Here is a 144,179-nt window from a genome sequence, read left to right as displayed (position 1 = left end):
CTAGTGGTTTAATCAAAAAGGAGATTAAACCAGATGCCTGCGACATATATATGTATAAGGTTTTTGGCTGAAACACACCATACGAAGCCGTGACATGTAAACCCGGCATCGCTTACGGAACGGCCGCTCCTGTTGCAATGCAAATGACCCTGTATCCACCAACTTACTCATAAAACTCGCATCACTACAAGTTCGCCCGTTCCGCAGAATATGCAACTTAGCTCCAAGAATTTTTCCCTCGCGTAGTGAATAGCGATAGCATGCATGACTAACTTATGAAAAGATTTGCATATCACTTACGAACTTACCTATATTGAAGTGGAGGGGCTGTTTGGGGCATACGATTGCAACGATTCGGCTAAGTGCGAGCTGTAGTTACTATACATAATATTATGTTATATGTATGTAGTATGAAGTTCATACATGGAGTTAAATTCTCGTTAAGATCAGGGTAGTTAGGTATTGATCTATAGAAGTGGATGCCTTTTCCATAAAATCTTAACAAATCTGTTCTTCACACTCAATAGTACCTACTGAGTAAAATTATCATTTGACATTATTTGATATTTTTTTATACCCAGTCGCAAAACCCATTTATAAACTCGACAGTCTGACTTGGAAGACTACAATATAAGGATAAAAATCTTTCTCGAGTGGGCTAAATTAAAATCCTTCTAAATTAAAAAGCTTTTAATTTATGTATTTGGAAGGTTTCCGTCCAAATGAGCGCCGCTTAGATTGCCGCGAAGTATCTGCATGACAAAGAGGACTCTTTTTAATTAGATGACTATTCTAAAGTTGGCTTTGCATACAAATGAACACAGATTAGCACGATCTGGAGGCTGTTGCCTTTTTTCATTTTTAAAGCCTCTGAAGCTTGAAAGCTTCTGTAGTAAGAAGAATTTGGATTTCTCTGAAATTATGTATAGGTACCTACATTTTTTTCTTCTATATTTAGATGTTATGCATCATACTATTATAGAATAATATAATATGAAGATACTTACAACCTAATAAATCTAAAAAACTTTTTCTACACACTACGATCAAAAACGTGCTTTCTGTACATACACATTGCACGAAATTGAAAGTGTCACACATCAGTATTAGGTTTATGTTGGTTAAGTAAATAAATACAAATAGAAATTGATTAGCTTACTAAAACACCGACACCGTGTTGGTAAAAGAAAAGAACTTTTCAGTAAAAATAGTCCCAAAGTATGGATCACAAACAACATGATGGTTTAAACTTTGTTGCGTTTTTACGTTTCTAGTATTGGAAACTGTAAGTTTCGATTTAACTGCTAAAACTTACAATGTTTCGACACTGTGCCGCCACAAATGTTGCCAGTTAGTTTACTTTGCGTCCGAAATTGCCACTCTCAAAACTTTTTTCCCCTTTTCCAGTAACAGTATCAAAGTTAATATAGGTGTACAAAATATTTATTCCATGAATGTTATGATGAAACCTAAACACGAATGGTTTCTGGAATTGTTCATCATATACTATATACTCGTAATACATAATGTAAAAGTATTTCACGATTCATACGTCTGATTCTAAACTAAATATTGCAACTACGAAATCTATTACACCATACCCATAAATATGAAAGCAGAAGCGCTAACAAACAATAATGCTTGTTTTTATGGGCATTATTGAATTAAATTGGCCGTCACATTTGGTACATAGCCACGTGTAAGTATTGCGTTTTATAATTACGAGACATTTGTAACTTTAAGTGGATAGATATGCTTTATATGAATACATAAAAGATGTAAAATATAGAGTTAACTCGAGGCTACACTTCGAAGCGCGCTCAAGTTAACGCTTTTCTGGTGGCGGCAATATACACTCACGAGCAAAGAAACAGTTCCACTTACAAAATTCAGACATGGCCCCATTTTTTAAAATAAGTAATGTAGTAGGAAAATTAAACAAAATATTTATGTTTTTAGTTGGTTATATTCTGATGCACCGTGAAATGCACTTAAATATTGCAGAAGGCGTATTCTATTCTATTCTCTGTGGGGGTGTAAGTACCTGCACCTGGCTCTCCCGAGTGGAACCTTTGTGCATATCCCCAAGGTCTAAACTACCTTCCTAAGCTTGGACCATTTTCCCACCACGCTGGTCCACTGCGGGTTGGTGGGTTCACATATCTAGATGTGCTAAATCTAGATATGCAGGTTTCTTCACGATGTTTTCCTTCACCGTAAGAGCGATGGTATACATTGTACTTAAATTCAGAAAAGAACTCATTGGTACATGTCAGCGCCGGGATTCGAACCCGCATCTCTGGCGTGAGAAGCGGGCGCTTACCCGACTGAGCTACCACCGCTCCTGCAGAAGGCGTAATTAAGTTAGTTTTTCCGTTTAGAAGTAAATTGGTGATTTTCTAAATGAAACATGTGTGAGTGTATAACGGCCACTATATTTTGAACTTTTGCTAAAAACTTAAGGTCCAGTCAATGAAATATTTTAACTTTTGAGTAGCAGAGAGGTAATCGGGAAACGCACAGACGCCAGCACTGACAGTTTACATTGGGTCGTGATGTAATTTCGTGTGTGTCAACGCGTCACCATGGCCGCTGTTTTGCGTCCGCTGCTGTGAGTATATTTGGTAATTATTTTAGCCAGATATACATATACTTACAAACTAGACTCAAATTCTAAAAAAAAAAAATGTGAAAAAAATACCAAAATATTACTAAATTCACAGATGTGCAAAACGCTACGATGTAATCGTAGTAGACAGATCACTCTTTATTGGTACACGAAATAAAAAAGTTAACAAATGACTTTATTAGGGTATACAATAGAAGAACATAATTTGAAATTGTGGGGGTACCTATCCCACATAAAATTTGGTTTCCATGGTTATCGATGTCGAAATGGCTACTGAGAAATAATTCCATGAATTTGATTAATTTATTAATATATCTGGATTTGTTTGGCAACAAATAACATTTTATTTAGAATTCTGATATTAAATAGGATTCATAGAAACAAAATTCTCGGTTATACACACACAATACAACGCCCACCGTACTACGCCATGCTACGCCGCTACCGTACTACGCCATGCTACGACGTGGCTACGACGACGCTACAATAATGTGTGTGTAAGGTAGGAAATCTTATACTCCTCCTATTGCAGTGAGATTTTTTTTTTATATACCTACAAATACAGGCATTACCTACTCAGTAAGTAACTCATTTATTCACCTATTTTCCGTGATGATAAGTATCAGTGTTTAATTTGAATTTACCGAAATTTCCAGAAAAGTAATTTGCTGGTTTCATTAAAGCCGTTTATCGTGACTTTGTAAAAACTGGGGAGTGAATTTAAGCAAAATTGGCCCATTTGTGGATTAAAGTGATTTCCGCTTATGAGATAAGATATAAACAACCCCCTTTACAGCGAGCCCTTCGCAGTGGGCGGCGGCGGCGGGCGCGCCGGGACCTTTCTGCGGTCATAACATATTATTTTTGTTAATGTTAAAGTAACTAATAGGTGTTATATTACATAGATGCATGAAAAACACCACACACAAAACAAAAATCTAAACAGAATACATTTGTAAATTACTGGTTTTTGACACAGGTAGCATAGCATAAGATATTTATAATGAGGAGATAATTTATGAAATCTGTTCAGAGATTTCATAATCCAGGTGTATTTAATAGAATCAATCAAATATTTCCTCTTTATAATATTTTTGCCATGGTAGATAATAAGGCCGAAACGTGAGGTCCTGGTTGGTAACGAACTTTAGTTAAACCTTTTTCAGGAGGCAGTTGTCCCGGCGCGGTCGTTTCAACTTTTACAGCATCACGGAAGAGATGAGAATAAAAATAAAAGTTATTTTGCTATCAGATAAACACCAGCCTTACGAAAATTAGAAGACAGACAGTGAAAAGTACAGATTACATTGTTATATTATCTTTCAAATATAATTAAACCACTTTTTTTTACAATACCTTTCACTCTCATAACGTAGTTTTGTAAATGTATTGTACCAATAATGAATTTTGATTCGATTAGACCAGTGTTTTTCAAACTTTTTCACGACGCGACCCCCCTGGAATAAAAAAATATTTCGCGACCTCCTTGACCCTTTCCGTTTTATATCATGTAGGTATGTGTATGTTACACTGTTACAGTATTTACAATATTCATTCCATGCGACGTATTTATAATAATAATAAATAATAAATAATTTATTTCGGATTAGTCCATATTTTGTAAGTAATTTATGGTCTCCATGATTAGGATTCGAAGTAGTACGCATACTAAACGGATTTAAAAACACATTATTTTACAATTACACACATCGGATACGTGTGGCCATGTACAATTGTACATAGGTACGTACGACTAATGCCATTGCGACCCAGAATTTCTTTTTTGAAATTAGCTTTTTCTTTCTGACTTTTTTGAGCATTTAGATATCTTGAATAAAAGTTTTCAAGGGTGAAATGAAAATAAAAAGACAAAATACCTGGCTTTACAAAAAAATATACTTGTGGTCGTCGTCTTTGATCCAGGCAGAAAGGCCTCCCACGCTGCGTTTGCCTATTCGTGGTCTATACTCGAGAACTAGTTTACCCAATGGTTATCGGTTCTTCGGCAGATATGACCAGCACACTACCACTTCAGCTTGCATATTTTGTCAGCGATGTCGGTAACCTTAGTCCTCTGACGGATAACTTCATTTCTGATACGATCCATCAGAAAACACCAAGCATAGCTCTCTCCATATCACGCTGAGCGACTTTAAATCGGTGGATTAGTCCTACCGTCAGTGCCCACGACTCTGCACCATACGTCATCACTGGCAGGACGCACTGGTTGAAATCTTTAGTCTTCAGGCTTTCAGGGATGGCCAAGAAGAATATGTGCAGACAAAGTTTTCCGAATTAAACCCAACCCAGTTGGATGCGCCTTGCAGCCTCCTTGTCGAAGTTGCTTCTGCCTTCCGAATAGTCTGCCTGAGGTAGGCATATTCTTGCAAAACTTCGATTGTTGCCTCACCAACGATCACCGGCTCCGGTTCGATGTTAGCATTGTATGTACATGACTTTCGTCTTGTCCCAATTTATACCCCGAAGCCTACACGTTGGGAAGCAGCATTTAGGCCACTTCCATCACCCAGCTGAGTTCCTGCAGAGATTCTGCCATAGTAACGATTTCGTCCGCGAAACAGAGTGGTATGACATGTACTCGTAATTTATACAAATGCCATGTCCAGCGGCATCGTACGGACTCCTCAACTCCTCGATATAGCGCCAGTTGATTTGAAATCTCTGCAACGCTTCCGAAATTGCTCATGTCTCGATGGAGTTGAAGGCGTTTTCATAGTCCACAATAAAGGCTAGATACAAAGGTTGATTATACTCTTCGGTCTTCTGTGTAATCTGCCTTACGGTGTGGATGTGGTCTATTGTACTAAAACAGATCCACGATGAGATAATTTAATTAATAAAAAACAAGCTCAGCCTTCGCATTTAAGAAAATTTTAAGTAAAAGTATTTTTAAAGTGAGTCTTTCTTAATAAATTAATAAGTACTATGTGATTGTATTTATTGTTTTTTTACTGAAGTTCCCAGTTTTTTCGCCCTTTGGCGACCCCCCTACAGAAGCTTCGCGACCCCCCAGGGGGTCGCGACCCACAGGTTGAAAAACACTGGATTAGACTTTAGATCATAATCTAAAATATACATAGAAACGTTACCTATACCATCATAAAATACCTACTTATTTTATTTGAACATGAGTTTTTAATCACTGCAGGACTAGCTTTCATTATAGAACAATCTCTGTCATATTCATATTATGTATAATTTAAATTCTTACTTACAAAGGTTATTCACCTTACGACACCGTATCATATTATTCATTTCAAAGACATGTAAGACCTTCATCAAGAAAGCAGTGACGGATATCTCCATGTTCTTACAATGTTAATTATTCGTAGAACTTTACTCATTTCTGAATTTCATAATCAAAGGTTAAATTCAAAGATATCTACTTAACCGTTGTATATCTGTTTATGATGTCTAACATCTCAATTTTAAGATAATGTTTTGTTTCTTCTGAACATCGCGTTAGTACATTAATTTATTATCGATCGATTAAATCACCTCTTATCATTATACGACGGATGATACGTGACCTGAATAATACTTAACCGAGAGAGATAGTTTGTATGTATCGATAAAAATATTATTTCATTCTTCTATATTCTATTATTTGCTCTGGGGCACTAAGATCGGTTTAGCTGACTGAACATTAAAAATATCCAATTGCAATTCAAATTTTATATATTATTATTTTTTGGTATTTCAAACTACAGCTTTTCTACACAACGGTCACAATAAGACTGAAATCGGAACTGTAAATGTGTCGGATGCGAGTCTCCTATCCTGTAGTTCTCTTGCGCGTGTACCAATATGTGCATACATCAGATAGCGCTCATATTAGCAGGTCCGGTGTACACTGCCGGACGCAGGGCGCTCATTGTGCGCGCGCCTGCATCCGATGGCTTAACATTTGAACAAGGGCGATTAATTGAACTCATGTGTTGTGCGTTGATTAACTGGCACGCGGACTACCGAATACAATTACTACGATTATTCGGAAGATGGGAACAGCCGTAGTGGGGCAATGGGTTGGCGCTTTGTGGTCAGCACTCTGTTGTTCTGTTTGTGCAACTTGCATGTAGTATGTTATTGGGAAGCATATATAAATTGCATACATAAGATTGGTAAATGTAAATTTTGATGCCTAACGATTGTTGAAACTCGTATTTCACTGTTGTTAATAAATGCTTTTTCATTTTTAAACTGTCTTATTCGGTTCTACATAGTAGTCTGTTATGGATCTGTAGGTAAATAATGCTCCGTAAATTCTCCCTTCTCTGTCTCCCCGGAGAAAAGACTTAACATTAATAAAATTACTGCAATCATAAAGTCAATAACCCGATTAAATAAAACGACAGTTTGTTAATAAAATCTGTCAGCGAGCGAGACGAAGCCTCCCGCTGAAGACAACAAAGTTAGTCAACCAATTATTTAGTCATTGTCTCGTTGTGACAGTTTGACGTCAGTCGGGTTATGTCGTTACGTCACGTACGTCAATCTACGGGCGGCGTCAAACTTTACTCCTTGGCAACTTTGACTGCTTCCTTAATCGAGTTCTTCTGAAGTTTATAAAATGCGCCCGTGTGCCTAGTTTATGTTTTCTTCACCGGTTAAGAGCTTTTCAAGAGTTTTCGTTTACCTTAACAAGGTTCCGCAGTAGATGAGGTTTAAAACTTATTTTTCTCGGCATAGGAACGATCGCTTCATCTAAATGTGTAGGGAGTGAAAGCCGGGAGTTTTAACTTGAAGGAGATTTATCATGTGAAAGTTAGTAGCGACCGGCGGCGGCGGCGGCGGAGTGGAGGCGACACTCCGTGCCTCGGAGGTAATGGGCCGCGGAGGTGCGACCGCCGCTCAGTATGAATATTACACTCACGATACACCTACGTTTATTATTAAGTAATTATATATATTGCGTCTTTCATTATTACTGGTTAAAATAATTGTGTAAAAGTCGAATTTAAAACCTCCTCTCTTTTCAAAGTAGGTTAAAAATCACTGTCTAAATTTTAATATCAGAAAGTGTGACTTTGATTTCTCAAAACACAGACACACAACAAAGCTCCGCCTAACATTTGTATGGGGCGTGGGAAGGGGTAAACTATTAGACTGCAAGTTTCAATGAAAATGAATATCCGTTCAGTAGTTTTTACGTGAAAGCGTACACAAACTTTCCCGTTAGTACCTCGTAGGATTTTCAAGAGACTGTCATTATAATGTACACGGGATCTCTGTGGCGCGGTCATGAAGCTAATAGTCACACATTTACCTATATTTTACTATCGTATTAAATGCACCAATTAATATAAAGGCCTAATTACGACTATAAAATTCTGAGCAGCGACTTCATATTAATAGTATATGCGAAAAGTAATAAATAAACAAGAACAACAAATTGAGTGTACTACAGCAGTAGAGTCCAAAAATTATTGCCTTCACCACTAGCAATTTATCATCAAAAATGTTTCCAACATTTTGACCGAACCGCGCCGCAAGTACGCGGCCATTACGGCAACATTGCCAGTTAAAAAGCTAAAGAATAATAAATAAAAGTAAATTAACTTCACAACAGAGGTATTACCTCCGTCTATTACAGTCACGAAACGCATACCATAATGACCTTCATTACAAAAATGAAATGAACTGCAATTTCGTTGCAAATGGATCGAATACGGCCTTCGCCGCCGCCGCCGCTGCCTCTGCCGCGCGCTCCGGAATATTTCTTCATTTGAATTATTCAAGCTATACAGTTTCAGGGTGCAACGCGGGCGCGGGCGGTGGCTAACTGGGCGTCCTGTTACCGCCGGTAATGTCCTGCTATGTATTTTAATTAAGTCTTGTAATTTATTTGTGTGTAATACCAGGTATAAGCTGATTCAAATATAGAATTTAGAAACGAGCCGTTACTAGCCGTTTGTTCTATTTATGATGTCTCCGCAGGAGTTTATACAACTTGTACAGATCGGTATGATATGAGAATTATTTAATCGTAGATATAAAAATCATTATAGCTTAATTGTATACATAATAATACTATATCGTATACGTACAACGTAGGTACATAGTATGTAAATGAACCCCAGTCAAATAGTTCTCAAGTTTTGATGTAATGAAACACGGTTGGTTACACGCTAACTTTTGTATTAGCAGAGTTATTGGAAAAGTCACGAACGTACAGACGTTTGATAAATTCATTTTCATACCGGAGTTAATACATTGTTTGAGCGTATAAATGAAAACATTTGATTAAATTTGCATTCGGCATACACAGAGTAATACAATTCAGACGCGTATAAACGAATAAAACGTCGTCGGAATGAAATAACGAAAAAAATAATAACTTTACAGTTTATTAAACTATAAAATGTTAGAGCACAGAATGCGAAATAGTGCAGATATTCTCCCATTGTCTGCAGAATCAAGTTGAAAAGTCTTAGTGTTCATGTCGCAAAATACGATGAAGTTCAATAAATGGAAGTGAAAAGCTTTTATCCCTTGAATACACAACGGCTTTCCGTTAAAATGTGCGGTTGAAACAAAAAGAAAAAGGGTTCTGTATGTAAGCGGGCCGCTAGTTTAGCAAACCACGAAGCCGAAGCCGACAGTCTCAAAGGTGGTTTTGGAGACAAAAACAAATGGAAGTATTACGGGAGGCAATCTACATTTAAATGGATCTTCTTCCTCAATCCGGGAGGTCGGTGATAGGTATCGCTGAGACGCCGTTTTCGATTTATTTTCGCGAATTTGCATTTAGCAGCCGCGAGGCTGTAGCCTGGTGTAGGCGCTGGTGTCTGCTGCTCGCCCGCTATCTGATTACAAGTCGTCTTCTTCTTTTTTATAACTGTTGAACATTTTTGATATTGCTTTGAAGTTTACGTAATTATGGGGCGAGGCGTGAGTGATAAGTGATGATGTAGATGTACTCATTTTAATTAATATCTATGAGTCTAACCGGAACACTAATTAAACTATGAACCTAAGCACATTGTTCCACTATCTCAATATAAGAAGTCTATCCGCGCCTCAATTAACTGCACACACGCCGCGCAACTTTTAAACGAGCAAATGAACCGACTTCAGCGAGTGCGGGCGCCATTACCGCGTCTTTGACTTACGACTGCTGTAATTGAAGACGTCTAAGAAATCTGCGGCGGCATAATCTGGCAGCGATGGCCGCGGGTTGCCGCGGGCACAATGGCACCGACGTTATTAATTATTCCAATCTGAATGGAGCCGCCGACAAAAGGCATTAACTGTGCAGATAATGGCGGCGCTCCTCCGAGGCGCCGGCTTCCGGTTCCGCTCCGCGATCACTCATTTCTAGGCGCAGTGTTGCCATATGCAGTTCGGAAACTTGTATGTGTTGGTGGAAAACTTTTCAAGATTAATGGGCGGATGGTAAACTTTATGGATGGTATCGAAACGATTAAGCAACAATATAGAAGTACTGCAAAGAAAGCGTGAGCGAAGTTGTTATTTAAAATAATCATTTTACCATTCGATATTACCTACCGGCGTTTGATATGAATAAGTACCTATTAATACTTGAATTTAGTTGCCCATGGCATTCCAATAATGTCACCGTTTCGAAATTATGTCCTAACTTAACCAAGGATTTAGACAACGAAACTATTTATTACTAGCTGTTCCCGCGAGCTTCGCTTCGCCTTAAAAAGTTTCCCGTGGGAATTCCGGGATAAAAAGTAGCCTATGTTCTTTCTCAGGGTCTAGACCATATGTATACCAAATTTCATCCAAATCCGTTCAGTAGTTTTGGCGTGAAAGAGTAACAGACAGACAGACAGACAGACAGACAGACACAGTTACTTTCGCATTTATAATATTAGTTAGGATGTAGTCGTAGGTACAATAGGGATTATTCTCAATATGGAAGAACCACGACACAGGCCTAGCCTAGTGTGGTAGCCCTTGCTATATCACCACATTTAAATTGTTACCAAACACTGCAACCTATATTTTGTGTATCTTCATAATCTTTAATTTAAACAATTAATATTTTTGCATTTCATTTCATTTTCATTTTTGTACGAGTATATAGGTACGATACGATATTCTAGTTCCATAAAAAGCAAATAATTTAAAGATTTTACATAAACATAATCTGCATTCTACGATATCCCTGAGTCCTGTAAGTCTCATAAAACATATAATTATATCGGAGAAGATACATTTCATTCACAGAACAACGCGGGCTCGGTTGTTCATTCGAAGTTGACTGGCAACTCGTCGCCACTCACGGTGACGCTGTGAGCGAGACTTCATTACCTGCTACATTTTAACTTGTACTAGTTGTCACTTAGTGCTGAGTACACTTCGTAGTACTTTAACCTAAAAATTAAAAGTGAAGATTTTTATGTGTTCAGCCTTTTTAAAAACTACCAACCAAATTATACTGTACATACAGTAAGTAAAATGTGTAAATACAGTAAGTAAAATGTGTATTTTTAGAAATCTTATTAAATATTAAAAGGCTAAAAATGCATGACGTATAACCGGTACCGCGTAAGCTGCACTATGGCCAAACCCTGATCCGCTTCGCCGGTTTCATGATTTATTGTTACAAAAAAACTGCACCGCCCGTCATTGGGAAGCGATATTTCATGAAGCTCACTGAATGAAATCGAAACAGAATCCGTTTTCTTTCTCCCCGGCTGCTATGTAGTGGTAATGAGTCGATATCGTTTGGCCCGCAACAATATTTCTGAGTCAATAATTGAAAAATATTGTCCAATAGCGGCGCGATCCCGGCTCTATTCGGTTGCTTATGGTTTTCATAATTGAGTCGATTTCGACTTATATAAATTTATTGGCGGTAAAATAATAATATGATTAAATGAATAAATAGAATTTGAATCAGCAAGCTACTACCACTAAAATGTTAGCAGGTAAGCACTATTGAGCATTTTTTTTTATTATTTTTTAAATTCTGTACAAAAGTTTTGGCACAAGTATATTACCCAAAATTAGATTAGTGTACTCAGTCGGACTATTACCAGGTATTAAAAACGTATATATTTGCCTGCCAAACGTCTGTACTAACGGTACAAAATGTATTAAAATTTGATTTAAATACGTTTAGCGTTTGGTAATATTTACCCTTAGGTGGGTCTAAGCTCTTAAGGTCACAGCACATATAACCATGACGTAAAAGGATCGCGTTCTACTGGTTGACAGAAGAAAAAGAAGCGATCCCTTTACGTTACGGTTATATTTGAGGTTACCATTAGGGCTCTAGGGTGCTCGCTTGATTTGACGAATGTATGAAAAAGACTGAGGTACGGATTCAGTCATGTTTTAATGTAACTCACAATCGGGTTGTGCAGCGAGGGCTCGGCCGCGGCTTCGGGCGCTCCGCAAGAGGCAATATCCCTTTATATTTAGTATCTTCTCGGTAGCTTTGTCTATATTTATGATTTTATCCACAAGGATTAAATAGCGACGTGGCTTAGTACAAATTTCCTTTGAACCGAAGGGTAACAGATTATTAAGTATTCTGATAGAATATTGTGGTATCTGGGTGAAATATTTATTTGTCTTTTTAGAGAGTACCTTCTGCAAAACATATTAAGTTAACATAAATTATTTACCATACCCTAAATAATATCATCCAAATATTCATACATAACTACCGGCATCGGCAATAAAGTCCGACATATTTTAAATGTACAACGATTTTACTGCAAAACACAAACTTTGGTTTAGTTGAGACTTTGAGAGGGAACCTCTTGGCGTTTAAAGAATGATATTATGTTTGTTGTATGTAGGTACTGGGTATGTTAGCGACTTTGCTCGCGGTGTCGGTGATAAGAAAGTTTTGCTGTGAGCATAAATGCGATTCCCGGGCGGAAACGTCTTCTCATTCTTGTTTATTTATCATCATAATGTCTTAAGGTTGTGTAGGAAAACACATAATTAATCAATATTCTCTTTAAGAAAGGATTATATCGATTAATATTTTACCACTCGGAGTTCAACAGACCTCACTGAGGATGTGGCGGCGTACATTTTCTACAATTTATTTGTTTCTCCTCGTGCTGCTCAGGTGTCTATATGTCATGAGATGATGATATTATTAGACAATAAGACAAAGATTACAAGTAAAATAACTCTCAAACGCACAGTTGTTAGTTCGCGGCCAAAGTCACCGCCACAGATAAGTTACGGAAACTTGCCGGGTAGTCTAACTCTATAGTCTATGGTGCGCGGTGCATGTATTCAAGGCAGTTGTTCCAGCGCTGCAGCGCCCGACAATGACTGAATGCAGATGAGACTGGGGCTTCGAACCGATCGCGTATTCCGTACAGACCAGCCTTTAAAATAAGTATGGGGTATGTGGATTTTTACTATGTACCGTCTGCGTGTTGTAAATGCAGTGAGGCAACGGTAAATAGACGTTATGGAACAACTTTGTTGTATTGGTACTGGAGGTAAAAGTTGACTGGGGGATTAACTAACAGTAATCGTTCAATGTACATAACATCGGTAAGATGACAATATAAAACATCTCTAGACGACAACCAGAGCAACTCAATAGCTTTGTCATTTACGCCTTGAAAACAGAACGAAAGATCTTGGTTTACGAACTTATTATTTAAAAAAATACATACAGACGAATTGAGAACCTCCTCCTTTTTTCGAAGTCAGTTAAAAATAAACTGAAGCCGAAACATAATTCCATGGCTGTATCATCACAAATGCCCTCCAAATACTTAACGATGTCACTGTTAATATATAAAGTGAGAGATTTGAATTTTTATCGGCGTACACACGTAGGCAATATTCGGCGTTTCGGCGAGTTTGACGATCGAGCTTTACGACTGTAGCGAACTCGTCCCGAATGCGATTAAGAGGCCAAATAAAATATTTGATGAAATGAACTTTATCTCGCTCTCACCATTTTATGAACAGCCAGGGTCGGGCCGCGGCTCATTTCATTAAAAGTTCACCTTTTGTTAATACTTATCCTATATTATCATGGAATATTGGACAAATATTGTTATCGAATTGATTTGTTTTGTTGAGTGATATGACGAAGCTCTTACGAATAAAACAAATATAGACAAACAATGTCCAAACTGCAATAATTCGGTTAACTCCTCTTTATTGTTGAATATACTTATTATACGAGTACCTAGAGGTTCCAGATATTGAAAAATATCCAAAAAATATCACAATACAAGAAAAAGACGGTGTTGATTGACTTCAAAACAAAACAATTAAGTATCTGAATGTGATTCTATTTTTAAAACGAATAAAAAAGTAGGAAGCAATTAGAAAATTAATTGGGGTCATTGTGATTCCGTTAATTGTGTAAGGTCCCGCTAAATCTTCTCGGCAGTTTGAGAAAAATAATGAGAAGAAACTTGTGAACGTCTAATGATGGCTGAACTCCGTGGATGGGACGAAATTAGAATGTCATTTCGCCATAATTAGAGGATGTTTGAGAAATTAGGAACCATTAGCGAATTTGTACGGCTTTTCCACGATTTATTTTGATTGTGTTTTGTCGTTGATAATGACTTTAGTGTGGTTACTGTTATATTTCAATACCTGAGTACCCAAACCTAGCGTTTTATTAGTATGTATTTTGTATTTAATTATAGGGCGAGAAAATACTTTTCCAAACTCACTTTCCATTATTGGAAAATCCGAAATACACACAGCAACATTTAAACCAAATTTCATAAAATAATTAGATACTGTACCTAGATTTAAGTAGCAGTAGGTAGGTATTTTAAGCTATATAAACTGCTGTGTCACAGTTACGGCATCGAACATATTCGCAAAATATAATGTTATTTTTTAAATAAAACATTGATATCAGGGGCCCATTCTGAACAATTTTTGCTGTACGACTTAATAAAACCCCCTGTATATACCTATCTACTTGGCGTGCCTATCATATTGCCAGTTTTCAGCATATTGAGTGGAACTTTCCCGAGTGCTGACCAATTAAAAATTAAGCTCCAGTAAGACTGTCTGTCTGCCCTGCCGCCATCTCGCTGCTGCAATTGGCTTTTTTTTACAAATATTGCTCTCTGTAAATTAAATATTAAATTTTAAACCCTTTACTTAAGGGAACATGAGTAGAAGGCTATTCATAATTATGTATACTTGATAGCTTTTAAAAACCAAAGTCGTAGGGGCCGCCGGGCCGTATAGAATAGAAATATTTTTATTGTTTATAATTTTGATACACTCTTTTATATATGTATATTATGTCTCCCTAGTGGAGGTGTGTACTAACGAATTTTGTCCTTGGTGGGATCTGTTTCGCTTTTCGCCGGGCCGTAGCTATTCGTATAACTTACAATGGGTTTGTTTCTAATCCATCAACTTGTCCCATACTTTACCCATAATGAAGAGGAGTTGGGGATGGAAAACTTCATATTATACAGGATGTGCAGTATCTCCATTGTTGCAGACACCATGTTCCTGTAATACGCATTCTTGCATATTATGTTTAGTACCTATCTTCTATATTGAACACGCATCGATAAGTTCTAAAGTAACCCCCTTATTCATAGAGAAGTTGGAGAACGTTTTAACTAATAAACTATTTAGTCCCTATCCGACAAAGAACAATTTGTTCTTTGACAGAGAGGGACAAAATAGTTTATTAGTTAAAACCTCTTGTAACTTTTCTATGAATAAGGGGGTAAGTATATTATATGTCTATTATCGAGACCGAATTGAACATGGAGAGACAGGAAATAAACAAATGAATAAACAAGAAATATAAATAGGTAGTTACCAAAACTTGTTTGGTTCTGTTTAAAAATAAATGATGGCACTGATATCTAAATTAACCACTTCTTTTTCTTTCGTGGCAGTGAACATGCGAATTAACCACTTATACACCAAAGAAGCTTTTATTAATCATGGATTGAATTTGAAAACAAAAGAAGGCTAGTATCTTGGTGCGGCTTTCTCTAGCAGAGGCAAAAGTCTTGCTAACAAGCGCGGGCCGACCGACTAACGAATGTCAATCCGACCGAACTTGCAAATGGGGAAACTACTCACCAACCCTCACGTTCCACCAGCCCCACTAATACAGGCCTTATGCCCAAGGCGTAGGGCTGATGCAGCCGAACAAGGAGGCTGGCAGGACAGCGGCTGTCCGATGTGAGAGCTCGGTTTGGTATTTCACTAACGTTTGGTTCGTGTTTCTGGAAGCCACTCCGAACTACAACTATTCTTGCAATGGTACTAACAGTACAAGTGTAAGAGCCAGTTTAAAATTTAATGCGATAAATTTTATCATAGGACGATAGTAAATATGCATTTAGAAGGATTAAATGTTAATTCCATTTCCGGTGCGCACTAATAAGTATAAGGATTAATGTTTACCTTAAACGATTATTCTTAATTCTGTACTAAAATATACGTCAAATATTAGCTGGCGACAGTCAAAGTGAAAGTAAAAGTCAGGAGTAGAGGTTCAGTCATGTGCGGAAAACACGAATACCTTTCTAATTCGAACAAAGCGGTATCGGTAATGAATCGGCACTCACTGTAGATATCGATTGTGACACGTTGCGCCCGTGACACGGTCAATACGTAGATGTAACTTGTTGGGGCACAGTTAAACGATTTTAATTATTCACGGCGGCAATGCTCGATCAATTCCGATTGTGAACTTTCACGTTTCCTACAAAAAGGCGAACGCAATAGCGAAATAAAAATGTGAATAGAAACACTTGAATTCACAAGCCTAGATGATGTTTAAATACGAATGCTGTAAACTTTAAATTTGCTTATAAATGGCTTAGGTAAGTATTTAGGTAAATATTTTTATTTCTCTAGTCCCATTCCTTCACCAAGGAATGAGAGTCATAACTTTTGAAACGGAATTCCGGGTTGGTTGATTGAGAAACTGGATCTGTAGCGCCGGCCGGCTTACTGCCGATTACGAGGCGGACTCTCCTATCAAAACCGAAAACCAATGCCATTCCGCGAAAATCACCCACAAATCTTTTAAAAGACCCAGTTTTATGCGCACAGAAACTAGCTACGGAACTTGTTAGAATAACTCAGTTTTACGTTTTCGTGCAGAAGCGGCTATCTTGCGTTCTGTGGACGCTACTCAAGATGTTTTGCATCCAGATTGCATTGTAGAAAACATCCCTATTGAGGAGCACGAGAGGTCCACTTTAAGCAAGCTTTCGAGACAATGAAAGCCTGTAGTGCAACAATGGACAGAAGCATAGTGCAAGCTTTCGCAGTGGCCCCGGTTCTATATCTCATGATGGCGTTAAGTACATACGTAAGTATATTATATTTATATTTAAAAAAATGTCTAACAAGCATGAAACCTACTCGTGCCCACAATAAAAAATCGAATTTTCTACATACCCATAAATACCTACTTCTCTTGAAAAGGGCCTCAAGGTACAGGGACCGGAAGGTCGCCGGCTTTACAAGTAAGCTTATTGCTGGGAAAAACCATATGCGGTTGTGAGCCGACCACTAAAATTGTCGATCCCTGGTCGGGCCGATCCCTCTGTGTTGTGTTGTGCTCTGAGACCGCGGCAACAAACACTAGTAACCCGAGTCGACACTTTTCTTATTCTGAAAGACTGTAAGGAAGTCGGTTGGTAAATATAACTAAGTAAGATTGTTTTGGAGGGCTAATTTGCTAGGCCGTGATTATTTTTCCTCGACTACTGGAAGCAATAATGGAGGTTATGATTTTCATGTAGGTTTCTGACAAACTTATAATGTTTAATATTATTTCAACTAATAACCATATGTGTGTGACGTGTAAGCAGTAGTAGCAAACCATTCTCGGTGACAAAAAAAACAATAGTTCTTTAGGATTAATAATTCTTTAGAAATTCAGTGGTTCAATAGTGTATTTTACGTGGGATTATTACGTCCGTGTAGTGGAGTCAGTGACTAATCCATTATGTGCGGCGCGCTCAGTTGTCGCCAACCTGTCGATGCTTAATTAAACTTCCACTGCCCCCACGTTTCTTTCCTAAGGCCCCAATTACTTTTTCTTCGCCTTAATCGAGTTTTCCTTATCCCCACCTGAAGACAGTCGCCAACTTTGTTGCGGTTGCAGACTTTTCCCGATAAGTTTTATCTACTCGCTTCGTAACAAACAAGGCTTTCGTTTTACTGCGCTCAATATTGTTGTGATAGGCAAAAGTTTACTAACTTAAATTAATTCCGTTCTGTTATCGACAAGTACTTATAACATCATCGGGATTTATCGAGGTTAAAATTTGTCGCAACCATAAGAGTTTAATGGAGCGGGAAATGTGGGTTTTTTAAGAAAAGAAATGAATAAAAAATACTCGATCCAGTGGTTTAAGAAATGGGATTTTGTAATCGCGTACCTTTTCATATATTTATGAATATCGCTTTCCATAGGTTTCCTTTTGAGGCGCGGTGCAGGGCGCGGCGGCTCTCGTGCCCTTTATGTTCGATCGAGCTCACATAATGTCAGTAATGGCTGCCATTAGGACCATCAATTCGGTGAACCGTGACGCTACACTTGTCCCACTACTTTCTTTTCTTTACATGCTCTGTTTAGCACGTTTACGGGCCTTTTTATGTTTTTTTTCGTCTACTGTGCCCAGTAATTGTACCCGCCGCTGTTTCCGCGAAGCCCCGTGGCGGCATCTGTCTTAATTCCTCAACGTATGGGTAAATCCATCACGTCATTAGCGATTGATTCCCGGGATTATATTATAACATACGCTGTCTACCTCGTTGGCTATTGATTTGCTATAATTTTGATAGATGATGGTCGGATTATAGGCAACGTCGACACTGATTGCGAGCAGAAAATACACCCTGAAATTACTATCCCAAATTATTATCTACGGGTAAAGTTTCAGCTATTTCTTCCCATATCCGATTTCATTAGGAACTTGTACACAACACTCCGCAAAATACTTCATTACTCAAAGTCTGAAAGTAGGGCGTCTTATCCAAAATTGCCGGTAAGTTCGGTTCGGGGAGGTGGAATTTCTTCTTGTTATTTCCAGTTTGCGAATCACAATTCAGCGACCAAATGTGGGCCCGTATTTACCATCCCGCAGGTAAACTTCGCGCGCAGTTAAAAAGGAATTGGGGGAATTTTATCGCTCGTTAGAGACGTTAGTAGCGAGCTGCGGAGCGCGGCCGCTACAGGGAAACACCATGGACCAGTATTTTCATCTGCCTTTCGATAATGTTATTATTTATTTTAGAAAACTCTAATGTGATTTGCATAGCCAGATTTCAATATTTAACCATCTCAGTTCAAGCCAATCATTAAAATACACAGTAACTGCTGAAACCACAGAAAGATTCGAGTGAAAAATTCTCATACAGGAAAATCACACGGTAAAAACATTCTGTTTAAAATATGATACTTAAAAAAGCATTATTTAAACGCTCTATCGTGAACAGCTAAGTTAAAAGACTCGTTTCGTATTGGTTGAGGCGTCGTTACAGAAGATTATCTTGGGGTGTTCTTACAACAATGGTGGAGGAATCGATCTTTCAGCACTCGCTTTTACGGTGGTCTATGTAGCGCGCAGAGGTGGCCTTTGTAAAATTTCATAATTTTGAGTACAATCTTCGTTTCAAGTTTACACTGCACTTTTTACTACTGTATTATAAGGGTGTGTCATGTCTGGTTAATGGCTACCTGTGGGATAAAAAAAATACGTGCTGCGTCATTGCTTAAAACATAATTACAGAGAGTGATAGTACCTATGTCTTTGATCCCACAGGTACAAATTTTCCAGACATTGTGAAACAGGCCCAAAATATATTATTTATTTTCATATGAGAGAGAGATATTCTTATCTGTTCCCTGTAGGTATATGTCCGGTGCTGTCTGGCAGTCAGCGACTCGACTGAGACTAATCTCCTCACTTCGCCGGCAAACCCTAGACTAGCTCTGCTGTTTGTCACCGACATGCTAATAAGATTATTTATAAAGTAATCGTTCTGTACTTAATAACTGAATTATAGTTGTATAATATTGATAATACTTACACCTCACGAGCAATGAAAAAGTTCCTCCTACCATTGCCGTTCCATATGGAACTTTTTCATTGCTCGTCTAAGTAGTATAGATTCATGAAAATACCAATACAATTTAAAGCTTACTAGATGAATTCACATAGTCGTAAAAAATAAATGTGTTTTGATTTATTCATTAATTTGAATGAATATAATAATATGACACCTTTGTTTATCTACGAGATGGCGGTGTCTATGGGAGGCTCGGGGGCGGCTCGCGGTTTGTGCACGCAATACTGACATTTATTCAGTTTGTTCCACCCTTTCTTCTATCGCTATGATTGAAGTTCGTGTCTGTATCGGTGCATCATCGATAAATCTAGTTTTGGGTGTAAAATTTAATGCTGGGATGTGATGAGATATATTAAAGTAATTATCCCTATGTTTCAGGAATGAACGAAATAATTAAAATAAAACATCTCCTGCTCTACCATACACAGCTAAACGTATAATAAGTTTTTGTTTTATAATATTCCAAATTATAGGTTGCACAAAATGAGGACTCCACGAGTGACGTATCAACTACGTGCGGCGCACCCTATGGCAAGTCAGTCGAATCTGACTATAGACTCTCCATCTTAGTAGTACCTAAATCCTTTCTATGTATTTGTGTAGATATATCAGCTGTCCGATACCCATAACACAAGTTCTGCCTAGCTTGGGGTCGGATGGCCGTGTGTGAGATGTCCCCACATATTTATTTATTTATTTCGCCAAGGTGAAATTTTGTTTTGTTACCTACACGATAGGAAGAGTGATGTTAAAAAATTATAAAAATAGTTTCATGTCAAATTCAAAAGAAATAATTATTTTTAATGCGATTCCCGGTAATTTTAAATTATACCGATGCCTCATTGAAACGGATTGTTTGGAACATTTTAATTTAAATACAAAAAGCAGAGCCTCATTACGTACTCAATGACTTCTCCGAAAACGGCAAAACAATCATACCTATATTTTATATATAGTGTAATTTTGTTATTGGACCTGAATTTCGTATATTCATTGGCCTTATATAAAAATAATTAAAAAAAACTCAAAAAGCGTACAAATAATATTATACTTATTTGATTACTATCGTCTCATGGTCTCTTAGGTATAGATTAAAATTATTATTCTTTTTCAAGCGTCGACGCGTCCACAAGAGGGCCGACGAATTTAAACCTGTTATTTATTATTATCATTATTAATAACAATGGATCAACTATTTACTGCATCTGCTATTTTGCTGACTGTACATACTGTACAACTCAGTCCGTGTTATTGTACATAGAGCAGACACGGAGTGAGCAGCGCGGACGCGCCGCACCGCAAGCGATTAGCAAGCGACGTCAAACTGCCACCCGGAGTGCTCGCCGGACCTCCGCCGCCGTGAAATCAATTAGTTTCAGCCTAATCGCCGGGAAGGGACGGTCGCCATCGCAGGTCATCGCTTCGACAATTTACTAAAGGGCAACTTTGCCGCGCTGTTTGCGGACTCCAATTATAAGGACTCGGATCGGCCATTTGAAGACACGCCCGCGACCACTCGACCGCCGACACTGATCCCGGATTAAACGATTACACTCATTACAAAGCGAAAGTTAATACCGCCTGTTTGAACGCTAACTCTTTACCGCTTACATGGCACTATTAAGTCCGCATGCCGACCTTTTCAGGTACGAAACTGTAGTGCCACTTCAGAGTACAAATTACAATCTCGAAGCCATTTAGAGTACATTTTCGCTCCACTTCAGGAGACTACTCGAAGCCGAAAACGAGTAATGGTATTAAGCTATACAAAAGCTCTTCTGTTAAAACCCGGACGTTAATCCGGTAACAAACATGAAGAAGCTGTGGAAATGGCTGGCGCGGGAGGCCCGGACGTGCGAGGGCCCTCCACCCGGCGTGCGGCTAAAACACTCGACGACTCGTCGACAGGCACAGTTATACTCTTTCCACTTCACGAACACCCCTCAGCGTAGAGGGCTAGTGAACCCACTACAATACGGTCCGGCGCGCGATGTGAAAGCGCCGCGACTGCACTAGACATTCTAACAAACCGCACATACCCTCCCGTCCAGAGACCGCAAGAACGTGACAGCATCAATTTTTCTGAGCTAAGAACGTGACTTCCATTTTTCTGGAATCAGACACATCTTTAAAGGATTCAAGGATCGCACTCTTCATTTTGTTGAAATATAGTGCGCATTTTATATGTATTCGTGACGTATCATATTTGCTTATTATATAATTTCCAGTAAATAAGCTCGTTGAGGTACGTATTGATTCAATCTACACTAATTGAACGTGTTGTCAAGTTTCAGATTGAAATATAAAATGTTAATTAACAAATAGAAAGTAAAAGACTCAAGCTCGGCAATTCAACGTTTTGAGGGAAAGGTTGTTATCTAATTGAGCACCATTTTAGAAATAACAGTTTGGCCTTTAAATTAAACAGTTTGATATTGTGTAGGTCGATGTTATAATACTTTTGGCATTTAAATTTTGTAGGTATGAATTAAAGGAAATTAGAACATTTTCAGGTTTATAAATACAAAAATAAACGTGAATGATTTTATGACTAGTACGCTTTGGTCATACTGATATTGTAAACCTGGCCAAACAAAAAGTTAATACGTATTTTAAACATGAATTACTGTATTATATACTACTCTATTTACACATCTCTACTTATTATTTTCTCACTGAACAATCACGCACAAAGCACCTAAACAAGGGCATTAAATGTTAATATTAACTAGCAGTTTCATCGAGATATTAATGCCTCGATTCCAATTAACAATGAGTATGTTCCCGAAGCTGGATCTCCATAATGTATTACAGAACAATTAAGATAAGCTCGATTAATCAAAGCGATCTTACTCCCCCTACACTGAACACTATTATTTGTCAACCTATACTGCTTTTATGTATGGCATTGTCTAGTTGTATTGCATTTCTGACCCAACAACAGTGTTCATGTGTGGAAGGCTTATCAGTTTGTTTGTGGCATCTAAGATCAAAAATTGATAATCTTATTTAGATTTATTTCTACTGCTTGTTCAGAAAGTTACCTAATTACATGTAGGTATATAATTAGTTTGTATATCTATGCAGTTAAGTGATTGCAAAGTTTCAAGGCAGAATATTATTTTAAAAAATCAAATATATTTTTATAAATAGCTTATTCTGCACACAAACAAACTAAAAAGCTATTTTTTGACACTGAAATATCATAAAACATTGTCAGTAACACCCTTCGTAATGCCCTGTATATTTTATTATATTCTAGATTTTATATTAGGTATTTCAAACAATTTTAAACACAAACATTGCAATTGTAACCCTAGAGCAGCATAATAAATACACATTTTGTAAAGTTAACATAAAGCGTATAACATATGGTCACATTGGTCTAGGTTATCTTTATCTAACTGCCATAAGTAGAGTGTAGAGTAGTTATTTTGTTTTGTGTATAGCAATGTGTTTAGCTACTGCTACATTTAGGATTATTTTTTGTAATAGGTATTCCATTGTTAATAAGTGAAAACTTGTAATTGGCTTTCAACTACATACTTTTAGCATCTTTCCATAAACTTTAGCTGTAAGTTTTCCTTTGAAAAATAAATAAATAAATAAAATAAAAATAAAACCCGGGACAAATTATGTTTAAGAAGCGTCCTAATCGTGATTGTAAACATTATGACCCTATCAATAAAGAAGTGAATGGTTTCTGGCTCGTAAGCAATAATTCATTAATGTTACAGTAAAGTGAAACATAATCTGGGAACTTTATGATCGACAATACAGAGGCAGTTTCAATGACGGAGTGATCAATTTGTATGTTCCAATGAATGGTCATTTTCGGGATTTTGATTCTTTGACTCAGTAAGTAAGTAATTTGGTAATTATATTACAGTAAGTTGTAATGTATTGTGAAAATTTAATTTCAAGCCTATTATTACTTACTTAGTTAAAGAGTAATAGATACCTCGTCATTATGTTCAGCTTTTATTCACACAATATTTTACTACAGTCACACGGTTTCCATTTCCACCGAAAAATACATTGAGTGTTATTCCAAAAAATAATTACCGCCTCGCAGTAGCTACTCACGGCCGCAAGCATTTCGCCTTAAAGAAAACTCGCCAAAATAACAGAAGCACCCTTTAGGACTGTTTCAATTAAGTATCTCGTAATTTCCAGCCATTAGTAGCTGCGAAATAATTATTTTGTTTTTTCCTCAAATGTTGTACCTAGTAGGTATTTTTATGCCGCAGCGAACGGAAAAGTTAAAAAAAGTTAATTAACAGCTACAAAGAATTGCCGGGTTGGTTGTGAAAATCGTTTGCTTTACTTAAAAGCGATCTTGATTTGCCAGGTTTTATTTTTTATTTGCAAGTTTTTACGATCTCAATTAGTAGCCTTTAAAAAGTAAAAGGCTACTGTATGGAGGGAAAACGATCGGTTTGAAAATAAATTAGTCTGCGGAGACGGTAAATTGTAAGGGATTCATAAAAACGGCTTTATACGGCATAAATTAAACGGCACGAATTAAAATCTTGAAATGTTCACCATGTAGGCATTAAATCTATGATTTTTATGATTATGTAAAAAATATACATTAATTTAAAATTATGAAAAAAAGCCAAAATAATACTTAATATTTTAACTCTCTCAAGTAAATCAAAATTCATAGAGTATATATATAGAAATATATATAGAAATATATATAGAAATATATATAGAAATATATATAGAAATATATATAGAAATATATATAAAAATATATATAGAAATATATCATACTCACAAAATCTATTGCCAGAATATATCGCATAATTTGTGGAAGGAACCTTCCCAGTTTTGGAACTACGTTAATTCCCTGCGTAGTCGTGGAGGATTAGAACAAAAGGTAACCCGTGGGGTTACCGAGTACAGTGGTCCGGCAGCCGCATCCGCCTTCGCCGAGCACTTCCGGTCCGTGTTTCTGCCGGAGCCGCCCGCGCTCGACCCGCGCGCCGCCAGCGCCGACACCGCGCCGCACGCGCCCAGCGTGGATGTGCCGAGCATCTCTCTCAGTGACGTTACCAAGGCCGTGAAGAAACTGAAAGGTCAGACGTCACCTGGGCCAGACGCAGTACCTGCATTTATTATAAAAGGCTGCTTCGAAAACCTAGCAGATCCCATTGTGTTTATTTTTAACCTTATTTTAACTACGAGTGAGTACCCAACAGTGTGGAAGGAATCAAGAGTTTCTCCAATACCTAAAAAGGGTACCAAGACTATGGTGGAAAACTACAGACCCGTGGCGATACTGTGTGCAATGGCGAAGGTGTTCGAGATGGTTCTCTACGACCGGCTCCTGCCCCAGTGTTTGCCTCACGTCACCAGCACTCAACACGCATTCTTGCCGCGACGCTCTGTGGCTACCAACTTAGTTACATTGGTAGATATTCTATCACAGGAGATCGACGCCAAATCGGGCAACCAAGTAGATGTTGTTTACCTGGATTTTCAGAAGGCGTTCGATAGGGTAGATAATGATGTAATGTTACTGAAACTTGGTCAGATGGGCTTTGTACCCAGACTGTTGAAGTTTTTTTCAAACTTTCTTAGAGACCGGAAACAATTTGTTAAATATGGTCCTTACATTTCAGATACCTATCAAACGCCTTCTGGAATAAGTCAAGGATCGAACTTGGGGCCTTTTTTATTTTTGCTCCTTATTAATGACCTACCTAATGTTGTCACTAACACAAGAATGCTGTTATTTGCTGATGATGTGAAGCTCATTGGGGTAATTAAATCTGCGGACGACTGTCTGAAACTGCAACATGACATCGACGCTGTACTTCGGTGGAGCGTCGATAACAAACTGTTTTTTAATTTTAGTAAATGCGAAATGATGAGTTTCACTCGCTCACCTTCGCCATTGCAATATCAGTATCTGATAGGGGGAGACGTAATCGCTCGAGTGACGGAGGTGCGCGATCTCGGAGTAACATTCGACCCGCAACTGACCTTCCGTCCTCACGTCATGAAGGTGACTAATGCTGCCTTCCAGCGACTCGGATTTGTGCTGCGCAACGCGGCGCCGCTCACGGCCGCGGCCACGCAGGCCCTGTACGGGGCTCTGGTGCGCAGCATCCTAGAAACAAACGCAGTGGTCTGGTCTCCACATGAAGATAAATATATCCTTATGTTGGAGCAAGTCCAGAAACGATTTCTTAGATATTTATATAAGAAAAAGCACGTTTACTACCCGTTTATGTACCCTACTAGATTTCTGGAAGGACATTTAGGGTACAATTCGATAGAGCTGCGTAGGAATTTGGCTTTGGTAAAGTTCATCTTAAACATTATCCGGAACAAGATTGATTGTATGGATCTTGTTGAGAAAACAATTAAATTGTTTGTACCTGATAGGTACCTAAGGGCGCGTAGCCACAAGTTGTTTGCGGTGCCGCCGTCGCGCACGAACCTGTACCGGTGCTCGCCCGTCGCGCGCGCGCTCGACTTGCTCGGCTCCCTGCTCGCCGAAGCACCAGAATGTGATGTATTTGTGGATAGAATGAGTTCGCTGATGAATGTATGTAAGGGAATGTTAGAGAGAAGTATGAAAGTGAGTGCTATATGTTAAATTAATATTGTAACGATTTGGGTTTTGTGTTCCTGTTATGTTACAATGTGTGTGTGTAAATAAATAAATAAATAAATATCTAGAAATATATCTAGAAATATAAGCAAAAATCTAAAAACTACACATTTTTTACTATATATGATTAGTAACTAACTGCCACGTAAAAAACCGCAAATTTCACTTGGTTAAATGATCCGTTTAGGTACTAGGCTCGCAGAGTGCACAGGCGGTATCTTTCAATCGGCTGCTATTAGCTGCGGTCGCTATTCCTCACCGACTCTATCGGGGCATCGCGGGCTCTCCGCGAACAGCAAGGGTAATGTTGCCATCCGTCACTGCCTGCTTTAAATCCGCCTGGAAAAGTTGCTGCTTCGCTGTTTTGCGGCTAATTTGTTATTGCGAGCTCCAACTTAATAATACTGTTGAACGACGCGATCTTAAGACGCCACCCAGCTCGCTAGGAGACCTGAGATAGGTATTTAATCGGTGGTTGGATGAGAAAGGACGAGTGCAGAGTTGGGGTGCGGTGGTGTAGCGGTGTGTGGCTAGGCTAGCAGCAGCACAAGCCACGCTCAAGCGAGTAATATGTACCTAATATATTAGATTAGAGGTCAACATGGAGATAATAGTAATGAATAAAAAAACAAACATGACAAAAACCCCATTAAAACTAACAAATAAATTTATACTTACTTAATTACTATGTAGGTACTAACTGAAATTTCAAATCGATAGGACAATAGTGAGTTCCCCTCATTGGCTAAAGGCTGAACATTTTTTCATGAAACTTGGCAAAGAACACTCCCATTACCCATGACCAAAAAAATACAAATTGTGGATTTTCAAAAACAATTACTTTGAATAGGTATATTCACTCCAATATGGCCTTACTTAGTATTAATGTTAACCTACAGTGTTTACTTTGCGGCATAATAAATAATGATTTTACCTATCGACTGCAAGTTGCTATATCTACCGTAATATACCATTATGTTACAGCGTGTGTTCCACAAACAAAGTAAACTACTAATCTCACCAACGTTGGAGAATTGAATCGATCGCTGTTAACGATAATGTAGCTATTCGTCAGTGACTGCTTTAAATCCTCGCCGGGGAAAGAACATCCGTACGCTATTCTTTTAGCGCGGGTGCGGCAATAAGTAACGCTTAGTCTGCCACTGCAACTCACGGTGCAAGCTACCGAACGGCTAGACTGGCCGAAAATAAACTCCTTGCACAAAGATTAAAAGAAAAAAAGCATGGCTGGAAAGAAAAAGCTTGAAAAACATGTAGAAGAAAAAAACAAAAAGGATTAATAACTGTGACTACTGCGAGTGATTGACATTAGACAGCAGAAATCTAATCGATTAAACCGCCATAATGTTTCATTTGTACTGAAAACAACGTTTTACATTTGAAAACAATTTATATTTGACCCATACTTATAAAAGGTACTCCGTTTAGTGATTTATAAAGTGCAATCATTTAGGTATTTTATGACTCCCATTCTTAAGTATAGTTTCTTAATGTTCACTTAAACAAAAGAATTACAATTTATCAAAGTAATAGACTCATTTGCCGCAAATGCTGAGACAACTCTTTCAAACATTACTCAGCGCGATATTTCTTTCTGAAAGAAAATTAGAGCTACTTTTCAAATTTCGAGTAATCGCTTGTACAATAACTAAAGAGGTTAAATACGTCTTCTAAGGTTTACGTTTGGAGTTATTTCTGTAGTCTATGGTCGAGACAGAGCTGTACTGGCCACTCATAAGTCATCGGTTAGCGCCCCCGCCCCGCGCCCCTCCCGCCGCCCGGTCCGTCTAACACATATTTCCACGTCGTAGGATGCATTATGTTACATTATTGCAGTGAAACAGGAGCACTGGCTTGTCACGGGCCAGAAATACTATAGAAGCTGCTGATATTAGCTTCTTGATAAATTAAGCACCTAAGAATTTCATAAACGTCCGAAACTTTTAATAGGTGCAAGTAAATGTATTTTTTTTAGATATCTTTTAGTGTTACTGCTCACTTTGGATTTACAATTAACCAAAAAGTATATCAGAAATCGGTAAAATGTAGGAATGTAGGTACGCTTTATAATAATATTTGAAAGCACAATTTCAAACGAAAATAAAGCTGAACATTTCCGGAGTATCAAAACGTTGATTTTAACAAAATTAGCGTATATTTTCAGTATAAACGAACACACATTTCATACGTTTGTCACAATCACGTTCTGGCCATTAAACTGGAGTCCCGGCGGCGTTGTCCTAGCGTGTGCCATTTTCACAACTGCACCGCGTCTTTATAATGTACGCCAACTAGAAACATATTTATGGAACTACTAGTTGCCCAAACGTGGCCTTTCTAACATGTTCCACAGATTTTCTTTTTAAATAACTGCGCCCATGTAAAGAATACCATTATAATGATGCAATGTGATTGACTGTTCGAGACAAAGAAAGTAGCTAGCTGCAATAAGGGGAGAGATAAGGGGATGTGATATGAACTTGTAATACATTTACTGTACATGTAAATAGATTTCGATAGAGTCAAATTGAATGATTATATTCATGTTCTATTATTCTCTATTATTCATGGGTGAATCTCTATAAACTTATTTATTAATGTTGCCACTAGGGTCATAAAACAATGAACCGTTATTTTACACATAAACACTTTGGAATTTCCCCAAAATTTCAGACCTGTTTCGCCATCTCAATAATCCTCTTAGGATTCCGATCCTATCAGTCTTCTCGCTAGAATAACTGTCAAAACTGCCGACTCCCCTTAATGAAATCCTTCCTCCAACTCGAGCCACGTCTTATAATATCATAATAAAGAAAATATCCGGTAGGATTTCCTGATTTCCTGGTAGCTACAGCTCACGCTCATAAGTGCAGTAGCAGTTTCAAACCATATTCCGTCGAGCTGAAATCCCATACGTTTCTAGTGCCCTTATAAAACAATTTGTGAACAGTTCAATGAAAAATCAATCTTATAGTGTTTTATGAGTAAGTTATGATGGGAAAAGTACATTTTATTTTGTAGTGTTCCAATTGTTTTCGCATCAAGAGAAATGAGCGCGTTGCACTATCAATGTCTTCTCGATGTCATTCTGAATTATTTACGATATCCACGGCAGCTTGCGACTCAGAAACGATATCTGGTTTTATTTTCTCTGTACATTTCATTGTTTTTTTATTGGCTTTATTCTGTTATTTGTAAGAATTGAGACGCTTTTGCTTTTGATGTTGTTTTTATCGGCAACATTTTAGAATTGAAAATACTGAAAGACATTCTAAGTAGAAAGATTACATGAATTATGTAAGTACTTTATTGAATAAATATTGTTCATCAACAATTTTGTTATTTTATTTATGTGTAACTAATAATTTTGTTTGTACGAATAGTTAGTTATAGAATTAGGTAAAGTATTCGTTCTTCAATTAGAAAAAACGGCTCTCATTTCATCCCGTAGGCGTCATGTATAAAATGTATAAGTATTCCATTCAGCCAACGATTTGGTGGATCGGCGAGGGGCGCCCACCTGCGAACATGTGTGATTCCATTTCATCCTGGATTTATTTCCAATAAGCAGAATTCCAAACCCGCGATTTGGGGGATCAAATCCATTGCTGGTATGGCACACTATAGACGGATGTCTGTCACTTACATTACCGGCTTTGATGGATTCCACGACGTATGAATTTGACAAAGTTTTTACGGCAACCAACTTTTTATAAACTTACATTTTTTATTCATATTTATAGCATATTAAAATATTCTGCTCTCTATGTTAAACAAACTTACTATACCTCTTATTATTTGAATACTGTGATGTCAGTCGGTATCAATCTATGTGCCTCAAACCTCACGGTTTGGTGGTTATTGTGCTTTTATAAATAAATGTGTTTAACGTAATTATTATAAAAATATCACCAGCCAACAGCACTCTGTCCTTTGGCCTTTTCATTCAGTTACTAACCTCAACTACCTCTACATCATTATTTTATCGGCACCATCACCGCTTTATATTACAGAGTACACCGCTTTACATTAGTAACAGAAGCCACACATTGCAAGCTGAATCCACCAGTGAAAACATCATTATTCCGTAACAAAGCATTAAAACTAACTAAAGACTTTCTATCCATAAAATGTGTTATAAAAACGGAGTTTTATGCACAAGTGAAGAGCCTTCTCAGTGCTGCGATACGAGTTCCACTTTTATTGGCATTTGTACATTCCGAGGCAATGCTCCCGCGTTTTGTGGCAATATTAAACGCAAGTGAAATTGGAAAAGTAAGTCATTTAAACGTTCAGGTAATGAGCGAAAAATAGAGAATTCTCACGTTTAAACATTCTTTTCACTGTTGAAATTCGTTTTAATCTGGAATCCCGTCGGAAGTACCTACCTAGTTGTAAAATAAATAAAACACACACTCACACCTTGTACTAATGTACTCCCTTGCGTGGTAGGCAGAGGTGCATTGCTGCACCCACTTTTCGCCAGAGTGTTATGTTAGTCCCAATGTAATAGGGGGCGGGCCTATTGCCATTTTACAGGCACATCCAAGACCTGAGAACAAATATCTGTGTTTAAAGAAACATATTCCCCAGCCGGGATTCGAACCCAGGACCTTCGGCTCAGTAGTCAGGGTCACTAACCACTACGCCATTCGGTCGTCGTAAAATAAAAAGTTGTAAAATAAATCTAAAACATTAAAAACGAAACTGGAAACAACGTAACTTTCAAAATTGTTTAGTCAATCGTTAATTCTTCTTGAGTTAATTCATGCGTTATGGGATGGCTTGTGGGTATTTTTTTTCCAACCTAGTAAAAGTTAGCTTCAGTTACAGATATTTGAGTTTATTTGTATATTGAACGACCGAATGTTGTAGTGGTTAGTGACCCTGACTGCTATGCCGAAGGTCCCGGGTTCGATCCCCGGCCGGGCAGATATTTGTTTGAAGATAGATATAATATGTACTCGGGTATTGGGAGTTGATATGATTGTGTATAGTATGTATTTATTGTCTATCTGTGTAAATACATCAGCTGTCCGATACCCATATTTAAGGCTCTGCATAGCTTAGGGTCAGCTGGCTCTATGTGGGATGTCAGCAAATATTTATTTATTTTTCCGTTTTGATACTATGTTGGCCAACAAAACATATTATATTCTATCCTTTTAAAACTCTAAACTCTGAGAAAGGCGTGTGTCGTTGCCCGTGGGAGGTAAAATACTTCTGCAGTTTCACTTCATCGAAGCTTTAACGATCCCAGTAACCCCTGTCCGTGCGATGAGAAACCAATCAAATGTTAATGGTGCCCCTTTCGCGTCTCATTCGCGGCTGATGGACACCATTAAAAACAGTCGGATAGTCCGACACATTATCTACATGTACGGTCTGCCGCGCAGATATGTGACCCCGCTGGTTTTGATATTTGAATGTCATTTACCAAAATTCAGGAGTAAATTGTGCAGGTGGAATTGATTCAGTCCGATCATTCCCTTAACCACAGAATAAGAACTAGTAATTGAACTATATTTCTTATAAGTGCTCGTTATCCAATGAAGTTTTATTTTTCGTTCTGTTTAGTTTTTATATTATTTGAATTGCTACTATGGTCCGCGCGCATCAGTCGCGTCATATTCACGCAGTTTTCTCGTGAAACTTCGCCTCCGCCGCGGCCATATTTTATTTCGGCGCATGTTTTAGACTCCTTCCCTGTATATAATAATTAATTTGTCAAAGTGAAACACCACATCTCTAGCAGCGCCGGGGCCGCCACGCTCCTTTGTCCCGGTATTATGTCAGCCAGCGCATACAAACACCGGAGTCAGGCACCCATTGTGTACGAACTTCTTGGTCTTAACCTGCTTTGAAGATAGATTGCTGATGCGGCTTTTAGCTCTTCGGATTTATGCTTGCCTAGTACCTACTGAGGACGTGGTGCCGCGGCGACGAGTAGCTTTCAGTGAATTATATGTATTGCATCGGCAAAATTGTTGGAAACACTTTACCTTTTGAATAGAAGAAGGTGTAATAACTATATCGTTTAAAAAATACAGTAAAATTCCAGTAATATTTAAAAATAAAATACGATGGATAAAATAAAAACTATATCATAATTTGTTGCCGACAGACTTTCTTTCTCTTTTATCTTAATCTTTGAATATCCATCCCAATAACTTCACCAAATAAAGTGATGTTATTACAAAACCAAGCCCTAATCTACTTAACGCATATTTCTTTAACACAACAAAAAGGGCACTCAATTGTAAACTAGGTATATCGGTGTGAATATACTCGTATATTGTAAATGTTTTGTATGAGGTTAGACTTTAGTTTCCAACCGTGTATTATTGTCCGTTGCTGACTACTGACCTGTTAAGGATAAGCTCTACTATTGTTGATACTTGAGTTCGGTCGCCCTCGTACGGTGGCCTGCGCCTAAAAGTATACAGGCGGAGTTTTTAAAATAGCGATCCTGATGATGAAGGGACCAGCTACATCTGCTATAAATCCGGGGAGGTGTTGTGTGTGATGTGTGTAGCTGTGGTGTTTATGTGGATGTGCTTGAGCAGCATACTAGGGGTATAGAGGTATAAGAAGCTGTGCTGAAGAAATAACATACTATTGAATTTGTGATCCTGTTTATCAAGAAAGAGGGTTATGTTACGTTCATAGAATGCTCACTGGCTTTTCCTTGCATGTATTATGTTAATTTATGATAGATGTTGGTAAAAATAATGTATCGAAACTTTTTTTCAGTATCGTTTCGTCATGTTAAAAGGAGGCTTCCTTCCTTCCTTCTATTAAACTGTTCATAAAATAATACTAATATAATACCTCGTACATCCAGAGTGAGTGGGCCCACACCCCACACATATGACATGTGGCAGGATTTTACATCCTAATTGAATATCCATGACACGTCTCCAAGCATAGATTATGTTAAGAAGTAAAAGCAAACTTGTTTAATATTTAACAGTCATAATACGTGTTTGCATGATTATACAGGCCCGGGAGGTTTCGCCGGCGGCGGAGGTATTTAGCGCATGTAAAATTCAGGTGGAGCGTAAAGTGGATGGGCCTTATTTACCCGGCCGTAGTCAACACTTGACCGCGACTGATTCAATACCAGCACACGCCCTACTTGCTTGTTTAGGATTAAAAGTGACAGCTAAATTGGTATTGTAAATAACAGAACTCCCTTTTGATGATAACGCCCGAAATAATGTTTTTGCCAACTGGAATTGCTGTGGTAAAAATTTAAACGCACACATTTCACTGGCTTTCAGAGGCTTTCTGTTAAATAGTTTTTAAAAGAAAACATACGTCAGGTACTGCTATAATGCTATTAGCGGTCCAGACGCCAGATGTTGCGAAACTGAGTTTCCAGACTGAAACTCATTTATACCATTTAAATGTCTGTTTCTTCGGAGCGTTTTGGAGCTTCGTTTAAAAACGCAATGTATGAGCGTAAACCGTGTGCCGTGGAGATAAAAAAAATGCAGAGTACCTATGTTATCTGGGCCACTCAAAAACGCATAAAAACTGTAGGTAAATAGCAGGCGCGCATCACGGTGGCAGATGTAAAGACGCCATTAAAGGCTGAGATAGCAGATGATTCATAACGAGCCAGTTCCCACACGCGCGAGATAAAGCCTGGGGCCGGAGTCAGCACAATTTTCTTTCCAATAACTCGCTCGCTGTGAACTAACGACCCCGTGTCTCCGTGCGAGTACAGACTAACCCGTTTTTTCTGCATTTATTGTCACGGAGATTTATTGCTGAAGAATGAGAATCGGAATTTGAAGAGATAGTGGTTTGTCGCTTGCTGTGTACACGACTGCACATTATTGCGAGGATCATGTACAGTGGACTAATTGCTTTTAGTTCATATTCCTTGATGGAAGAATGACAATTTATAATATGCATATAAGACGTGTGCAGTTACGTTATTTTGTCTCTCTAACGTTGAAATACTAACGCAGCTCCGAAATATAATAGTTAGGCATAGTTTCTTAATAAACAAGATCATACATTTTGATCTTCTTCTTAACGTGGCGGCTAGTCCAGCGTTTGTTTCGCCGTGGTGAAAGGTTAGCCATAAGTAGTACCTATATCAAGTACAGTTAATACGTCACTCGGGGAGTCTCCTCATATTTGATGAAATGAAAAATAAAGAACCGGTGAACTGCAACCCCAGACAACACACGCTTGAATGTGCCTCGTAATTCAATGCATTTTAAGAGTTAATTTTGAACAGCAAGTATTCCATTGTACCACGGAGCCAGTCACTCGGAGTCGCTGGAGACGTGTGTCAAATGACGCGGCAGTAATGCGAGCACCGATTACTGTGTACTCGCGTAACAAGCGCCACACACATACATGTATACAATGTACCTGTAAGTACATAATGTGACTATGTATAGTATAGCACATTCGGATAAAGAAACAATATGACTCCCATATTCATATTGTTTCTTTATCCTGTAGCCCGTTAGAACATCTTCCGTAAAGAACAAACACTGGTGACATTCCTGTGCGCTGGCCCTAATTCAAAAAAATTATGACAGCTGTATGAGATTTTAGGGCCAGCGCGAGGGTGCCATTTTCTTAAGCGGTTGGGCCTGTCCTTACGAATAAGTCTGAAATAAGTCAATGTAAGAGATCGCTCTTAGCGATAAGGCCGCCTGTTCATTGTTTCTAGTTTATAAATATTCTTTGTATGTTTTAATATTTGTGGTGACCAATAAAGGTATATTCTATTCAATGCCTGTACATAATATGACTATGTATAGTATAACACGTGCGGATAAAGAGACAATATTAATATGGGAAGTAAAAGAGAGCTAGGATTTGAACGAGAGCGTATGCCAGGCCATCCGTCCACATTTTCGTAATATTTTTATATCCGAAAAAAAATCTTTGCAGTCGGTATCCAGAAAAAAACACACTGCAGATAACTCAATTTGCTGTTTTGCTTAGGTCTGAATATGTTTTTAGACCTAAATTGGGATGATTGTCATAGGTAATAGAAAAGCGATGAACCAATAAATAGTGAACTAAAAAATACGGTCAATTTAAGAATACAACAGCAAAGGACTGTTGCCTTCGTTCTTACTCACTACTGTATTATGAAAGTTACAATTCACACAGTTTCACATGACCTACTATAAACCCGATCGTGGCCAATTAGCGAAGCTCTTTGCTTTATCTATTTATGTCTCTCACTGGAAACTTTAAGTTCTTCATTAGCTGACCGACCTGAGACATTCACCCGCTCTCCAACTCCCACCAACAGTACTAGAAAACTAATAACTTACTCGGGCTACCTTCCTTGATTTTAGTGTAACAAAGATCCAACAGAGAACCATTTGTAAGTTTGAGTTCGCTTACGTAAGGGTCAGACCGGAACGCCAGTCGAAAGCTTTGAAGGACGCCTAACTTATGTTCTTGAGAGCGTATTGTGGTCTGCCACAGACTGGAATGTGGTTATATCTGGCGCAACCCTCCTATTTTTTTATTAATCTGAAATCCTTTGTGACCCCAAACGGTTATTCGCCGGCCCGAGTCGGTAACGCGCAATCTCTCGCCGAGATATTATTTGAATTCCAACGTTTTTGGCAACTTTGTTGGATATACATAGAGTGGAATTCTATCAGTGAACGACATCTTTGTAACACTTGATCTGTCAATATCAATGACATATTGAACATCACCAAGTTGGACTACCTTTTCGGAGGTTGCAGTGTTAAGCATACCTTTTTTGCACTTAAAACATAGGTACTGGTCTTATAAAATATAGAAAGATAAAGCTTGGGATGTAACTGATAAAACTTAAACAAACTTGAGTTTGATATTTCAACTTCACATAGATAGATAGACTCAAAAGAATTTTGGAATACCTTTTGGAGCATGAATATAATAAATTACATTATTCTTCATGTAAATGTTCTTGAAGTACACACCATAGGTATATATTGAAAACACTGAATATGTAAACGAAGGATTTAAAAAAAGGGAATGAAGAAAACAATCCTTACATTTATGTCTCAGCAAAAAAGCTGTAAATTTTACGAGCGTATAATGTCTGGTGAGTGCGTCGGGTAATTCGCTGAGTCTCCATCTATTGGATGTCGTATTAACCGTTCGGAAATGAGTGAGGAGCGCTTTCTTATCCTGCGGGCGTGACTGGAGGCGCGTCGACCGCGCTAAATGACTCGGAAAAGATGAAGGGAACGACGTCTTCTTGATCACGGAGCCGCCACCCCGTCAGCGTCACGTTAGGGTTCATTAGCTCCCGAACGCTGCGCCTGCCGATAGCTTCTCAAGTGTTGTTGACAGATTTAGGAACGTAACCTTCGTTCCGCGTAAGCTACACTGGCAAAAGTTTCAATTAACGCGTTTAAACGTTTCCCCCTTTATTTCGGTATCGCACAAGTTAATGTGACCCCGATCAGAGATGTAGTGTAATTAAACCGGCCGCACAAACACAGCTTTAAACAGTTCGGATTTCTCAGTCCACCGCAACCTTTACGGTCGAATCCCCAGTAATTGAGGCGGCGTATAAATAGACATAGATATGTGTCCCGAATACGGCGCCGATTACAACACAAAGTCCTGTATTATTCAGTAAAGAGCATTATGCAAAGCTGCGTATACTGTCTCCGGGCGGATCTCCGCAGATAATTTCGTAGAGTGACGGCGATTGTTTTCCATTTGAACGTTCGTGTGCTTTTGTTTCCATCGGGGGCGCGCGCGTCGGCACTTTAAATTTTCCGAGTGTAACGGACGGATATCGCAGTGAGGAAATTTAAAGTGCGTCGCGCGCGGCCGGGCCTCGCCGGGGCGCGGGCCCGCGTCGTGCCACTCTGTCGCATTCCGCGAGATATCGCAGGATTTAGTGGGCCGGGGCTTTGTGCGGCTGAAATAAAACGGCCCGCGGAGAAATCCACACCATGTTATTAGGAGAATGTTAGATTTATATCTTGTATTCAATTTGCGTGAGAGCTGCTTGTTTACGTTCGTTTCCCTAGACTGTAGGCGCTGTCTCAAATTGAAATAGAATACCATGTTTGTTCGGATCTCGTTATCTAGATTGATATTTATTTTAGTTAGGCCTCGGGAACAATGATATAAGTGTTTTCTTATCGGTGCTATAAGGAATAACGAGGGAGGCGTTAGACGCCGAAAACGCGGTCCTAAACAATCTGAAACGAAAAGCTGCTCATATACGAGTCATAACGGAGTGTCGTAAAACTCAGCTAGGCGACGACGTTCAAGAAGTTACCCCATATTTTCCTCGTGCGCAGTATTCATAAGGTGCTCTAATACGCATAAATAGATAAGACAAAAATGTCGCGTCAGCGCGGCCGCGTGATGGAGAGACGCCGCCAACACTTTCTTTCTGAATTTTTCGAGGCAAAAAGTGCTAGCGAAAGTTTTTGCGAAATAAAAGTGTATAAGCTTTTCTTGTATAGAAACAGTACTTGTAGTCACACAGCTACTGGTCTTTTGAAAAAAATACCTTGGAGGCAGTTTTGTTTCTAGCGTTAACAATTACATCAATCTACTCATTTACACTTCTAACTTTATTACTTTTTATCCGTAGCGATTTAAAATATAAAACCCAATATTGTTTCTTTATAAACGGCTCAATGTCATCGTTCCGACGAGCTTATAAGACATAATATAAACAGAAGAGAAGGCAAAAAGGAAAAGGAAATATTCCCAACACTAGCCGACACAATGAGTGTTATATTGGACATTAATGCCACGTAATAGGGAAGGGGCGGATAACTGTATTGTACAACAAAAGATACGCATTTATGTTGCTGACAGACGAATCTAATACGTCATTTTTCCTCCTCTTGAATAGGGTAAGTGTGTTGTTGGCAAAAGATTCAGTTGGTATTTATGTGTACCTAAGTACTAAATAAATAAGGACAGCTTCTTTTTGTTACTGCTTGTGCTTATTGTAAGAGTAGTTAGAAGTGATTAATTTATTTAAATTGAATTTTAAGACTTCTTAGACTGTTCTCTATCGCTGAAGTCAATTCAGTACAGTTTAGAATTTTGTAGATATTAATTATTATGTACCTAGGAGTTGTAGTCTATTGAGCCGAAACCTTATCTGTTACACCACTACAACCATATTATTAAAGTTTATCATATTTTCTAATACAGTACGTTGTATGTTGTATTCCAGTCATAAAACTAGACATTCCTATCAATTATACCACTGTCGTATTCGTACCGCAACAACTTCCAACTACCTACATATAATAAATTTTAAAAGTTACGTGTAGTCGCAATAGTCAACTTATTGCTGTAAGCTACAGTGCAACAGAAAATAGTAACATTACCTACATAATTATTATATGTACCTACCTACTTGACGTTACTTAGGTGAAATTAACCGTCACGATTTACGAACTTCACAAATTGTTTAGTAATTATTCGGTTACCCATAGAGGCCTCTCACCATCACCACCCACCGTTACTATGTTATCCATAGAAATGACGGTACCGGATACCTAATATAAATAGTATTACCTATGTAATTATTCATAAGAATTAAAACGATTATACCCACTCAAGTATACATAAGACTCTACATGTACCAATCTTACGTCTGCAATGTGAATCAAGTGATATGTTGTGACCCGTGACCCCGGTACGAACTGAGAAAAACAGTAACATATTTTATTTCAAATAAAGTGACTTTCCAGTTGTAGAATATAAAAGCAATGTAGAGTAGAATACGTTCGCTCAGTATGTTACCCGGCATAACTTCTATTTTGTCTCGCACTGTACGGTTCTGTAGCCGTGTATGTAAAATACTTTGTTTTACACTTTAAAACAATGCATTAAATCAGAATATTCTGCTTGAAGCGTGCCAGTGCACAGGTATGGAAAACTATTAAAAACAGTGCGAGCGTTTTGTGACGACCTCCTGCGGTAGACGGCTGCTTCCCTGTTCAAACTAGAATAAACGAATATCTACCTACTAATGTTTTTCATTTCATTTTAGCTAGCTTTTATCTCGAGCTTTGGATTACCTAAAAAGATAAGTGTATTTATAGATTAAATAAAAACAAAAAATATGTCATGAATAAATAATTTAGATTGGTTTAAGTACTTAATAAAACATAAAAATATAACATAGATGGAATGATAGAATAACATCAACGGATAGATCAAACGCATGAATATAAAATTAGATGCTATTTCTTCAATTCCTGCTTGTAACAAAACATTCCGTAAAAATCGGTCCTTGGATGAATAGTATTGAACAGGAATAAGCCGGTAGGGTTGCTTCTATAACTATGCAATTTTACAAAAAGTTTTTAAGCGAATTGTCCACCACGCTTGAGTCATCACATGTTTTGACGTAAAAAAATTGCTTTGTAGTCTTATTTTTGCTGGATGAACTCGTGCACGATGCACGTGATAAGTAATATTTTTATATCCTGGACGGAGTTGGATTTAAGAAATTTATATTTAAAACTAAAACAATACGTCATACGCATCATAACTGCCCCACCGTAAGCAAAATCTGCATTCATTCTACTGATTTTTTCAGCCATGCTAGTCCTAATGACATCATCAATGATTCTAAATTAATTAGTGGTGTATCTGGCAAGAATCGAGTTCGGGACTTTCTCCGGAGGCAAAACATATTTGTTTTGCCCAAACATATAAGTTTTCAAAGATTCAGTTAAAAACAAACACCCCAAAATCTAAAAATACTGTTAAATTTAGTTTATGTATGTATGTTTTTGGTAACAAAATAGCATAAACAATGTGGTCTCGGCTGAACCACAATATTATTGAAGTGCTGTACATAGTAAAACATGATTTCGAATAACAAGTACCCAAATGCATTTGTTTTCTGCCAAACACCAGAGTGATGGCAAATACATTAACTAGAAATTCGATACTACGTTTTCTCTCAATGGGGAAAGAGCCCGTTTTCTGAAGAACTATTTCGTGTCTGGTGAAATGGTAGTTAAGTGTGTGTACAGCATAAACATGTAGGTACTTTTTTACCTTGACAAACCCAACTTAATTTATGCGGTTTCAGAATTATCACCTTTGTAATTTAAATTATACAGAATTCAGGCGCCCCTGTCAAATTTATATTAAATCAAGAACTTGAACATAAGTTCAGTTCAACCCAGCACCATTAAAAGAAATATTCCAATAAATACGCTTATTGAAATTCTTGTAAATAAAGCAGAAATATGAACATTTCAGAGAGACGTGATCTGACAGCTGATAGCGTCTTCAGTAATCCTCAAGTAGCTGAGGGCCACCTGCTTCTTACTGATATTTTACAATTATTTATTTTACAAACTGGAGAAATAAATGTATACTTATACTTATACTTTAATCGGACTAAACCAAAGAAGAAATAACCTGGCACCTAAGGTGGATTTTAGTATTTAAAATTCTACTTATCGTGTCTGAGGTAAATTATTGCAATCCATGTTTAGGCTGTGAATCTCTAAAGTGATTAAAATATTCAAGATTATGTCAAGTTTTTTATTTGATGATGATGTTAATGACAAGACAACAAGAGTTGGATTTAGTAGAAGTTGCAGCTATAATACGTATAAATATTCAAAAGGCATTGATTTTTCAAAATTGGTGCAGTATTTATGAGTTTTTTTTAAATAAATACATAGCCATTACAAGTATACACATTTCGTGTCTAAAGTATTAATGCAGATAGCTATGCACGTGTGCGCAAAATGGTTTTTAATTCAGCCCGGCCGCGGCCTGCAGCGGCCAGGCACGGTGCTGCATAAATCTGCCTTTAATCGAATTATGACTGAACGAGCGTTCGAATGTTAATTACACGTTCAAATAATAATTATGGGACACGCTATTTACTGTTTCCATTCGAAAACAGGTTGTTGGCAGATGCCATGTTTTTAAGTACGCCACGGGAAATAATTATTGTCATTTGTACGATGATGTTTTTTTAATTAGGTATTTCATCACTGTTTTTATTCCCCGATACCATAAATCGCGGTCTTATTATTTTTACGTGTCTGAGTGGGGGTCGCTGGCCTCCTGGGATTATTTCCGCGTCATGGTGGAATATTGAATTGTTAGTACACCACTGTTAGTACAGTTTACTGGAATACCGTCAAGCTCATAACCGGATGGGCCAGAAGACTGAAACGCCGAGACTGACAGTCTTCAACGTTCTAACCGAGCTTTATAATTTTTTAGGCACCATTTCTTGTAGGTTTAAAATTTAACACGCGATTTTCATGCTCGCAACAACTATTTTAAACTTTATACTTTATTTAAATCGAAGATTCACACTTACACATTGAACCCGGGAATTCAGTCAACGAAGAGTCTCTACAACACAATGGCAGTAATGATAGATAGACATAGGAATACCGAGAACATCCAACTCGATTAGTTTCAGCGGAAACCAATTAAAACAACTTTCGTCATCACATGGCAAGATTTGTATGAATAATGTTCTCTGTGGCGAGAGTAATTACCTCTCAGCGGCGTTGAATCTCGGCGTCCGCCGGTTGCTGGCCCACAATGGCCGCTTTAAGTCTTATATAATGCGTAAATAACAGTCAGGAGCACTCCATAACTTTATAATTGGTTTTTACCTCGATGGGTCCATGCTTTTAGTCTGATTGCTTATTTTGTTAATGAACTCAGGCTCCGAAAGTTCGGTAATGCGGACTCTTCTTTATTAACTCAAAATTAGTTTAAGTACTTAGAAAGTGTTAAGAAATCAATGTTATATCAATTAGTCGGCGTTCGAAATTGTCCAGTCAACGACGTTTAGCTGAATAGGCAGTAAGTCAATAAGCTGATTTAGACTTTTGTGTAACGTGGTATGAGTTGAGTTTATAAAGTTGAGGTTGGAGAATTACTTTTATCAATGCAGTATGGTGCCATCAACAAATAAATTAAACATTAACTAACCTAATTAATACTGTTCAATGAATTTTTTCTTAACTGTAATTTCATTTCATAACTACTAGGCACATTGGTAAGGCCATCAAAACAACTTTATACAGAGTGCGATAAAAAAAGCATAACTACATAAACAAAGTTTCTCCACGTACTAGCAACCTATACCAAAATACCAGCAAAACCTCCACATGGGTTAGCGTACATATACTGTATGGGCATTTGTATCGATGCATTATGTGAAATGTGAGGGTTCTTTCGATAGTCAGGTAACATGTTCGGACATGTAAAGGCACTGTGCAAAAGAATTTCAATCTCGTGCCGTATCGTTCAGCCCTTTTCAAGTTTACAATGTAATTTCGCCGGCGAAATTGATTTGTTGGCTTGCGGTTTCCGTTTGGTGTGGCGACTGTGGTTTAATTAAATTGGGATAAAAATTCTATGGCCAAAGTCATATTCTCCTAGTACCGTGGCTTGGAATTTGGTTAATATTCATTACGCTTCATAATTAAACTCTTGTTCTAACAATTTGGCATTTCCGGGATATTTTTAGTCTACCGAACTATTTTTAGAAATAATACCATCAAGTGGACCTTTTTAGTGAAAAGTCATCTTTGAATTTTAGACTGAAGGAGGTTTGCAAGTATCTCAGGCTGTATGTAGGGGACAATCGAAAATAATTATGTTGTTTTATACCTATTAGCTCTTTATCAGATCTTTACACATAAAGTTATACTTTCGTGACCATTAAATGAATATCATACATTCTAGTATATGCACTAATTTAAGTTTACTTTTGAAAAAAAAATCTTAGTTCAAAATAACATTTTCAGAAACATGTTATAGGTTTCCACTTTCTAAAATATCACTTCAATTCGTGGGACAACCAGAGGTCTACGTAAACGTTAACTCTCTACTTTTCCACGCTGCTGATATGTTTATCTAAACGGCATAGAGTGCTGGTTTGGGTGGCAATAATGCTGGAACTTCTATTCGTGAAACGGCAGTGTAGTCCCCTAGAGTAAGCGTCGGGAGTGACGTTAATATGACAAATAATTTCTTTGCAAGCCTACCGGCTGCGGGGAATGCGTTGAATATGCTAATCATTTCCCATGCGCCTTTCGCAAGCAACTTTAGAAGCTCTGAGATTTTAAGGAAGAGCTACACTGAGTTTCTACCAAATAACATTTAACTTTTCATTGAAATGAAATGTGCTTTGTGATTAGTCGAGATATGTACATCTTTGCTATTTGATTATTACATTATATTAAAACACTCCGTGCCATAAAAAAGTTCCATTTACAGAATGTCACAATTAGAAAGATTGCTACGACTTGCTACGACAGCTACGGCGTAGCAAGGAAACTCACCGTAGCAAAACTAACCTTTTTTGAATATGGTTAGCGTTTTCTATGAACACTGTTTTCCACTATGATATCGCTCCGTATAAGTATTAAATTTAATTCTATACTTAGTTTTTGTTTTACGTTATACGTGTCGTAAGGCGATGCTCACACGGAAAGTAATAACATACGAGTATTTCATATCAACTTGGCGAATTACTATAATGTATTTAGTATTTTCTAATGTAGATTAAAAAAACTATATTTTTTCTTAATTTAAAAAGAGAAAAGAAAACCTCACGCGAAGGGTCATAACTAAAGATTAGACCAATTTCGATATATCGACCTCCCATGTGTCCCATTTTCGAAGGTGAGGTACAGTTCAGCTGCAGTAATAGTAACTTTTACCAGTTGTACATATTTATTTATTTACAAATTTTTTTTTTGGTAAAGTATTAGAGTATAGAATTATGACTATAGAGCTTTCATTATGTTATTGTATTTTTGACGTTTCCTTATGTTTGGTAAGTAAAGTTGGTTTTTCTTTGCAGTCGTCAAATATGTATGGGATTTGGAATGTCAAAAAACCAATAATATAATGGACAGAGTATATAGACAAATACTCGTTATTTAAAAAAACAAGTCAAACAAACAATATTTCATTTTATTTCATTTCAGTTTAGCAGTTGGCCACTAAACTAGGTGTGAAGTGAATATGAACGAATTCTATAGACCTTCTGAAATCAAGAAAAAAGTCATCGATGACGCACAGATACATTTAGGGCGTATTGCACAACAAAGTTAAATAAAATTAAATAGTTTGTCTCTTGCTCTGACAGTATAATGTCAGAGCAAGAGGTCATAGATTTAATTTTATTTAGCTTTGTTGTGCAAGACGCCCTTAATTTACGGTTCACACCTATCTATAATATAGGATAGGATATCAAGATAATATTGTTTGATAATGCCGTGATCGCCTATAATGGTTTTCACAACGAAATATCATGTATAATTTTCTGTTAAGTATGTCTGTTGTGTTAACTGCTTGTGATCCTTAAGTGAATTTAAGAAATAAATACCTAATACCTGTTTGTATAATTTCCATTTTATCTTAGTTTGCATGTTTTTTTTATTTATTTTGATAACTTCAGATGAGTGAGACTGTACCTCACACAACCGCTCGGTAGATGTACTGTAAATGGCTTTCTGAATTGAATACTCTCGATGTGTTTATTTGAAAAATAATATAGTATCAGATGTCCACATTGTCTGTGATAATCAAGTCTAGACTACTGAATTGTTTTAGCAATGCCAATAATAGTCGCTAATCCACTTGATATTACACTGCCGGGCAATGAAAAAGTTCCACTCACAAAATGCCGATAACAAACACCCCCAATTTTTTCCAAAATTTAATTTAAAATTGGAACAAAATATTACCGATTTTAGATAGTAATACCCTGATGCTCTGTTAAATGTACTTTAATGTTGTAGAAGACGGCATTAAGCTAGCTTTTTCCGTTTAGAAGTAATTTGGTGCTTTTCTCAGTGGAACCTTTTCATTGCCCGTGAGTGTAAATGGATATAGTTGAATGTATTTATTATTATAAACAGAAAAAGTATCTCTCATACTTATTTCAATGCAATACTTTTACACCTTCCTCATTCCAAGGCAGTCAATATTGTCTAAAAATGTAATAAATGTTTTTTCAATAATAATTTTGGTAGGTATATTATAATGTGTTCTGCAGAATCCGATTTAGATACTAAAATGTTTCTTTTAAATATTACATGTATTCAACTCCTTGAGTCACGAGTCGCCTGCTTCTGTACACCCTGAGCAGTCAGCGGCTGATGCTAATGTAACAGTGCATGAGAAAATACATAAACGAAGGTCATTATGTGAGTATTATTTTATGCAACGCGAACAAGGTTGGCCGCGAATCAAAAATCAATTCATTAAACTTTAAAGCTGCGAGCGGGAACGTTTCAGTTCAATAATAAACAACATGTTTTAATCTGATTGTGGTATGTCAGAGGGAAAGTTTTACAAAATTCAGTATTTTAATCTGCGCTTTAAAATTTATTTTAAACAGCACGAGCCGTGTTAAAGTAATTAGGTTAATGTTACTACGTTAATGACCATGATCAATAATTATCTAGTTAGCATGCGAAATTGTGTTTCAGTCAACGGTCCTACCGTAGTGATTAGTTTTAACTGCGACACTGACGAAACTTTAAATCTTTAGATTCATACAGGATACTCTCTAGGTCTCCCAATATTCATTTTTTTACTTTTCCAGTAGTGACTAGTTACATAAAACTAGCAATTTACCACTGCAACCAATTTTCTTAAAAATTTACCGTATTTTTTTCTTTATGACATAATTTTGTAGCGAACTTCTACGTTTTTTTTTTATATTAACGTAACATACACATATATTGAAACTAGATTAAAATCCAATTACATAATATAAGAATAAAACCATAAATAACGATATTCATAAGACTAGATCTTAATCTGTCTTATTACCCTCCCTCTCCCCTGGGAGCAGACGCCTATTCTGTGCCGCATGATTCGATATCCCGAATGGGTAAATGTTGTGGTGAAATGACATTTATTGAATCTATCATATTATTATTATTATTGTGTGCACTGAATATTCCTTGCAAGTAAGCGGAAGCTTTCCGTGTAAATACTAGAACTATATGAGAACTTGAGTACGCTCTAATTTGATTAGTTTCGTAGAATACTGCACCACGAATTACAGGCAATAAACAAAAGTACAACGTACATAATAATATGTGTGGGACTGTGTTTAGTAGAGTTTAAACATGATGATATGTTTAAAAAAATGGTTAAGTTTTAATTCAGTTCTTACGATTTGACATATAAATTTAAGAGATATTTTCGTATTCATTACATTGTATGTATGTCTACTTAAAAACTTATTTAAAGTTTCTGCTGAAACCGCACTAATTGCATCGTATTTTCACTGAGGTGGCTTCACTTGACTAACGAACCTTTCTAAACAATATCACAGGTAGCACTTTACCATATAAATTACGTCCACACAGTCGTGTGTACACTCAAGGCGTATAGCCGAGGTATAACCGAGCCAGTAGGCCCACTGCATATGTATATTGTACTTGTATATGTACCTTACTGTTTTAATATAATATATAAATTCCATCAAGTTATTAGTTTTATGACTTTATGATAAATACCTTGGGTTATTCAGGCTGGCACGACGACGTAGCGGGGCTAAGCGGGGGGCGGGGGGCTTGAAGTAAAATCCTTTAAATTTAAATGTTGATGATATGATCGCACACAGACACACTGAAACACACCACACATAGTTGTTTTTCAAAATATAGCACTATACACTATAATTCCTATCAGCTGGTAGCGATATTTGATCCGGGAATCTGATTGAGAAAGTGCAAGAGAAACTAAGTATCCGCGAGCTAAAAAAAATGAAATACCTACTAAAAAAAAATATCTACCCGCATCATCATTCTGGCTGAAGACGCCTCGGATCTACAGTGTATGCTCGCAGAACTGCATGAAGCATCCCTGAAGGTTGGCCTGAGGATGAATATGTCCAAGACTAAGGTCATGTCCAGCATTCCCACCGAAGTTTCCAACATTACTGTTGGAAACCATAAACTGGAGGTGGTGAATGAATACACTTATCTTGGACATTGTTTGTCCTTTGGCCGAGAATCACAGGTCAAAGAGATCACGAGGCGGATTCAACTGGGATGGGCCGCCTTTTCAAAACTAGATGATGTCCTGAAGTCTAAGATCCCACAATGCCTGAAGACCAAGGTGTTTAACCAATGTGTCTTGCCCACACTAACATACGGTGCCGAAACATGGACGCTGACCAAGGAAACTGTGCACCGAATCAGAGTTGCACAGAGAGCCATGGAGCGAGCCATGTTAGGCATTTCGCTTAGAGACCGTATTCCCAACGTGGTGATCCGCAAAAGGACCAAAGTGATCGACGTCGGTATGCGGGTCGCCGAACTGAAATGGGAGTGGGCGGGACACTTGGCTCGTCGGGAGGACGGAAGGTGGACAAAGGCGGTCACAGAATGGTGGCCTAGAGACGGACGAAGAGCGGTTGGCAGACCACCTGCTAGATGGTCCGATGACATCTGCAAGGTTGCAGGGAAGCAGTGGATCAGAGCGGCACAGGACCGGAAGAATTGGCGTACAAATAAGGAGGCCTATACCCAACAGTGGGCGATAGAAGGCTGATGATGATGATGATGATGACCCGCATTTATCAATAATAAAAAATTAATGACTTGAATCAAAACATTAATAAAAGTTGAGTTATTTTATACCTTACAATTTTATTAACAACAGTCCTCGATTCATATCTTTTCCTCACAAAATAGCATTTTCACTAAAAAGTCCGCCAAATCCCTAACTAATATTTCTAGAACACTGTTCGGAATCTACATGTCCAAAGTGCAGGTTGCACTAACATAGCTTCGGATTGTTTTCAGAGGCCTGGCTTTTCGGCTTAACTTGGGTAAAGCCGCGTTAGCAGTAGAGGGCAGGGAGGGTAGGCAGACAAAAGAGGTAGAGGCGTAGCCCCAGTGCCATTGTGCGATGCACTCCGCCAGCGCCGCGGGAGCAAACACTCTTGTTCTCTACGTGCGAATAATTCATTTGTTATTGGTGCATTTACGTAAGCTGCCGCCTCCTAGCACGGATATGGTTTAGGAGTCGCGCTGTCAATTGGAAGACTATTGGTTTTTAAACTTGTAGGGTTATTTGTTTTGTGTACCTAAGCGCCTCCGTAGTTGCTATTGTACGGCTGCCATTTATTGCCTTGACTTGCGATCAACGATGTCTAGATTATTATTCATATCCACTTAGGGGCGGTGGTAGCTCAGTCGGGTAAGTGCTCGCTTCTCACGCCAGAGATTTCGCCAGAGGGTTCGAATCCCGGCGCTGACATGTACCAATGAGTTCTTTTAACTTAACTACAATGTATACCATCGTTCTTACGTTGAAGGAAAACATCGTGAGGAAACCTGCATAAATATCTAGATCTAGCACTTCTAGATATGTGAACCCACCAAACCGCAGTGGACCAGCGTGGTGGGTAAATGGTCCAAGCTTAGGAAGACAGTTTAGACCTTGGGGATATGCACAACGGTTCCATTCGAGAGAGCCAGGTGCAGGTACTTTCACCCCCCAGAGAATAGAATAGAATTCATATCCACTTATTTATTGAAATTAGGTATGTTTTTTCGTGTTTTGATCTTATGTATTAAATTTTTTCGTATTTTTCTGACGTGTTGTTTAGTCAAGTATTTTGAGACTATGGCCTTATGAGATGAGTGTTCATGAGGTGATCGGGAGGCTTAGAACTAGCTGTTTGCTAAATTCATATTCCGAACTGTTATATCTGAAATGCAATTACCGTAACTATGTTGTAATTGCATCAACAAAGCTAATAAGCGACCAATTATCTGAATTAATACGAATAACTACTATCAATGTTACTCCGTGATCATTACCTGCTTATCTTCGAGAACTTGCAGTAATTGTTCTAGACAGCGGCTAAAACAAGAAACAACTTATGTATGTATATACCTACCTATTTATAAATATTACTGAAAAATATATAAAAAACGATCTACCAAGAAGCCTTAGTAGCTTAGTACTGTCTAAACCTAAAACTGTAAAATTTGTTTTACGCAGCCAATCATCATACGTCAGCGTCGACTTATAATACTGTGTTTAATTTAAAATGTGTCCGTTCAGTATCACTAATATGGTTATGATTTCTTAAATCTAAGTCGTGTTATCAAATGGTTGGTCCCACTACGAGTAAGGTCAGGACTCAGCTTCTGATCCGTTAACTTGTATTCACAACTCCGGAACCGCTGAACACTTGTTTATTTGAAAGGGAATTACTGACTTACAAGGATCCTGGGACGGGAACATTCTAAAACAACCCTTATTCCTAAGGCCCGATGGCGGGAGCGGTCCATAAAGTCGGGTTTAGCCTGCGGTCTGAATCAAACGTTGGTCGGATTTCCCTTCAACTCGTGTCGATGGGAATAATACTGTAAAAACGTCTTAATAATACAATTGAATGAGGTATATTATATCCTTGCAGAGATTTGTGATGCTGTCTTTGTTTTACGACGTGTTATAATTGTACATAAATTCTTATTTTTGAAGAATTCAGTGGTAAATGTCAGGATTCGAACCCACGACCGCATGAATGAGAGCCGAGACATCCCTCACACCACGACTCTAATTATGAAGCAAAATAATCCAGTTACATTTTACAGTACCGTTTAGTCATATGTGTTATTGGATTGGAAAGTAGGTACTCACATTGTTATGCTGGGCAGGCGCGCAGTCCGCTGGCCGACCACAGAATATATCCCCAACTCAATATCATACGTGCTTAGCGCAACATCACAGAGTAGCCAACAGCAGATTGAATAAATAACATTTATTCTTCGACAGTAATGACAAATGAGTGCTACGCAGTGCTACGTTATAACAGTTTTAGAAGCGGAGATACCTAACTTTTGATCTAAAATTATTGCAATTACATTACTTAAAAAACAGCAAAATAATAGTCATGCTTGAAACGTGACTTTGACCAATGGTTGACTACGGTTCAAAAAACCAGCCCACTAACTTTACTATACATATAATTATGAAATTCGCTAATACGGATAAGCTATCTTCCTTTGAAACGCCTCAACGTAACCCAGCGCAACGCACCAATCGAGCCTCACCCATAGTCAGTCCTTATTTAGGTTTTCCCATCGCTCGTCGGCCGTGGCCGGAAATTGGAGCCGATATCCGATTATCAATCCCGAAAAAACTTTCCATTTTAGGACGAAGGGCCAACAATGCCCAAGCGGACTGATAAGAGTTTTAAATTGGAAGCTCCCCAATAAATATTTATTCCATACTAAGTTACCCGAATTCCCTACTTACACATTAGAATTTAGTTACGGAAACTTTGTCGAATGAAAGCGGCTATGAAATTTAAAACCGGTAACACAATTATTTGTCTCTGGCCTACACTGAGCTAATGCTTGTGAATTTGAATAAATAGGACTGATTTATTTTTTTATTTTACTAATTTGCAATTGAACAGGTTATTCATGCTCAGGTTAATTTACAATAGTTATTGTAAACTAGACTTTCTTGCACCTCCCTGTAGGTTGACTGGTAGAAAATGATTGTAGAATTAAGTTCATCATTGGTTGTACACTTATGTTTATATTTGTGCAATAATTAATATATAAATAAAAGTTAGCAGGTAATTATAATTTCAACTCAGTATTACGTTCATAGAATCAAAATTATCCAATATCTTTCAAACTCTTTACTCCAAAGGACATCAAAAGGGTTACTTAACAACAGCGGAAGCCAAAACATTAATGTCATCAAATTTGTAACAAGAAGAGATCAAAATGTATCTAAATTTTCCGCCCAAATCCGACATCGGAGCTTGGTACAAAGGCGTGGTCTCATTGTTCATGAAAATTGCCTGAAGAGTGGTTATTTAAGCGAAGAGTGAATGATTCATCGCAGTCTGTAATTAGCTTTTGTTTAGGTCAAACATTGCGAGACCGTTTCTGACAGTCGATTTGTTGGCTCCGTCAATATTTGAACTACTAGCAATGACGACGACTGCGGACTCTTTAAGTTAACAGACAAAAACATGGCTTGTTTTTCTAACCGAGGTTTTTTCTTATCTGTTTGTCTCAGTGTAATAAGGAGAGCTTGTGGAGAGCTATTGTCGAGCAGAATCCTACCCAAAGGCAGTGATTCTGTACTCAATAATCGAATCTGAGAAATGTTAATATACATGGGCTAGTTATGGATTAGAGAAATGAATTTGAAATTAATAGGGAAGTAAAAGACATAAAATATCATTTTGCATAGATTTTTTGCAATACTTTGTTCAGATTAGATTAAAATAAGAATCTGGAGAATTAGTTTAAACCAAAGAATTAAAGTATGACAGTGCTAAATTTAAACTGCTTTCAGAATCGCTAGCATTGTTTCTGTCTGTTGCGGTGAAGGACAAAAACACATTACGACTACGATTGTTGTAAGAAGAAAGAACTCCCAGAATGACTCGGTTAATAAACAGTAAATAGGAAACCTTTTCCCCTTATTTATCTGTTGAAATCACAAAGGGAAATTTGAGACGTCTAGCTGAAGCTGTTTGTTAACGTTTCATCTAAAATGTAAAGTGTTTTGGTTTCTGGCGGGAACGTGTTATTTCTGCTAATGTGTATGTCTTGTGATTATGTTTCGGTTACTACAGTCACGAGCAATGAATAGGTTCCATGTGCCATTGCCACTGGAACTTTTTTGTTGCTCGTGATTGTACTAATCGGGACTGCCATACCAACTTATTAGGTAGAGCATTTCTGAGGACATAATGTGTTAGTTCTGGCCTCTGGCCCTCAAAGATTATAGAGTAGGCCTAGTCACCGTGGTAGATGATGATGAAATTGCAGGGGTTACATAAATTAAAGGGTATAAATAGCTTAGTAAAAAACGTTAAATAAATAAAAGTATTTTTTATTAAATATAAAACTGTCATATCGAATCATATTAGACTGACAACTAATTTCGTATGGTTTTCTTTACAACTACAACAGTTTGATTTTAACAAAACTTTGTTACAAATGTCTGTTCTTAATGTTATTAAACTCTATGCAATAGAATCAACGAAAACTGGAAACATTTACACTTTTATAATCATTATTAAAATATCGCTACCTAGTTAATTATAGGAGTGGGTACAAATATTTACAAATTCACTAAATAGGTACATTTGCAAAAATTATAAGTAGGTAGGTATATCAATAAGAAAAGCTTCTTACAACTTTCGATATAAAATATTAGTCTATCATTGTTAACACTCACACAACCATTTTATTAACATAAATAAATAGGAATAATCTACAAGCAGAGCACATTCTGTTTAAATGTACAGTTTTAACATTTTATTTACAGGGTCACAATATCTGGTTCTCAAGTTATAATGATGATAATTTGAGCAATTTACTACACCGAAACTCCCTTTCCATTAACTTTCATCCTAACCAATACAAGTATAAAAACGTATTCCCGAGACTTTTTACACCGCGAGCCGACAAAACCGTAACAAACACAACTTTGGCATGAAATCCTTAAACCGATTAAACAAAAGACAACACAGTTTTCGTCACCGTCACTTATGTAGTCACAGTATCATTTAATCTGTGACGTCACTAAGTCCGTTCACACACAGCTCTCCGGGCCCGGCACATTCTCGGCGATGACGTGCTCGCGCCGCCGCGCCTTGCCCTTGGTCCGGTGCAGCGTGGAGGCCGCCAGGCTGCCCGAGCTCAGCGTAGGCCCCGTCAGGCCCAGGCTCTGGCTCCCGAACGGAGACTCCACGTTCCCGTTCGGACAGACAAAGTTCGGACTGCCAAGTGTCGGGCTGAAGTTGCCCGCAAAGTTATTTACAGTAATTGGCTGGCCTGCCAAGTTCTGGTTCAGAATGTCTTCTTGACTCCGCGGCACTAATTCGCCGGAGGAGACCTGTGGAATGTTTTAGTGAATTAGCCTTTGTGTAATTTTAGACGTTTAGGTAAGTAGTGAGTACGAGTAATAATGTGATTGGTTTACGTACCAGCGGCGCTGTCGAGTCGAGCAGCGCTAGATCTTCGGCTGAAAACACCACGCTCGGCTTGGTCCAGTCTTCTGTTAAATAAAAAAAAAGTATGATTTTAATCACGCATTAGGCGAGAGACAATGAGAATTTGTTTTTGCAATAAAATATTATGTTTTAATATACAATCTCACCTCTAATCTCTTTTATACTTGGCCACTCGGCAGTATCGCCTAGGCACTGCGTCGTTTGATGCTCGGAATCTATAAATAAAAAATGAAGACAGCGTGAGCGTTCAATAGATTATGCCTCCGCTATTTTTACGCGGCCAAACAATGCCATGCAAACACAATATTTTCTGTTGAGCGCCACAGGATACGACTTTCATCGACATTTTTATGAAAGCCGACGTTTTATGAAGGTGGGTAAGTATTCGATATTTCATTCCTTTTTATCTCAATATCCGAACCTATTTGGGTTTGTACGAACAGAAGGTAATGGAATAAGTATAGTTTTAGCAGCGTAATATAAATTAATGTATTTGGAGCCGATTTCAGATATTGAATGCTAATGGATATTAAGATATGTTAGCTAAGAGCATTATTGTACACACGGCATCTCCAAATGGTTGGCAGGGCACACAAACGTAGTGTATGTGTGCACACTAACGTGGTCTATGTGTGCAATAAAGCAGAAATCGGTAAATACACCAGTAACAAACCACACACACACACACAACAGCACAAACGAGTTTGCGCGTAGGCAAACGCCCTTACACCAGCTGTGACATAAAAATATCAACCGGTCGAGTAAGTCAAATAGTTATAAAATTGACTTGAAGCAAAATTTCACAGCTTGTAGCTATACTCTTCGTAGCTCATTGGTAGTATGTTAGACTTATGAAACATAGGTCGTGAGTTCGAGTCCACTGATGGGTAATTTTATTTTACTTTATTTAAATTTAGCGTTAATTTAAACGCTGTTGAGTATGAAATAAATTTATTTGAAATTGACAAATGACTACAAGCTGCATAGCTGTCGACTATTTCTCTTCGCTAAAATATATGATTCGTTCTTCATTTGAGAAGTAAAACCATTCTACCCTCATACAATATGAATAAACGAAATTAGTTTTTAGTTTTAGTGACAATTCACCTCTGCGTCTGCAAAGTGATTCACTTTGTGATTTGCAAATTTAATTAATTACTCTTCGCAGTCACTATGGAAAGTTACTTAACCATGTTCAAAAAGGCGGAGATAATCGTATTTATATGAACAAAACATTACAATTAGTGAAATCGCAAGACGTTTAACGGTAAGTAACATAGAATTGCAAATATTTTATTTAACTGTTAGAATATTTGTATTTGTATAAGCTAAGTATTTGTTTTTTTTTGTTTGCAGAGGAGAACTGTTCAATTATGGGTTCTCCGATACGCAGATTCGGGACATGTAGACAATAGTCGTCTATACGGATGCATCACTACGCCATCGAGAAATCGTAGCTGCACATAGCGCCGATCCGTTCTGCAGCACCCGTTCTACGGCCACAACACATAATCTATCCCTACAAACCGTACGGGTTCACTTGCGTGCTGCTGGGTTGCGGTGTCGGAGGCCGACGAAGAAAATTGCTCTAACCGATCAGCATCGTCGAAACAGAGTGCGTTTTGCGACTGACTATTTTAAACTTTGATTGGTGCAACAATGAGGTGATATTTAGTGATGAAAAGTCCTTTAAGTCAGATAAGGATGGACGTAAGATATTATGGCGAAAAAGTGGCGAAAATTATAGTTATTGGGGTTAGCTCAGTAATTTTTATTTTTCCATTTGTATAAGATTTTAGTTTTTTTGTTAAATGCTTATTATTATTTACAATTATGGGTAAGCCAATGTGTTAATGATGTTATTGTTACTGAGGTTGGAATAAGTTATCTTATTTCTAGCTAATTAACATGTTGATTCATATAACTAATGACTTGCCTATTTACTTTAGTAAACCAGCCAGTCCATCCTTTTCTGATGTTTATTATGATTTAAAACTGCTAATTGAAAATTTTCCTTATTAATATAAACTATAATTACTATGTTTTAAAATGAAAAACAACAAAAACGTAACATCTTTAATGTTTATGTTACGGCAAGAATAAATTTGGTAATTTTAACACTTAATAACTTGTTTCATTTACTTTCTGTGTTGCTTTTATTCGTATATATAAATACTATTATTAACCATCTTAAAAAATAAATTAAATCTATAAAAAAAAACAAAAAAGGAATGTTGTAAGTTCAGTGGGATTTGAACCACCATACCGTAATTATTGTAAGTCTTGTATCATACCAACTGAGCCATTCAATCTATTACAATGTCTTGCAAAATTTTGCTTCATATCATAAAAACAATGAATCATTGTCACTGGCACAACTACATGCTTACAATATCCGTGTGTGGGTTGCCCAGAACTAAATAATTACGTCGACGTCGCCGACACACACATACACTACCTACGTTAGTGTGCCCTGCCAACCATTTAAGGTTGCCGTGTGTACTTATCATTATCAATATTGAACGAAACAAAAACGAATCAATTAGTATTATAGAATATGTAATCCATTATTATAAACCTTTTAGGTCTAAAACTACGCCAACACATACAAAACAAACCCTCACCTGGCGCATTCAATATATCGGGCTGAGGATCAGGAGTCTTCAGCTCCGGACTGGACTTGATGGTGTAGGCGACGACGTACCGGCGGCCGCCGTCGCTCAGCTCCAGCATGTCTCCGGGAGGGTGTTTGTGTGGGGCGCGCGCGCGGCGGCGGCGGGCGCACAGGGCGGCTAGCGCGACGCCGCCCGTGGCCAGCGCAGCCCCTAGCGCCGCCGCCACCACTAGGCCTAGCGTCATGCCGGCCATCGCGCCTTTGCCGTCTGTTGTTGGATGGTTGGAGGGAAGGTTTTATTGGTTGGTTTTAAATAGTTACAGTTTGCCATAGATGTTGGACATACATTGGTTATAAAAATTGTAACAAATATGACTTTAGTAAGGTCAGTGTACATTTTTTTTATCTATGTAATATTTTTTGCGTAATTTAGTAATAAATGTATGACTTCACACTTATTTGTTCCTTTGGATAACATCATTTACGGTATTAGTCATTATAAAAATAATTGTAACAACTTTTTTTGTCTTTTAAATACAAAAACTACGAAAGAATACTGCTGGAAAGCCATTCAAAGGCCCAATACGAACTTTTCACGAAGTAGTAAGAAAAATACGCGCATATTTAAAATTGGAATTTGGTTAAAAACGGAATCCTAAATAAAGGCTTCAACGTCAGAACTCTAAATGGAGTTTCTGTAAAGTGAGGAGTGCACTAATTGAAATTTCGCTATAGACTGAATAAAAGAGCAATCTAAGATGATCTGAAAAACGTGAATGGGCAGAGTAATTGATGCAAAACTGTGTATCATGCTAAAAATAAAACAAACACTAAGCTATTGATTCAATTTCGCTCATAAATATGAAATTGGGGTTGCGGTGTGGAATGAAACTCAGACCGTCCAATTTACCACTTGCCAGTAACACACCAATTAAAACCAATTTTCGACGTTTTAAAAGTCTCACCTGTTCGTCTAGCGGCGTCATTAAAGGCGATATTTTCTAGTAATGTCCTTTCCGATTCGCCCTTCAGGTTCCTGGCGTATATGAGCAGGTTGAATGTGGCATCCACCTCGTTTTCGAGCTGCCCTGAAGACAGCTGCGACAGATCCAGCTTGAAGGTTGCGAGGCCATCTGCCGGGGAAATTGTGTGTTAGATCTTAGCTGTGTGATTGCAGAAATAGGATAAAACAACTAGGTTTGTTGGAAGATGAGTTAAGCCAAATTAACAGCCTGAAGACCAAAAATGTATACCTAATAGATATATCATTGGTCGTTTGAAACAAGACCGTGTTGTGTAAAAAGTTGAGAATTTTTATTCCAATTGAAAATGCCATAATTATGCCTTACTTGGCTAGTTTATTAATTATTATTAGGTACTTAATGAATAATTTACAAAGTAACTGTATTCTTTACTTCTTAATATATTTAAAAGTTAACTGAAAACGACCTAATTGTAACTGCTAGTAAAGAAACGGTGAAGTGGCCAATAAATATTAAATGGAACAATTTCTTGAATAGAAATACCTAGGTATTAAATGGAACGTTTATTATACACGAGTAAATTTGCTTTTATAAATTTTCAGTTTACGAGGTAAAGTGAAAAGGCTGAATAATAAAAAAAAAAAAATGAAACATAACGTTTCATTGAAATCGAGATTTCTGTAAACAGATAGTTCATTCACTATAATAAAATTATGTATATAACTCATATCTTACAAAAATGTACGCTATAGTTTAGTTATTGACACTTTATTTCTACTGACTGCGTCCAGTACTTTTAGCTCGAAGGTCTGCTTTCATCCATCTCATCAATCAGCATTCACTATCAGCCTATAGCAGTCCACTGCTGGACGTAAGCCTCACCCAAATCACACCACTGGTTTCATCTATAACATCATCAGCAGTAATCAATCACAAACCTTTTTCATTTACAGAACCGGATCTAACCTCTGACTGAGTCTAGTGCTTTTTACCTCAAAGTTCTGCACCTAGAGTAATCAATAACTAACCAGTTTCATTAACAGTAGCGTTGAACCGTATCCTCCCGCTGGCGGGGTCCAGCGCCTCCAACACGAAGGCCTGCGGCAGGCCGCCGTCGTAGCCGGCCACGCAGCGCACCACCAGCCACCCGCCCTCCGACGAGTTGCCAACATGGAGCCAGCAGTAGATCACGAGTCACATCTGATCCATCTAGCTGGTTATTGTTTCAACATCACAAACCTGTTTCATCCACAGAACCGGATCTAGCTACTGACTGCGTCCAGCGCTTTTAGCTCGAAGGTCTGCCTTCATCTAGTTAATCAACAGTCATCATCAGCCTATAGCATACCACTGCTAGACGTAGACTATTGGCGTACACTGCTTGACGTGTCCAGTGCTTTTAGCTCGAATGTCTTCCTCCACCTAGTTTAACCGCAGTAATCAATCACTAACCTGTCTCATTAACAGTAGCATTGAACCGTATCCTCCCACTGCCAGGGTCCAGTGCCTCCAGCACGAAGGCCTGCGGCAGGCCGCCGTCGTAGCCGGCCACGCAGCGCACCACCAGCCACCCACCCTACGATGAGTTGCCAACATGCAGATACCAGTTGATCACGAGTCACCTCTGAGACACCTAGCTGGTAATTATTTTAAATTCACAAACCTGTTTCATCCACCGAACTGGATCTAGCCACTGACTGCGTCCAGTTATTTTAGCCCTGTTTCATTCACAGTACCACATGAAGCCTTTGACTGCGTCCAGTGTTTTTTAGCTCGAAGGTCTGCCTCCATCTAGCTCATCCGCAGTAATCTATAAGAACCTGTTTCTTCACTGTACTTGATCTAGCTACTGCCTGTTTCCAGTGCTTTTAGCCCGTAGGTCTGCCTCCACCTAGTTTAACCGCAGTAATCAATAACTAACCAGTTTCATTAACAGTAGCGTTGAACCGTATCCTCCCGCTGCCAGGGTCCAGTGCCTCCAGCACGAATGCCTGCGGCAGGCCGCCGTCGTAGCCGGCCACGCAGCGCACCACCAGCCACCCGCCCTCCGACGAGTTGCCGGCCTGCAGCGAGCAGTTGCGCGGCGCTGACGGACGGGCTATCAGGAACACATGGAATATGTTTATTTATTAATACACTTTATCATAAATCAAAAATAATAGTTATGGAACAGTAAATTGAATGTGAACAAATGAGCACTTATCGCCTGAACGCGTTTTTTCAGTCGGTACCTGCTAATTTTAAGAAATATAGACGTAGGTATTCAAATCAATCCAAGAGTTCGTTGGTGGAAATATTTTGTAGAAATAAACGGCAGGTTATACGACACACGTATAGGTATTGGACTTTTATAACAATGCAAAGAGAGGATTGAACTAGAGCCGTCTTCGTATGACCGGCAAAATAATTCATTAGTCAAATTTTAGTTACATAGCAACTAGAGTACAGTGGTAGTATTTTGAATGAAGTTAGTTAAAATTAACTTTCCAGATTTTATACAAATTGCAGCACTCAGCAGCAAAGCGATGTTATCAAAGGTTTCTAAACTTACTAAAAATAATAAAAGAAAATTGCTCAAAAGTAGGTCACCCGCACCGACCACCATGTTGAAATAAAAGTAATTTAGAAAAGACTGAATAAATGGATGTGCTGGCAGACACTGCCATTTAATTAGAATGACAATGCAAAAAGATTGCACATACCTATTTTATTTTTATATAAACCTATTGTTAGCAGAAGCTTTTACGAAGATAAAAAAATATTACCCTCTTGACAGCATAAACTTTCACTGAGCGAAAACAAAAGGTTTCATACAGGTTTTTTTCAAGATTTTTTTATCGTAAAAATGGTGTGATCTAGTCGTTAAAAGCACACTGCGCCTTAAGGGTTAACCAGTCTTCACTTTACAGTTTATGGCAGGAAATTAACTTCAAACGCACACTTCTGCTCAGAAGATGCCACTTCTTTGAAGATAAAAGAATTGGATGGGGAAAATAGCGCCGCTCCCAGGGTTCTTAAAACTATGACTTTTAGAGAATCCTCTCTGAATTCATTTCGTTAAAGAGCCAGTAGGATGGCGACCGTCGCTCACCCACATAAAAAGACTATTTGAAAGGTTTTAAAGAAATTTAAAGGTTGTGCTAATTATTAATACTCATTTAGGTTTTAATTTTCAGGAAACCTACAATGTCGTAAACAAGATACTCACAACAAAACCGTTACACTGGGTACCGAGCATAACGCTTAGTATAGTTAATTATTTATTATTAATTTACCTATTACAATACAAATATAATTAATTAATATTATGCAAGATCTACATGAATTGTTTTTTTTTCGGCGCCAACAGGATAAACAATATTGAATCCTTTTATGCAATACTTTTTTACAAGTTGTACAAACATTTTCCATGAAAATAGAGACATGCCATGGCGTTGTTTTATTGAGGATAGATTCATCACAAAAACAATGTCTCTATTCCATGCGCAACAAATGGTAGTCTATGTGTAAAAGAATTATGGCCCAGTGGGTAGTAGGTAGAATAATCTGACTACGTTCCTTGATCATTTAAGTGGTAACTGAAATATAAATTGTATCCCTGTAGGCTTAAACAATTATGAGAAACGATACACCCCGAAAACTGAAGGCTCATCAACTAATCGTAAAATGAGTACATGAATGTACTTGTCATAGTTCAGAAGTGCCCTGATTAAATCATTGCACAAGACTTTTATGTATTTATATGGGTGCAATATGTTTGTACGTAAAAACAAGTTGAAAAACATTGTGCATAATAATGTCATAATATCTGCGATTTAATATACAATAGAATTTCCTTATTCCCCAGAATAGTGTACCTGCAAGGATATTAAATGGCTTTGTATCGCGCCATGCACCTCAGTGCTAACTCATATTTCGTAGAGCACTCGCGGCCAAAGTTATGAGATTTGGCGAAGTGTGCCGCTAAAAGCGAGCTAAAATTAGAAAACGTGCAACCGTTAGGTTGAATCGGAGCGTATTCTATGAGTTTCCATGGCAGCTTAGTCTGACTGATATTTCAATTATAATTTCACTTGCCATTGTGCTGTAAAGCGTGAATGGAGAACGAAAAATAACTTATGTTTATTTAATCTACGTTCCAACAGGCTGTTAAATTTATAATATGGTAACACCATTTTAAGAAATCGGTTAAGTACGTAATATTTAGAAAAATAAAGTGGTTTTAATAAAACGATTTTCAACGCAACATAAAAAAGTTAAATACAAAGTTTTCTAAATTAAAAGCTTCCACGAACCCAAGCCGCGATTTGTTAGCTCTCAGATTCATCGCTCAAATTGGGTTTGAAGCTTTCCAAATATGTGTGCTAGTTTATAAATGTTCTGCGCTTTTCACGAGTAAAAAATGAAATAGCTAACTCGTTTTTAATAAAGCTAGCTGCATCAAAGTGAGACTACTAAAAATTATACTTAAGTATTTATACAGGGTATTGCAAAAATAGTGCAGTTAGCTGGATGTGAATTAGAAGGTCATTCTATACAACTTTTGTTGTTGTCGGTCACCTGAATTTATACCATGGGATGTTCCTAGGTAATTTTTTACTGAATCTCATAATTGCATGCAATGATAGACAAGATAATATACACTCACGGGCAATGAAAAAGATCCAGTGTGTCTAAGCACAAAATTATTCCTAAACGGAAAAACTAACTTAGTGACATGTTAAAAACTGAAAACATATTTATTTTCTTCACATTTCCTATTAAATGTAAAAAAGGGCCATTTGGTGTCGGTATTTTGAAAGTGGAACTTTTTCATTGCTTGCGAGTGTACCTATTTTGAAAGGGAAAGCGTTCAATCCTGCCGGTACAATCTGGAAGACGCAGGGCTGGACCTGCCGCCCAACGGCGTTGGTGCCGCGGCAGCTCAGCGTGCCGTAGTCGTGCCATGAATATTTCCTATCTACATACACACAAGGCACAGAGACTTGACCCCCTCAGAAGCAATGTTACTATGAGAGAGGGTTAGATTTCTCTGCACCTGCCGTAAATATTCACATACCGGCTGGAACAATCTGGAAGACGCAGGGCTCGAGCTGCCGGCCCACGGCGTTGGTGCCGCGGCAGCTCAGCGTGCCGTAGTCGCGCTCGCTCTGTGGCTTGTAGCTCAGCTGGCTCATGCTGCCGTTCGCTGTTCCTGGACAAAAATATGTATTATTTATTTATGTATTTACTTATAAAGATTCCTACTATTATTATAAATCCGAAAGTGTGTGAGTATGAGTGTGTGTGTATGTTTGTTACTTTTTCACGTCAAAACGGCTGAACCGATTTTAATGTATAATTTGGTATGGAGTGAGCTGATACCCTGGATTAACACACGATGGCTACTTTTTATCGTGGAATTCCCACGGGTGAACTTTTTAAAGCGAAGCAAAGCTCGCGGGAAGAGCTTGTAGTTCATAATTGTTACTTGGGGCTACTTTTGTGCATCCTCGATACTATGTGAGATCGATACTAACGATTTTCAATATAAAAGAGCAATACTACAGATAGTACCGATCTGTCGTGTTTTCTTCAACTATGGATATTGGCTTATCTAACATCAATACTAATCCTTGTACGGAAAGACATGTACAACTGTTATAACTGTAAACCCAACTTTAAAATGACTGCGCAAAGTTTTCAGGCATCCAACCCGTTTTATAGCTTGTTAAGTATTTGCGAATCAATAAACTGAAAATCGATATGAAATGTACTGAACTTTGTAATCTCATATACGCACGCTCGCTTTGCAGTGAAGTGGATGTAATAACAAGGTCTTCAGTTAACTTTGATAGCACGTGAATTACAGGGTTAACTAGAATTGCCCTTGAAGGTTAGAATGTGATTAAAGTATTATTAGAGAGGCCATGAGGGTGAATGAAAAAGATCACATAGGCTAAGTATAACGGGTTGTTCATTACTAACTTTCCATACTAACGTTAAATACCAACATGTGTAAGAACATATAATTATGCTTACTCCGGGATTTTAGTGTTGGTTCCGTAATTAATGTTATATTGATCAGCACATCGGATATACTGACCAACAGACGGTAAACATTCCGTCGTCCGGGACGCATAAAATTCCATTTCACACCAGGACAACACAGCGCTACAGGAAGTAGACTACACATTTACCAGATTTGGAAGGCGAGACGTCCAAGCTCTCGCCGCTGTTGTTGAACTGCCAGAAGAACGTGACGTCCGGCGGGTTGGCGGTGACCGAGCAGCGAACTCGCAACGCCTCGTCCAGCTGCGCTCCTAGTACTTGTGGCGACGAATGCTCACACACTGGCGCATCTGTGTAGCAAAAAAGTACATGTTTTTTAACTAACTTTTACTCAAAACCTTGAAAGTTAAGTAAATTCAAATAAGGCATCTCGCAGGAATTAAGTTTTTAGCATACGATGCTTTGATAGCAGCAAAAGCTCAATTTTAAATTCAAACAAGATTTACGAATAATTTAGTACAGCGTTTCAAATTCATACCGCCGGCGTTCACAAGTGAGTGTAGGTATAAATTGTAGCGGTTTCCGTTTCGTATCTTAATTACAGAGGAGGAAAGGAATAGCTTGAGTGAAATAGCGCTATAAGAGCGCGTCGGAATAAGTTGAAGTTATAACACATTATGACGTTGAAGTTATCAAAGAAATACAGACGAAGAAATTACGACTCCAAAAGTGTGATTCGTTTATCTTGTTAGGGATTGCACCCCCGAGCGCGGCCCCTTAGGTTTTCATTAAGCTCTCTCAAATATTTGCCCGTGTTAAGCAGACTTCCGCCGAGAGATTACAGCTCACGGCGCCAAAAATATTGTTATGATTTTCAAGCATTTTTATATTGACTTCGTTTTTCAGATTCACTGTTCTTAGAAGTTGGGAATAAATAAAGCTAGAGTAAGCTTGGTTGGTTGTCCTTCTAAGCTTTATAACTAAATTACCATAAAACGATAGTACCTTGGTACTTAGCACTTCTTTGTGGGCCAGTGCATATGAATTAAAAATAAATGGTTATCAGAGTCGTTACGTAACTCGTCGGAATACAAAGCTTGCATTGTTCTGTCAACTTGTCAATCTCAGTAAGCTTAACCTCTGAACTAAAACAAAACTAGAGCGACAGTTCGGTACACAACGCGCAAAACTAAAACAAACAAACAACAATAATTTAAAATATATGCTTTAATTCAAGTCAACCGTCGGTTTCAGAGATAAAATCTAGTAGTTTGTTAAAAGCCCGTTTGCAGTTCGTATCAAAAGTAACGTAAACGCTTTTATGTGCGCGGAACAAAGGAGGGTACATTGGGGGTACAAAGAGGGGGGAAAGAGACGAAAGGTAATAAATAGAGCGTACAAAACGTACATTTGTCGCAGTCGGCAGCGACACAGGGGGTAGGCGTGCACGCTGTCTTTCAATTCATTCATCATGGCGAATTGCAAGGGAATATTTTGAAACAATTGCAAGTTTCTATTAAACGAGTACTATTGTGAGCATAGACCTACTACCTCTAGACTGGCAATCGCCGTGTGCACTATTCTCTTTCTCACTCAAACCATAGATGTTGCCGACAAAAAAATTAAACCTAAATATGGGGAAATTTAACTTATCATAATAACAAAAACAAAACTTGAGTGTATCGTCGGTTGATAGGAAAAAGACACTAAAGGCTAATTTTTCAATAGCCAGATAAAAGTTTTGCTGGGAAATAATTTTGATGCTGTTGCGTCTCAATGTTTCTCAATGTTTGTATTACCCAGATAACATTTATCTGAATATTGAAAAATCTGCCTTAGTGAGTTTTTCCTGTCAACCGACGATATAAGAAAAAAAACTTTACTCATACTTATTTGATTTCAATATAATTGTTTAATATACACAAACTGAGTTGATTGTATGATTCATTGTCTTCGTCCAATCGAAACAATCCTCTTCAAAATGTGCCGAACACAATTTTTGTATGTTTCTTTGGTTCCCAATTTGTGCGACCGGTAATGTCTATCCATTTTCTTGATATTTTTTTTTTCTGTCGGAAACCTATGAAGCAGAGATAAATGGATGAGCATGAGCATTATAATCGTGGGCCAAATATGTGATGGGGTTTTTTTTAAAGGAAACACGTATTTCGTATCAATACAATAAACTTTATATTATACAGAAGAAATCACACATAGAAGAAAAAAACGAAACGAACGTTTCCTCACAATGAGAGGCACCTCATTTGAAAGAGGAGAATGACTTCTACAAAATACAATCTTCACAAAAACCGAATTCGTGCGCCCCATTTGTAAACCCAACCCGAGTCCGTTACAATTTCTAGTGTTTTCTTTGCATACTATAATATTTGTGGGTAAAATAAATTTTCAATAACTTGCAACACCATGTGATTTGTTATGATATGGTACCTCGTAATTTTTACTTAAAACTGATACTAAAAGACCTTACAGTATTAAAATTAGTATCGTTTTATATTAAAATCGAGCCAATAGATAGTACTATGATGAATGTAAGCTTGTTAAACTTGATAGTATCTACTTACATGTGAAAATATATCTCATCCATCATTCCATCGTGTTTTCGTTCAATATGCTCTATACAACCGAACAAAATCCACCCACCCATGTCACACACTCGTTAAGTGATGATAATAGTCTAATAAACTTAATAAACACCCACAAATCACTAGCAAATCAAAAATAAATAGCATTTAGAAAATTTTGTTGTAACTGTCAGCCTTTGTTTGGCACAGATTTTTCATTTGTTTCATTGTTTGGCACAGAGAACTGACGTAAACAGGCGCCTCAGCAAAAAGGACAAAAAACATTTACAGCTTAACGTTTCTTTCTTACGCTTAATGTAGCTAAGCGTCTCTTTTTCGCAATGTCAGAACTGTCACGATTATACCCCTGTGATTGTGAGCTATTCAATTTTGAAAACATCAATCACTGGGTACGGATGCATTCGGAACCAATAACAGTGCTATATTTCTAAGTCAACTTCAAAGTACTTCTCAACTTGAAATTATCTAATATGGGAGGTGCATAATTTGTAGTCTTATGTATAACTATTGTTTTCAGGAAAAGACTCTGTTACATATAATCAGAATCAAATCGAACCGGAGGAAAAGAACAAACGTTTAAAGACAAAGAAAATAAATTATATCTCCCGTAGAAACTTTGTATTTTATCAAAGCTAACACAAACAAAACAATTCTTTGCGTAAAGTCTGAAATAACAAAAAGAGGTATAATTAATCGTTGATTACTTTTCGTTGCCGTCGCAGCAGCACCCCGTTGACTGTTACAAATCTCTGTTACGATCTTCATGAATGATTGATACGCAGCTGGCAAACGATTTGAGGCCCTACTGATAGTCCGGGAGCTTAAAGGGCTTTATAAAAACTGCTTCTTCTGGAATGGACCAAACAGAATTACTTGGCATACACCACTTTTGAAATAATCTGTATTATTAGCCAAACCAAATTATTTTTTATACATTACGTAAGTCGTGTATTTATAGAATCGATTTAAACATCCAAGGGCTAAAATAAAAATAGCCTATCTATCTTTTTAACCGACTTCAAAAAAAGGAGGAAGTTCTCAATTCGTCAGGATCTTTTTTTTTAATCAAAAGTGTTTTATTGTTTCATTTTATACTTAATGTGGTGACTCTTACGCCCACACAAATGTATCGATTTATTTTGTAATGAGTGATTCTAAACAGCTGACAGTTACGTTGTAAACACAGCTGTTGTAGAACGTACCAATAATACGATCAGGGTTTAATTTATAACTATGAACTACTGATGCCAAGTGCCAATTTACAGACAGTACTTTCAATGTAATAAATTATACAAGCAATCGTGCAAAGCCATTAGACTATTATCGATCGATGTTAAATGCACACCTGTGCGATGGAGCCTATTAATTAATTACAAGTTCGTGGATATTTTTACACATGGACTAAGTAGGTATTGTATTGTTATTGAGCACACAGTAAAACTTTTAGACAGTTTCTATTATGCAATTACAGATTCTGTTTACCAGATCCCAGTCTATGAAAACGAAATTTACAAGCAGCCCTGTTGACAATCGAAAACAAAAGGGGTTCCACGATTACATTTTCCAAGTAATCTCCGTTCACTTGTTCTTATTGAATTGCGAATCTTTCACCGCGTTTATTCATCACACAATGATTGATTTCCATTTTGTATTGTTGACGAGACAAAACAGATACAACACTGAATAAAGTACTTACCAGGATTGCAGTAGCGGGGAGGAGATTTGTAGTCAGTCGGGATGATAATATTTTGCTCCTAGTACTTACACTGTATGCTAAGATGGGTGGGTTGGCTGGAGGTCTCCCCCAAGGCGTTGGTGGCTCTACAAGAGTAGTCGCCGCCGTCGTCCCTGGTCACCTTCTGCCGCACCAGACTCTTGGTGCTGACGATGATGCCGGAGACCACATTGTGCAGCACTGGTTTATCCTGTTGTAAAGTTAGCATCAGGTTAGATGTACCTATGTAAAGATTGCCTGGTTTTCGAGTGGGTAAAATAAAATGTTAAAATTTAAAGCATCTCTGCTTTTGATATCCTGAAAATCCGTAAGCCTACATAAATTAATGAAATAGAAAAATGCTTTTAAAATGAAAATAAACCATACAGGTTAGACAATTAAATTAATAGACCTGAAATAAAAGGCGACTTTCCCCTATCGCATAGAGGGAATTTATTGAGCAATTGACGCTAGATTGGTTTAGATAAAGATCTGACTGGACTCTCAGGTCCTGATTGAGGATTACATGTCCAAGTAATGACAGCAACATTCATAGAATACCTAATAATATACTTTCTGTAAATAATAGTGTAACGTAAATTACACGTACATTATACTCAGGTGATGGCCCCGGTTTTAACGATATCGCACGTGACACATTAATAATTATCTATTTATTTGGAGCGAACGGGTTGTTACTGAATGCAAATAAATAACCATTTCAAAGGCACAGAATAACTTAGTTAATTACTTAATTGAATCTCAAGCGATGGCAACAGTCCTGTTCATCCATACATAGAGCACACTGCACAATATTCTAATCTTGTAACAGTATAAAGATTTTTAATAGAGACGGGACTCACTCACGTTATGATACCATGATATCCGATGTTCCCTCGGGTTCGCCTTCACGGAACACTCGAAGTACACGTCGTCGCCTTCCTTGATGTCGTGAGGGTTGAGGGTGCTCCCTAGTGATAAGGACACCACTGGTGGATCTGTGGACAAAATGTACAATATAATTATGTACCTTTATATTTTTACTACGCTACAAGTGGGAGTGTGGGACTGACTTGAATACTGCCAATATAGATTATGTGCTTTCATTTCCATTTATTCGTATTATTTCCGAAAATAACGTTTACAATATTTTTCAGAGCTCAATGAACAAAAGAGGCTTTCTTGGAAATAGCTTTTACGTTTTTAACATAATAAACCGAAGCATTATGTTTTCTTCTCACATTCAATATCAAAGCGGCTTTTTAACTTTTTTTATTTGGATGGATATCCATTTCTTTAGGTAAGTATACGAGACTCAGCGGGGCGCCAATTCCTTTCCGTATTTCGTTCCCCAGCGGCGCACCCGCGGCGGCGGAAGTCGCCTGTTACCAAGTAGCGCTGGCAGGTACACTTATCTGCGCCCTGGTGACACTTTATTGGCCATTAAAGACCCATAATGACGGCCCCACCGCCTGCCCACTTTCGGTTCCAAAATAAACATTATTCCAACGCTCAAATTGTTGCCAAAACGATTCACAACAGAGAAAACGAAATTCCTCCCGTTCCTAAACGTGTTACAGTTCGGCGGGTCGAAGCAAATAGAATTTATTTATATTTGGAAATTAATTTCCTCAGTCATAATAGAAATGTCGTTGCTTTTGAAAAATCATCTGTCGAAGGACTCCGGGTTTTGAAATTAAGCCAGTAGGCCGCATTTATATAATTGGCGGAGAAAATTCTCTGGAAAATTCGGCCGTACTTATTTAATCAGAAACAGAACATCGAAAATGTTTTGGACATTTTTCGTTACATTTGGATACCAAAGTACTTAGGTAAGTTATTTCAAGCTTCACAGAATAATATATTTTGATTTCAAATTCCAGTAGCAACCGAATGTTTCATTCGATATTTCGAATATTTTACAATGATTCACAACTGTTTCCGAGGACATAGACATAGTCAAACTCATATCAACTTTTGCAGTGTTCCCTGGAGCTTGGTTGTCAGTGGCGCGGACGTTTTTGGCGCACAGTGTTGCCATCTGTTGATGTTGTCCAGCAAACAGTAACAAGGTTTTAATTACGCCTCTGAAAGCTGTTTGCTCAGAAGGGTTAGCTTGTTGCAGTGGTTTTTGTCGAGTTACTTTATTGCTTGACCCGTCTGTTTTGTATGTTTTCGGGGGTGCGGCTAAATGGCTTGCGTTGTAAATAAATACCTACCCTTTACACACAATTTGATGATACTTTAATGAACCGGCTGAATGTTTTTGCACACATTGAATGCAAAATATCTAGTTCCCTTTAAAACAACGGTAAAAGTAACAAAGTTCTAAAGACAGATTATTAAACGCTACCGGTATTAAATGCTAATAGTAGTGAATTATTAATAACAAGGAAAGCCAACGATAAGTCGTAACTATAACTTCAACATTTGTGTTTCAAGTTCCCCCTCGCCTGTTAGAAATGTCTTCGTACATATAACAGGTAAAGCTGAACTAATCCCTTGGACATGGAGGTGACACTTGTCAGTACAAGTTTGAGCCCTTTAGTTTCACTACTTACTTACTTTGGACTTTGATATGTTACGGTAGCATTATTAATGTTACATAATCACAGTTTCTGAAATCTGATAATGTCTTCTCGTATCTATACTGAGAGAAGAATCGATTGCTGTTCGTACGTCTCTTTAAACTGTAGAACGGCTGGGCCGATTTAGATCACTTTGGTTTTGTTATGTTACCTAATACCAAGAGTATAAAAAAAAATATACTTAATAACTATATCACTCACACAATAACCTTTTTTATAAGAAAAAAAGTCTAAAATCACGATTGATATACCTTAAAAACAAAGCAAAAAACACGAGAGTCTACCAACCGTTCCGAAATTACTTTATCCTCAGACAGACAGACACCCACGCGCACGTTATATCATCTCTTTAATGGTCAGTGGTTAAAACGCCGCCGCACTACGTAAAATTAGGCGCATGCAGGCAAAACTCGTCTCAATTTTATACATACCGTCCTAACTTTGATAGAATTAGTTGGAAACAAGTCTGGGATAAACTGGTACTGAAAGTTGTTGTAGCACCGCATCAGAGGGGTTGCTCTAGTTTAAAAACGAAGTTTCAGCGCTAACCACGGCTCTATCACACTGCGACGTCGCAACGCAATGATTTCAACGCAAACTACGTAAAAGCGAAATAAGAACTGCTGCTCTGTGATCTCTCTATTATTGCCTTTAGAAAGGGAAAATGCGTTCGAAAGGAACTGTAATAAAAAATATTTATGGCAGCGAGGACGAAACGCACGAATGGGGCCTCGCCCTAAAACGTACCGATTACACTACAACTCTCGTTCGTTCGTTTTTGTCAAGGAAGAGTAACCCTTCGCCCGTGAGAGTGGGCCCTACTCGGCTCGCGGCAACACTGTGAAGTGGGCGATTACTGCGGAGTGCCTAGTCAGACTTATTTTATCGAATTACCGAATTAGCTCTTTTATTTCTTTACGATCCGACGGTAGATACTATAGGGCTAATGCAAAAGTTTGGACATTTGTGTGATGTAGCACTAGCTGTGTTTTTTTCTTCATCACATTATATCAAAAGAACTAAGTACCTACACTATGGGGCTATAAATGATCTTAGCTGCAATATAAAAGATTCCATGGAAAAAATACGGGTCACTTTGATAATCTAAGTGCCAATGCGAACCTTTGACGTCAGGTAAAAAAGGAAAAGAAATACAAAAAACACTGTCGCTAATAAAATGCGCCGTAGCGATGACGAGATCATAGTTACGTAGCCGTAGCCTTAGTAAGATATATTTATTAGTTTATTTTTTATATTCTGTTGTTCCATGTCCATGAATTCGATGACGTAAATAATCACTGACGGCTCTTTTGTGGCGTAGTCTGCGCCAAAAATGCACAGGTGAACTCGTTCATTAGGTGGAGAATTCATATAAACGATACGCGCCTTATTTTCTGAGTTTTCTGCCGAGTCGCATTGTGGTGTGAGGTTCATCTGACCTTTTGTATTATACTTAATTGATTAAAACAATTTAATGTAGGTAGGTACTGTACTAAAAGCGGTGATAGACTGTACTGTTGTAGGTAATGCATGTTGAGGTAATTATATGAATAATTCCTTTGCTTATTTAGAATAAACCGAGTGCACTTTATTACCAAAAGAATAATCATATATGGTGATAAAATTCTTCTCATATTTAAATCAAAGCGCCCAGCCCAAGGAGCCACCGACCAAATTTTGTGAACGCAACCATTTCCAGCCCCACGCAGCTGAGAAAGCGCTTTTCCAGCAATTATAATTAAGCTTAACGAGGTAAGAGATGTGCAAACTGGTTAAGCCCAAGCGCGTTTATCGCTTATTTTGTTGCTATTATTCGCTTAGCGAATGATGCCTCTTGAATTAAGAAGTTTTACTAATTGTGCCACACGCTGTCTGCTGACTGTTACATTTGCTTTGTGTTACTGAGCTCTGAACGACTACTTTGCTTTCTGCAAAGTGAGCGCGTTGCTCAGCTGTTAGAGTGGGAGAGGAGATTATTAAACACATGCGTCCGTCCTTTTCTCACAAATTAGCTCGCTCTAAGCAATTTCGTCTTCAATTCTGCATTAGGTTTGTAACGTTACAGAATGAGCTTGAGCTTAGGGTATGTGGAGATTCTCATAACAAGTGTTAATATTAATTACTTATGGTTAATATTAACGGTAAATGTTACAAATATGATAATAATAATTATTAGTTAAACATTGTCCTTGGCATAGGTTTACGTTTACTATTATTAACTACATCAATTTTCCCTGTATTATTATGATTCCTAGAATTGTACAACCGATTACAGTACCATTACTGGCAATTGTGACCTTCTGTGTGACACTGTGAAAATGGAAATAAAACTTGAATGGTATTAATACAAATAAGTTTGTACTACGTTTGACAGGTGTTTACAAAGGTCAAAGGTTCGCATCGGCATTTAGCATATTATTATACGGCGCACGGCGTTCGACAGCCCATCGATAGCCTAAAGCATGCGCCTAGGTTTTGACGATGAAGCCCTAAAAGCCACACTGAACTTAAAAAAAAATATTATTTTTACTGAGTACTAGTGAATTTTTTCATAATAAGTGGGTAACTCACAGACAACGTCAAGCTTGAAGGAGTCCTCGATGCTCTGCCCGGGCAGCGCGCTGTTGTCAGCCTGGCACTTCACCACGGCGCCGTCGTCCTCGGGCAGCGGAGACAGCTGCAGGCTGCTGCTCACCCACGTCTCGTTGGACCACTCCACCACCTGGAGATAAGGGTGATATTGAGGGGATAGATATACAGGGTGGTCTTGAATTTGGATATGCTGACAAACAAAATCCACCAGACTCGAAAAATAAACTGTAATATTACAGTAATGAAAAAGTTCCAATGACAATAGCAACAGTTATTCCTAAACGGAAAAGATAAAATATTGAAAGCATAGACTTTGAAAGTAATAAGTAAGTATACATTTCATAACGCATTGGAATGAAAAATTTATATTTTGATCAAATTTTAAATGTTTGGTGTCGACATTTTATAAGTGGACCTTTCATTGCTAGTGAGTGTATTATTCATATGATCTTCTACTCCAACTAAGTAGTTTTCCCCAAGAAACATGGGTATTTATAGAATGTATTGTTCATCGCAAAAAAATGTACAATAGACTTGTACCTAAGTATCAAAACTATTAATGTTTTTCTCACCTTTCCTCTTCTAAACTTCCTATTATCCTTGTACCACGTGAGCTGGGCGGGCGGGCGGCTGCCCTCGGACACGCACGTGAGGTTCACCGCCCGCTCCGACGACAGCGACGCCGGCTTGTTCACTATCTCTACTAGGTTAGGCCTCACTGCGGACAAACAGAATAACGTAAGAAAATCATAAAGGGAGTAAAGAATGGTTAATTCTAGTACAACTAACGCAGTTAATTATGAGTACTTTGCTTTACAAAGTATTAAATTGTTTTACGTTAGCTTCATAATCTAAACTCCTAGCTTTCCATGTCGAAGATATAGGAGGGGCGAAACAGCCGCGAATCGTTTCGAGAAAAGATGGTACGGCCGTGCCCGTTTTCTTCGGGACTTGGCACTGCCGTGCTGTAAGTAAGCTATATATTTTTTATCAAACTAACAAATCAAGAATATTTAAGAATAGGTGGTTGCTGAGTTTGATAAGTTTTAAAAGTGTATCTATATCTACTTATGTACACACGGCAACGTTAAATGGTTGGCAGGGCACACTAACGTAGGTAGTGTATGTGTGTGTCGGCGACGTCGACGTAATTATTTAGTTCTGGGCAACCCACACACGGATATTGTAAGCATGTAGTTGTGCCAGTGACAATGATTCATTGTTTTTATGATATGAAGCAAAATTTTGCAAGGCATTGTAATAGATTGAATGGCTCAGTTGGTATGATACAAGAACACAATTATAGGTATGGTGGTTCAAATCCCACTGAACTTACAATATTCCTTTTTTGTTTTTTTTTATAGATTTAATTTATTTTTTAAGATGGTTAATAATAGTATTGTAGTTTATACGAATAAAAGCAACACAGAAAGTAAATGAAACAAGTTATTAATTGTTAAAATTACCAAATTTATTCTTGCCGTAACATAAACATTAAGGATGTTACGTTTTTGTTGTTTTTCGTTTTAAAACATAGTTGAAGTTTATATTAATAAGGAAAATTTTCAAATAGCAGTTTTAAATCATAATAAACATCAGAAAAGGATGGACTGGCTGTTTTACTAAAGTAAATAAGCAAGTCATTAGTTATATGAATCAACATGTTAATTAGCTAGAAATAAGATAACTTATTCCAACCTCAGTAACAATAACATCATTAACACATTGGCTTACCCATAATTGTAAATAATAATAAGTCTTTAACAAAATAACTAAAATCTTATACAAATTATAAAATAAAAATTACTGAGCTAACCCCAATAATTATAATTTTCACCACTTTTTCGGCATAATGTCTTACGTCCATCCTTCTCTGACTTAAAGGACTTTTCATCACTAAATATCACCACATTGTTGCACCAATCAAAGTTTAAAATAGTCAGTCGCAAAACGCACTCTGTTTTGACATCGTCGGATCTGATCGGTTAGAGCAATTTTCTTCGTCGGCTTCCGTCACCGCAACCCAGCAGCACGCAAGTGAACCCGTACGGTTTGTAGGGATAGATTATGTGTTGTGGCCGTAGTACGGGTGCTGCAGAACGGATCAGCGCTATGTGCAGCTACGATATCTCGATGGCGTGGTGATGCATCCGTATAGACGACTACTGTCTACATGTCCCGAATCTGCGTATCGGTGAACCCATAATTGAACAGTTCTCCTCTGCAAACAAAAAAACCAAATACTTAGCTTATACAAATACAAATATTCTAACAGTCAAATAAAATATTTACAATTCTATGTTACTTACCGTTAAACGTCTTGCGATTTCACTAATTGTAATAGTTCATATAAATATGATTATCTCCGCCTTTTTGAACATGGTTAAGTGACTTTCCATACTGACTGCGAAGAGTAATTAATTAAATTGACAAATCACAAAGTGAATCACTTTGCAGACGCAGAGGTGAATTGTCACTAAAACTAAAAACAAATCTCGTTTATTCATATTGTATGAGGGTAGAATGGTTTTAATTCTCAAATGAAGAACGAATCATATATTTTTGGCGAAGAGAAATAGTCGACAGCTATGCAGCTTGTAGTCATTTGTCAGTTTCAAATATATTAATTTTATACTCAACAGCGTTTAAATTAACGCAAAATTTGAATTAAGTTAAATAAAAGTAACCATCCGTGGACTCGAACTCACGACCTACGTTTCATTAGTCTGACATTCTACCAATGAGCTACGAAGTGTATAGACACAGGTAGTGAAATTTTGCTTCACATCAATTTTATAACTATTTCACTAACACTACCGGTTGATATTTTTATGTCACAGCTGGTATACGGGCGTTTGCCTACGCGCAAACTTGTTTGTGCTGTTGTGTGTGTGTGTGTGTGGTTTGTTACTGGTGTGTAAACCGATTTCTGCGTTTATGCACACATAGACAACGTTAGTGTGCACACATACACTACGTTAGTGTGCCCTGCCGACCATTTGACTTTGCCGTGTGTACAATATGAGTTTAACTACTATGTAGATACTTATGTAAAATTATATGAATCATAAAATTAACAAAATCCATTTTCATTTGTCTTATCTCAATCAGCTCAATGCACTTCGATTTTCAAGTAGGTAAATATAAGTTAGCATACTACATGTAATCTTTATCGCTTCAGTTTCCAAATAAACTTTGTGATTTATACGTCTAGACAGATCGCATCTTACCTTACCTTTACAATTCAGAGAGACATAACTCTTTTATATTAGTCTCCATAGGTGCAATATTTTAGCTGTAACAATGGGGAATCTGAATACATTGTGTAGTATAAATTGCAAATACGATTTAAAAGAACGACGCAGGATTAAAAGGCAAATGGAAAGGCAAAACGAGGCTTAGTCCTCGGCTACATATTTGCATACACCTGTGAGATTGCCAACGCTTTTTCTGCTTTGCTTTAGTACAATCAGCAATAAAGGAGATGATCTTTGACAATGCGGCTTTTGTTTTAAATTGGAACGAAATTTCTTGAGAGAAAAAGGACAAACTTACAAAGTAACTGGAAGGTCTGACGTTCTTTCTGTTTTCTTTGTTGGCCGCGCATAATCTTATTTATTTAAACATACAACGAAAGCTAGCGGTCATTTTGAATACATAAATTCATTTTATTGTGATACACAAATAACTGCTACTTTATGCTTTTCTTAACGTCTGAACAATCATAAATGTACCGTTTTGTACTGTTTTCAATATTTTAAAGCTCTAAATAAGTTTCCCACGCAAGCATAGATCTGAGAGGCTCTTCAGACATTTTCTTCACGATCTTGAAGAACAAAATAGCATTTGCTGCTACCACTACCGTGTGGGTTGTTTATTAGACACGTTGAGGCACTTAGCCGTCCTGGTTCAAGTGTTTACGCCTGACATGGAGTAGGTCTAGTCTATTTATTGTGTGTTACCAACCTAACGCAGCTTTGCTTATGTGGTTAACGCGGCGCGGGTGAAGGGTGCGGTCAAACACGTTGGATGTCGTGTTTTTGTTGTTGAACAAGTCTTACATAAATATTTATATAAATAAGTACGGCGCTTAAAGTTTCATACTATAAATAAATAAAATGTAAGGAAGTGAAGAAAAAACATAAAGAAATCTTTATTCTAGAGCTTAGTAGTGAATAGACTTGTATTGCACTCTTTAGCTTTGGGCGTTCTATGCCGTATCTTCGTCTTTTTTACATTTAAATACCATTGTATTCTTAACCTAGTGTTTGTCACAATCAGAAGGGCTAGTACGGGGCGCAAGACGCGCCATCAAGACATATAAAAATAAAAAGTTTTGCATCGCGCGGCCTCGAGAGCGAGAGCGACAAAGTTCTTTATGGCGTCATAACGTGCGTGTCTTGCGCACCATGCTAAGCTTTCAAAACTCACAATTCAGCTCAAGCCGCACAGTCTTCTCCTGCGGGCTGACGAGGTTGGTGTTGGAGGCGCGACACTTGAAGGTGGTATTCAGGTGTTTCCTCCTCACATGTGGCAGCTCCAGCCGGTTCACCACCACGTGCGTGTCGGTCTTCTCCCCGATGTACTGCGGGGCGGGGGTGGAGTCGATCAGCCACATCACTGTGGGCGCCGGGCGGCCTGTGGACGGTTAAGTAGTTAGCATTGGGTTGTCAGTCGAGGGTACACAGTATCGGAAGGGTTAAGAAAATTGGTATTTCAAACTGAGGGAGCTAGAGGTTACCTAGATGCCAGAAATGTATCGGTAGACATACATTTAAAAAATATACACATGCAGACGAATACTCGTACAGAACCTCCTTTTTTATTTGCTTTTCAAAATACCTACGCAGCGTAAAAGTGTTTTAGTATGAGCCACTCCTTTTACATATAATGGGCAAGCAAGTGATATTACAAGCTTCAGCTGGTTATGTTGTGAATTATAATTATTTGTTGTAAAAAAAATCTGTTATCTATGTCGTGAAACAATCGAAATCGGAACAAAAGCTATAAGTTTCAAGTCAAATAATGTGAAATGTAACTTTCTCAATAGGTATAAGTAATAAATTAGTTATGCAGTACAGAGTACAGAACTATTTATAGCACATTTCTGCTATGCGTAACTTCTCTGGGAAAGTCGAAGTTAGACATTAACTAAATTGGACGTTCAATTCCTGAATGTGTTTGGAGTGACCTTTCCGTAAATAGTTGACCTTTGTACTTCTACCCTTGTACCAAAATAAACAAACTTATAATGCTATTAACAACTCCGTAAAACACAAAAACTTACTCTCCAATCTTATCTAAACGTACACCATCTGCGATATGAAGCTTATCCAATCACAAGCGTAATTTGACTGACGATAATAGGTTTCAGGCTGGGGGTAAGTGGGAACATCAAGTTTCAATATAAGTCGGCGAAGCGAGTAGGTTGCCGCCCTAAACTTGGCTGGCCCGAGCCGGCCGCATCCACGGACGGTAATTACTTTACCGTAGCGGTTGCCTTTGCCCCCGTATTGATCATTCCACGTCACTTCTTACTATAAACTTGGGAGTACGACTCTAAGGAGCTAATCTTGGCTGATGTAATATGGACTTGGATCTGTAGGGCGTGGTGGAAAAGAGGTGTAGTAATAGTAAAGAAATTGTAAATAAAGACTCGAATAACAAGAATGGAAATTATTGGATGCGTTATTTATTTTCACGTTAGTTTTATATACAGGCTGTTGCAAAAGTGGTATACTAAACCAAAAGGAGGTGACTCAGGGGGTCTATTCTATTCTATATTCCATATTCTATCCCCATAGTAAAAAGTCTTGTATAAAGAAGCAATTTCTTTTCGTCGTAGAACTAAAGAATTACCACTTTTGCAACAGCCTGTATATAATTATTTTGTGAAGGTATAAGACTCAATTTGTGTTCGCATATCGAATGGACGGTTCACTGGTTATGTATTAGCAAATACATGACGAATAGCTAGTAAACTGCTAGTGATCGCTCATTTATAATTACATCGTAACTGATCTGATACTCAGATGCTAAAATAAATATTTCTAGAAATATGTTTCACATGTATTCCGCTACACGTGTAATGTTGCCGTGGACTAAAATATTAATATGCAGCAAAAAACAAAAAGACGTTCAATTTATTATTTCGCTAAAAGCATTACACGATTCCATTTACTAAACCAGGTACAAGTAGACAGGAAACAAAGCAAAAAAGCGACTTGGGAAATGATTTGCATAAATAAACATGAAGCGCGGTTTTACTAAGCCAAATCTGGCAGTAAGCGAGTGGCGAACTTATAATCTGAATTTAATCTCTTTAGTCAACTATGTAGGGAGCCAAAGTTAAGCTAGATTTCTGATCGCATCTAGTGAAGTACTTATACAGGGTGTTGTAAAAAAAAACATTCTCCATAGTAAAAAATCACGTTATCAATAAAGTTTCTATAGAAAATGATTTTTTTTTCGTGGATTTTGAAATTCAGATTTCAGTTTCGGTCTTTATTTTATTTATTTATACCAAACTTTGTGTAACATAGTTATTTTATTGAAGTTTACTATTTTATTAAGCTTAGATATACCATGCTGCACATGTAGGTTTCGGCTTAGTACCCTTTTTGCAACACCTTGTATTTATATTATAGAGCCCACGGGCCTTTCGCACTATCCTTTTTTTGCATGTAAAAAAAGAAATCTGAAGAAGATTCAAAACGAAATATTCTTACATTGTTTTAACGCAGTAAAGCATTATACCCAGGACATGAAGAATAATTAATTATGACACCGCGTAATCTGCCTGTTTTGCATAATACCAGGTGAATTATACAGTAAGCTTTTCCACTCAACAGTTGAAGAATGATTTCCAGGTTTACTTACACTAAACTATACTGTAACTAAATCAGAAGCATAAGTTAAAATAGAATAGAATAGATATTCGTATGTTTAATCATTAGCATTATCATCATAATCAGCTCGAAATGGCCCACTGATGGACTTAGGCTTCTCCCAAGGAACGTCAAAAATACTCTGTCCTCGACCTTTCTCATCCAGCTGGCAACGTCTAACTATACATAAGGTTCAGCGGACCGGAGGGCGTCCAAAGCTCAAAAACGTTCATAGATTCTTCCACAGATATGGTTGACCCACTACCGTTTCAGGTTGCAGATGTTAAGAGATAAGTCATAATGTCAATGTTACTTCGTATAAAAAGCATATAATTGAGATTGGAATTGATATTTATAGAAACCAAATAATAACGTAGGCGTAAGGGTGCTTTTCCACCAGAGATGTGCTATGCTACGATGCTATGGATGCGTTTGATATCCACCAATCATATTATTGGTGCACATAGCTTAGCACTGGTGGAAACGGATTCAACTAAGATATGTTTTTTGTATGGAATGATGCGTGCTATGGATGTGTGCTATGGATGCGTGCTATGGATATGTGCTATGGTATGGACCATCGCGAGTGGTGTAGCTATGTATGTGCAGAGCGTGTGCGCCTCTCCCCTCACCGCGCCGCCGCCCCCGTCGTTTCCCTACTATCGATACATAGCATAGCTCGAGATGCGCATCTTTCTCGCACAGCTACTTTGCGGCGGCGCATCTTCGTAGCGCATCTTCCTCGCACAGCTACCTAGCGTAGTATTGGTGGAAACGGTCACATATTTTCGTAGCGTAGATATCACATCTTCGCAGCATAGCTTCATAGCACATCTCTGGTGGAAAAGCACCCTTAATTAGGCATCCAAATTGAAGATGAAAATTATAATTCTAGCTATTTACGAGTAATAATACACTGGAAGGTCTAATTTACATACCGTGTTTGTAATAATTAACAATAAAGCCGATATTGTTTAGCCTTTCAACTATGGAACTAGATAATGAATTTTACAACAAAAGGTTACCATTAAGGAGGAATGAAAGTCTGCTTTAATTCATAATTCTCGATAACGTTGCTATTTTAAAATATGAATTACTTTTTCCTCTTATTAATATTGAACACACAGTCATGTCAAAAATACGTACCTAAGGGTGGGTTGCATCAACATCCCGGTTATCGTAATAGTTAAGGTTAAACTTAGCAATGACAGAGTCGTTACAGTTAACATTTTACTGTAACGCGTTGCACCATCACTTCGTTCGTCATTGTCAATGTTATTAGGGTTGCTAATCGTTTGAGACATAATTATCCCCAAAGTTATTGTGGGAAACGTTTTTATGTAAGGCAATACCAAATCTAGCTGTCGGACTGAAGCCGTCACAGAGTACATTGTAGCCGTCATTCTCTGTCAAAGCATTCAAAGTCAACATGTCATAGGACCTAAGTCTGTTATTCCTCCAAATATTGACCAAAAGATTATCATCAATAAAACCCGCGACAAAGTAGTCTCAGGTTTATTATTAATTAATTCTTAACAAGTTGAAACAAGCAGGTAAACGCAGCGTGGGACGCCCTCCTGCACGCTGGACTGATGACCTTAGGCGGGTGGCGGGTAGTGGTTGGATGAGGAAGGCCGAGGACCGAGTGTTGTGGCGCTCCTTGGGAGAGGCCTATGTCCAGCAGTGGATGATTATTGGCTGATGATGATGATGATGATGATGAAGTTGAAATTAAACAAAATTAAAACTAACGATGTAATCTATTGAAATATTTTATTTTTATTAACATTCCTGTTAACTGCATAGACAGGTTCCTCTTCATCAGATGATGAATCATCATAAAAAAAACCTAGCTGGTGGTACAGGGTCTCTCATTTTGTTACATAATATATGTATTATGCAGCTATGGCGTAGCCACTATAATGGGCTGCACTCTTCTTAGTTCTGTCCTTATTTTCATTGATAAATTGATGTATTTGAGTGATTGCAAAATTTCTGAAAACAAGGCTATTCAATTAAAGAGTTACGTAGGTTACTTTGATATTAGATTGCTGCGCTGGACCGGCAGCCGGCCGGTAGCTGGTAGTGGCTGGATAAGGAAGGCCGAGGGTACAGTGTTGTTTCGCTCCTTGGGAGAGCCCATGGCTAGAAATGGACGCTTATTTGGTGGTGAAGATGATCATTACACCTACAACATAATAATAGGTGCATTGGTACTTACTTCGTCGTTGGAGGCAGTAAGAAAGGTTCTAGTTTTAAAGCCAACACACGAGCCACATTTTTGAGACCTGGAACCTATCCAAGAACGAGTTCTCATCCCAAGTTGCGAATCTATCAGTTCTCTGAAAGTACACCTTTCTCTTAATATTTCGTAAGTTCCGTACTTACTCCACCTCAATCTCAATTTCTAAGGAACTTGTTTCAAGCTCTATTTCACGTAGAAGCGACATGATAATAATTATTTAATATTAATATTTGTACGTAATACTGTTACTTTGAGGTTATACAATGCGTTTGACAGCTACCTGACTTTAACAATAGCAGTAACCGGCCAACATTGGGTGGTTATGGTTATCGTTAAAGTTATGACGTCATTTTAACCATAGTTGAATGGTGCAACCAATTTTTCGCTTAACCGATGCTTTGACAGACGATGTGACGTTTGTAATAGTTAAAGTTAAATGGTGCAACGCAACCTAAGTAAATATGGGTTTACTGACAAGTAGTAAAACATTAATTGGCAGATCATTTGTTTTGATTTTTTCTCGTAATTATTGGGGTATATTTAAAATAAGTCAGGTACTGGACCGAATTTTTGGCTTTGAATTATATGTATACCTTATTTAGACAGCCAATGATTTGCTATTGATAAAAAAATTAAACTCGTAAATATTTCTCAAAAAAATATATACTTACTTAAATTTGTTGGACTAAACTCTATCTGCGAACATTTTAACAAGCTCTACAACATCCTTTAACAAAGTATCGTATATCAAACACGGCGACACAAAAGGGCGCGTCAATTTTTATTAATGTCCGCAGGCTTAAGCCAGGGTGTGGAACTTTACAAACCCCTCCCCCCCGTCGCCCCCATCGCCCCCTCCCCAGTGACTTATCGCTTACTTAACAGTAATATATCATAGTAATCACCTTAATTCCTCATCTTACACTTGCTACAGTTTGCTGATGCTGAGTACATAATACATCTAAGTAATTACTCGTAGAATTTAGCCAGTGTATAATGAATGTATTTAAGATGATATTTCCAGTAGGAAAGAGCATTAAAACAGAATTGCATGATTAGAGTAGACTAGGTTACAAATGTTACAATATACTAGACTAGGTTATAATAAGTTACCTACACAAAAGGATCTAGCTTCCGAATGAGTTTAAACCGTATTTAATAATATAAGTCCGGCGCTCCCTGTGCAGTCAGAGACTGACGCGACGCTCGCGATATTGACTGGATAATCCTTTCAGTACGAAGACAAACCCTAGACGGGCTCTAGTGTCTTGTGTTTTTGTAACCCGGTGCAAAACTTATGACTGCAGCTAAACCTTTCAACTCGGTGCTATATCTTAGACCAGCTCTTGTGGGTATTAGTATCCAACACGCGACAAAAAAGAAGAGGCTGGTATGTCAATCTCCAAGTCGACGAAAGAACGAACGAAAATTGTCAAGCAATCGGCACGACATGATGAGATAGAGTCATGGTTAGCGCTGAGCGCTGCGTAAACCACGGCTCTATCTCGTTGTTTAAGCGTTCCGATTTTGTGTTTTTTTTTTCATTATGACCACATAGAACTTACCTCCTCTTACTTCGCAGACGAGCACTAGCTCGTTGCCCTCCTCCAGCGGGCCCACCACGCCCGACACGTCGCGCCCCGACTTGTCGTACAGGATCAGCTGGTGCGGCGGCACTGCAACAATAGCGCATCAAGTCAGATATGTAGATAAAGTACTCCTTATTTGTACACCAAGAAATAATAAACAATTTTATATAATAACTTAATTAGGGCACAAAAGGCGGTCTTATCGCTTATAGACAATTCCTATAAAAAATTCTATTGAATTTGACCAGAGAACAGTGCAAAAAATCCAACTACAATCCTTCACAACAGTTCTGATGCTGCCAGGTCGATAGCGCCTGCCAGGTCGATAGATATTGCCAGATTATTACTTAAGTACTTGAAATACTCATATTTTTTTGGGATGGCTATTTTAAGTAAAAACAATGAGGACTTTGTTTTTTCACTACACAAAAAAAAGGATTTACGTTACATACGAGATACGAGTACTTGTATGATTCATGAAACTGGAAAAGGATAAAGTAACGAAAATACCAACCTCCTACATTTTTTCTATTAATAATACACTATAAAAAGAAATACCATCGTAATAAGGTACGTTATTTGGACCCAAAAAGAAACATTGAAGAGCATAAAATATTAGCAACAAAGCCTGGTGACGCGTGTTTTCGTGACGTTTTATCAAGGATCTCTCCAGTAGTTGCCACTAACGCGCCGTGCGTGCCTCGGAAGAATAACTCGTATAGCGTTGGACAACAACGAAATATTGTGACTGGCTGGAGTGCAGTGGGGTGCTTCGATACTCTTTGTAAAGCCAATTAGGACTGGGTGAATATGATTAATTGATTCCTTTTTAAAAGTTTTTGGGGTGTTGTGTGCCCCACAATTAGAGAAGTACTTATTTCCTTGCCCACAATCAATCGAATGACGTTGAATAATTAATTAGTACAAAAAAACATACCTAAGTGTACGAATGGTTGTGGGCGTATTCATTTCATTATTATACAACAAGTCCACTAAAAATTAAAGCACTCGCATTTAAAGCCATTTTAAAGCATAGGTATTAGGTAACCCAATGTAAATTTCAGCATAATGTAGTCTAGACCTGACTATTTTGGTCGTTATTTACTTGATTTCTAGGTTATAAATGTTATATAACAACGATTTTCACGCACACAATAGCTTAGTAAGTGCCTCTAACAAACTTTATGGTGACCGTTAGGCTTAAGGGCGTTATAACATTTAACTTTATTGTTCTTTGGCTTGACTTTGAATTGTCCAAGGTAGGCAAAACCAAATTTCTAAGTACCAGATACTTATGTGTAATATTCCAACCTTTGTACCTACACAGTAAACCCTTAAGCTTCTTAACGCACATCATTTTTATACTGCTCCATGTAATGTTGGAACATTATTATGTGCATTAAAAAGAATTTTATAAACTAACCTTACTTAGGCTTTTTTACCTTCTCAATTTTTGTGTGAAGAGTTTGCTTTTCAAAATGTCACGTGCCGCCTGTTCTTAGTAAATACGAACACAAATTGCCTAATAGTTACAAACGAAGAACATTTTTCTCCTCAACGAGCGGCGACAATATTCCCCAAAAGAAACCCCAGTAACCACGTACCGAAAATCTCATTAGCACACCTTCTATTTGCCCACTTTATCAAGCCACCACACACCCGGCAAGCCAGCTACAATTGCTAATTTCACCACAAACTATAACAAAGACTGAGTCCCTTTTTTGCCCCAAATCGGTTCTGTAAAAAGCTCTCATGGCTAACAATATACAGGGGATATTACTAAGGGTGCCATTGTGATGTCACATATTGTTATAGAATTGCGTTTGAGTCGGGCAGAGTGGCAGCGGCTCGCGAGTATAAAAGCGCTAAAAAACTGTCAGTTACCTACCTGTTATAAGCATGGCTATTATGAAAGATGTTTATTTATTTAGGGTAAGGTTGCGTATATTGGACCGGCTCTTTGATTGGGCCAGTGAAGTATTTCCGAAAATATTGGGATTAAACATCCACAGTATTTTCAAACGTGATGCTCAAAACCCCCTATTCATACCCCTCAACTCCCAGTAGCGCGTCCGTGTTTCACAACCCTACTTCATGTAATAAATGTGTGTTACTCTTTACCGTGTAATTACTACAATAATGATTATTATTATCAGTTTGCACATGTGTTATGCCAAACTATTTGTGAAGATATTTTACTGTCTAGAATTGATTCAAAATGTAAAGTATTTTTTTTGTATAAAAGTAGAAAGTTGCTATTAATGGACCTGTGTCAGTTACTTAATTTGGACCGGTCCAATCACGGCTACTTTTAAGTCGACTTTTAAAAAGAGTTAGATACACAGAATAATTTTATAACAAATAAGGTTGCCAAAGACCAAAAGGTAAGTTAGGGAATCTTCTGCTCATTTAACTCCAGGGTTGGAAGAAAAAAATATCAGGAATGATGTCAGAAGACTACTAAATAGCAAAGAAAATAATATAACACCTTCGATTTACAAACAAAACAAGACGACATAATTAACATTAAGACTAATTACTTATAATGTAATCCTAAGCCATAAAATAGAGTCCGATTTTTGCAATTTGATGTTTTCATTCAAATAATTATTCTTTACTTTAGCTTTTCCTTGATTGGACCACTGAGACAATTCTATCGAAGTCCAATCATGGAAACTGGGAGGTCCAATAAAGGATACCCTGGTCCAAAGAAGGCAACCTTAAATATAAAACTTTTTTGACCATATTTTCAAAACGGTATTGTATTTTAGTTTGTAACAAAGAAAACGTAAAGCAGGAAACAAAATCTACCTATAGAATCCAAAAACGTATAAATATGATACATAGTTTAATTTATATAGCTATAAGAAGTTAAGTGGTCCAATATACGCAACCTTACCTATAGAAATTATAGATAGTTCCATTGCACAAAATGAGTGTACAAAAGTCGGAGTGCTTTGTATTTGTATGTAGGTATGTTTTGGCTTTGATTAGACCAGCCTGAAAACTTCTACATTCGAGAATTATCAAAAATTGATGAACAAAATTAGTTAAGCATGACCTCCTCTACCCCTTTTGGTTTCGTATACCGTTTTTATAACACTCTGTACCTGTTTATCTATCTATCATGGCGAGCTGATTTTTCACATTTAGCCTCTAAGGTGGGTCATTATGCGGTAAAAACCTATGGGGTGACCCTGTACCTATATAATATCAATTTACCTGAGCTAAAGATACAACTAAGAAAATATTTTCATTAAATTTTACCCCAGCAACAAGAGCAGTTGTGAATTTAATATCCATAATCTTTAATGGCCATTCTCCGATTCTGAAACTAGCTATTATAGAACCCAAAAATTTAATTTTTCATCAGTCTAGACAATTTCAAATCTCATTTGTGAACGTCTGAGCCGATCGGTATTACGAACTATTGATATTAAATCTATGTTTAGGTCAGCCATTCAGCCGACCATGATTCTGAAGAAAATAGAGTCGCTCAAAATGAAAACCTATCATTCATAATTTCCCGCCGCTCCTTTATCCATTGTGGCCGCAACTAGGCAGCTGTCAGCGAAGCAGACAAACAACATAATTACTTAACAACAAGCAAAATAATAGAAGGGATCACGTGCGGAGAGGGCCTCACCGCAAAACCAAATAAACTCATTCTACCCTTTCCAGTATCGGTAACCGCTGCGGCCCAAAACGATCTGGCTATGAGCTAGTTAGTAGTCATTACGGGCCAGCTATTTACCAACTTGCTCCTCTGTAGTGCCGGAATCAAAGGCCAGCCGGAACAACATGCAATTTAAATGGAATTTCATAGTTGACAGCGTCAATTAAGAGTCCCGTGTTTGACCGAATATGACGTATTCATGCGCGCTCATTACCGAAGCCAATTAGGCCTTTTTATTGAGTTTATTCAACGCTGATTGGTCACTGTTTCTTTGTTCGTCTAATGGCGGCCGAACTTAATGAAGGCTCGAAGGGTTCGAGTTCGATTCTCGGCTAGGCTAAATGTTTGTTTACATACAAGTGTTTTACATACGATTCGATAGAAAAACTACCGCCTCCCCTCAGCTATGTGAATAACATACCACCAATAGCGTAAATTTCTAACTAGAACATTTATATTGGACATGTAACAGCAACTATTGGATCATGAAGCTGGTTCCAGCTATAATATTATTTGACGTGACGATAAATCGGAGGCGAGACTTAAAATTATGGCTTTTGAATAATGCATTAACTGTAACACGGTAGAGGTTGTAAAGCGGCGATCTCCAGGAGCCGACTTGTCGCCCGACCGATCTGTCGATTACCATACAGACCGCTCGAGTTTATCGTAGTTGGCACAACCTTTTATGAGTTCTCACCGCCCACTTCTTTTACGACTCGAAAATTTGTCCATTCATACGCCGCGCGCCGTAACTTTTAAGCAAAACTCTCTTTACGATCATCTCACCGATTTGTTTCCCATTTCGATTGCTACAATGCGGAATATTAAGATCCCTTCTAACCCGAATGATGGCTTTATGAATGTGAATATTCTTGAATATGAATCTCGGCGGGAAGAATGGTGAGAAAAAAATCCATTCGCTTTTCATCTGTAGAAAGGTTTCTTTCATTCGGTTGAAAAGGCTTGCGTTGATAATCGTGGGCGGGCGGGTGTATCGGCACGCTTCATTTCTAAATCGATAGAACGCTCAGCTGCTCGCTACCGCCAACTTGTTTCATTAAATTCAAATTTCGTGTTGTACTTATTAATTCAGACGGGCGTTTCCGTGAGCGAGGAGCGCGCGGAGCCGCGGCTGCTTTTTATATTCCCCCCGTTTCTACTACAAATGTTTCATCCAGACTTCAGAGCAACGCGTATTTTTCCATAGATTATACACGATATACAGGCTGTTGCAAATTTGCTATATAGGTAGTAACACGAAAAATGGTGACTTCGGGATCTCGGAATTTGAAACATATTGTTATTAAACTTTAAAAAATCGGGAAATCGAGATTTTTTTTAATAAATAAAGAGAAGGCAAAGTGTAAAGAGACGCCTGAAATTTGAAATTTTATGTTGTGTTGTATTGCGTTCTTATTTCACTTCCACACTTTTATTTGTGTTCCAAGTTTCCAAGCCTTCTGAAAGGGTAGCGCGATATGAGCGATGGTATTTCTAATTATTGACAGGTTTATTGACTTCACAGGAACCTATAAAAGGGATTAATTTGAAAGTTAGCGTGGAGCGAGTTGAGGAAATTCTTTATTACATTCCTTAAACATTCTATTTGTAACTGAGTTCTACATACAGATGTACACTGTTGGTCTCGTAACCACAACATTGTAACCCTTGGAAAGGGTTATAATGGTGGAAAGCTGTAGTAAGTCCAAGGTATAAGACTTGTTATCGTGGCTTATAAATGCATACATGCTCTATGATAGACAAAGGCACTATGATTATCACTCTGAAAACTTTTGTTGAGCCACCCGCTTTTTGCAGTACATTCGTAATCACGATAGGTCGATAGGTCGCGAGCTGTATCGCGGTTTTTGAATAAATATAATGATAGATAGATAGATAAAGTTATTTATTTACTTAACACAACACACTAATACACTTAACGAAATATAGAGTAAATTCAATTGATATTTTAAATAATTAACGTTTAAACTAGCAATAGCAGTGGAAGGAACTTCACGTAAAGAAGCTCCTATGAGGAGAAGAAAGATTGCTATATTACCATAAATACCACAGTAGTCACCCTGGTATTTCCTATTGAATTCTAGCTCTTCTCTCATTCACCGGGTGCAGTAAATTACTATGCTGGGTTCTCGTCGAGTAATCAGGTCCCGGAAAGTTAACAGCTAAACAGTTTATATCGTAACAGTTAAGTCGTGCGACTTCGTGTCAGGGAATTCACTTTACGTTCTTCGCGTAATCTTATTGCTCAAAGAGCAAGTTGCCGCGCTTTCAATTAATTTTGTTATAATACACAGCGACTTGTACTAACCAGACATTGTACTAATTCATTTAAGGCTGATTTTTAAACCGACTTCAATAAAAGGAGGAGGTTCTCAATTCGTCGGGATCTTTTTTTTAAAATGTTTTTTACGTATGTTCACCGATTACTCCGCCGTTTATGGACCGATTTTGAAAATTCTTTTTTTGTTGTATTGGGTTGAGTTTTCAGGTGGTCCCAAATTTTTTTTAGCATTTTATCTTACCCCAAGGGTGGGTAAAGGGGTAAAAACAGGGTATGAATTTCCATTTTGGGCACTAAGCGTAAATATAGTTCTTATAACAAAAAAAAAGATGGTGACCTTGAGCTGATCTGATGATGGAAACGGAAGGCAGTCAAGGGAACTCCTGAACGGTATATGGCAACTACCTCGTGTTTAGGCTTTAATGATTCGTATTGACTAGTAGGACTTATTTGTATCATTTGCATCTTACTTTTGATTGAAAATTATTGCAAAAAAACTAAAAACAATAAAATAAAATACTAATTTAAAAAATTCAAGAACCAACTTCAAAAAACATTTGGATGTGTATGGACTTAGGTTTCCTGTACCTAAGTATTTAACATTATAACGGTACCACAGGTCCTGATCCGGATTCTCATCCATCTTTAGTGTTTATTACTGTTTAACCAGCTTTACTATTGATAAGACTAGATTACAAATTAACTTTGATAGTTATTAGGTTCTGAATAATTAACGTGTATACAATATGCATGTATACAGGGTGTTGCAAAAAGGGTATACTAAGCCGAAACCTGCATGTGCAACATGGTATATCTGTCGCAGGCAACTGGTTTAATCTCCTGTTTGATTGAACCACTAGCCCGTTCATTGGATGGCGCTGTTCAGTTGTATGACTAGGCCGAACGTTGATTGTACAAGCGTCACAAAACGTCCAACTAGTTAGCTGACTTAAAATCAGTCAGGTGGTGAATAAAACAAATATGGCGTCTAACAGCTAACAGCTGACACAAAAAGCACCTATATTGTTAGTTTTTTGCAAATAAATTAGCTTTAAAGTGCGTTTTTTGTGTTAAAATAGTGTGACAACATGGATTTACCTATTATTACGCCGCGGGCGGATAGTTTCAAAGAAAAAAAGTGGCGAAACTGGATAATAATGAACAACAATATGAAGTTACGGTTATTGTTATTGTTTAGTTAATTTGTGAGATAAGAGCTTTGTAACATAGTCTTTTTGTTGACTCTTTTCTGGTGATGTTCACCATAACCAGACATTACAAAGTTGCAATACTATATCCCATTCAACGACTTCGCTGAAAGACGTTCAGTCAAGACGTCGAACGTTACAATCAACGACTTGACGAGTTGTCCTTTAGTCATACAACTGAATAGCGCCATCCAATGAACGGGCTAGTGGTTCAATCAAACAGGAGATTAAACCAGTTGCCTGCGACATATCTAAGCCCGAAACTGAAATCAGAATTTGAAAATTCGCGAAAAAAAAATATCATTTTCCATAGAAACTTTGTTGGTCACGTGACTTTTTACTATGGAAAATTAATTATTTTTTCGCGAATTTCCAAATTCTGATTTCAGTTTCGGGCTTAGATATACCATGCTGCACATGTAGGTTTCGGCTTAGTATACCAATTTTGCAACACCCTGTATATGTACTACACACCACACTACACCGCAGTGTAATTAGTAGCTTCTTAATATTCATAGTATCTATCGGCTACATAATTAATAAGACATCGAGTTTCAATCTCACCAGAACTAGCAGCTAGACCTCCTAACCAGTACACCGTCTATTTAAATAAGAGAGCCACGCTAAAAGCGCAAAAGAAAATATCAGCAAAGTAGTTAAGCTTTATATAGCGCCATTTGCATCAGTTGCAAGCCCCGGGGGTATTAAAATCTTGTATGTGGCGCGCTTACTTGTTTAAACAATGTGAAATATACGTTTGTTGTGCAATTCCTTGGCTTCCCGGCAGCCTGGGCGAGACGATGACTTACGGCCGCCGCCGCGCCAGAACCCCACTTAACCGTTACACATTACCCCGACTAACTCCCAACCTCCCGAAAAGAATTAAGGGGATACGCGCACAAAACACCTGATTCATTAAACAAAGCCGGACAAATTGCAGCGCTCGCTAAGCGCCAACTAATAAAGTGAACTAGTATGTTAATAAATTGTTTTCTGCCAAAATTCAGCCGCCTCGTTATGGGGCGAGAAAATAATATTTTATAGCTACAATTAAATTTCAGAAGCAATCCTTTGTGAGCCGCGACATCGTCACCTGCAACACTAATTACCTGTGGCGTATTTCTAGTGGTTTTATGAAATTCACCTTTCACGTGCTGAGGTTGGCTTGTAAAGGCCCGGTAGAAGTAGTGCGGCGAGATTGTGTCGCCTCGTACATCAAAATGCCGTGCATTCTCGCATTGCCGTGTGACGCTATCTTTGCATTGCAGTCAATACCACCACATATCACTTTGACGCGAGGCATTTTCAGTGTGGCTAAGTCTTAAAGGCGTACTATACTTATACGGAACTGAAAGCGGTATTTTAAGTGGAGCTCGTTTACAATTTAAAATCCCGCGATAAACGTATGTAGATAAGGGAGGCATAATAAATTCTAGGCAAAGCAGGGCGTTTGTAAAATCAATTTGTTTAGTAAACGTTTTGCAAAGGCTGTGAGTATTAACATTATTTATATACATAGTAGGTATGTTTTTACAGTTTCGTTATACATAATGGTACCGGGAGACTATTTCGAATTGACATAAGAAAAACTGGTACTGAATAAATCATCAATAGGTAAGAATCTATGGTATTTTGCTGTTGCGATGTCTCCGCACAATATTATAATAACCGCAGTCCTGCTCTTTGACGCGGCGCCTGCGAAACCTCTCATTTTCTTTACCGAAATTCAAAGAAGCCCTAACAAAGCTTTGTTCCGCGGAACCACTACGAGTAACCCGCTGAAAGGCCTCCTTTTTAGATAACGCCCGCTTATGAACTAGCATCTGGTTTGAATTTTACGCCTTACAGTGTGGGAATCCGAACATTTGCTGCAGCCATTCGGCGTCCGGAGGTCTTTGTACCGAAATTATGTGCGGGACGACTCGCGCATTTGTTGGCCGTGTGAAATGGAAACTGCGCGGCCTTATGCGGTCCTGGTACCTACTTGGTGCTGGACTCAAATTGAAATGTGTGAATATGTTTATCTTATTCAACTGCGCGCACTTATGTGGGCCTGGTAGGTACTTGGAGCTTCGGTGCTGGACTTAAATTGAAATGTATTAAGGTCAATCTTACTCAGTTTAGGAATATGGATTTTAGCTGATGTAGGCATATTTTTGTGGCCTTGTTACTAAGTGTTCTATTGATGCATTTTCAAAGTTTCTAATAGACGAGATAGAATAGAATAGAATAGAATAAATCTTTATTCAAAGAAAACAACTTATGCTATTACAGATGAATAACTATTCTCATTTATAAAGTCGACGACCGAATGGCGTAGTGGTTAGTGACGACCGAATGGCGACCCTGACTACTGAGCTGAAGGTCCCGGGTTCGATTCCCGGCTGGGGCAGATATTTGTTCAAACACAGATATTTGTTGTCGGGTCTTGGATGTGCCCGTAAAATGGCAATAGGCCCGCCCCCTATTACATTGGGACTAACAGAACACTCTGGCGAAAAGTGGGTGAAGCAATGCACCTCTGCCTACCCCGCAAGGGAGTACATTAGTACAAGGCGTAAATGTGTGTTTTTTAAAATTTATTTATAAAGTCTTTGACGCAAATTATGTAATGTTTCTAGCATGTTGCACATTATGTACGATGAAATTAACTTAATTACAACAAAAACAAACAAGAAAAAAGACCATTACATTATAGTTCTGCTCTGACCTGGTTATTGAATAAGAAATTATGTGCCAATGACCTCTAAGCTGAGAATGGGGGCAAGTGAGTACTTCGGCACTCTACTCGTAGTCTGCATTAAAGTTTTTTGATTGATGACTGTTCAAGTTACAAAATAAAAACCGGCCAAGTGCGAGTCGGGCTCGCGCACAAAGGGTTCCGTAGCAGCAAAATTACAGTTAAATCAACCTATCTCAAAAACTATAAGAGATACTTTGATCAAACCAAAAATCGTTGAAAGAGTTAATTAGCATGCATCACCTCTATTTTTTTTAGAATTTTATACCCCGTAGTTATAAAAATAGAGGGGGGGGAACATACTTTTTACGACTTTGAGAGCTGATATCTCAAAAACCGTTCACTTTAAGAAAAATGTTTTATAGAAAACTTTATATCATTTTAAAAGACCTTTCCATTGATACCCCACACGGGTATGTACATCGAAAAAAAAAATTTCATCCCTCAGTTACATGTATGGGGGGCCCCACCCCCAATTCTTTTTTTTACTATTTAGTGTCATATTTTTGTAGCGGTTCATACAACACAAATTCCCATCAAATTTCATCACTGTAGTACTTATAGTTTCCGAGTAAATCGGCTGTGACAGACGGACAGACGGACAGACGGACAGACGGACATGACGAAACTATAAGGGTTCCGTTTTTGCCATTTTGGCTACGGAACCCTAAAAAGAAGGAATGTGGGAAGTTTTTGGTGACACCGTAATGTACGTCGCTAGATTTACATATACACAAGTACCTATATATTTATTCGGTAGTGGAAACATTCATGAAACACTCACTAAGTACCTACACATTATGAAGATGTTCTAAGGGTTCATCATAATTTTGACAAAAAGTTGCTGCTGGGCATAATATCTAGTTCTTGGCTTTTAAACAAATAGTTGATAGCGATCTTTAAGTTTATTTGATTTAAATAGTTCTTATTTAACAGTGCACTTTTAAAAAATCTATTGATAAATTTAAGCGCTGGTATCGCCAACTGGCGTTTCAACTACTGGGGGGTCACTCTACATGACGAAAAACTAAAGTTTCGGAGTGCTGTTTCGTGAGCTACGACTCTATCTCGTTGTATTAAAGGTGTCCATTGCACGATAGCTCACGTTCGTTCGTTTTTAGTCAGTAGAATAGAGTAACCCTCCTGGTACTACAACCCACAGGTGCAGTCAGAAAACATTTCACATTTACCGATCAGTAAGACTGGGACTATTCTAAACCATGTTCGCAGATTAGGCTAGAAACTTCCTAAAAGTATGATTTAACAGCATTGACTTATCTAATAAATATCTGCAATTTTATCTCGTCAAAGTATTCATATCACGGACGGAAATAAATTGAATTAAAGCTGGTGCACGCTTCATTTACGACCATAAATGCAATAAAGTTTTAAGTCAACAAATTTTAGCTGACGTTCATTAGTGTTAGGACGTGTTCAGCAACCAGATTAGGGGTAATCAAATTTGGGTCAAGAAGTGACTTATGTTTACGTTCGGTTAACTTAGTTAAGTAAGGTTGCTGATGTTCAAAGTTTAAGCAAGGTCACCTAGCAACTTAAAGGTCAGCTTAATACTTAAACATTACTTAGAGACAGATAAGCTAACCGGGGGCTGTTTGATTTTAAAAAGTTTGCAGGCTCAGAGAGCTTTTTGGGCGTTAGTTAGGTAAATTATAAAGCTTTATCTAATAAAATACTTTGAAGGGTTTTAAGTCTTAAAACGTAAATAAAATTTTATGAAAAAGCGTTCCGTCAATATTATACCTGTAAGTAATGTTCATGGAACAAATAATTATTAATTTGTTTTGTAAATTAATATTTCTATCTCTATCAAACACAGCAAGAGTCTATCCATGCTAACATCCTTGGTTTAATATTATCATCAAAACTATTTATTGCAAAATGTTAAATTGATCATAGAATTCCTCAAATAGCATTCAATTTTTTTAATGTATTATGCCGTTTTTTCAGATGGTATAATTATATACGAGTATATACATAATTATAGTTTTCGAATACACGATTGTGTGCAATAAAGAGTACAGTTGGGGGCGGAGAAACTTAACCCCTCAGCAGAACCTCACTCCGAGAAACAGCTGACGATACTTTACCTCAGGCTGTAACTACACTCGCGGGCAATGAAAAAGTTCCACCTGTCATTGCCGCTCCTTTTTCACCGGAACTTTTTCATTGCTCGCGAGTGTATTTGTGTTTCAAATAACTCACCAATAACATGCAGCCGTATCTGAAAGTTCCTCGTCGGCGAGTTCTTGAAGTCGACCCGGCAGCGGTAGACGCCCTCGTCGTCGAGCTGCACCGTGTCCAGCGTGAGCGACGCCGGCCGCGCCACGGTGGCGAAGTACGCGCGCGGCCCGAACGCGTGCGGGTCCGACCACTGCAGCGCCTTGTTGAACGAGCGGCCGCGGACGTCGAAACTGCAACAAATGAGTTATAGTATAAGGTATTGTGGCAAAAAAATCGTGCTGCTATTGGACTATACAGCCATCAACGACGGTGCGGCCGTCGTTACTCATAACCCACGAGCGCTGCAACAACCATCTATATAGATGCTGTGGCCAATGATGATGATAAGGTATAAGGCACAACATTGCATAAGGCTACGTCCACACAGGCAGGAGGTATGCGCTTAGCGAGTCACCAAGCGAGTAGCTCATTAAAACGAACGTTCTAGAATCTTCGTGAAGCCAGTCGCTTATTTTTTATTTTTTTTAACTTATCTATGCAGCCGTTCACGAATATTTTAGAACTAAGCAAACCTCCTGCATGTGCGTAGGGAGCCTAGAGTTGGTGTTTTTTTATGGGAGTATTGGAATTACCTACTAATGTAATGAATGCAAAAATTTGTGGAAGTGTTGGTTGTTTCTTAACAAACTATATAATTAACAGATTTTGTATTTTTTAAGCTTTATGAAAAAACTAAAATATTATACTTGATGACGTTTTGTTACTGTCCAGAATTTCATAACTATAAAATTTTAAGTAGTTTTTTTGCTGGCAAACATTTCAATCATTTTATAGTGAAAGTGTAGTTACTCTTTTCACAGGAAATGAAAGAAGTTCACTGCGCAAATAAATAAATAAATAAATAAACTTACATTGTTTACGTTAAGTAAGACTTAGCAAGGGCCAGTAAATTAATAGGATTATTGAGAAAGCTTCTTTCATGTAAAATTAAACTGAAGAGTCAATTGTTTCCATACCAGAGGCCCTAATGCTGTGTCACCGTGTTAGATTTGAAAAGTATCATAACTATTTTCGCCTTCTAAATAATACAACTTATCAACTTTTTTGCGCAGTAATCATTTTCACTTAGGAATCCAGACGCGTTAGTCACTGAGTGAATTAGTGAGATATGAAACTGCAGAGTAGCTGAGCCCGCAATCGTTAGCAAACTCTACAAGCCATTGGCCTCGAAACTCTTTGGGTACTTAGATCTTATCGCAAGAAATTGGAAGTCATGTTAAAATCAATACTAAGTAGCTACAAGGAAAGGCTTTCTACGTTACTAATATTATTTAATAGTGGCGAAGGGCCCATACAACACGATTCCCATCGGCTTATCTCTTGAATTGACAGATTTAATATACTTATCTAAACTTGAGGACCGAATGGTGCAGTGGTTAGTGAGCCTGACTGCTATGCTGGGTTTGATTCCCGTCCAGGTACCATACCGTGACTAAGTTCAGTGATTAAGGTTTATAATAAAAAGTATCGAATATGTATCGTGACATAATGAATGGTAGGTACGTATCAATTAATAAGAGTATCGTCAGCATGACATTTTATTTACGATACATAAAATATTGTGTGTGAATGACTATCATATTTTTACAAATTGCAAAATTGTATTTTATCTTGTCGAAAAATGTATTTTATCTTGTCTTTGAAATGATATTTAATACAATATGGCATTGAAAATTACAGCTTATGGAAATTGTGCATGTGATTAAAATTAAGCAGTCCCACCTTAACCCTTCGTAACAGATTCCTCAACTCCGAAATCCTGAGGTTACTAGCGTTATAAAAAAGTTTCACGCATAGAGGCACAAATAAATAATTCATGTCGCAAATCGGCATTATCTTTGTGATCAGTTCCAGGGGTGAAGTTGGCGGTAACTGTCGTGTAACTTCGCCCACCCCGTACATCATGTTGGAATAATCTTTCTGACTATACATCACGCATCCGAAATTACCGAACCCAGTTTCTAACGATTTTGTTTAAAAGATTTTCATTAATTAATTCTCAACGTCAATGTAAATAGTCAGAAAAAAGTGTCACAATAAGGCTTATGCTAATGCCCGCTCACGTTAAGGCAGAGTGAAGGGTATATCATCAATTTTTCATTTGAAAAAAATATTATTTTTTAAAGCTACTGTCTAAAAAAATACGTATCTAAATGGTTTACAGTAATATACTCAATCCCATCGAAAATAAATCTCTAAAGAATCGCTCTAAACACCTCTACTACTTCCAATATCGAGATATACACATAAATACTATCAAATTCGAGAACATTTAAAAAATGTTTCTGAAAAACTATTGACGCGAACCAGTCGGTTGAAACGTAAACGAAACAAAAGCGATTGCGTTCACGCGAGTTTGGTTGCCCACTGATAGCGCACTCGGGCGCAAAAAGGCGGGAATTGAAGCTAACGTATAATTTTCAACCACAATTTTATGTTGGTACCCGTTTTACATAAATATCGCTGTTGCAATGCGACCTAGATTCAGTTTTCTTGTAGGAAAGCAGCCAAATTGTGGCTCAGAGCGGTAGGTATTTGGTAATTTGTTAGTAGTTCTCTGCAATGATATACCTACAGCGGTTTTAATAAACGTCTTATTTATGATCGTTTTATAGCTCTAAGAAATTTTATGCTAAAACAAAATAAGAAAACGGCATTAAACACATAATAAGTAGTACAAAAATCATTTATTTACCTTCTAGAACCAAAATTTTATTAACTTTAATCATCAACTTATTTCAAATATTAGCCATCCCACGCACCAAAAGAAATCTAATTTTCTGTGTTGCCAAAAGAAATTTCTTAATTGGCTAAACAAGTGACTTTTTACGAAGAAAGTCCAAGTCTATTCCAGTAAATAATTTTATTTATCCGTAACAGTTTCGATTAATCTAATCAAAGCCGCACGATTATCGTCTATTGACGCCTACGGTGCCTCTGTGGCCGCGCTGAATGAGGCACAGTGTAAAACAAAATTATAGAAGCGTATATTTTCACGATAAATTGGAGACGGAGGTTGGTAATCATCATGAAATTTTCAGACCGTTGGATGAAGAATGCGACGATAATATTAAATTTTAAAAATAATTAGTAAGTACAGAATTTGTGCGAGTAAAGTCCATTGTTTAATCTCAGATACTCAATTACAGATTCTGAACGGTTCATCAACTGTCAAATATCTTACTAATAGAACGATAAGTCACTTAATCGCGGGACATTTGACTGTTAATGAACCGTTCAGAATCTGTGAATTTAGTATTTGAGATTATAAAACAGACACTACCTACGCTTACGCCGAATTCATCACTACTGTTATATGGCACTGTAGCCCGCTTTATAGACTAGGGCGTTGATATTTAAAAGCAGCCGGCGGTTTCTGTAATTATAGGGGCAATTGATAGCAGGTGATTGATGATTGGTTCGACGCCCGAGAGAAAATATAGTAGAATTGTGCTATGTTATAAACGATTCAGTAATTATTTGGTAGACTTGTAACAATGCTGTTACCTATAAACACATAAAGACTGCTTTAATCATATAAATACAGGTACACCCTGTAGATGAAAAAGTGACTTACTAAGCTGAAAGAAGGTGACTCATTATTCTACATATAATAACAACTTGAAAAAAATAATATATTATACGGAAATTCGTTTTTTTTATATTTTATAATATTGTTTATTTAAATTAAACATTATAATAATAATAATAATAATAAATAATAATAAATTCATTTATTTCAAGTAACCACGGACTCATAATATAAAACATCAAAATTACATTTACACATTAAAAATACAATTTACACATAGAACACAAACAAAATTGGATTAACGGATCAAATTAACAGAAAATTTAAAAACATTCATTAGGTACAATAATATTATGCAGTAAAATTTAAAATAAATTATCAATAAGTAAAATAATATAAATAGAAAACAAAGATACTTTTTTGAATAATATTGTCAACGTAAATAAAATTTATATAAAAACAAACATACCAAAAATCATAATAATTAAAATTTAATAATATTATATCTGCCACTGTTCGTTGTGACATGTTTTTGACAGCAGTGGCGGATATAAGGACACTCCTCTTTGTTTGCAATCATCGCAAGGACAGTGTTGGCGCTGGCCCGCACCCTCCGCACCAGGGACGCGCAGCGCTTCCGCACGGTCGCGTGGAAGCAGTCAGTGCGCGCCCACGCGAACATGCCTGAAGCGCTGCAGTAACGGGGCAGCCCCAACACTGCCCTTAGCGCGTTATTATACTGGACTTGAAGGGCCCTAATAGACTTCTGCGTGTAGTTAGCCCACAAGCTGCACGTGTATAATGAGGTACAAAATGCTCGGAAGAGAGTTATTTTTACATTTTGTGAACAACGTGCAAACCTGCGAGCCAACATGTTTGCTCTTATCGATAGGGCCCTTCTTTCCCGCTCTATATCAGCACAGTCTTTGAGGTCTGGTGTTAGAACATGCCCAAGGTATTTAAAATGTTCCACCCGGTCCAAAGGCACGCCATAAAGTCTGATGGGCGGCACACCGTCGGGACATTTTGAACCGGCCGCAAAGACCATGTATTTGCTTTTCGGCACATTATATTTCAGACCATGACTCATTGCGTAATCCTCACAGATCCGCAGAAGCTTCCTCAGACCGCAGACCGACGCGCTCAGCAGCACCATGTCATCTGCGTAGCTCAAATTGTTTACACATACGCCGTCTACGTGACATCCGACATGCTGCTTGCTAAGCGCGACGATCAGCGCATCCACATATAGATTAAAGAGTGAGGGGGAGGTTAACCCCCCTTGTCTCACCCCGCACTCCATACCGAAAGACTCGGACATCACGCCCGCCCATCTCACGTTGTTGACCTGGTGCGAGTACCAGTACTGAAAAATTGTAACTAGCTCATGAGGCAAGTCGATATCCCTCAGTTTTCCCCATAAGATGTCGTAGGAGACCAGGTCAAAGGCTTTGGAGAGGTCAAGGAAGCAGGCGTACACCGGAGTCTGTCTATCGGTGTAGTACCTCACTGTGTGCTTTAAACTTAGTATTGCACTCTCAGTTGATAGGTTCGGTCGAAAACCGAACTGATTACCGTGCAATACCAAGTGATTTTGTAAATGCACATTCAGTAAGGCATCAAAAACCTTCGCAAGGATTGTCGCCAGAGATATGGGCCTATAGTTATTCATATCTCCAACGTCTCCGGTTTTATTTTTCAAGACAGGCACCACCACCGTAATTAACATCTCAGGAGGTAAGTAAGAGTGTCTAACACATAATGTAAAGAACATTGCCAGAACCCTAGATATATGAGGACCCGCGTATTGGAGATGCTCAATGCTGAGACCATCATGACCTGGAGATTTTCCTCTAGATATAGACCTTATGACCTTTGCTATTTCTTTTGCTGTAAAACGAGTACTCATTTTCTGTACATGGGTCTCAACATTGGGCATCGTCCGAGCAGGGCCCAGGGGAGAATTGATAGTAAACTGGTCCCTAAACAAGTTAGCAATATCCTTCGGGTCACTCACTCCACCAACACTCACCGGGAGACCAGGTCGCGGGTTCATCTTACTCGTGGTTTTCCAGAACGTTCGAAAATTACCTCTCTCATGTTTTTCTGCAAGGGCATCCATTTTTATTTGGTCCTGGTGGTCTTGGCACCACTTTAGTCTGGACTTAAACACCTTTCGGCTACTGCGCATATCATCGTAAACACATCCTGAACTAGGTTTACCGCTTAACAACCATTCATGAAACCTCGATCTGGCCTCCCGATGAGCCGCACTGACGTGCTGGTTCCACCCTACTATACGTGGGCCCCGGCCTACCCCCTTACTGCCTCCTCGACTCACCTTAGCCGCCGCCTGTAGGGCGGTCACAATGTCCGAGTATAGATTGTCGAGAACGCTTCTGTGGTCCGGCTCACCACAGCAATGGTCAGCACAGTCTGTGAATTGAGCTGGAAAATCAACGCACCCTAGTAGCCTATGACACTCCTTACTGTAGGAGGCAACTTCGTCTTCGTTTCTATCCCCCCACACCACTCCATTGTCTTTAATGCTTTTAGAAGCTAACTTTGGTGTAATAAGATTTAAATTGCACTCAATTATTAAAGGAAAATGGTCAGACCACAGAGTATCATATTTGACAAACACATTAGACACAGAACTAACAACCGATTGTGTTATGATACTGTGATCTAACCACCTTCGTGTACCGTGAGCCTCACTAATAAAGGTGTAAGTGTCAGAGGATATTCCCAGTTTATCAACATCGATACAAGACCAATTTTGTTCTTGACAAAAATCAGATAGCTCGTTAAAAAATAATTCATGCGGATGAGCATTAAAATCACCCAATAAAAACACTGATTCGATATCGTCAACAATAGCACTTACAGTCCCAAGGCAGTCCGTGAATTCGGGTAAATTATCCTTAGAATCTGTTGGCATGTAGATACTCATTACTATCACAGGTCGATCACTCGTTATTATTTTTATGGCACACACACGAACATTATTGCAATTTAAAACTGACACATTTTGAAAGACACTAGTTCTCCATAACAGAGCCACTCCTCCGAACGGTCTTCCCTGCAATATTCCACTTTCATGTTTTATTTGGTCCCTAAATACATGCATACTTTTTGTATTTATATTATACCTTAGCAAAACCTATCTCTCCTGTTTGAGACAAGCTTTATTAAGCTTAAAACTGAAAACGTATTTATTAGAATAGTAATAAGAAAATACAGTGGTTGCCGTAGCATGTCTTAGGTATTTGCCTCTATCACAATATGTATAAATAAGGTTATGGGACCACCACATAAACCTCTGTCACAGCTTTTCTGGACAGCTACTGGCCTAGATAATCAACTTCCAGCATAATATAAGTAAGTATACGGCATGTATGGCGACGTGATTTTTTCAATTGTCAATAAGTAGGATTTAACATTTTTAGGTAGGTAGGTAGTTAGACAAAAATTAGCATAATGTAAGGCCAGTTCAGTGCCACGCGGATGACCTACATGGACGTCCACGACTGATGGCTAAATGTATGAAACCAACGAATTAATCCGCGACGGAAGCAAAATCGCACCCCCGTGCGGACGTTGCACGTCACACTGAACAGGCCCTAATAAGTATAACTTATTTTACCTGTATATAGGTTTCCCGCCCGTGGCCTTGCCCGCCCGGAACCAGAGCACCATGTACACGCGGTCCTCCTTGGTGTCGGGCGTGACGTCACACGGCAGCGCCGCCGTGCGGCCCAGCACCGCGTCCACGTCCACCGTCGACACTGAAACAAAAGAATAGTACTTATAGGTGAAAATAAGTAGAGGAGATGACTTTTTCAATAAGTTTTGGGTGAAAACCTTACTTTCCGGGTTGTATGGCTAAGCTATTGTGGCATTCCTTGCATTGCATGAGATCTACATATAAATGCAAATTTAATATATGAAAATTTACGTAAATTTTCTATTAGTGGATTATTATTAATTGATGATTCAGTTAAGTATTAAAAATTAGTTTAGGTTGTTTAAAGTTATATATATTCCTTAAAAATTATAATTAATGTTATGCTAAACTAAAAGATTCTTACTTAACCGTAGACTAACCCCCTTATTCATAGAAAAGTTACAATACGTTTTAACTAATAAACTGTTTTGTCCCTCTCTGTCAAAGAACAAATTGTTCTTTGTTGGAGAGGGACAAAACAGTTTATTAGTTAAAACGTTTTGTAACTTCTCTATGAATAAGGGGGTTAGTATATACTAGCGTAGTATATACTAAGTCTATGAACTTAACATTTCCAACAAAATAAAAGTCATGAAAGCACTGTACCTACTCTAGTGTAAAACAATAGAGCAGCAATAAAGGTGACTTTTAAATCTCTTCTACGAGTAATTTAGTTTTCTCGTTTCGTGCTCGCCAGATAACGCGCATGTTTCAGAAAATACATTTGATAATTTCCCCGGATAGCCGCGTGCTGACTCGCCGACTGCATCTCCGAGTCTCAAGAGAAATAAAAAAAAGAGCAAACTTGAATCCATTTTCTACATTTTCTAGTAAGTGTTTTATGTATTCTGTACGTGATAGACACATCCACGAACGCTTGAAATAAGGCTCCTAATCATGTGAACCACGGCAAAGGGAATTTATTGAGAATGTAACAAGAAGACATAATTTGCAGGCTTTCACCAGTTACTTTGATATACGAGTAGAAGCGAATTCCCCCGCAGAGCGGGCGAGGCGGCAACACAATGAATGACTAAGTGAAGAACTCTGTTGCTCATATTTACACCGTTATGATTCACGCTTTCTTTTCCCTTAAGCTATAAATGGACATGAATATAAATAGGCGTAATATTAAAACGTCCCTTTCCAAGTCGCATAATAATCTTCTTTGCGGGAAAAAGTGTCGCGAAGCGTGACGGCGGCGACGAATAATATGCACCATCAGTCATACTTAGGAAGAATTTTCAATTTTCTTGCGAGAAGACTGCTCTAATAAAGACGGATTACTGGGTCGCGTAGAGCCGGCACATGTCAATTTGGCTTTAGCGCCTCCTCACCTACACCCTTTCTAACCAACAATGAAAATGATTCAGGACTATGACGTCTATAGCTCTATAGCCTAATAATGTGGACTTTCAAGTTTTTGGGAGTTGTTTGTTAGGGATTTAAAAACTTGATGAAAATCTTGTATAAAACAGGTTGTTTATGTTTGTATTGTATGCGTTTATGTATGTAAGCATTTTAGGTATAAATAATGTAAAAAAAATCAACCTTTGTACTTGTCCCTTATTTATTTTTTTTATGTTTTTAAATAATTTATTAAATAAATATATGTGAATTGTGCGTTGATTGTATCCCTTTTTTCAGAGTGACGGTAATAAAATGAGAGATGGAAACATATGAAAGGATTACGCGGACAAAATTAAATACAGAACGGCGCGATTGTGTTTGACTAGGACCAACAACCAAACAGTAATATAAAGGCCTCAATATAAATACAAAAACAAAGAAAATAAAAACTGCCCACAATGCCGATTCCAGGCCGCATTAAGATAAGAATGGAAAAATGAAATTTCAAATGGCAACCCTTTTATTTCGCGTCACAGCAACGGTTATGTCACGAATAATTTCACGGTAAAATTGTCCCCTCTGGCTGAGCTTGAGTTTCCCATTATATAATGGCTTCGGAAAAGTTATTACATTAATGTAGTCATAGAGAAAAATGTAAACTGATATACAATGTTAATAAAAATTTCAATAATCAACTTTTATTAAAAAAAAAACATCTATGACGTGATTTTAGACGGTTATAACAACAAATACAACTACACTTACATCCAAATCTGAGGTCCACATCATCTAAAATATACCAGTATTAAACCAAACAAGCGGGTCAGCCGACAATAAACCTTATGGACTACTACATCCCAAAAGCTTCCATTAAAGAACAGTACTAAGTCCATTAGGTCGTAAACACGTTTACCCATAAACACAATACGAGGTGTAGGTCATTTACAAGACGGGTTTTGTAGCCATGGTATGTGTTTCTGAAATAAATATTTTTAACACCCTGTCCAAAAAAAATGGCTTCAAAGTTTAATGTGTATGTTATGTATATGTATTCAGGGAATTCATATCTACTTTCAGCGCATTTGTAATGAACAATACCTGTTTCGTAAGATTGTACATAATATACTCACTGAAAAAGTTCCAGTGAGAATAGTACAAAATTAGGTAGGTACCTACTCCTAAACATAAAAACTTCATGATGCCTCCTGTAATATTTAAGTATACATTTAACGGTGCATAAGAATATGAGCAACAAACATAAAACGAAAAAATTTTGTTAACATTTCCTATGAAAAATTGGGGCGATTTAATGTCACAATTTTGTGGAACTGTACTGGAAGTGGAACTGTTTTTTTTGCCTGTGAGTGTAGTAGGTATGCGAAACTGATATAGGATATTAAATTCCACCATTATTTAACAGATGGATTAGCCTAGTCTCCTATTCCGTTTATTGTATACACCATATTAGGTACTATTATAAAGTTATTCAATATTCAGACCCTAAACCGTTTATTGATTACGAAACGCCGACCCGGTAAATTTCTATTTATAGCCTGAAATATCCAGCAATAATTCAGCTACTATATCATTAATTCTAGTCGTAAATTACTGTGAACCTACATACTTTATCTAGCCGTTAGTATCTAATGGCCGAGGTAAAGTATATGACCTCTTAAGTACGACTAGACTGTTCACTCTTGGAAGAAAAATACTTCGACCTTCGGTTTTTGTTGTTAGTAATTTTGATGTATTTTTATTATCTTATATTTTGAAGTCCGGATTGATTGTTACTATTTTATTGTAAAAATATTTGTTTTTCATCGTAATGAAAAACCAAAGTCCCTACAACATTGCATTCAGAATTTGCAAAATAACAGCATACGTAGGTATACTACTATTCACTGTCAGTATATTAGCATAATAAAACTATAGATAAATAATTTAAACACTCTTAGATGATGAAAATTAAAGGAGATAAAAGTGCTCAGTGAGATTATCCAAATCAATATTTTCCTTACGGAATAATGACACAATTTCCTCTTTTATAACAACCTTTAAAAAACTCCACGCCGCCTTCAATTTACATTTCCGTGTCAAAATCAAAAGCATCCCTAAAATAATTACGGCCTCAATCGAAAGATTACTTTGTAGCTTGCTCTCGACGCCTGCGAGAGGTTTTGAAGGACTTCTAAAAGATGCTTCGCCGAGGAGATCCTCTTACGTCGCGCGTTTTCTCAATATATCATATTTTTTCCGGCGCGAGATATACGCGGCGGCGGCGTGCGTGACAGCCTCGTGTGGGTAATATTAATAAAATTATTGTGCCCCGTCGCTAAGCTTAGAGGTTATATTTTAGCGGATTCAGCTGTGACCTAGCGAAGGCTGATGGGTAATAAATTGCTTGTTGCTTTCAATCGGTCTGTAATTATTTTGTTCTGCTCGTACCACTGACATACGAGTAATTACTCGTGTTAAATTACAGTTTAATAATGTTACGAATAAGTTTTAGAGTTACAGACCTGAACAACAAAAGTTTTACCGACCACGTTTGCTTATGCATTGCCAACTTATGGAGTGTCAACCTAATAATTTCCAAAAAGCACGACGCATACGTAGCTTGTTTTATGAAAGTTGGTCTCCGTACTCCCGCGGAGTTGGTCTCAGTAGTTCTCGTTTACAGTAACATCTGCTGGCGGCATTATTATCGCGAGAATGGGACGGAGCAATTAGTGGGAGTTTCGTTAACGAACAGATGCGATGTTACCATATCTGGTAACAACAACAATTACTGATTGTAACACTTTCGTAACAGCTTTTCATGATGCAAAAGTTAAAAACAGTACCTAGCCAGCTGTAACATTTACCTACCTTCGACAATACACCCAAAATTCAATTTTATTGCGGCATTGCCGACGTTTGATTTATTATTTACCCACAAACCAACCCTCGTTCTAAAAGATCAACAGATTCCAATAACAACGAAAATTTCAATTAAATTATCACGTTTAAATTATCGCGTCGTTTTTGATTAGATAGGAACGATATTTGAACAAACTCATCCATCGCTCTTGTAAAAGGGCAGAGGTGGCGTGGCATCCATTTTCCTTGCTGTCCAAAAATTTTCGCAATGAAATTAATTGTGCCGATAAAATTGGGCCCGAATAGAGCCGCCCATGTATGAACACTTTTTAATTGGGCTGCTCTTTTTGCTCCTTTCACGGTCGCTCCGACGGGAAATCTGAGTGGAACAAGTTGGAGCTAGCGGGGGAACCCCCGACACTTAGTTAGACTATGTAATTAGGAAGTTCAATGAATTAATACTGTGAATCACTGAACTTACTCCTCCACCTCGTTCGGATATCAGACGAAGTAATTAAAAACTAAAAATTGCTTCATAAAGATTCAAATTTGGAACACTACGCAAAGCGTACGGCGAAACGGTTTCAATCAAAAGTGAGCAATTTGCTGCGTGAAAACACGGCTGCGATAGACTGCACAAAAATAGACGAACGGCGAATAACGATTGGCCACAAACAAACGAAAATATATTTTCACCGTTTTCATTTTCGACAAGCAATCGCGTTTAATGGGTTGAGCGCGATTCCCACTTGAGTTTGTTCGATTTTGTTTCGATTGATTCGATTCTTGTAATTATCTCTTAAATTATTAACCATGTAAAGTGTTCAACTATAAGGATAGGTACAGGTGTACATATAAGTACCTACTTTTAGTTCTCAAATCGCCAAGAGAATAAACTTTAAAGCACGGTTGCTAAGGATACAACGAGCAAGCATGTTAGTTCTGAACTAGTTTGTAGAAAACGAACGAAATAGAAGGATAGATTTAGAAACGTATTATTTATTTAAGTCTAATACCACGGCTGGTGCAGTGGGTGAACGACTGCATGAACTATACGCCGTGGAAAAATAAGTCGGGCCCTGGAGGTAAAATACCTTAAATATTTTAGTGCAATTTTATATCTTTAAAATAGAAATGCCGTCTATAGTTCCTGCTTAGGTATATTTATACTGTCACATACGAGTAGAATTTGTGTAAACCTTAAATTATTTCTTACATTTTAGTTGTTTTTTGAAGTCTGTTTTTAAATTTTTTAATTATTATTTTATTTGATAGTTTTTAGTTTATTTGCAATAATTTTCAATCAAAAGTAAGGTGCATATGATACCAAAAAGTCCTACTAATCAATACGAATCATTCAAGCCTAAACACGAAGTAGTTGCTATATACCATTGAGGAGTTCCCCTGACTGCCTTCCGTTTCCATCATCAGATCAGCTCAAGGTCACCATCATATTTTTTTGTTATAAGAACTATATTTACGTTCTTAATTTCATTAGAATCGGTTAATATGTGCCCAAAATGGAAATTCATACCCTGTTTTTACCCCTTTACCCACCCTTGGGGGTGAGATAAAATTCTGAAAAAAATGGGACCACCTAGGAGCTCAACCCAATACAACAAAAAAAGAATTTTCAAAATCGGTTCACAAACGGCGGAGTAATCGGTGAACATACATAAAAAATAAAAAAAGATCCCGACGAATTGAGAACCTCCTCCTTTTTTTGAATTCGGTTAAAAATGAGCCACCACAAGGTTCTCTTATAATCTCCCTGCAGTAACCGACTTGTTTTTCCATGCTGTATACTAATATACTTTGAATAAATAATAAATATTTGTTTGGCTTCTATCCGTTTATATTATTCATAATATTTGTATTTTTGGGTATTATTTGTAATGGTATGAATTATTTTTAATGTGTTTTATTACATTAATAGAGCATAATATACAAGAAAAGTAATTCGGCAATTTTCTCCTTAAAAACTCTGTTGGTGAAATACATTGATCTGATCTGCATCCAGATCAAATTCAAATCATCAAACAACCATTAACAAATCACATTTCAATATCAATTCGCCTAACAGATTCAAAAGCTCAGTGCCCTTTAACTTGCTTTAAGCCCATTCAGTTGAATAACATATTCAGAAGTCGTTCAAAAGTGAAAACTTTAGCCCATTCTAATTTGTTGAACCAATGAGAATACACCGCCGCGATTTATGACACTTACAAGGCAATAAAATGCCAGATTCAGCATCCTGATTACATAAGTTAGAGACATAAAATATTCATCCACATTTTGGAATAATATTTTATGAGAGGATTGATGGCAGCTTCTTTGTGTTTTATTTTGATTTGTCATTTGATAATTAGTGTAGACACGACACCGACAGCGACCTGCTACAGCGACAGCTCGGTGACTAGGCCCGACAACAGGCTATAGCCGTCAATTTACATATATTTTGTTTGAAGCTCCTCAAAATATATGACTGTAGCCTTTTGTCGCGTTTTGTCCCCGAACTGCCGCTGTCACGTGTCTAGCCTAGTCTTATCTAACACTAACATTCGCAGCTCGCAAATCGAAGCTATAGTTAGTTAGGGCTTTGTGACAATGGTGAAAGTATTGGCCGGTCAGATTAGCGTCTGTTGCTGACTGCCCAGGGTTCCCCGGACGTAAATACATCCTAACTAATATTATAAATGCGAAAGTAACTGTGTCTGTCTGTCTGTCTGTCTGTTACTCGTTCACGCCAAAACTACTGAACGGATTTGAATGAAATTTGGTATACATACGGTCTAGACCCTGGGAAAGAACATAGGCTACTTTAAAGAAAACTTTTTAAGGCGAAGTGAAGCGCGCGGAAACAGCTAGTACATAATATAAGGGGCCGTTTCCACAAGTGAGAAAATCGCGACGAGGTGACGCGCTCTCAAACAATCAGCGATTATTATTATTATTATAAATTCTTTATTGCACATAAAAATATTGTACAAAGGCGAATTAATGCTAGTAGCATTCTCTACCAGTTAACCTTTGGTGATGTCGAGAAAGGCGTGTCACGACGATAGTATCGTCACGATTTCCTCGCCTGTGGAGACGGCAACTAAAAAACAAATCAAACTTCACGCGAGGAAGGCTCCTTTCACCCCGGAAACTAACAAGATGCCAAATACAGTAAAAAGATTCAATTCATCAGATCAGATTCGATTCAAATCATTCAATGTATTATGATTATCTGAAATAAACATATTTTATTTTTATTGTTAATTTTTACAACTCACCCAAGTCTTCAGCATCTTCACTCCACTCGCTTTCCTGAGCGCAGCAAGCAGCCAGCAGCAGGAGCAGCCTCACGAACTTGACACAACACATCGTTACTTCAGACACGACACTGCAGTCTTACATGGTGACATCGGTGATCGTCCCACACTACACATGCGACGTTTTAACACATTTTCTGCATGTTGATAAAGTATTTGTTCTGTTTCTTATTAAAACTGTTATACGGCTATGATGGCCGCTGAACACCATTGCAATTGTTTAGGATCTAGAAATCAATTTTTAAGTCAATTTTAATGTAAGATAAGTATATTTATACCTCTTTTAAGTTAGAAATGAAAACGTTTCACTCACAAAATTCCGACACCAAACAAACCAATTTTATTCAAATATTGAAGTTAAAATTGTAATTAAATATCTACGTTTTTGGTAGGTAATATCCTGATGCGCTGTTAAATGTAATTCAATATTGCAGATGGCGTCGTTAAGCAAGCTTTTTCCGTGTAATAGTAATTTGTTGATTTTCGCACCGGAACTTATTCATTGCCCGTGAAAAAGTTCCGGTATTAAACATAATCATTACTTTAATTGGAACCTCAATATTTTTCTGTATTGACGAGTTTCCTCGATAAAACAGTGGGACAGTTATGAAAAACTAGCTTTTCCTTGGGCTTCGCGACGAAAAGATTTTCTCATGGGAATTCCAATATCAATAATTATAGCATCCTACATTCGTACAGCAAAATATATAAAATAAACAATTTATTATATATTTTATCACTATATACAGCCTCCTTGTCAAGCTTTCAAGGAACAAGATGCTCCAAACTACGTCCCAAATCATTTCCGAACGGAAATTGGCCTTCATCCTTTTTTCGTTCACAAATAAACTTGGCAACGGATCTCTTGTAAAAGCGTTTTTATTGGACGAGCGAGTTGGTTTATGTAATCAACAGTTCATAACGAAGTTTCTTGCAACAAGTAAAGATGATGTTGTTTCATTCGTTTTTCTTTATCATGTTGGCAACGTAACACCTAGTCCTGGGTTAATCTCAATTTGTTTGAGCTCTTTAAAAAGGCTTGTATTTTAAAGTATTCCAAAATAAATATACGCTAAAAAAATCTCTCTGCTACGCAGCTCAGGCGAGAAAATGCTGTGGCGATGAGTTAGGACGGTGTGGCTACAAAAATATCATTTAACATACCTACTAACAAAGTAGCAACCTGCCACCCAAATCGAAAAGGTTCAGCCTTCGAAGTACGTGAGGCGTGGTCGAAAACAAACTTCGACGATAAATAAAGGTACTACCCAACACTTTGGTGGACAACAGGACGTAGAGTTCAATTATACCTTTAGCTATTTCTCAGACAAGATGTCAGGCTTTAGAACCTTAGTGAGGGTTTCAGCTGAAAACCAGTGCTTTATTTTTTTCAATTTCAAGTAAGCTTAGTAAGAAAGTTTTACGCTATGTCTTATAGTGAATTTTCAGGCAAGAGAGATAAAGACGATTTATTTGTTTGGTTTTTAACATCGGCTACTTTTTGCTACGTAAAATTCAAATACATATGTATAGGTAGATAAATCTATAAATACCAAGGGAAAACAAGTAAATAGGAAAACAGGTTCGTCATATCTTTATATCACATACTTCTATAAGGATCTTGAGGTGAAATTTTAAATGGTTTCCAATACCCGGAAATGGAAGGGGAAATGTAAATATGCAAAACGTAGGTACTGCGGGACTTGAGTCCTTTACGGAAAAAAAATAACATTACTTAGGTATATTTAATATTACATTTCCTTTCACTCATGGGTCATTCGTTTTGGAGGTACGTTGAGAGTAAATAGTCATATCAAATCCTAATGAAGTAATGAGTAAGCCACAATACACAAAATTTACAGTAACGTATTTTCTTGAAAATACAACGAAAATACAATACAATGAAATGGCACATTTAATATTAATGGCTACTTTTACCATATCAATTGTAATTCGTACAACGTAAAGTGCTTATGTGACGCTTATGTACGTGCTTTTATGCTCGCCACTCAGGTTTTGCCCATGTAAGCATATTCCTAGAGGATTTCGCTCCTAATTTGCTCTTATTGTTTGTGTGCTAAATGTGTTATTTAATATGATAAAAAAAAAAAAAAAAAAAATATGTGGGGACATCTCACACACGGCCATCCGACCCCAAGCTAGGCAGAACCTGTGTTATGGGTGTCGGACAGCTGATATATCTACACAAATACATAGATAGATAGATACTAAATATAAATATCAACACCCAAGACCCGAGTACAAATATCTGTCTTTAAACAAATATCTGCCCCAGCCGGGAATCGAACCCGGGACCATCGGCTCAGTAGTCAGGGCACTAACCACTACGACATTCGGTCGTCAAATGATGAGTTCATCGTAGCTTGTCGGTAACTAGAGGATCCGAAAATGCTTTGCAACCGAATCAAGCCCCAACATAAAAAAACCGGCCAAGTGCGAGTCGGGCTCGCGCACAAAGGGTTCCGTAGCTTAAATCAACCTATCTCAAAAACTATAAGAGATACTTTGATCAAACCAAAAATCGTTGAAAGAGTTAATTAGCATGCATCACCTCTATTTTTTTTAGAATTTTATACCCCGTAGTTATAAAAATAGAGGGGGGGGGACATACTTTTTACGACTTTGAGAGCTGATATCTCAAAAACCGTTCACTTTAAGAAAAATGTTTTTTAGAAAACTTTATATCATTTTAAAAGACCTTTCCATTGATACCACACACGGGTATGTCCATCGAAAAAAAAAATTTCATCCCTCAGTTACATGTATGGGGGGCCCCACCCCCAATTCTTTTTTTTACTATTTAGTGTCATATTTTTGTAGCGGTTCATACAACACATATTCCCATCAAATTTCATCACTGTAGTACTTATAGTTTCCGAGTAAATCGGCTGTGACAGACGGACAGACGGACAGACGGACAGACGGACAGACGGACATGACGAAACTATAAGGGTTCCGTTTTTGCCATTTTGGCTACGGAACCCTAAAAAGTCTATTAGGGAAAACAATAATTATTCTTAGTATTTTCTGACAGTTAATTGGTACTGCATCTACTTTATTAATTTAGGAGACCTACTTGCCATCTTTTATCCAATGCGAGGCCTTTATGTATAATAAACAATATTGCAACACCCTGTATACCTAATGCCTATATATACATATATGGATAAATACAGTCACCCCTTTCGGCTTACTATGACATTTATTTCCAGCACCCCGTATAACGAAGGCTCTGCTGACCCGAAATCGTAACATCAGATTGTTAATTTCAAAGGGGTTAAATTGATGTCGTAAAATAAAAAAGGTCAACAATGGAGAGATTATAGCGTTCGGTCATTTAACATATCCTGTTATGATGTTCAGGCGTCGTTGCGACCTCGGCCGAATTGCTCACGAGCTGTTCAAATGAGTTAGACACAACGACGTTACGCAATAGAAATGGGGTTGATGGGTGTGGCTAAAAGTTGGATTATCGAAATTTTGCTTGATTATTGCTTGTTTAAGAATGAAAACGATGATTGATGTGAATATAATAAATGTCACTCCTACCTTATTTAACTTTTAATTTTTACCGTATAGTATATATGCGGTAAAAATTTAGTTATATATAACTGTAATAACGTAAAGGGATCGGCGTCAACCTTTTAACAGAAGAAAAAGAGGCGATTCCTTTACGCGGTTATAAGTGCGGTGACCTTTTCTCGATGAACCGGCCCAATTCTACTGTCATTGAGTATGAATCCCGAGTCTGCGTTGTTCTATGTCTTCGTATTAAGTATGGAACTATCAATACACCGCGATCACGCCATTGTTTCCCTCCCCTTGTCGCCGGGAGGAAGTCAATGCTGAATCTTTTATTAGTTTCGAGAATGGACGGCAGTTGACATAACCGTCCTGGCCATCTGTTGCAATATTACACCGTCTTTTGTCTTTTATTCATGCACTAGCATATACTATATATCGCCTTATATTTATGAAACTAGATGTTTCCGCTAGCTTCGCTTGTCTCAAAAAATCCCGTGGGAAAACCGGGGTAAAAAGTATTCAATATGTTAATCCAGGGTTTCATAATCCTGCATTTCCGTGAATTGGTAACCAAATATTGACATTGCGCATGGAATTAGGCGCAAATATTATTTACTTGCTTGAAATTAGGGTAAAAGAGAGTTCACCCAAAAAATAATTTTCATGGACGGTTAGATTACAAACTGTTTTTTTTCCTTATGTCAAAGTTCTCTTCATCGCCAATCGTATGATCCATGGAGTCAATCTTTGGAAAGTCAATAAGTGGGTTCATGATGTATTCACGTACGCGTACAGTTCCCCAAAATTGATAATGCACATAGAAATCTTCGCCATTGTTCGGCAACGGTCGTATTCCCGAGCGTTAGAAAACTATTATGTATTTAGAGTGGTTAAGTGCATTTTCTTCATGAAATTTTAGTAGAATTATGTAATTGGTGCTAAAAGAGATAATTGATTTATCAGTAACGAAATTTGATTCGATAATTCATAATATTCCATAATATTAAAATTTACTTCGAAAATGTTACAGCAGGTACTTTTCAAGTGTCTTACTGAAGCTGATGTAAAGATGGATGAAAGAAGGTTTGAATAAAACAAGGTTTATATTATAAGGAGAAATGGATTTCAAACACAGGTTTATATAAAAAAATTGAAATCTCAGTTCAAAAGTATTTACAGCACTGATTATTTCACATTAATAAAAATGTTTACATTAAAATCTCAGTTCAAAAGTATTTACAGCGCTGATCATTCACAATAATATTACAATTACAAACTTGGTCTTTTGGGTGTGGCTTTATTGGCAAAGTGAAGTCTATCAATGTGACGCATATTTTATTCTTAAATGTGCCTCATAATATGGCATCGTCAATAATAATTAAAGTTGAAATTAAATTCACATTTGAAAAAAATAACAAGAACGATGTGTAATTGCAGCTCTTTATAATTCCACAAAAGTAATATTGATCTTGACCTTGAGACCCTTGACTGATCGGTGACAGCCACCGACCGCCCAAATTGTTTTCGATTATGTGTCACATGATATTGACTACTATTTCTTTCGAACAAGGATCAAAATGCAAGTGCTTTGTTTAAGGCACTGATTCGGGTGTTTCCGGGAATACGACAGTTTGCGAAGATTTGCATGCGCATTATTAAGATGGGAGAACTGTACATAGATTTTACAAAAATATTACTAGATATCTAATTTTTATTCCAATGGAAACAAAATTAAACAAACATTATAACAAAACCTTATCCCAAAGCGTAGCGAACGTAAATGTTTATTCTAATTCGGAAATTTCAAGTCACTTTTAATTAACAAGTCCCTTGGTCGACGCGTGTAATCAAATATAATTCTGTATTTAAAATACACTCAAACTTGTGTCAAATTGACGGTGGACCCTTTTGTATTAAACGTGGGTCTCTTGTGCCGCAAACTTTGAATAACTGAAATGGTAGAAGTGACCGTACTTTTTGGACAAGTATAGTAACATCAAGATTCAGATAACCGTGCAAATCATACAAATCAAATAACAGAAAACATAGTAATCCATAACCCACGCCAAAAGTACGGGCTCACTATAAAAAGCAACTGTTAGTAGCTTTGAGTTTTGTGAGTAATTCAGGTATCAGTATTTTTGTTTCCAAAGCCTTCATTTTTTTCTTTTTTTGCACACGTATTGATACAGTGTAACTAGACTCTTGTCCAATCCTAATCAGGACTTCTTACTAAAAAATAAAATGCATAAATGTGTCTACATTTCGTCTTTATTAAATGTTCTAGGGGCAAAGCTAATATTTCCTATCCTACTTTTGCTGGTCCCAACGACTTGTTTCCCAAAGGTCTAATTAGAATAAAAGAGTGTTAAAGTAACTTTCAACTGATGATAATGTGCTGGAAAGATTCCCTTATTTCGTCCCGGTTGTCGTTTTGTCCCGGACTGTTCAGTTTTATATGTTGTGATCATTTATTTTTATTTATTTTATTTATCATTTTGAATAGGCTCAGAGTCACCCAGCGAGCTATGGAAAGGGCTATACTCGGCGTATCTCTACGTGATCGAATCAGAAATGAAGAGATCCGTAGACGAACCAAAGTAACCGACATAGCCTATCGAGTCAGTAAGCTGAAATGGCAGTGGGCCGGACACATTGCTCGAAGGTCTGATGGTCGGTGGAGCAGAAGAGTCCTGGAGTGGAGACCACGTACCGGCAAGCGCAGCGTTGGGCGGCCCCCCGCGAGATGGACGGACAATATAGTCAAGTCCGCGGGGAAGCACTGGATGCGGGCCGCCTCCGATCGGACAAGATGGAAATCATTGGGGGAGGCCTATGTTCAGCAGTGGACGTCCTATGGCTGAGATGATGATGATCATTTATTTATGTTTTATACTGTAGCTGTTTAATAAGGTTAATGTTTTGGTATTGTATAACACAATATATCTACACTCATTACTCTTAAACTGAAAAGGCTAGCTTAATAACGCCTTTTGCAACATTGAAATAAATTGAACAGAGTATCAGAATATTACCAACTAAAACAGAAATATTTTGATCAAATTTTAAATTAAATGTTTGATAAATTGGGGTCGTTTTGTGTCGGTATTTTGTGTGAGAACTTTTTCATTACCCGTGAGAGTACATGGATTTCACGAATAGAAAAAAATAAAATACAAATTTAATGATTTCATCTAAAAATTACATCTTTGAGTCAACACCTGCTTTTAGGTGCTTCGAAGCGTTGATTGTAATACTGAACATTAAGTTTTAAGTTAAAAAATATATCCTGCAAATACTAATTACAACTGAATCATTTTAAAGCGAGCTTCGTAAACGAGACGACAATGTTAAGAGTAACAAAGCGCATGGATTATTTTTAGTCGCGGCTGAAGATTTATTCCCTTTAGATTAGCATCCCGCCTCTTTATGCTAATGTAATTTTAATGGACCAACCATTTTCGGCAAATTTCATCTTATAATTGTCAGTGAAAAACTGGATTTGTTTTAAACTGGTTTATTGGGACGCTTTTAAGCGTTGTTTTTATTATGGACTTTTCAAGAGTTTATTGTCTTAATTACTTTTTGAGTGGAGTCAGGCGCTACGCAGTATCGACCGAAGAAGTTTCTTTTGAAATATTTTTGTTGTTTTAATTGATTGTGTGGTTTCCTACAGTGAAAAAAAAAGTTTAATCATAATAATATATTTTCATAACTTGATCATATCCAAATTAGTATAAATAAATAAAACTCCACTTGAGACAATCCATTAAGTGTTTTTTATTACCATACTCTTTATAATTACAGTTTAAGTTTGGAATCTTAATGGCGTATTTGCGCCTAAAGTAGAGTTCTTCTTTTCAACTTTACTAAAGCTTATCAATTGGGCAAGTCCAAACAGGTAGCATGTCCGCCGAATATTCTCACTCCAGGGAAGCGAGTCGAGTCAATGGCATAGATAAGATAGAAATGCAGTGCAAGGGCATTAGCTGCACCGAACAATGGGGCGACATGCTATGCCATTCCCGTTCAAATTGCCGCTTATCTGGTCGAGATTAGCATAACCTTCACATGTTCCGCTGTCAAACCCGAATACTGGGTATTTCTGAATTATTCGTAACTGAACTTAGTTGAAATAAACGTATGTACAGGTAAGTTTGACGTTGTGCCAACACTCGCGAGCAATGGAAAAGTTCCTGTGAAGTAGCACCAAATTATTCCTAAACGGAAAAAATTGTGTGTATATAGACGTCGTGTCCACTATGTTACCACTGTTTTAATGACGCCGCCGTTTGCAACATTGAAGTACGTACATTTAACAGGGCATTCGAATATTACCAACTAAAAACTTAATTAAGTGTTGTATTCTAATTTTAAATTAATGGTTTTAAAAAGCATTTTTGGGTGGAATTTATTCATTGCTCACTAATTCACCTAAAACAAAATTACTTTTTTTCATAATAAGTTTGTATAACGCTAACCAGATAGCTTTAGGCAAAACAGGTAAGTATAAATCGATTCCTTGGATATACGATACTGCTGTCTCCCGTTACGCAGGCTACATATAAAAATAACGACCCACTTCGCCCGTAACTCCGTACAGCCTCGAACTTGCTTCCGCTGTAAACGCTATAACTTACTCAGGAAATTATTTTATAAATATTCAGATAGCATTTAGAAAAAAGACTGACAAAAATATATTAATGCACATGGGATGACTGAAATTGATTCTGTAAATTCTACGCGAAACCTTTTAGGTGAAGCGAAAATCGATGTTATATATTTTGCCTTGTATACAGTACCTATGGAGAAAAGTTTTAACTACCACTATATTGTACCATTGGTTCAGAAACTCAAATTTTTGAAGTCATTAATGAAGTTCCACAGTCAGTAGACGTAGGCAAATTAGTAAGGTACATGGCAAGATGAACAAATATTGTGGCCGAGGACCCTTAGCTTGGTTTCCTTTGAAGTAGGGCTTTCGCTCGGAAGTTCTGAGTAAGGTCTTCCGATCAAGTTGAAAGCTCCTCAACATAAACGATAGAGGAGAAGTGGAAACTAATGTCATGCTCAAAATAATATGAATATTTTTATAATACCTAGAAAGATGTACCACCACCTTTAAATGGGTGTTAGAGGAAGGCATTTTTCCAATTGATTCAACCATGTTTGAGTTTTTTTTTGTGACTTTGTGAGGCGGGAGAGAGCTATACAAACAATGAAGGTAAAATTATATCTCAATAACTTTTGGGTTTTGATCATAATGTCTCAAAGATAAAATTATTTTAATGACTTCCTATATCACCCAAAAATGTTCGTCCGTGTACAGAACACAATTTGATTTATAAAAAAAACATAATAATAAATATTTTAATACGTATCGTTCTCATCTCTGTTTTAAATTGTTCATAGCAGGTGCTGATGAAATGGGACCGTGACATGACCTGACTTTTCCTTTTTGATTGCCAACAGAGTGTTGTCGATATCGACGGGCTAGTGCGGTAGTTGAGCGTGTTGTTTCCTATTTTTTTACTCATGAGTTCGATTCCCACTACCAACCGATTTTATTCTTGCTAAAGTAGCCTTTAATAATACTCATAAGTACCTACATACATATATCTACAATATATGTATCTATGTAGGTATCTAGATTATTTTCTCTATTATATTGTTATGACTACTCATGACATGCGACCTGTATAACTTGATACACGTGTAGGTGTAGTCAGATATTAATATAGTCTGAATATTTTTTTTTAACATTCCTATTAAGCATGAAAAAAGTATTTTTACGCCGGCAATTTATTCAGTGAATCGTAAAACCGCTGTAATATTCATGGTATGAAAGTATTTCGGATCCTTACCGCGTTGGAACGTACATTTTTATGGCGAATACCTCACAATCGCCTACTGCCGACCTTGGACTCACTTCCAGTTCAGTAATTCAGGAAAATTCATAACGCATTTTTTTTGTTCTGAATTTTTAAGTATTTACCCGTGATGATTGTCTATGCTGTATGTTATGTTTTATATTATATCTTATATATATATGCACTCACGACTGTAATCCTCGAAGGGGTAGTCACTAGTCAGAGGTGGCTAACAAGGGAGCCACCCACTTTTCGCAGCACATCTGTACTCACGTGATAGGTTGCGAACCATATCGCGGTTTCAGAATAAGTACAATGCACTTAGCCTACACATCTAGAATCTAGATGTGTAGGTTTCCTCACGATGTTTTCCGCAAGAGCACGTGGTATTATTGTACTTAAACTCCTTATATAAATATATGTATATTATATCTGTCTTCAGATAAAGCTAACGACCCTGAGAGTAACACCTATCAGGCAGGTATGTCTACATTAATTTCCAAGCAGTACATAACATAACTCAATTCAATAATTTAATTATCAATCAAATGAGTTAATCCTCTAATTGTGGCTCCATTAAATGGTTAACTAATATATGTCTAGCGACACATGTGACAAAGATTATTGAGCTCATAACATTGGTTGGTAGGGAAATTAATTAATTGGTTTCTGCGAACTTAGGTATAGTATATCTCGTATGTAGATAATAATATGTTAAAGTAGACGTGCTATAGCGACGCACGCTTTTATACTTTGATACGGCCCTAGCAGCAGGTTAAGGTGGGCAGTAATCAGTATTATTTTGATTGAAATTACACAAGTGCGTCCACTTGAAAAAAAAAAAAAAACCGAATCGCTAAGAAGAAGAGCCAGTTGCAATAATATAATAATTACTTCTGAAATTGGTCACAAGTTGGGCGCCACAGTCGAGTTCTATAATATAATGCAACAGCGGCAGCGTGTGATACAAAGGATAAAGTCCGTCTTGTCCTATTGATGTATGTTTATAATATTCTGCTTCACTAGCGCCATGGTTGTTACTGGAACTATATTTTTGTTTAATATTAATTTAATGTGACCTAATGCCAAATGAGTCACAATTTCTTTTTTTTTATGGTTTATTTCTAATTATAATATAGTTAATTTATAGGTAGTGAAATATTTAAAAGTGTCGTAAAGATGCGGCTCGACTACGCAGCACCGGATTGAAAACTGTGACTTGACTTTTTCATAAAACGTGAGCAATAGAGATAAGTAATGTAATTTTATATTTAATTGTTTCTATTTTATTGTAGGGTATACATGGATGGGACATAAAAATTATTAGAAGTAAAAAAAAAACAGTGCATTTTTTATGACGATGTGTACCTAGTTTGTTCGAAAAGCCAGTTTTTCATATTTGATATACTCGTACCTAGTTACCTATCTAAGTTACGATACTATAATGGTGTAAGTAACTATCAGTTACTTATTGCGTATTGTAAAAAAAACAAGAATGTACCTAAGTATGTAGGTTTCAGGTAAATCTGCAGTTTTTTTTTACTTATGATTAATAATACCATTATAATTCGTAGGTTTGTTTGGTGTAAATTTGGTAGATTGTTCCTGTAATGCATGGATGCTAGGTATAAACCTATAACCTAAAATACATTACAACAACCAACGACCAACCAAGCCATAAAGTTTTGTATTATTATTAGTTTAAATTGCCCTAATTATAATAAAGGATTTAAATCGAATTCACCGTTAATTACCCCGCGTTTTGTAAATACCGTTGTTAAATAAGTCAATATTATGTTGGTGAGTTTTTAGCGTATTGTTTACTATTATGTAAATGACCTTAATTAAGGTTAACTGATAAGATAGATTATTTAAAATATTGTATACAATACACGTTATTGTTTTAATAAAATGCATATATGTAGGTAAACCTAATATTGTATATTCACAACGCAATGTTTATCATTTACACAAGGTTAACTGTAATTAGGTAAGTAGATCATTTATTACCGATATCACAATAAATTCAAAAAATCTAGAACAAAAATCAACAAAAAACAGCCACGAACGTGTCACTTCTGAATAACCTGTAAATTCAACAATCACGCACAATTATTTCTGTCATTGGTTTCGTCACCGTTCAGTCTGATACCGCAACGCGTATTCGGCACCAGGGGGCGGGACTCACACACGACCGCTCGGCCCGGCGCGCACGCGAGTACTGATTCGTGCAAGGGATGTTTTCTAAAGGTGAGCCAATCGGGTGCCTCCGCCGACCCTCGGGGATCGTCGGGCACTCATCTCGATTTGTAAAGGAATTTTTTGAAAAACATACTCGCAGATTTTCCACGTGAATGAAGAAACATTCTGGGCGCGCGATGCGATCGCCGGTATGTAAGAGCTTCGCACTAGTTTGCTACGAATGTTAGAGGAATGAGAGCTCTGAGCCGAAGTTCATTTATTTTTCAAACTTTACTATATTTTTTCCGAATTTTTCCTCCTCCTTGAAGTCTGTCCGCACATATCGATACAAGGGAAGGTCGCAAGGTTAAGGCTATAATGGTGTCAATAGAAATTGACAGTTTGGCACTGTGAATTGAATGTTTTTTACGGGTGAGAGTGAGGCCTGATTGCTGATGTTGCATGCTACAGTACTTTATCTAGGTAAACAGAAATTATTATAATACTAAGCAGGTATATTGAAAAAAAGTAAGTAAACAATAATAATTCTCTTTTTAATTTTTGTGAATAGGAGCTTTGTACAGAAAAGTGTTTCCTCATTTTAAATAAAGAAAGTATTCTCTGACGAGATTGTAATAAAGTTTAATTAGCTTCTCTTGTTTATTTAGTCTAATTTTATCCAAGTTTCAATGGAAAAAATTAAATAACCGAATCTTTTAAAAATATATTATACAACTTACATAATTGAAGATGACTTTCCCCCTTATTCATAGAAAAGTTACAATACGTTTTAACTAATAAACTGTTTTGTCGGAGAGGGACAAAACAGTTTATTAGTTAAAACGTTCTGTAACTTCTCTATGAATAAGGGGTTTAGACTTAGAGGATCATTTAGAACAATAATTTTAAGTTGGTATGAAAATTCGTGAGAATAAAATTATTCTAGCTTCCATAATTATATAAAAAACGCACCATCAAACCAACAAAGTTTATATGGAGTTTTTTTTTCGCGCATCCTTAATAGTTGTAGAACAAATGGTTCAGAATGTCCCCCTGAGTCACCCCCATCGGCTTACCCCTTTTGCAATAACCTGCATAATTAATAGAAAAAGCACATTCATTTTAATACCTCTACATGACGACGCTAATATCAATCATTGTGACTTTAGATTAAAGCTTATGCCACACGTTGTGGCTAAAATTAATAACGAAAAAGAAAAACCGATACAACGAAACCGGTATGAGTATTTCACGGTTATCTAGATTGAGCTGTGCGAGCTGTCCCCCGTCGCCCTTATCTCGAGGGTTTTCTATCTGGGGAGAAAAATCACTGGCCGCGTCACACATGCACCGAGCGACCATTAGTCAACCGACCGGTGACTTTAGTGCCTCACTGGGAATATTAGACCAAGCGTAGATTACCGCTGGCATCTCTATTTAGTCGCCATTAGAGAGTGTTGAGAGGGTTTTTTTTTGTTTTGGCGGTAGGTTTTTCTTTGTATCTTGAGTTTCTTTGGTTTTGAGATAAACTTTAATATACTATACTTAAAATGTTCATTTAAACTACAACCGTTTACTTACTTACCACTTTGGTCCTGTCCTGTCGTGTCTTATTCTTATTTATATTATTATCGTATTCTTATTGCATTGTTTATATGTTTAAGTTTATTTTTTATTGCATATTTCTGTGTCTTTTGTGCACATGTAGAGTATTCTAAGTTTGATTACCTAGGTATATTCTCTGCATTTCTTAGTTCAGGTACCTCATAATAGTCACACAATTATTAGAGAAGTAGTATATACTTAATGTTTCCTAGTTTCCACACTTTAAATATGAACGAATAATGATGATGATGATTAAATAATATATGAACGATGAACGTCATTGTGTGACCAACGGCAAGATGCCAACGCCATGAAATACTTTACATCGATCGCATGGCTGGAAAATTCGCACTTGATGATACTGTAAGTCATACAAGAACCCTTTACAAACGAAGAGAATTTACCCAAAAGTATTCACAACAATATATTCAAGACTTTATAAAATTAAATTAGGTATTATATTCATTAATATTTATAAATTAAATCCATACAAGTATTATTTAATCTAACATGGATGCAGATAGGAACACACCGGCGTAGCGTGCCTTATCTCAACCGTCTAAACGTAGGTACAGGCCTGTCCGAAAGTGAAACTCTCCCAAATATTATCGTCACAGTAATTTATTGTGTACACAACTGTACAGTTTGTGGAGGATTTATGTCACCGAATTAGTTTGTGACTAGCTTTTGCCCCTCGGCGTCTTTTCGTTGCCTGATAATGTGCCTGCTATTAATTTTATGTCGCTTTAGAGTAAGGTTCATGGGTCGCGGGATTATGCAAAATAAATATTTCTTTGCTTTACCTCTATGGATAGTTTGGATAGATGAGATGTAACTATTAATAAAAAAAAATATCTTAGGTAGGTATTATGTTTTGGCTGGGCCTACAATATAATTAATATAACAAGTGACAATTATGCAAAATGTAGCTTTAGCTCGAGCTATAATAGAAAATTTTAAAATTTCTGCCTTGGATATCCTTATATTTTGTTGTTATTTTCTCCATACCTGTTGTAAACCTAATCTAGTGACGAAAATGTCACAAATCAATATGACTGTCCCAAAGAGGGAAATCCGGTTAAATTTGAAAATCACGTTCCGGTTAAAACTAGAATGCATTCCGGTGCGGCGGCGGCGGCGGCGGCGGCGGCGGTGGCTGAGTGAGTTGCATTCCGATCAAACTGAACAAGCGCAGCCGGCAGCCGGCCAGTCGGACACTAATAGTGAATTTAAATGAAAACTACCACGTAATCATTATTATATTCTTAGTGCCAATTTCTCCATTCTCGGTTAGAGCATAACCAGGGAGTAGTGGTTAACTTTTGACATATCTGTCATGAATTTTATATGGAGATGACGTTTAATTTATAAATCAATCCCTGTCGGTTAGATAACCTAAAATGGAGAAATTTGCACTTAGGGGCACTTCACTAGGTCAGGATAATGGCTACCTGTGGAATAAAGGACATGATGTTACTCTGCAATTATGTTTTAGACAGTTAGTCATTATCCAGAAATTGTGAAACAACTCATACCATATAGAGATATAGATCATGACATAAATAAGCTAGCTTACGAAATGAATGGAAAATGGCACCGTTTACTAAAAGCTACATTAAAAACCCTAATAACCCTACCATGTAAAAGTAAAATTAAAAAAATGCCGAAACGGGCGTTTCTAGTGAAATCGAAATTAATTTTTAGATTCTACCATAGGTAGGTGGGAGGAATGTTCTAAAATACTATATTTAAGCATGACGAACAAATTTAATAGCACTAGTAGTTTTTGGAAAAACGCTTTGAAGAGAAGTTATAATTTTTAGTTAGCCTTAGTTTTGAGAACGATTTTCGGATAAACTGAATTTAACACTAATTACTTAACTAAATATAATTTATTTTGAGTTTGCCTTTAAATAGCATGCATAACTGACTATATGTACAGCCTTAAGGATTGTTGATTGATATTGTTCGGTCGTGGCATAAAACAAAGTATTTCAACTCGGTTACTTAGCCACTCCATTACGCAGTTCACAATTCTCGAAATTGAGAGCTATTTTTGCGTTGCGCCAATTCGTTCACTGTTAAAAATTACCTTGTAAACGTACAAAAAAAGCTTAACTGATAGCTCGTAAATCTCCCGACTGCGCTGTGGAACGATACGGCAACAATGAGAATTAATATTGAAAAACATTGAACCGATACAGATCACTGGCAATTATATTCCCATCAGCATTCTAGTGCCATTTATCTCGAGGAATTTTATCGTACATTGATCTCGTATGCAGCATTTTACCGTGAATGCGTCCCAACTGATAAACGTCACAAATTTTAAAATATTTTCTAAATACCTAGTAGGTACCTGTATATTATAAATATAAAATAAAGCAAAACGAATTAAAATGTTTGTGCATTACGATACATATACCTATGTATAATTCTGTACATATACATGGCTCATCACTATGGGCTTTCACAAATATATTGTAATATAATATCTATTATAGCTACCTGCATATTATAATGTCTAGTGAAAATATTCTTCACGTACCTAGGTACTTTTAAACAATAATTATAATTTTATAAAAAAATTAATTTCAAATCTTGAAAAAAATCATTTAATAATAATTATAGTGAAGAAATAAGTAATACCTATACTTATATTTTTTACAGTATGACTGTAATGGTGACATGCCTTAGTTAAAATGGGTAAGTATTTTTAGTTTCCGTATATATTTTTTTCCAAAATATGCTTGAATATTTTTCAGGATGTCTTTTACGTTATCTGACTGAAAGTGATAAAGAAAGAGTTTTTAAATCTTTATCTTGACTTAAGTGTCGATTAATACACAGTACGTCTATCACAGGATTTGATACTATTTTCGAAACAACACAAACATAATGGAAAAAGAACAGTATTGTCAACTGTCTTTGTGAAAATGTAAGGCAAATTTTTCAGTTCCAAAAGTGACTTTTTTTTCATATTTTTGTGTAGATTCAAACATAATATTGAATCCTGTGATAGACGTACTGATGAAATTATCTTCAGTATACTGTATACCTACAACTACGCACAGCTGATGATAATATTTGTACGGATTACTATTCACAATCTTACCTTAACTGATCAGTGATCACTGATCAGTTGGGAAGTGCTCTTCATCGCTAAGTGACACTAAGTGCATTCCATCTAGGATCGCGACATACCGTCGTCGTCGCACATCGAACAGGGTTCCGTAATACACCTAGTAACGGAGCGCAACATCTTTTGTTTTATATTCCCTTTTTGAATTTCGAACGAAATTGATAAAAGATTGAGTCTCGCGCGCGGTAGTGTTTCTTGTGACTGTAAAGAGGTTCCATTGTATTTGAAAATCTTTTCGCGTTGTTTGTTATACTTGAACATTCAAAAAATAATAGATTTTTTAACAAATAATTCAATCTCATTCGTGAAAGAAGGAATAATTTTAAATGAAGGAATTATATACAAATAAAGTTTTTGAATTTAATTCGACAAAAGTTTGCTGAGTCAATAAAGAATGATAAAAAGTTATAAGAATCTTTTTTCAGCAATCTGTCAAAAAACAAAATGTACCACAGACCTCGAGCCAATCCGATCGCAACTGTCCAATGAGTCTAATAGAGTGACACAGTTAAACTAACTTAGCTAGAGTAAATACGCTATAAATTGTACAATAGATGGAGGAGCGCTAAAATGGCGCTCGTTCCTCCTAGATGAGCAAAATCACTCGATCAGCGTGTTTTAAAGTGAAAGAAGTGGAGAGAAAAATCGACGGTCAGCTACTTTTTAGTTCCATTGCCGCGTCAGCTGATAATGTTGCTGCCAGCAGTTTTATAATTTTTTGGTGTCTGCTTCGGTGTCTATTTAGTTTTAACAAGATGGTTTTTAGCGCTTCAATCGATGTTTTGGAGTTTGCTTTTTACTGTTTTTTTTAGATATCTTAGTACATTTTCCTCTTTTACGTAACGAGGTTGATGACATATTTGGTGGCTCGTGAAAACATCTGCTAACATACAATTACACTTGTTAAATACGCAAAATGTGTTTTCTACCGACTACTCTTGTTGTGAAATATAAAGAGCTACACGAATTGTGTTGTAATTACTGGGTTAGTATATTTTTATTCCACTCAAACTTACTTCTAAACTATGTAAATAAAATACTTTTAAAAGTGCCCGCGAGGAGTTTCCGTAATTATTCGTTGTAAAACTGACAGCACTTAAGGCAAATTACAGGCGGCCAAATTTAGAGCGAAGTAACTTGGAAACAAATTTTAATGTTAAAACATGTTTTCGACAGGGTCATGAATAGCAATAAGTACTTTACAGAATGACTTCGTATCAAATCTTGTTTATTTGGTTTCCGGAATAACACATTTCCCCTTTCACTTCAATAGTAAATAAAAACTACGTATTGGCAGTTTGACACTCGGTCCTCGGCCTTCCTTACCCAGCCACTACCGGCTACCTGCCTAAGGTCGTCGGTCCAGCGGGCAGGACGTGTCCTACGCTGCGATTGCCAGTTCATGGTTTCCACCCGTGAACTCGTCTACCCCAACGGTTAACGGCTTAGGGCTCCCGCACACGGACCACTGGCGAACAAACCACAAAACGCCGCTATGCTATGCCACTGGCATATTTCCTGTAATTTTCGTACATTTTATATGAACTCGACGCACACGGGTGACGCCGGTGGCGGCCACACGCTACAAATCGTTTCTCTACAAAAGCTTCTTGTGGCGACGTTTCTGGCTGTGGCTGGTGGCCCGTGTGCGGCGACACTAATGGATTGTTAATAGCTAATGTGTTCAAAAATAACCAAGAAGTTGCTCAAGCTTATTTTCCGCTCACAGAACCTTGACTACAACCAAGCTAAGTCACATTATATCACGACTTACGAGACAAGACATTAGTTCCCAAGAACACGGTATCGCGGATACGGCGATCCTTACTTATTACAAATGGAGAGATTTACACTTTAAATTACACTAGAATCTGGGTCAAAGTCCTGATCTCATGCGGTACGTGAAACTAGATCTTGAGTTAATGGATGACTACGTTGTATTGTAAGAAAGCTCTACAAATCCTGACAAATATTATAAATGCGAAAGTAACTGTGTCTGTCTGTCTGTCTGTTACTCTTTCGTATACATACACTTTGGTATACATACGGTCTAGACCCTGGGAAAGAACATAGGCTACTTTTTATACCGGAATTCCCACGGGAAAACTTTTTAATGCGAAGCGAAGCGCGCGGGAACAGCTAGTACTAAATAAATTATTATGTAAGTAAGTATACCTACTTTTTAAAACGTCCTAAGACAGTTGTCAAATTCATACATTTTATTTATTATTTTTCTTGGGAATACGCATAAAACATTATGTAACAGTCAAATTTATTATACTTTTTCATTAGATGCTCGTGTTTGCCAACTAGGTTGTATATTCATATGACTGCGTATAGGCACATGAATATGTACACTTAACCTACTACCAATTTTAACAAACGCCACCAAGACTATACCTACCTATTTACCTATCATAGCTCCGACTTCCGACCCCAGTTGCAGTCCCTTTGTCTTCGTCAGAGGGCTCGTCAGTCAGATAGCCCCGAGATAAGGCACGGCGGCGCCCTCTCGCGGCTGCAACGCTGCGATAGTGACGTCACCGAACTAGGTGGCGCGTGCCGAGTTATGGAATGGATTTTTTGTTGTGTCACTTCTACGCTATAATTGTGTGAATGTATCTGTGAAGCAGCAGTGAAGCTGGGTTAGGTCGGCTTAGCTTGTAGTGGTTGGATTGGCTACGGTTTAGTTTTTAAAGAATACCTATATGGCTTTGCTTGCGAAAATAAAGTACTAATTAAATTATAATTCAAATTCAAATATTCTAATATTCTTTATTTCTTTAACAAACTTATAACTAGTTACATACAAGGTTGGAACCACCTAGTAAGCATAAAAATACTTGTGACAGGTGGTCCTTGGACTCCTGTGGCGCTCTTTTCATAGCATATCGCACATGACAATCCGAACCGTCATATCTTGAAAAACGTAGTTTCGAGATATCGCGTTTTGAAAGTTTGGTGTCTCATAATTCAAAGAATAATAAATAAAATAAATATATTTCTTTTGTGATTGGTAGATTAACTCTTTGCCAATAAAAACATGTAATTCGATCGAGCCTAAGTCATTTCATTTTATATCTACAAGTGTTTTTCTGAGGCGGTCCGAAGATAATACGGTCTTGCCTGTCAAAATTTTCGATTTTCATACTTATGACTGTATAGCCCGTTTTTTTGCTTACATACTTGCTGGTAATTTGTAATATGTCGAGATAATACATACGGTTTATCTTCTTTTAGCGAAAATTAAATTATACAAAGCGTTTGATATATTTTTTTCTATGGAAAATCGGTCCTTTTATTGATTAAACACGAATTTTAAAAACGAGAAATCTCACTTTTAGAACAATATTTGATATTTTTAGACTTAATTACAAAAAAAACAGCATTTAAACCTTTGATTATCTAATATACTATGTACTCTTTCAATTAAATTATTAGGAACTTAGTAGAGTGCATAGTTTCTTAAGCCGTAGCGAAGAATGATACAAAAACAATGTTATTATTTATTGCTTTTCATAAAAGATAATTACAAACTATGAGAGCAAATTGTGAGTAACATTTCGTCAGAATAACAGGCCCTCACCAAGTGTATAAAGAAGCTGATACGAAAAGACCTTCGATGCTACAATACACTAGTTATAGAAGCAGCTATAGAGCTAAATCGCGGGTGAAAGTATTCGTTCAGCAGCATGGGAGATCGTCAACAACTGTCTACGAAGTATCATACGAAGACACTGGCCGAACACCATCACCAATATCGAGCTATGGAAGGTTACAAACCAAAAGCCTATAGACATAGACGTCCAAGAGCGAAAATGGCGATGGCTGGGCCACACACTGCGAAGACCTGATGATCATATCCCGAAAGTGGCCCTACAATGGAAACCCCAGGGCGGTTCAAGGCGACCCGGTCGACCAGCTCATACCTGGAAGCGGTCCATATTCAGCGAGGCCCAAGAGAAAGGGAAGTCGTGGCCAGAGCTCAACTTGATGATGATGGGAGATGGAAGTCTGGTGTCAGCCCCAGACTCCTCGGAGGAGTAGCGGGATTGAAGAAGAAGAAGAAGCATGGGAGAACCACCAGACGAAGTTGAAAACTGAGGACAAGATTTGAATAGCCCTTGAGCAGCTATAAATCAAAAATAATCCTGGTGCAGACAGCATTACCTCATAGCTTCTGAAACCTGGAGGTATTGCTAGTCTCGAAGCCTCGGACAGCTCAAGAAGTAGTGCAAGTCGGTTGCTTGTACTGGTATAACACCGGAGGCATCGTACGAGAGTGTCGTGGTATTTTTTTAACAATGGTAACCGTTCTAAGGAACTTTAAATAAAAACGGTTCTAAGGAACTATAGACCGAGGCTATATAAGTGAGATTTATGTACGTTCTCAAGGATCATTTAGAACCGTTTCACTAATTAGTTTGCCGAGTTCCAGCCCCCAGAACAGGCTAGATTTCGAAAATTCTTAATCACCATAGATCATCAAACAGTAAGGCTACAAATAGTGCTCGACCGATGGTCAGCGCTGACCGTCGTCGCTTGACGTAGCTATATCTATGCAAGTCTATGAGTGCAGCTACGCTGACGGTACGCGCGTGATTTCGTGTGAGACATCGGTGCAGCCGTCAGTCGGGCTCGTCGGTCAGCGTACGTTGGTCTACCGACGAGCTATGAGCTTGTAGGGAAGCGTTCAGTGCTTCAGTGAAGGAGCGACCGACCGCGTGGCCGACCGCATGGATTCAACTCGTATCGCAGTTTGCCGTCAGCGAAGCTCTGAATGCATTTTGCAATAACCGACGCGACGGTAAGCGCTGACTTTCAGATGGTACGGTCAGGACGTACCGTCGGTCAAGCACTATTTCCAACCTCAGGCAGATTATACAGATGACCAAAGTTTACAATTAACCTTGGTGGCCTTGGTTGACCAAAAGCTTTGGATATTTCATCGAGACGTGGACACTTCTGGAAACCTTGCAGAGATGTCAAATTGAATGTCGCTATATCGATGTGTTGGGGTATCTGTAAAACGCCGCTACTGGCATAGCATCGACTGTGTGCTTATCTAGGACCACAAATCAAGACTGAATTGCAAAGAGTAGTTCAACAGAGGGATTTAATATCGCCAAAACTGAACAGAAGTGCACTACCTTGCATTTGTAGAAATAAATCTTATTTAATTGAATGCTTACATTAAACAAAATCCGGTGGTAGTTGCATGGGAAGCCAAAGATCAAAGTTGCTCAGGAATTTGTCTAACTTGGGCAGACTATTAAACTAGGCAGAAGACAAGCATACCTACTATAAGTTGACCTGCATAAACTTCGTCACACATTCACCTTGAGGCCATTTCTAAAGTCTGAACTCAAAGGTCTTCAATCAGTGCACCCTGCCAGTGATGACGTCTGGTTCAGAAACGGCTGTGACTGTTGGACTCCTCCAACGGATTAAAGTCGCTTATCGAGCAATAACAGCTATGGTCGGCGTTTCTCTGAAGAACATCAGAAATAAGATAATTCGTAAGAGATCTCAACCAAGCTTTTAAAATCTACCTCAAGCTGAAATGCCAGTGGGCCAAACATTTAAAGCAAGCATCAGACTTCAGAACTGCTATGGGCGTGCTCGCAATGTTGCTGTTGTTGCTCTGGAAGATTCGGAGAACTTGGACAGAGTCACTATTTCTTCGACGGGTTTATACGTAAGTAGGGTCAACCAAATCATCGTCAAAGTCTTTGTCTGGTGTCTAAGGTTCCTTAGTTGCAATACCCTTCAGGTTCCAAGCCTTTTGTTCGGAGGAATTGCCATCAAAACTAGTTTAGCAGCACGTTTATGTAACTTCATGATGTTACTACAACTCAAATATTCCATGAATAATTACATTAAAAACCGTACAAACCGTATTATTTCTCTTATGACATAGAAAAAATATTGATTTAACTGGACAAACAGTATTATCTTGACGAATCCCATAGCTAAACCGTCACATAAAAACATACAACAATCAAATTAGTAAAAATTCAATAATAAAACAGGCAAGATAGTATTATCTAGAAATAATACAATAAAAATTCTACGTGCGAAACAAGCTAAATAGTAGGTATTATTTACATTATAATACGTTTTGATTCATCACATTTTGCGTATTTCGTAACTACACTTGTCTTAACTTAAGATAAAACGACCGGAGCCCGCGCTTCAGACATGGTCAGCGTATTAAACTAAAATATGACTGTTTGTCCATCGACAATGCGCACGCATCACAACAGGCAAGACAGTCGTATAGTGCCATATCTCGGCCCAGAAAGGAGCTACAGATAAGACTGTTTTACCAGATTGTAGAGAATGATCTGTAGATTGCAAAAATGTAATAAAAAAAAATTGCGATTTTTCAAGATATGACGGTTCGGATTGTCATGTGCGATATAGTGGCTGTTTTCTAATTAGGACGTTAAGTAAGTACAAACATTATTTTTAAATTAAGTAGGTATACAAATTAGTTATATTTAAAGTAATGTGGTTAGTGTGTATGTGTATATATATGTGTGTGTGGGTGTGTGTGTGTATGTGTGTGTGTGTGTGTGTGTGTGTGTGTGTGTGTGTATGTGTGTGTGTATGTTTGCTGCTACATACCATTTAATAATTTATTTATGCTGTAAATAAATAATTACATAAATATATAATCTACGATGAATATTTTAGGAGTTTCTCTACGTCACCGTAATCAAGTTTATCTAGCCATTCTGTAACAGTCCTTTTACAATCGCGAATAATCATAGGGTATATGCTAAGAGCTTTGTTTACCTGTTTGTATACGTGAGCTGCTTGCTTGTCATATTGATTACTTGCAAATGCCGTTTTTTTAAAAATGGAAGGGATAGCAAGATCCTTTCTCCTTCTATTGAGAAGGGATTGATCAAAAGCAAAATGTTTATGAAACCTTAAAATTATATTCAAAATGTATAGCTTTCTCACAGTTAGGACATGGCTATTAGAATATAGCAGAGTAGTAGGGTATCTGTAATGCTTGAAAAACATCACCTTTAATAGAGATCGTTGTGCACTTTCCACTTCTATGAATTTGGTTTTAGACGAACCACCCCATACTGGTATACAATACATTAGGATAGGTTGGGTTAGTGCAATGTATATTTTAGTCAAAAGTGCGGGTGACGCTACATGTCTTAGAATTTTAAAAATCCATATCAACTTTCGAATCCTGCCTGTTACAAGATCTATTTGTAAGTGCCACGTCAATAGTTGATCTATAATAACTCCCAGATATCTAATAGAGTGCACTTTGTCTAGAGTGGGGCAGTTGCAGAAGTTAATACAGTCGTGTATTTTTAGGTTGAAAGTATTGTCTGGCTGTGAGTTATTATATATCGAAAAACATACGTACTTAGTTTTCTCTGCATTAAGTGTAAGGAGGTTGTTTTTAAGCCACTTAGAAACGATAGCTAATCCGGATTCACTTACTCTTTTAGCATGTTCCCATGAGTCTCCCGAAAAAACCAGTGCAGTATCATCAGCATATGCAAAAATGTTTCCGTTAGCCAAGTTTAATTCACACAAATTATTTATGTAAATTAAAAATAAAGTCGGTCCTAAGACACTCCCCTGCGGAACACCGTAACTAACACTTGTTACATTGCTGATGAACTGCCCAATTTTGACGCTTTGTTTCCGGTCCGTAAGATAGTCTTTAAATAAATCCAAAGGTGTTCCTCTAATGCCGATTTTTTCTAGTTTTTGAATAAGAATGGGTACGGATACGGTATCAAAAGCCTTTTTTAGGTCTAAAAAGACAGCGAGGCACTTTTTACCACGGTCAAGTTGGTCAACAACTACAGAACTTAGCGCGGCCACAGCATCTTCTGTCGATTTTCCATTTCTGAAACCGAATTGGGAGTCTGATAACATCTTGAATTTGTCTAGGTATTTCATAAGCCGTGTATTTATTAGTTTTTCCAAAATTTTTGAGATAGCGGGTAGCACTGAAATTGGTCTGTAATTGCTGACCTCCTTGTCGTCCCCACTCTTAAATACTGGCGTAATGATGGCTTGTTTTAGAGAGGAGGGGAACACACCTTTACAAAAACACAAGTTTGTCAAATGACAAATTATCGGTAAGAGTTCACTTTTAGCAAATTTAAGAAAATGTGTAGCAACATTATCCCACCCAGGAGCACTGTTAGAGTTAAGACTCATAAGGAGATTTCCCACTTCTGTAAGGGAGGTGTCAAGTAGAACAAAGGATGATGTCTGTGAGTAGAAAGTGTCCGAACTACCTTCATCTATATGAGCACCAGCCAAACACTTTTCCGCTAAGTTTTTACCCACACTTGCAAAGTAGCTATTTACACTATTGGCTGATATAATAGGAGATGAATCAATGTTTAGTAGATTACGGCTATCCTGTTTTGTCTTTGATATATTTGTTATGTTCTTTATATTTTTCCAGACCTCTTTTGAATTTTTAGTTGATTTATCTAATAGATCGCTGTCGTATTTACGTTTAAGTTTTTTAATGATTTTACTACAAAAGTTTCTGTATCGCCTGTATGTTATCTTTAGGGTTTCATTGTATTTATCTAATCTCAGTTTAAGTTGCATTTTATTACGATTTTTTATGCAACGCAATATACCAGGAGTAATCCAAGGTTTTATGATACGTCTCGACTTAGGAACATTAACTGTTTTTGTGTTTTCTTTTATAGAGTTATTTATTTTATTGATTAGTTCATCGACAATATGATTAGGGTCATCACTAAAGAGAAGATTAGCAAGGTTTGCCTGTTTAAGTGTATTTAGCGCTTTTTGATAATCTACAGTGTTTTTTATTTTAGGGTTACATTTTATCATTTTAGCGTTGCATAAATTAAGAAATATCATTGCGTGATCAGTTACCGTTGTGTTAAAAATTGCTATATGAGCAGATAAATTGTTAATATCAAGTTTCAACATGAAATGATCCAGGCAGTTTATTCCTCTAGTCGGCAGGAGATGTCCCGGTTGCAGACCGTGCAATGATAGCATATTCAAGTAATAAGAACGAAATAATATACATATAGGCAGTTAAGGCCTTGGGGATATGCAGAAAGGTTCCATTCGAGAGAGCCACGTGCAGGTACCCCCTCAGAGAATAGGAATAGGAAACTATATTTTTGTTTGATTGTCCTTAGGATTATTTTGACTATATTAGAAAAAAGTGGTGAGATCCATATTGTGATAATGATAAGATAAAGATAATTTTAAATATTCATAACTGCATTCAATTATGTTTTCTACTTTCTATTAGTCGGGATGTCGTGTCGTTTCCTCCGAAACCAGCTCTCATGGTAAGTCCGCAGCTCAGAATTTCTGTAGCTGAATTTCGTGACAATGACTTTTGTTTCATTCGTATTTACTGTGGCAACTGTCCGTGAATTGACCCGCTTTGTGGAACTTTATCAAGTTAATTATTAATCATTTATTCAGCGAGTACCATTTTCAGTGTCACCGTTCTTGGCCCTGAGTAACCTTCAATGAGATAAGGTGATTTATGTGTGTTTTTTTTTAAATATGGATTTGTTATATATTTACCACAGTTATTTTCAGTATTTTTGTTTCATAAAGCAAGTCAGAAATTTGTAGCCTTACTGACTGTTTCATATTTATCATAATCACACACGCACTCACGTTTTGTACTAATGTACTCCCTTGCGGGGTAGGCAGAGGTGCATTGCTGCACCCACTTTTCGCCAGAGTGTTATGTTAGTCCCAATGTAATAGGGCGCGGGCCTATTGCCATTTTACGGGCACATCCAAGACCCGAGAACAAATATCTGTGTTTAAACAAATATCTGCCCCAGCCGGGAATCGAACCCGGGACCATCGGCTCAGTAGTCAGGTCACTAACCACTACGCCATTCGGTCGTCTAAAATTTATCATAATCAACCTTTAGCTATTAATTTCTAGACTTGGCCGCAGCACTTGGCTTACCTTATCCAACCACTTCCCACTGTCTAAGGTCTCTCTTTTTTATAAAGGACATTACCCATCCTAATAATTTCAACATGTGTGATATTATGAAAAAAGCCGGCTGAAGTAGCAAAACGAAACAGATGCTATCCCCTTCTGTCCCGCCTAATCTAATGACGGCGATATAAAGTAGCTATTGTCACACGAAGACTGAGGCCGAATAAAGGCAACCGCTCACTCAACTCACTTCCGCAATAAGAAATCCAATTTAACTTCGCCGTCGAACAAAATGTTCCAATAGAAATAATTTCGTCAAGAACTTCAACAGCTGTACAATTCAATCAGGGTGGGAGTCCACAGCTTTTTTAGTCCCCTACAGTTTTCTTTTCGTTTACGTCTTTCGAGTAAAAGTGGCTTAATGTGGTCAATAAGTTTGCAGCTGTCCGACCATTCTGGATTTCGCGATGTTGTTTTATGTTGAGCGGGATCGTCTTTTGTTTATTTTGACACAATATTCTTGCTCAGTTCAGATTCTGTAACCAGAACGAGTCTTCCCAGCGATTCAGAAGCGATAGTTAATTCATAGTAAGTAGTTTGATACTCTGCTAGGAAGTACATAAGCTAATTGCTTCGTTTTGTTTTTCAAATTGCGTAACTCATTCAAAACGGAGAAGCACAATAGAATGTTTCAATTTTAAAGTTTACGTAGGAAAGCCCTATTTTTAGGGTTCCGTCGCTACCGTCATCAGGGACCGTAATGGAATTCCTCCGTAGTGGGTCTCTTACACGCAGATATCTTGGGACTTCTCATGAAACTTGCATCTGAATGTGGAACAAACCCTAGACCCTTGCTGGATGGGCTCGGGTAATCGACCCCTTAGACTTCTAAATTAAAGTTACCCGGAATTGTTAATGACTATTGTGGACCCGTTTACTCCACTGATCTACCAGGGATAACTGTTAATAATTAAGTTCAAATCTTTTACATGGTTAAAATATTAACATTGTTAATAAATGAATGAGTCGTTTAATTTGGCTCATGCAATCCACAAACTAAAATAATAAAATTTAAATAAAGAACGCAAACTCTTTAAAACTCTCTAAACAATACCCAATATGTTTTTTTTTCGCAGATCAAAAGACATCCTGCGTGTACCACTTCTAGCCAGCCAGTAACAACTAGCAAGGAGTTTTCTTATGGAGGTGGCAGCCAGTAGCAACTGTAACAACTCGCACTGCACCACGGAGGTGGCACAACTAGTTCCATCAACGATATTTTAATACGAACTAGGTGGAGTGTCAGTGCAAAAAAACGTCTCGACAAATAACACCCCGCTTCTAACACTGAGCTCTTATTTTCAATAAGTTCGGTTAGAAGATTAGTGATTTTATTCATTGGTACAATGATTGTAAATAGATTGAATTTAAATCGGGTTGACAGTAAACAAAATGCTTACACTTTTTAACTTTGTTTCTGTATGTGACACACCATCTGTTTCGCATATTGTTAATCTGAGAGCTCCATCGAAATATTTCGCTGCACCGCACAGCGCGCACGGCGCAACACGTTCGACAAAATCATATTTTACGTGATTCCATTCTACTGCCGCGCCGCGACGTGGTAATCGAAATTTAAGTTGCAGCTACTTCCAGCGAAATGCTTAGGTACGTGGAGGCTGTCACATCAAGCTATTACTAAACTGATGATTTGATCGTTTGTCTTTTGGTTTGAATGTTTATTAATAGATAATATTTCAATAGTCAAACATTAATTGTATTTTTCAATTATTTTAACACGGTTAATCGGTTAATTCCAACCAAAACCAGGCTAACATAATGTATACATATCCAAGTATCCAACGTCTAAACCAGCTTACAGCTACCTCAGGAATCATTTTAATGAAACAACAGGCTCACTATAAACTGATGCTAACTTACTTGCAGTTATGACGGCATTATAATCATCCGTCACGCAGAGTGATTTCCAGACATGGTCTAGCTGGAGACAGGGAAGTTTTCAAAGCCCGCCGACTAACTGTGTTCTTGGCGGTATATAGTTTAAATTGTGTTGAATTTGATTATCAAAGTTGGTCGATGGGGAGCCAGGCCAAAAGGCAAATGCTGCCACCGGGCCCTTTGACTGGGTCGCGCCGGCGAAGTGTGGCGAGCTTGATTCTACACCTTCTCGCGGTCCACTTTGAATCGAATATCTTTTATGTTTAATTTTAAGCGTTGAATATAATTATAGACTGATTGTGTTTCGTATATATTTGTGCAACATACCAAATGTTAAATAGCTTATTGTTATTTCAAAAAACATAAAAAGGGTGAATTTTCACTAATCTAATCACCGAAGGGGTAGTCAGAGGTGACTCGCAAGAGAGCCACCCGCTTTGCGCTGACGAGAGTGGAGAGTGTGGACAGAGAGGGAAAACTAACGGCAAAGCGTGGAGCACCCCTGATAAGGTACGTATTCTACAACATTGGGCTAAACATTTTAAATATCTTTTATACACATTTACGTAATTAAGTACCTATTTACTACCCTAGGATACCGAGACACTGTAAATTTTCTCGAAGGGTCACCAACAGAGTAAAGAATTTACGATGCTCCTGAAAATACGAGGAGATTCCTTCATAAAAACCTTCTAATTAAAAACCGGTTATAGTTTGACCGAGACGTTAAAGTCAAAATGTCGTTAAGTTGCCGTCAGAATTCCCCATCAACTAAGCTCTTGTTGGAGCCATTAAATTCAACTTGGACGTAAATTAGAGGAAGACATTAAAGGTACTCGTAGCGACGCAACCGGCCAACACTACTAAACTAATAACAAGGCATAAATTCTACAGGAAGGAGGTAAGAAAAAAAAGTACGAGTCAAACCTCGCGGTCAGTGTTTTTATTTTTCTGATTGGCTGTTTGTCGCATCACCGGAAAACTTGTTATTTAGTAGAACAGGAGCTTAGTTCCTAAAGTTTATCGGATCCATGTAATTATTGACTTTGAACTTCTACTGTCTTTATGTCTGTCCGAAGTTATAATATTAATTAAATGAATACTGTAAGTAAATAAAATTATTCATAAAAGTGTAACTATTATTGAATAGTATTAGAATTTATTAGAATAAATATTGTAAGCTTAGCGAACTATAGTTTTCAACTGATATACCTACCTACATATATTTTTGATTCCCATGATAAATCATACATGACGACCCATACATACGTGATACTGTGACGATCCATATCCGAGTTCATAATATGTTGTGTGCCACGACCTTAAACTGTTTTACCACAAATCTCATTTCCAATTCAAGTTTAGTTTGATTGTTTACACTTTACACCCTATTACGTAGTGTCCCATGTTTCCTGTCACTTACAAACCCCGTCATGCCAGCTTATTGTACCCAAATCCCCTTATAGATACTCGGGCCCATGTACAATAGCCAACATTGTGTTATTTCACATAGGACGTACATAATTGTGCGATGGCCCCGCTAGCGGATTTGTGGTAGGTACAGTATTTTCATACATTATGTATCGAGCTCGCTCAGTGTGTGTCGCACCTATTTATAGGGGAGTGTATGTATATTGTTTGAAAAAAATATGGAAGTTTTATTTAGGGTACCATGCCAAATGTAAAATCTTGTGTGATTAATTTTCCTACTAGGTGTTCGCGCGAGGTTTGCTTCGCCTTAAAAAGTTTTTCTGTGACAATTCCGCGATAAAAAGTAGCCTATGTGTTAATTCAGGGTCGTCAGCTAACTCCATACCAATCATCACTAAATCCGTTCAACTATTTTGACACACACACTAAGGATAAGACTTTTCAGCTTAAAAACCGTGTTTGAAACACAATTAAAATTTGTACAACTTATTTTTGGTGGTCTTCTTTAAAATACGCCATTGCATTTTCTTCGGTAAGTACCTTTAGGTAGCGCAAGTATACCATTGGCATCTCTAGTGAATTCAAGTACTTATCACAGAGATGTTAGATGGCCTCATCCTTGGCACACAAAAATACATCGATGAGATGAAAATAATTTATTTTCTTTAGGAATAAAATGTCAATTTTCGATTTCGGTTTCGGTCATATAGCTTGTAAAAACAATATGGATCTTAGTCTGAAATAAATTATTTATTAAATGATTAGAGATTACCGGATATGTACAGAAAATCTTATAAAATTTATAAATAACCTAAGTAAACAATAAAATAATATTAATCAAATATAAAATAAATTATTATTACTATAAATATTATATAGGTACTGACTTACCTTTACAACATAAGTAACATAGCCCATAGTCATAAATTCCCAATACAGACCTTCAAAAAAATTAAAACGTTTGAAATTATATTTATAAGACTACATAGGTATTTGTGCAATAAATAATTAAATAAATAATAATAAGACTCGCGGTTTTATGTTTTGATGTATGTCTAGACCCTTATGTGCATTATATACCCAGCCGAATTTCAACTGCAAATTGCAGTTCAGGTGCAGTTTGAATGCAGTTGACACGACTGCAATAGGACTGCAAACCAAACGCGAAGTCCGATTGCAGTTCAATTGCAGTCGGCGTGCAGTCGTGTGATCAAACGAACAGTGTTTGGTTTGTAGTTCCATTGCAGTCGTGTCAACTGCATTCAAACTGCACCTGAACTGCAATTTGCAGTTGGATTGCACTTGAAATGCGGTCCGTCTATCTAGACCCTAAGTTATTTGATTGCCATTTAGTGACATCATGACTCCATGACGCAACAAGTCTTGAGATCATCAAATCTGCAAACAAAAACATTTCTCTCTATTTCTTTGTTCCGAACAGTGAAAACCTTCAAGTAAGCGCTTTCAGGTAGTTTAATTACTCTACCGTATATTTACTCTTTAGCTGTGTCACTGTATTCGACGATAGTGACTAATTTGTGGAGCACCCTGTATAAAGGCAAAAGAGGGCAACTTCGCAAGTTTAGTGTGCATCAGTAAGTATGATGCTTTGTGGGATTTGCATGTAGTTTCGTTACTTCAGTGGAGACTAATTCAATTTCCAACTTGGGTATTCTATGCAGCTTTACTGGTAAATAATAAGACTCCTAGTCATACTCGTAATACTGATAATAAATACGTCATCGGTTACATTTTAATATGTTGTGTAAAACCTGGAATGCTGATTAAATACAGAATCATTAGCATAAGGTAGAGAGTCCATATTTCGCGGTATTCAAAATGGCGTCCTTATTTCGAGTTATATTTATTTTCATGATTATTACTTATTTTAATAGGTTTGGATACTCTAAAATTACATTTAATCGTTCATTATCTTTAACTGAAACTACTTGATGTAGTAAATATGTTTAAAATTGCCTAAAATTACTAAAAACTCATGTAATGTGCCGTGAGGGCGACGCCGCCATGTTTTTCATACAAACGCGACCCGGCTTACGTAAGGCCAGCTATATTTAATAATTGTGTTTTTTAATATTTATACGACGTTCAACTTTGTAAATAGTTTATATTTAGTTTATTATATTCTTATACTTACATTAAATTTAAATTTTAACTCTTTTTAAACTAATTTAACCCCTTTAAACTCAAAAACAAAATACCTCGGTATAAGGGCCTGATTTTTATACGTTGTTCCTTACTCCGAGGTACCCTCGGTATAAGGAAAAATACTATGTCATGATTTTTAGCTTATAACTTTACAAATAATAACATTTGAAGTATATGCTTGATTACATAATAATAATGATGAACGTGACAAGCTTATAACCTAATTCGGCGGTACAAAATATCCTCTAGAAATCTTAATATGACACGATAATTGTTGACGCAAAAAACATGGTTACCTAGAAAACCTTAACTTAGTATGTATATTTGAAATGATAAAAAACAGTGTTATTTTATCCCTATTAACGTAAGTGATACATATTTTTACCAATATTTAATGTATGATTTGAGTAACATATCTATGTTGTTTCTAAATCGATAATTTGATAACTCGAAATATGGATTATTAAAATACTTGCTGAACCCCTAATATGGAGTATGACATTTTACATAGGTAGGTACCTCGGAAATCGGAATATGACTACATTACACCTTCGCAGTGTCATCCGATACCGTCATCAAACCATTAAATCAAGATGAATTAGCGACTTTCTTCCTAAATATAAAAGGGGTGTGGATAGATATGCCTGACTTTACGAAACTACTACTAGATACTACCTACTTATTACTCTTTATAAAATAAGAAAGAAAGAAATTTGTAGACGTAAAACTTTATTTGGGTGAATAAAATAACACACACGACGGTTGAGTTTTTATAACACTTATATACACAATTGCCTAATTTCATTTCTGTATTTTATTTCCATTATCCTGCTACTTCGAGGTCTGATGGCCATTGTAATATTGTTATCCCAGAATTCCCAGATAAATGAATATCCTGTATACTGCATTTCATGTTTGGTTTAGGGGTCTGGTTGATTTTTTCATTTTCTTGTTGTTGTCACTGAAAAATAAAGTAAGTAGGTAAATTGTATGGATAGTTGACAGAATTAAGCTTATCCTTATAAGTTGGTAGGGCAAAACACCCAGTAACTGACCATGTGCCAGTAACTGACCACCTTCCTCTTTAACTCCAATAAATAAGAAATATAGCAGGGCCATCTAGTGAACATCCAGTCTATTTTGTGGTTCATTGAGAGCATTACTGATACAAAAGATTTTGCCAGCCGCCAACAGATGGATAGTGAGCGATCAAAAAAGTTCAGTTGGCGCGCGAACCGAGTAAATTGCAGTTGTGACTAACGTATTTGTTAAGGTAAGTCAATTTTTTGATCGTAAATTTTACCATTAAAAAAAATGAAATCAATGAAAGAAAAAATTATACCATATAGATTAAATTACAAAGATTACGTTTTTGATAAGATTCAGCTTGTTATTTCCCGTTTGATTGTTTTTAATGGGGTTGACAGTTACTGGACGACAAAACAGCGATTTTCCAATAACTGACCACCTATGTCGGTTACTGGGATTTTTGGTTGAAGCTGAATTTAGGCAAAATAAGAACGTAATATTAAAGCTCATAAGTGCCATTTTCTTGTGTCAAAATATGAGCATTCTATCTTCACTCCTTCCATTTACTGACATAGGTGGTCAGTTATTGGGTAAATTGGTGGTCAATTACTGGTATTATTATATATGACATATTTTTACAGCTTTCAGCGAGATGAAAAAGCGCCAAGATAGCAAAAAAAGTATAGAAAAGGCAATTCTACTTGTCTGAGACACACTAGGATCAACAAGACATTCCAAAATAATTCAGGGTGACATGCAAGCACCTTTTAAAATATAGGGAATTCAAACACAAAGTCCAGGTTTGTTCCAGATTCGGTATTAGCTGATGAGGAAGATAAAAACGCTAGAGGAGCATACTATCAGCCTAGGATAATGTGGATTCTCCAGGATAAAGACAGATGTCACCATTATTCCTTAAAGATAATCCTTGGAGCAGTCCCTTTAAGAATGCAAGATCAGGAGACAAATGGCTTTCACCATCTCACTCTATGAAAAGACAGTCCAATGCTATCTTCAGAACAGCTGAAGGCGTACCTAACCAATGCCGGCGCTTGTGAACCAGATTACATTGGTTCCCCGAGCACAAAAGCACTTGGCGAACAAGACCTCAATGACGCTATTAATGACCCAACCCGAATATAC

General features: G+C 37.4%; 1 protein-coding gene and 1 long non-coding RNA gene across 5 annotated transcripts; both read right to left on the bottom strand.

Moving 5' to 3' along the window:
* Positions 1 to 52,225: 52,225 nt before the first annotated feature.
* LOC105393805 (neural cell adhesion molecule 1) lies at positions 52,226 to 121,799 on the bottom strand. Of its 4 annotated transcripts, none has more exons than XM_038107226.2 (18): positions 121,653 to 121,799; positions 110,111 to 110,376; positions 102,543 to 102,684; positions 95,326 to 95,534; positions 83,150 to 83,260; positions 76,884 to 77,090; positions 73,025 to 73,170; positions 72,432 to 72,582; positions 68,140 to 68,270; positions 67,324 to 67,483; positions 63,144 to 63,305; positions 62,024 to 62,158; positions 58,886 to 59,062; positions 56,947 to 57,114; positions 55,992 to 56,249; positions 53,514 to 53,582; positions 53,341 to 53,411; positions 52,226 to 53,249 (listed from the first exon to the last, which is right to left on the bottom strand). In XM_038107226.2, the coding sequence occupies exons 2-18, from the start codon at positions 110,199 to 110,201 to the stop codon at positions 52,947 to 52,949; spliced, it is 2,691 nt and encodes an 896-aa protein (XP_037963154.2). In that variant the 5' UTR covers positions 110,202 to 110,376; positions 121,653 to 121,799; the 3' UTR covers positions 52,226 to 52,946. The 4 variants fall into 4 exon arrangements, with proteins under 4 accessions (XP_037963154.2, XP_037963153.2, XP_037963155.2 ...); XM_038107225.2 differs by having other exon boundaries at positions 121,576 to 121,791; XM_038107227.2 differs by having other exon boundaries at positions 121,635 to 121,791.
* Positions 81,096 to 82,031, bottom strand: LOC125490569. The gene is made up of 2 exons (XR_007267764.1): positions 81,561 to 82,031; positions 81,096 to 81,334 (listed from the first exon to the last, which is right to left on the bottom strand). It is a non-coding gene; the product is annotated as an uncharacterized LOC125490569 (long non-coding RNA).
* Positions 121,800 to 144,179: the final 22,380 nt, after the last annotated feature.

This window comes from Plutella xylostella, chromosome 25, assembly GCF_932276165.1.
Source record: "Plutella xylostella chromosome 25, ilPluXylo3.1, whole genome shotgun sequence".
Lineage (NCBI taxonomy): Eukaryota > Metazoa > Arthropoda > Insecta > Lepidoptera > Plutellidae > Plutella > Plutella xylostella.
The sequence above is the reverse complement of the archived record's forward strand: the minus strand, read 5'-3'. Positions and strand labels throughout refer to the sequence as shown.

Coding starts and splice junctions, on each gene's coding strand:
- LOC105393805 (XM_038107226.2), bottom strand. CDS start 110,201: ATGTGTTGTGTCAAGTTCGTGAGGCTGCTCCTGCTGCTGGCTGCTTGC. Junction 102,685..110,110: donor TGAAGATGCTGAAGACTTGG/GTGAGTTGTAAA, acceptor CTTTTGTTTCAG/TGTCGACGGTGGACGTGGAC. Junction 53,583..55,991: donor CGATATATTGAATGCGCCAG/GTGAGGGTTTGT, acceptor TTTTATTTATAG/ATTCCGAGCATCAAACGACG.